The sequence below is a fragment of the Equus asinus genome, chromosome 4, assembly GCF_041296235.1.
Source record: "Equus asinus isolate D_3611 breed Donkey chromosome 4, EquAss-T2T_v2, whole genome shotgun sequence".
Taxonomy (NCBI): domain Eukaryota; kingdom Metazoa; phylum Chordata; class Mammalia; order Perissodactyla; family Equidae; genus Equus; species Equus asinus.
Genome location: NC_091793.1, coordinates 81,996,761 through 82,140,939, shown reverse-complemented (window position 1 = coordinate 82,140,939; position 144,179 = coordinate 81,996,761). Strand labels below are relative to the sequence as shown.

The 144,179-nt window shown below is 37.2% G+C and overlaps 1 protein-coding gene across 6 annotated transcripts; it reads right to left on the bottom strand.

The window, feature by feature from the left end:
• Positions 1–31,459: 31,459 nt before the first annotated feature.
• SPOPL (speckle type BTB/POZ protein like) lies at positions 31,460–103,554 on the bottom strand. Of its 6 annotated transcripts, none has more exons than XM_070507609.1 (12): positions 102,692–103,543; positions 81,014–81,098; positions 52,812–52,948; positions 52,506–52,627; positions 52,088–52,239; positions 50,064–50,191; positions 44,561–44,738; positions 44,426–44,481; positions 42,878–43,000; positions 39,610–39,752; positions 39,467–39,520; positions 31,460–35,782 (listed from the first exon to the last, which is right to left on the bottom strand). In XM_070507609.1, the coding sequence occupies exons 3-12, from the start codon at positions 52,887–52,889 to the stop codon at positions 35,638–35,640; spliced, it is 1,179 nt and encodes a 392-aa protein (XP_070363710.1). In that variant the 5' UTR covers positions 52,890–52,948; positions 81,014–81,098; positions 102,692–103,543; the 3' UTR covers positions 31,460–35,637. The 6 variants fall into 6 exon arrangements, with proteins under 6 accessions (XP_070363710.1, XP_044624916.1, XP_070363709.1 ...); XM_044768981.2 differs by lacking the exon at positions 102,692–103,543 and adding an exon at positions 97,590–97,728; XM_070507608.1 differs by lacking the exons at positions 81,014–81,098; positions 102,692–103,543 and adding exons at positions 61,836–61,880; positions 97,590–97,728.
• Between the last annotated feature and the right edge of the window lie 40,625 nt (positions 103,555–144,179).

Sequence of the window (144,179 nt, the reverse complement as noted above, 5' to 3'; positions counted from 1 at the left end):
TTAGTTGTACATTATCATTCGCCAGTCATCATAGATATGTGCCCCTTTACCCTTTATGCCCAACTCCCAATGCCCTTCCCCTCTGTAATCACTAATCTGTTCTCTTTGTCTGTGTGTTTATCTTCCACATATGAGTGAAATCATGAGGTGTTTGTCTTTCTCTGTCTGGCTTATTTCACTTAACATAACACCCTCAAGGTCCATCCCTGCTGGTGCGAATGGGATGATTGTGTCTTTTTCATGGCTGAGTAGTATTCCATTGTATATTTACCACATCTTCTTTATCCAATCATCAGTCAATGGGCACTTGGGTTGCTTCTACTTCTTGACTATTTGAATAATGCTGCAATGAACATAAGGGTGCATAACTGTCTTTGAATTGTTGATTTCAAGTTCTTTGTATAAATAGTTAGTAGTGGGATAGCTGGGTCATATGGTATTTCTATTTTTAATTTTTTGAGAAATCTGCATACTGTTTTCCATAGTGGCTGCACCAGTTTGCATTCCCACCAGCAGTGTATGAGGGTTCCACTATCTCCACATCCTCTCCAACATTTGCCATTTTTTGTCTTGGTGATTATAGCCATTCTAATGGGTGTAAGGTGATATATTAGTGTAGTTTGGATTTGCATTTCCCTGATGATTAGTGATGTTGAACATCTTTTCATGTGCCTTTTGGCCATCTGCATATCTTCTTTAGAAAAATGTTTGTTCATATCTTCTGCCCATTTTTTGACTGGGTTGTTTGATTTTTTTTGTTGTTGAGCTGTGTGAGTTCTTTATATATTTTGGAGATTAACCCCTTGCGGGATATATGATTTGCAAATATTTTCTCCCACTTGGTGGGTTGTCTTTTCGTTTTGTTCCTGGTTTCCTTTGCCTTGCAGAAGCTCTCTAGTCTGATACAGTCCCATTTGTTCATTTTTTCTTTTGTTTCCCTTGCCTGAGTAGACATGATATTTGAAAAGATGCTGCTAAGACAGATGTCAAAGAGTGTACTGCCTATATTTTCTTCTAGGAGTTTAATGGTTTCATATCTGACCTTCAAGTCTTTAATTCATTTTCAGTTAATTTTTGTGTGTGGTGTAAGATAATGGTCTACTTTCATTCTTTTGCATGTGGTGTGCAGTTTACCCAACATCATTTACTGAAGAGACTTTCTTTTCTTCATTGTGTGTTCTTGTCTCCTTTGTTAAAGATTAAAGATTAAAGATCCATAGATGTGTGGTTTTATTTCTGCACTTTCACTTCTGTTCCACTGATCTGTGTGTCGGTTTTTGTACCAGTACTATGCTGTTTTGATAACTATAACTTTGTAGTATGTTTTGAAGTCAGGGATTGTGATGCCTTCAGCTTTGTTCTTTTTTCTCAGGATTGCTTTAGCTATTTGGGGTCGTTTGTTGCCCCATATGAATTTTAGGATTCTTTGTTCTATTTTTGTGAAGAATGACACTGGGATTCTGATTGGGGTTGCATTGAATCTGTAGATTGCTTTAGGTAGTATGAACATTTAACTATGTTTATTCTTCCAATCCATGTGTATGGAATATCTTTCCATTTCTTTATGTCATCATCAATTTCTTTCAATAGTGTCTTATAGTTTTCATTGTATGTCTTTCACCTCCATCATTCAATTTATTCCTACATATTTCATTCTCTTTGTTTCAATTGTAAATGGGATTGCATTCTTGAGTTCTCTTTCTGTTAGTTTGTAATTAGAGTATAGAAATACAACTCATTTTTGTAAGTTGATTTTGTACCCTGCAGCTTTGCTGTAGTTGTTGATTATTTCTAATAGTTTTCTGATCGATTCTTTAGGGTTTTCTATATATAAAATCATGTCATCTGCAAACAGCAAGAGTTGCACTTCTTCATTTCCTATTTGGATATTTTTTATTTCTTTTCCTTGCCTAATTGCTTTGACCAAAACATCCAGTACTATGTTGAATAAGAGTGGTGAGAGTGGGCACTCTTGTCTTGTTCCTATTCTCAGAGGGATAACTTTCAGGTTTTCCCTGTTGAGTATGATGTTGGCTGTGGGTTTGTCATATATGGCCTTTATTATGTTGAGGTACTTTCCTTCTGTACCTATTGTATTGAGAGTTTTTATCATGAATGGATGTTGGATCTTGTCAAATGCTTTCTCTGCATCTATCGAGATGATCATGTGGTTTTTATTCCTCATTTTGTTAATGCAGTGTATCACATTGATTGATTTGCAGATGTTGAACCATCCCTGTATCCCTGGTATAAATCCCACTTGACCATGGTGTATGATCCTTTTAATGTATTGTTGTATTTGGTTTGCCAATATTTTGTTGACGATTTTTGCATCTATGTTCATCAGCAATATTGGCCTGTGATTTTTCTTCTCTGTGTTTTCCTTGTCTGGCTTTTGATCAGGGTGATGCTGGCCTTGTAGAATGTGTTAAGAAGTGTTCTATCTTCTTCAATTTTTTGGAATAGTTTGAGAAGGATAGGTATTAAATCTTCTTTGAATGTTTGGTAGCATTCTCCAGAGAAGCTGTCTGGTCCTAGACTTTTATTTTTTCAGAGGTTTTTGATTACTGTTTTAATCTCTTTACTTGTGATTGGTCTATTCATATTCTCTATTTCTTCTTGATTTGATTTTGGGAGGTTGTATGAGTCTAAGAATTTATCCCTTTCTTCTAGATTGTCCAATTTGTTGGCATATAGTTTTTCATAGTATTCCCTTATAATCCTTTATACTTCTCTGGTATCTATTATAATTTATCCTCTTTCATTTTTAATTTTATTTATTTGAGGCTTCTCTCTTTTTTCCTTAGTGAATCTGGCTAAGTAGTTGCCAATTTTGTTTATATTCTCAAAGAACCAGCTCTTAGTTATATTGATCCTTTCTATTGGTTTTTTTTTTTTTTTTTGGTTTCAATTTCATTTATTTCTGCTTCAATTTTCATTATTTCCCTCCTTCTGCTGACTTTGAGTTTTGTTTGTTCTTCTTTTTCTAGTCTATTAGGTGTAGTTTAAGATTAATTATTTGAGATTTTTCTTGTTTGTTAAGGTGGGCTATACTGCTGTGAATTTCCTTCTTAGGACCGCTTTTGCTGCATCCCATGTGAGTTGGTATGGCGTATTTTCATTTTCATTTGTCTCCAGATATTTTTGGATTTCTCCTTTAATTTCTTCAATGATCCATTGATTGTTCAGCAGCATGTTGTTTAGTCACCACATATTTGTCACTTTCCCAGCTTTTGTCTTGTAGTTGATTTCTAGTTCTTAGCATTATGGTTAGAAAAGATGCTTGTTATGATTTCAATCCTCTTAAATTCATTGAGGCTTGCCTTGTTTCCAAATATCTGGTCTATCTTTGAGAATGCTCTGTGTGCACTTCAGAAGAATGTGTATTCTGTTGATTTTCGATGGAGTGTTCGCTATATATTAAGAGCATCTGTTCTAGTTTTTCATTTAATTCTACTATTTCCTTGTTGACTTTCTGTCTGGATGATTTATCCATTGATGTAAGTGGGGTATTGAGGTCCCCTACTATTATTGTGTTGCTGTTAATTTCTCCTTTTAGGTCTGTTAATAGTTGCTTTATATACTTTGGCGCTCTTGTATTAGGTGCTTATATATTTATAAGTGTTATGTCCTCTTGGTGGAGTATCCTTTTTATCATTATATGCTGCCCCTCTTTGTCTCTCATTATCTTTATTATCTTGAAGTCTACTTTGTCTGATTTAAGTATGGCAACACCTGCTTTCTTTTGTTTGCCATTAGCTTGGAGTATCATCTTCCTTCCTTTCACTCTGAGCCTGTGTTTCTCTTTAGAGCTGAGATGTGTTTCCTGGGGGAAGCATATCTTTGGATCTTGCTTTTTAATCCATCTAGCCACTCTGTGTCTTTTGATTGGAGAATTCAATCCATTTACATTTAGAGTGATTCTTGATATATGAGGGCTTAATACTGCCATTTTATCACTTGTTTTCCAGTTGTTCTGTATTTCCCTCATTTCTTGTCCCATATATTTGTGACTGCCAGTTCAGTTTGGTATTTCTCTATGATGGTTTTCTCATTATTTATCATTTGTGTCTTGGTTCTGAATCTTTGTTTAGTGGTTACTGTAAGGTTTCTATAAAAGATCCTGTAGCTGAGATAGTCCATTTTCTGATAGCCTCTTATTTCCTTAATCTAAACAGGTTCCTTTATCTTTAATGTTATACTTAGGTGTTTGCTAACCTGTTCTGCTAGAGAGCTGCAATTTTCTGATTTTGCCTACTTCTCTCCTTGCTCAAGGCTTTGTAAACCCTTTCTTTTTTTCAGGTATGAGGGCCGTCTTTATCATTTCTTGTAGGGGGGTCTTGCGGTGATGAACTCCCTCAGCTTTTGTTTATCTAAGAGTTTTTATTTCTCCATTATATCTGAAGATAATTCTGCTGGGTAGAGTATTCTTGGCTGATGGTTTTTGTCTTTCAGAATTTTGAATTTATCATTCCAGTCTCTCTGAGCCTGTAAGTTTTCTGCTGAGAAATCAACTGAAAGCTTGATAGGGGCTCCTTTGCAGTTTATTTTCTTCTTCCTTGCTCCCCTTAATATATATATATATATATATATATATATATATATATATATATATATATATATATTTTTTTGTCATTGACTTTTGCCAGTTTTACTACTATATGCCTTGGAGAAGGTCTTTTTACAGTGATGTAATTAGGAGTTCTATTAGCTTCATTTACATGTAAATGTAGAGAATTTCTACATTTCTTTTTAGTCTTAGCTCTCTCTCCTCCTCTATCTACCGCATTTCCAAATTTCTGTCCTCTAAATTGCCAATTCTGTCCTCTATAATATCAGCGCTGTTTTTTTTAAGGATTCCAAATTTTCTTTATCTCATTCATTGTGTTTTTCATCTCCAACATTTCTGATTGGTTTTTCTTTATACTTTTAATCTCTTTTGTGAAGAATTCCCTCTGTTCATTAATTTTATTCCTGAGATCATTAAACTATCTTTCTGAGTTTTCTTGTAACTTGTTGAGTTTCTTTATGACACCTATTTTGAATTCTCTGTCATTTAGATTGTAAATTTCTGTGACTTCAGGATTGATTTCTGGGTACTTGCCATTTTCCTTCTGGTCTGGAGTGTTAATATACCTCTTCATGCTATTTAATGGGGTGGACTTTTGCCATTGCATAGTGGTTGTATCTGGTCACAGATTCTACCTGCCACCACTGAAGGGGCAGAAGCTGTGTTTTCTGAGCTTTCTGTGACCCCTGGCAGATGTGCCTGTCCATTGGAAGCTGTGCCAACAGGGTCCATCTGTGTTTGCCTGCTGACTGCTGCTACTTTACACACATATATGCAGGCACTCTAGTGGGTATTCCCTGCTCTGGCTGACAGGCTGAGCTGGCGAGTCAGGCAGGAGAGAGGGGAGGGATGCTTTCTTTTGTGTGCATGATCCCAGGCAAACACACTCTGCACTCACTGTCTACTCGCCTGGGGTGCACAGGTTGGTGTGGACATCCCCTTGATTGCTTAGCCACCTCAGTGTGGAGCATTACCACAGGCTGGGAGGCAACAGCGAGAGCATAAGTGTTCCTGTGGATGGCTCCCTTCTCCTCCTTCTCCTCTCAGCATAATGAGCCAGCCACCATGCAAGGTCCCACACCATTGATTGCTGCTGTTCAGGAAAGGAGACCCCCTTGCTTCCTTCCACTGCCTCCCAAGGGGGTCCAGCACCCCCTCCTTCAGACGTATGGCTGTGTGGACCTCTCAGATATCTGTTGTGTGAATATCCTCTGTTGGTTTATGAATGTCCTTTTCATTGTATCTTAGCAGGGAGAGACTAAGGGAAGAGCTCACTAAGCCATGATGCTGACATCACTCTCTGCACTTTTTTTTTTAACTTGGGGCTTCCACTGCCAGTCCACAAGAATTGACTCTTGTTTAAAAGGTTTCAGACTCAGCAGTTTCTAGAACCAAAAGCAGCATCAAATAGGCCATGTCCTTCTCCAGGAGGAAAGCAGCATCAGTTCTTGGAGCTCTAACACTGTCTCTGTTCATCTTCTGGAGATCCAGATGGCTTAACCACTGCAGTCCCCAAATGTTAGAGCAGTAGGCCAGGCACAGTAACACCTACAAAAATGTTGAAGGCATGGTCCCTGTCCCCAGGAGAAACATTTTCATAGGCCAAGTAGGTCATGTCTCCGAATAATAGTGCAAATCAGTGTGTCTCTGAATAATGGTGCAAACCAGTGTGTCTGAATAATAGTGCAAGCCAGTATGTGATCAACATCCTAAGAGAGAAGCACTAGCCATTTGAAAAGGGAAGAAATAATTCTAGTCCAAGTGACTCAGGGATAGATTAAAGGAGCCAGAATAAACACTTGTCAGCCATTACCACATGCCTCACATCCTTCCCAGAACAACCAGCCCCACCTACCCCACCACCTCTCTCATGAGGACAGCTTTCTCCTCACGGCTAACCTTAAAGGGATGCACCAAGTTAAAAAGGACAAGTTCTTCCAAGGGAACATGTCACAATTTAATTAACAGTTAAATCGTGGGAAGATTCTAGCACCCAAAATCATATTATTTTCAGGAGTTAGGAAAAAACATCAGCAATTCAAGCCTACCAAATTACTTGATATAGATTGAGCATTTATTTATTACAAGTCATAGTTTCTCTAAAAGTACACGGTCCCTGACAGCCATTTCTTATTGATTCGTTGTGTAGCCAGGTTGCTGTGGAAGGATTGTAAACATTGTCTTAAACATAGGTAGCCATTTTATATTTAGAATATATAGAAAGTAGAATATATATGAAATAGACTAGGACACTATGGAAGAGCAAAGAGCAACTATAATAGTGTTCATGAATTATATCTATTTGGAAAATATGTTTCTAGTAAATAATTGGTGGGACTAGTTGTTTATGTGAGTTCTCATATTAGGTAATTCTATATCTGACCCCAAGAAGTAATGTAGCAGTCAAGAATAGTCACTGATATGAAAAAGGTGACATTTCATAAATCAGCTGTGATGGGTATTAAAACCATTGGCCATACATTTGAAAAAAATTAGACCTTTATCTCTTACCATATATAAAAATAAAATTGATATGTGTCAAGTATCTATAGACTGTTAAAATATCAAAAATAGGCCCAAGATGATGTTGTTCATACTAAGCCCCACTAATCTCCGGTTAAGTTTAAGCAAAACCAAAACTAACTAGTGTCTATGCTCAGTTCTCCCAGACAAGGAAAGCCTCAGTCAATCAATCACTGCTTGCCTGCTCAGCATAAGTTACCTGACCCAGCTCCACTTTAACCAGCCAGCAAATGCCTAGTATAACATCCTTGTTCTTGCTCACTCTGGTCTGTAAAAATCTCTCACCTTCTGCAGCTCTTCAGAGCTCCTTTCTATCTGCTAGATTGGATGCTGCCCGATTCATGAATCACTGAATAACAGCCTACTAGTAAATCGTCTGTGGAAAATTTTCTTTTAACAAGACCAGCTTGACATTTTGGTTTATTGAACACTACACCTAACAACTACGGAGTACACGTGGAACATTCACCAAGAAGAATGTGCGCTAGGCCATAAAACAGGTCTTGATAAATTTAGATGAAATCACAGAGTATGTTCACTGACCACAACAGAATTAAATTAGAAATAAATAAAAGTAAGTTATCTAGAAAATTCCTAAATACTTGATAATTAAAGAACATGTTTGTAAATCATCCATGATTCAAATAAATCATAATGGGAATTAGAAAATATTTCAAATTAAATGATAATAAAAACACAGTCTATCAAATCTTTTGTGAGGCAACTAAAGTAGTGCTCAGAGAGAAATTTATAGTGTTAAATGCTTATATCTGACGATGAGATACTTATAAAATAAATGATCTAGGTTTCCACCTTAAGAAGCTATGAAAAGAAGAGAAAATCAAACCTAAAGTAGAAGAAAGAAAATAATAAGGATAAATCAAAATCAGTGAAATAGGAAGCAAACAATAGGAAAAACCAACAAAACCACAAGTTCTTTCATAGAAAAGATTAACAAAATTGATAAACCCCAAACAAAACTACATCAAGATGAAAAGAGATCAAACACAAATTACCAATTTCAGGAATAAAGAGAGGATGTTACTAAGAGTTTACAAACATTAAAGAGATTTAAAAAAATGATGCTATAAATAATGTAATACCAGTAAATTGAATAAATTAGGTGGAATAAAGAAATATCTTAAAAAACACAGTTTAGCAAAATGTAATACAGAAATTTAAAAATTGCATAGCTTTATATTTATTTTAAAAATTGTGTGCAATTAAAAATATTTCCATAGAGAAAATTCTAGGCCTAAATGGCTTTATTGGTGAATTCAATCATTTAAGGAAGAAAGAAAACCAACTTTACGTAAACTCTTTCAGAAACTAGAGGAGTAGGAAGACCTCCTAATCTGTTTTACAAGGCCAGCATAACTCTAATTCCAAAATTTGACAAGAATATTACAAGATGATCAAATTACAGATTGATATTCCTCCTGAATATAAACAAATATCCCTAATAATGTAATATTTGCAAATCAAGTCTAACAATAAAAAAGAGGAAACAGCAAGCAGGGTTTACCTTAGGACTGAAAGTAAGTTTAACATTTGAAAAACAATCAATATAATTTACTATATGAAGAAAAGAAAGAGGAAAATCAAATTATTATTTAAAAAACTGCCCCCAAAGTGTCTTTGGCAAAATAAATTATCAATGAATATAATAATAACAAAAACTCAGAAAGCCAGAAACAGACATGAACTTCCTCAAACTGATAAAGGGCATATATGAGAAATTTCCTGCTAGTATCACACTAATGATGAAATATTGAATGCTTTTACTCTCAGATTGGGAATAAGGCAAGGATGTCAATTCCCACCACTAATATTCTACTTTGTATTGGAGGGCTAACCAAGGGCATTAAAGCAAGAAAAGTGTAATAATTGTATCAAGTTGAAAAGGAAAAATCAAAATTGTTATTTGCTGGTGATATGATTATAAATATAGAAAGCACCAAGGGATCTACAGAAATCTTTTTGAATTAGTAAGTATATTTGGCTAGGTCCCAGGATTTAAGATCAAAATACAAAAATTATTTGCATTTCTAAATACAACCAGAAAAAATTTTAAATTAAAAAAAATTTTGGTATCATTTATCTTAGCATCAAAAAAATCAAACTAGGAATAAATATAATGAGATCTCTACGCTACAAACTAGGAAACATTACTGAGAAAAATTATAGAAGCCTTAAGCAGTGAATAAATATACCATATTCATGGATTTGAAGGCTCAATATTGATAAGATGTAAATGCTCCTCAAATTTATTTAGATTCAAAGCATCTTAATCAAAATATTACCAGCATTTATTTCAGTAGAAAATGACAAGCTAATTCTAAGATTTATACAGAAATGCAAAAGATTTAGAATAGTGAAGACAATCTTGAAACAGAGCAAAGATGGAAAACTTTCACAACATGATTTTAAGACTTGCTACAAAGCTACAATAATAAAAAAAAATCGGGGTATTGGCATCCAGATAGATACATAGTTAAATAGAACAGAATCAAGACGTGCACGTATCAGTCAGTTCATTGACCGATAGATTTTCAAGAAAAGCATCGAGTTAAGGGAGGCATGGGGAGTGACTGCTTAATGGGCATGGGGTCTCCTTTGGGGGCAATGAAAAGGTTTTGGAACTAGATGGAAGTGACAGTTGCACAACATTGTGAATGTACTAAATACCACTGGATTGTACACTTTAAAATGCTTAATTTTATGATATGTGAATTTCTCCTTAACAAAAATAAAAGAGTATCAAGGCAATTCAGTAGGGTCAAGGAAAGCCTTTTCAACAAAATGGCACTCAAACAACAGGATATTCGTTTGAAATTTTCTTAAAAATGAATTTTGACCTTTACCTCATGCCGTTCACAAAAATCAATTCAAAAGGAATCATAAATCCAAATGTACAAGCTAAAATCCTACTGTTTCAGAGAAAAACAGAAAAAAAATGTCTCCATGCACCTGGAGCAGGCAACATTTTTTTAGACAGGACACAAAAAGTAGTAACCATTTTAAAAAATGGAAAAATTCCATTTGATCAAAAGGTAAAACTTCTTGATCACGAAAAGTCACCATTAAGAAAATGAAGAGAGAAGCCATAGACTAGGGTATTTGGCAAAGGATTTGTATCTGGAATATACAAATAACTACAAATCAATAATGGGAATTATTAACTGATACATTAAATTTTATTAAAACAAATAATTAAAAAATCTTCAAGTGGGCAAAAGTCTTAAACCACAAAAGAAGATATATGGATGACCGACAACACTAAGTGTTCAATGTCATTAGGAACAATTAAACATTAGTCAAAATCACAATGATATCACTTCACAAACAATGGAATGGCAATAATTAAGAAGAATAACATTATAAAATGTTGGCAAGGATGTGGAACAACTATAACTCTCACATTTTGTTGTGAGAGTATAAAAAAATACAACCACTTTGGAAAACTGTGAGTTAGTGTCTTATCAAGTTAACCATACACGTATCCTATGATCTAGCGATTCTGCTCCTAGGTATTTATCTAAAAAAATGAACATATCCAAAGGTTACAAAACAAAAACTTGTACACCAATGTTCATAGCAGCCTCATTCATAATAGTTGTCAAATGGAAACAATTCAAATGCGCATCAACAGGAGAACTGAAAAATTGTTGTACATGCATATAGTAGAACATAGTTCAGAACAAAAAGTAGTTAACTATTGATACATCCAAAAATTTAATAAATCTCAAGTATTATGTTGAAGAAGCCAGATATAAAAGAGTACATACTGTATGAGTTCATTATTATGAAGTTCAAGAACAGGTGAAACTAATCTATGGTGATAGAAGTCAGATAGTGGTGTTGTCTTTGGATCAAGAGGATTGACTGGAAAGGGGCCTGGGGGAACTTCCTGGGGTAATGGAAATGTTCTATATGATTGGGGTAAATTTACAATAAGAAAAGCTCATTGACCTGTACACTTAAGATCCATTCATTTTATTTTATGTAAGTTATATCTCATTTAAAAATATCAGAGGAGAAGAAAAGTTATCTTAAAAAAATCTAGAAGAAATTTCTAAAGAAAACTCAAAAATCACTGAGACCTACGGAAAAAGATGGATAGATTAATCCTCTTCAAATGAAAACATATATATATATATATATATATATAGCTTAAAGACATCATAAAATAATGAAAAGACAAATGACAGACTAAAAAGTAAATGAGTTGCAACATATGAAACAAAGCCTTAATATTCTTAATATAGTTCTTTCAAATCAGTAAGAAAAACATAAGCATTTCAAAGAAAAGTTGGCAAAATACTGACTAAAATAAAACACCAATAAAACCCTTCAATCCAGAAATTCCACTTTCCATTTTCTATACCAAGAGGCAACGTGAACAAGATATCTGTTGTTCATAACATTGAAAAATTCAAGAAATCAATTGTATGTTTTGCCTTTGCTCGATTGACAAGATACGGCAGAGCCATATTATAGAATGCATCAAGGCAATTTAAAAAGAATGAATATATAGATATATAGATATATGTATACTCGTACTGAAAGATTTCCAATACATTCATTAAGTAAGATGAAAAGCAAGTCGAAATCAAAATTGACGTTTGGGCTATTTTACAATAAAAAATTTTGCTTACGAGATCTAGCTGTACTTCCTGTTCCCTGCCTCTTCCTGAACGATTCAGTTTTGAAGTCATTACGCGGGGTGGAACAAAGTAGGGGCCCACACCAGAGAAAGGGGGAGCGGCAGTGGCCCAGAGTGGGATGTGACAGTTCAAAGAGGATAAGGAGGATGCACAAGTGAACGTGGGAGTGGTGGCGGAAACAGAAGATTGATTATCCTCAGGAAAACTGATCAAATAACTAAATATATTAAGGTTAGTGGAAGCCAGGTTTATCACTAGCAAAGAAGGGGTTTATAACGATGCAAGGGAGAACACTAAAATGACCCCTGTGATTTGGTATCGGATTTGGAAATATCGATGTAAACTTGTGGTTTTCAAAGTATACAGATGGCCATAGAATAAATATAGAAAAAAGATGTAAATAAATATCTATGCATATATATTCATATGTGTCTATACATATACATGTGTGTATATGTATATGTATACACGTATACATAAATTCCCTCGCTCTGGCCTTTAAAAGGCTCTGGGAACAGAGATACTCCAGTAGTAATAAGCGTACCAAGGGCACACATCCTGGCCTCTAAATATCATTCTCCACTAAGAGGAAGTGGGGTTACTTGAAGAAATGGCTGATCCTAGGGCTGAGGCAGGAGAAGAATAAGTCTGAAACATCTTGCTATATCAGGAAGCAAGGAAGTGCTTGCAGAATGTCAGGACACAGGACAAAAGGACCCAGAAGTCAGCTTGATAAAGCCTTCACTGGCCCAATCAGAGACAGTTTGACCAACAAAAGAAATAATGATGGTAATGGATTATAACCCATTGAATAAAATAGAAAATCATGTTCATATAGATATAAATAAATACATGAACAAATTAGTAAAAAGTTTCATGGAGAGTGGGATACCTACATGGTTTCATAGTAACTCCTCACAAAATTACTAATTACAAAAAGATAAAACAGAACCGTTACAGTGGAAAAGCCTAGCAGACAGCACCTTAATTAAATGATCAAAGTGAATATCATCAGTAATGGGACAAATGGGAGTCATGTGCCACCCGATAAGATACAAGGAGAAGAACACAGATTTACTTCTCTGACATTTCTGCCAGTATACTCCTGTGTGTAACCTAAATTTAATTGAGAGGGAAAAAAAAGTCACACTAACCCAAATTGAGGGACATTCTACAAAATAATTGGCCAGTAATCTTCAAATTGTCAAGGTCACGAAAGTCAGAGAAAGGCCAAAGAAGACTAAAGAGACATTACAACTAAATGCAACACGTGATGATGAACTGGATCCTTTTGCCATAAAGAACATTATTGAGACAACTGGTAAAATGAGAACGTGGTGTCAGCTTTAGGTGGTTTTAATGTACTGATGTTGATTACCTGATTTCAATGATGCTTTTGGATAACATCCCTGGATGTAGGAAATTCACACTAAAGTCTCCAGGGCTATGAATTATCATGTCAGTAACTTCCTCTTAAATGGTTCAGGAAAATAAGTTCTTTTTTCTGTATGTAGAACTCCCAAGTTTGCAATTGTTGTTTCAAAATATTTTTTTAAAAGATAGGTATATAAAATAATAGTATATAAAGTATATTCCAAATTTGAAAATAGAAAAACAAAACTATGTATAGTTTTACATACAGACCTATGGAAATGTGCAGAAAGAGCTTTAGTTGAACAGTGGTTACATTTGGAAGAGGAAGTTGGTTGGGGAAGTTAGGAAAGATACTTGTTTGTGATTCAAAATATTTCTGTATTGTTTGACTTTTTATACAGCTATCATATATTCATATATTGCTTATATAAAATAGGAAGGAGACAAAGCTATCACTATTTGCAGATGACATGATTTTATACTTGGAAAATAAAATTAACTTGAAAACTACTACAAGCAGTAAGAGAATTCAATAAGGCAGCAGAGTAGAAAACTAACATAAACAAATCAATCGATTTCATATATACCAGGAAAAGCCACAAAATGTAACAGAAGAAAAAAATTCATCCTAGTTGCAACAGAAAAGATATAATTTCTAGGGGAAAAAATAACAAGATGTCAGCTCTCCCTAAATTAATTTAGAAATGTAATATACTCTCAAGAGTACCAATAGGATATCTTTTTAAAAATTAAAAAAGGTGATTGTAAAGCTTATATAGAAAAATAAACAAGAAAAATGGCTTGGAAAATTCTGAAAAGAAATTCCTCATAATGAAATCAGTGAGGTATAAGTGCAATAATAGACAATGGAACAAAATAAATATGGAATAAAATAAATATTCAGAGACATCTACATAAAGATGGCATATGAAATGACTGGGGACAAGATGGGCTTGTCAATAATTGATACTGGAAAAGCTAGATAGCCACCTAAAAAATAATGTTGGCTCAAATCTTACATTCTGTATTATGGTAAGTTCCATATGGATCAATTAATTAAATATTTTTTTAAAAACCACAAAGGCACTAGAAGAAAACTTCAGCAAAATCCTTTATAAACTTGAAGGAAAGCCTTTCTAACTATCATTCAAAATCTAGAAGCTATTAAAGAAAAGATAGATAAATGGATACATTGACCTCCTTAAAAATAAAAAGTTCAACTTAGTAAAAAATACAAATATAAGCAAAGTCAAAATATAAATGATTAACTGGGAAAAGGATTTACAATTTATATTATAAATATAGTGCTAATTTTCCTAAAATATAGAGAGCGTCTAGAAAGTGCTAAGAATAAGACCCACAACTTAACAGTAAACGGAGGAAAGAGATGAATAGGCTTTTAACACAAAACAAAAAGTTCCTTAAATGAAAAAACACTAAACTTTATTGATAGTAATAGAAATACAAATTAAAACAAAACTAAAATACTACTTTTCTCCTATCATTTTGGCAAAAATTCCAACCATTTAATAACATAGCATGTTGGTGAAGCTGCGAGGAAACGGCATTTTCATTCACTGCCTGGCAGGAGCGCAAAGTGCCAGTGGGGGTGGTGGGGCCCATCAAAGGCCAAACACACTTACCACTGGTCTCAGCATCTTCATTTCTGAGACTGTGTCTTAATCATACATCTGCACACACAAGACATAATGTTACTGTCAGTCATTATGACATTGTTTATCATAGCAAAAGATTTGCCTGGTAATATCAATAGTCATCTTAAAAATATCAGCAACCTGAAAACTCCACCAATCGGGGCTGATAAAATAAGTTATACTACATTCTTACAACGGAACAGTTATATACTTGTTTTTTTAAAAAAAAGGAGGCACAAAGGGGACAGGAAGCTACTGATACATAAAATATAAGTTGTTGTAAAAAGCAAGACGCATATCAGTGAATATGGTCCATACACTTCTTTCTTTTTGCAAGAAAAGGAAAAATAAAGAATATATATTTTTATTTGCTTATATTGATGTAAAGATATTCTGGAAAAAGACACAATAAACAATTAAAAGGAGCATTAGGTTCAGATGAAGATAGCAGTGTGAGCAATTTCTCCCTAGATTACTAATCTCAACAAACCCCATGAGATATGGGGTTATTCCACATGAAATTGGCATCACTTAACTGTTTTGACCTACAAAACTGGCAATTTCTTTTTTTCTTTTGAGGAAGATTAACCCTGAGCTAACTGCTGCCAGTCCTCGTTTTGCTGAGGAAGACTGGCCCTGAGCTAACATCTGTCCCCATCTTCCTCTACTTTATATGTAGGACGCCTACCACAGCATGGCTTGCCAAAGGGTGACAAGTGCACACCTGGGATCCAAACCAGTGAACCCTGGGCCGCTGAAGTGGAAGGTGTGCACTTAACCGCTGAGCCACTGGGCTGGCCCCAAGGCAATTTCTAATAGTTACTATTACTATTGCCATTTTACAGATTTTGAATATATGTGAGACTGTTTGAGAACATGGGAGACGTTAATATTATTGGAATTTTATAATCTGATCAAATGCATTAAGAAGTCAAAATTTAGAAAAATCTCATCTGAGGAATCAGTACATTTCCTTTTACTGGGCAATAATAATTCATCAGCTTTTGCTTTTTGCTTTGGTTGATTGGAATCTCAAAAATGTATTGTAATTTAATGGCTGTCATGTTTTCTCTTGCTTTTTTCATCTTAATTTTTGTGCATGTTTTAAAAAAACTCCTGTAGTATTAAGTTTATTTGTAAAATGTATAGTATGAAAATAATTGTACCTGGTAAAACTGATGATCTTCTGTATCTAGGGAAAATGGAAGATGTAAATAGTACTGGGATATTTCCTGATAAATTAAGCCTTGAGTTCAGATAGTCACATAAGAGGTACTGGAGGTCACTGAATATACTGTAATCAAAGAGCCAAGACAAACACAAAATGTTTTCCTGCCACTTGGACCTCTGAAGATGTCTCCCTGGTGGTTGCAGTAAGGACAGGAAGACATAGCAAACTATTGAGGACAATCCTGCAGACTAAGTGAGGAATGTGGCTTAAACATAAACAAAAATGCAGGTTGGACCTCAGATTTGGCGAGCTGGAGAGATACATGATTTAATCTAAGGTTTTTCAAGGTTTTCTGTACTATGAATGAATATTTTCTCAAAATGACATCGTAAGCATGACTGGGGTGGTAGCTCTCCCAGAAGCAGAGAGAGAAATTTCCATTTCACAATCCTGAGAAACTTCCCTCTCTCTCGAAATTCAGTCACTCACTTGTATTGGTGGCTCACAAAGTCTCCTTTCCTTATTATGATGGGGAAACCGAGTGGTGCAACCTAGTATTAGATCCAAATAGTCTCTAGGCAGAAGCTGTCCTCTGCCCCCAACAGTGGTCATCTTGTCAAGGTGGACGGAGTCCCCTTCAGGTCCCAGTAGAGATGAGAACCAGTGAGTAGTTTCTCCCTCTCACAGTCTTTCTTGAACCACAATGAAATCAATGGGAAGGGGCCAGGCAGAAGAAGGAAGGATAGAGAACTGAAAGGGGAAGGGGTGGGGGAGGGTTAGCTGGAAAATAGAGGTCTGAAGACTCTAAGCAGAAGGTCACTTAATCCGAGACAATTTTGGAAAGAGGTTCTCAGCATTCTTTTCACAAAACAAACTCAAAACCTCAAGAGGTATGAACACTGACTAAGAAGATGATAGGAAATCACTAAACTTAAATGTAGATGAGATACAGAGATACATTTTAATATACCAAGAGCTATGAAAGGAATAAATATAGCCATCGCATAAAAGCTTTTCTGCAAATCTGAAAAGAAAGAAACATTTTGGAGAGAAAAGGAAGGAATGAAACGCTGCCTGATTGGAAAACGCAAACAAGCAGATGTCTGATCCAGGCAGGAGGAATATAGACCACGTGAGGAACGTTTAACGTTCAGATTAGCAAAACGCTGCAGCTTCATCTGTTTGTCTGCTGGCTTTTCATTCCCATGGCTTCTAGCTCAGGAAGTTAGTTCCAAACACTTTTTTGAGAGTTGAGAAACCAGAGCATAGGTCTTCTTATTAAAAAGACTGATTGTGTCAGCCTTGAAAAAAGCGAAAGTCAAATTTAAAATAATGAGATCTTTCTTAAATTGATCTGATCCTGTCCACCTATTCTTTCCTTGCTATCTATGGTATTGACAGTCACTTTTCTCCTAGGGAAAGACCAAGGGATTTGCCCTCAGGAAGTTAGAAACTGATAATTGCAAAACTCAGAATGGAGATCACAGGAAACTACACAAGGTAGGATAACTATCCCCTAAATGAGGACTGATCCTATTGTAAATCAATCTCTTCGCTGGCTTGCTCTTTACAATTCTATGAGAAAAGAAGATTGCAGTGGAAATGCTGTTTGTTCCTTCCTTCCAACTTTCAATGTGTAATTAATGACAAGATCTATAGATGTTTACAGAGATTCTTGAAGGCTAGTAATACAGGATGAGTTGAAAGAATTCTTAATAGCAGTTTGCATTTGAAATATCATATTGTGAATATCCACAATATCAATATTTCATCCGTAATCACTGCAACAAAGAGCACCTGGTTTTATCTCAGAGACAATTCAAGCCCAATTTCTGATTTGTAAGACATAAAGAGGAGTTCCTAGGTTTACTTTCTATTAAAAAAAAGGAAGAGAGAAATTAAGATAAACTCGTAGAGCAGTAAGGGGGAGCACATCACAAGCTTTTCTTTTGGTATCTCAAGGTCTTGTGTACTGGTTGCTATATTTTGCTGGGAGGAAACAAGAAGGCTTGAGAGGTCTCATGTCAATCTGAGAGAGAAAATCATTAAGCACAAGGATACCCAAAGGCTTTGGCCAACATCTGCTCTAGGATACAGCTGATCCATTAAGGAGAATTAAGAGTCCGTAACTAGGTAGTAAAAGAAAAGTCAATTTTCGAGAGTAGCCCTGTCTGTGGAATGATTCATTGGAGTTTAGTGATTAACTGGGAGCTCTCAGCAGCGTTAGGATTGAACTCATGTCCCTTTCTAGAAAAAAGGGACATGAGTTCTGCTCTATCCTGTATCATCTCACTGTCTGGGTGGTGTCAGGTTTTGTGAGGTTTGAAATTTATACAATTTGTAGGGGGGGCCTCTTTAGGAAAATAAAGAATTAAATTATTAATACAAAATTTGTTATGAAAGTGAATATTTATTTTGAATGAGAAATTACAATAAATTACAAATTTTTAAAAGCTGATATAGACATCACAAAATCAATATAAACACAATGTTTTTAATAATTAATTGCCTGACACACACTACTCTATTTTCTACAATTTGCATAACCTCTGAACACTTTTTCATATTGACAATTTTGTAATATATTATCTCTAAAGAGGTAACAGAAACATAATTCAGCCTGAAACGTGGCTGATGAAATTTGCGTTATAGTACTGATAGTTTTTTTAAAAAACGTTCAGCTTCACAAGTTGTTATTGGTAACAAGATGCAGGATGTTGGGATGCATAAAACATGACTTCACACTCAGTTGTACTGCATCCGTAACACTGCTACAGGTTTTGTGCCCTACATACATAGCACTTTTGATAAATTTCACACAAATCCTATCAAGAAAGAAAAAATGATCGTGCATTGATAATTAGATATGGTGCATTATTGAGTATATTCTCACAAGACAGAAATTTCTTTTTTTCTAGGTATTAATGAGAACTGAATTCACCTCTTGAAAACGTACACATGTGAGGGTTGGAGGACTTTTCTACAGCCCATTTGGCTCCAGACATTTCAAACATTGTTTCTCCTTCATTACCCACATACTTCAATGCCAGGTGCAGTAGGACATGTTTATATGATGATACAGCTTTTGACCCTGGACGTTTTCTCACGTGGTTTCAGGAAGTTGGCATGGCAGGCAATAGAATTATTCCTGGAAGCCATTCCTACACCCGAACAGCTAGCAATAATTTAACTGTACATGAATGCTTGTGACCCATATAGATCGCAAAAACTCAAACTAAATGCATTCCCAACTCATTTTTCCTTGGTTGCAGCATCAAAAGCCTGTGGCCACTCCAATACCAGCCTTCCCCCCGCACCCCCAAAACGAGGAGAAGAGTGACAGAAAGTTGAAGTGAAAAGAGGCAACAGCTTTAACCAATTGCAGTCAAAACATCTTACTTTGGAAATTTTATGAAAATAGATAAATTTGAATTACATTACGGGAATCTCTCCCATAGCCTTGGGAGGAGCTCATCTGTGCAAGTGAGGGGCTTTGAAGCTGAAGCTTTACTAATTTCATGGTAAACCCATATTTACACACTGGCCACGTCAGCACAGTTTGGAAGTCTTGGGTCTGCCCCTATATCCATGCTCATGGTCATAAGCCTGAGTTAGGACCTCAGCATCTTAGTTCTGCAATTGCTCTCATACTCTTTTCTGTCTCCAACTTCAGCCTCTCCCTTTTCCTAATCTTCCACGTTAGCCTCATCTTTTTCCATCTCGTTTACACACTTCCCACATCAGAACCTTAAACTGATTGCCAATTGCCTCACTGAAAGGTGAAAACTCTTGATTCTCTAAAGAGCAAGTTTCCTTAAAGTTAGAAGAACTGGTGTTTAGGTTAACCACTGATCGATCGGTTGATGGTGGAGGTGGGTGATGAGAGCTACTTCCTCCTGTAGCCAAGTATGTGCCTGTATGTTATATCAGTTGTGACAGCTGCATTCACATCCACTCTGTCATTCAACCCTCACAACATTCCTTTAAGGTCATAAAGTTATCAACATTTTTAAAAATGAGGCAATAAACTCAGAGTTGAAGTAACCCAAGAACCCACAGTTGGTAAGCGGTGGAGGATTCTATTGCACTGATACTAACTTCCAGTTGCTCAGTTAACTCGTGTGCTGAGAGCAGGAAAATACAGCTGGATGGTGCACCCAAGTTCTAATCATATGGCTTAGATTGGGTGTCCCTTCAATGTCTATGCAGCTCTCTTCAGTCACTATTATCAGGTATACGAATCCTCCCTCTGGGTCCAAAGCACATCTATCTGGCTCTTAAAGACAGAAAGTTATGCGTAGCAGACTTTGTTCTAGACCCCCATTTGATTTTGAGCTTCTTTATCATCTTGATCACATACTACCCAAAGCACAGAAGGAGTTCAGACATTAGAGGGATGACATGGACATTTATAATTTCTCTTCAGATGCTAACAGCCCCCAGAGATTCATAAATAAAGCTTATTTTGGTTATTCAGAGATCAGAAAAAGAACACATCTTCCAAGGACTATAACTGTCTTTTCAGGGGAATAAACCTGAGACTAAGTGGAAGAAATAGAGAAATTATGAAAGGAAATACATACAAAATAAACTAAGAAGTAAAGTATCCAGCTATAAGGATGAACATGACAACAAAAATAACCAAAAGAATATTAACGGATATTTTTTAAATGATAAAAAATCCTCTCATCTTCATCACTGCTAGGTCTTGCGGAAAAGCAGTTGACACTTGGTACCTTCATTTTACTCTCATGCTGACGTCTTCGTAGAGAAAACAGAACCAGAACACCCTTCAGTCTCCTATCACCAAACATAAACCCACCATCATCTGCTCTGCTCCTATTATCCTTCCCTCTTGTTAAACAGACCCGAGCAACTTTCTTCTATTTAAGGCCGCTTACTTTTGAACTGAATATCATCCCAATGTGTGTATTCAGAAATCTTACACGATCCCTTAGCCTGGTTCTTATATACTTATGTTTTCTCTCTCACTGGGATATTCTTATTAGCTTAACAATTGTTTTTGTTATCTGAGTAGTACATGTATATAATATAAAAAGTCAAACATCTCTATAGAGAAAACTTCTGGTCTAGATGACTTCACTGATGAGCTCTTTCAAACATTTAGGAAGGCAATAATGCCACATTACACACACTCTTTCAGAAAACAGAGGACAAGGGAACATTACCCAACCCATTTTAGAATAATTTAGCTAGAAAAATTGTAATACCAAAACCTAATAAAGCTATTGCAAGAAAAAAAACACACACACATACACATAGACCAATATCCTTCATGAACATACAAAATTTCTTAAACATATATATTAAATCAAAAACCTAAGTAAAGAAAACTCCAGAAAGTGACTAACTCTTGATAAGGGAGAAGAAACTCATGGCTTGTTCTCACGTGTGGCAAAACAGCAGAGTAAAGAAGAATCTACCACAGAGATAAGGTAAAACTAGCCAAAAATTCTTTCTAAAATCACTTAATGGCTGCATGTGAGCTAGCATGACAAATGAGAATTCTTAAAGGCCACAGCCACAGAGCAAGTCAGGCACCAACCTACCAAATCTTTCCTATGGGAATTTACAGAGTACTAGGGACAGTACACCAAATCTGAGGGGAGAACAGGACAGGAAAGACCCCTCCACACATGCAGAGCCTCTCCCAAATGTAAGGCAGCCCCCCACTGAACTGAATGGGCAGAGCAAAGGGAAGGAGAGAAATCAACTCAAGGTACTTAGGACTTTCACCTGCAAAGTTTGGGGTCAGAGCTGAAGAACTGAGAGAGCAGTTCTCTTCTCTCGCCATGCCAGGTACTCTATGCTCTCAGCTTCCAAGGTGTGGTTAGAAGTAACAGATACCTCTACAAGGCATTCTAGGCAGAACGAGATCTCTGGAACAAGACTGAAGAGTAAATGAAACTTCTCAGTTGGAAGCTTATCTATAAAACACAAGATATATCTGGAATATTGCCAGTGCTCAGAAGGGAAAATCTTGATTTTGTTTCAAATTATTTGAAGCCAGTGTTTGAAATCACTAAAGATGATACTGACTCAACCTCACTTTAGTGGCATGACACAAGACAGAGGATACACTTTTTGGGAAGTAAATATTATTTACTTTAACTTTTTTTTTGTTTTTTGTTCACATGTGGCATTAAATCAAACATTAAAAGAAGAATTAAAAAGAAAGAAAATACAACTCATGATCAAGAAAAGAAATAGTCAATAAAAACAGACCCAGCTATAGCCCAGAAATTGGAATTAACAGACAGTGACTTGAAACTATAATAAAAAAGCTGAAGGAAATGGAAAGCTGAACAATATATATAGAATCTTCAGAAGAGACATTGAAACATTGAAAGAATCAAATGGAAATTCTCTAAGTGAAAATTCCATGGTTATGTGAGATTACTAGCAGACTGGATTCCATTTAGGAAAGAAGATAATATGCAAACTAAAAACGAAACAGGATAAATAATGGAAAAAGAAAACCAAAACGGAGTACCTGAGATATGTGAAGCAATATTAAATGATCTAACATACACAACTGGAGTTACAGGAAGAGTAGAGAGAGAATGGCAAAGAAGAAATATTTAAAGAAATAATAACTGAAAACCTTTCAAAATTGATGAAAGACATCAACCTGTGCATCAGAAAGCTCAAGAAATTCCAAAGAAGATCAATTCAGAGAAAAACATACCTAGATATTTTATAGTCAAATTGCTAAAAACCAAAGATAAAGAAAAAAATTTAAAAGCAACCAGAGAAAAGAAAAAAAGACATATCACAGATAGGGGAACAACATTACAAATCATGAAAAACAACAGGGGCCAGAACACAATGCAATCACATCTTTAAAGTGCTGAAAGAAAACAAACTGTCAACCTAGTATTCTACATTCAGTGAAATGGTAATTTAAAAACGAAGGAGAAATAGGGGCTGGCCCAGTGGTGTAGTGGTTAAGTTTGTGTGCTCCACTTCAGTGGCCTGGGGTTGATGGGTTAGGATCCCAGGTGCGGACATACACACCACTCATCAAGCCATGCTGAGGGAGCATCCCACATACAAAATAGAGGAAGACTGGCACAGACGTTAGCTCAGCAACAATCTTCCTCAAGCAAAAAGAGGAAGATTGGTAACATGTTAGCTCAGAGCCAGTCTTCCTCACCATAAAAGAAAAATGAAGGAGAAATAGAAAACATTTTCAGGCAGACAAAAGCTGAAAGAATTTGTCTCCACCATCACTACACTAGAAGAAATAGCTAATGGAAGTTCTTCAGACTGAATGGAAATGATACTAAATGGAAATAGAGATCTGAAGAAAGGAACCAAGAACACTAGAAAGGATAAATACTCGAGTAAATGAAGGTAACTTTTTTGTAAAAAATGTCTACACTACACATATGTAATATTTCAAATGTATTTAAAAGACTATTGTCTGTTTAAAATAAAAAATAATGTAATGTGGGGTTTGTAGCATGTGTAGTGCTGTATGTGAAGTATTATAGTATTACTTGAAGGTAGACTGTGATAAAGATGCATATTGTAATCTCTACAGCAATCATTTGAAAACAGATCAAAGGGACCACAGCAAGAATTTCAATATGGAAGGTATAATGAAAGATTTTTAAAAAACCCCACCATGGGATTCACTGCACAGAAAGGAGGAAGAGAGGAACAGGATGGGATAAACACCAGATATCAAAATGCCAGATATCAAATCAAAAACCCAAACATATCAATAATCACATTAATTAGAAATGGACTAAATACTCCAAGTAAAATGCAGAGACTTTCACACTGAATAAAAAGCAAGATCCAACTATACGCTCCTTATAAGAAACACTTTAAATATAAAGACAGAGGCAAAGTAAAACAACAGGAGAAGACAGACCTTGAAAACAGTGTAAGAAAGCTGATGTGACTATAGTAATCATAAAGTGACCTCAAGATGAAGAGTATCACTAGAGATAAAGACCTCTTATGAAGATAAAAGGATCAACTTACCAAGAAGACTTGACAACTCTGTGTGTGCCTTTAAAAACAAAGTTTCCAAATACACTATGAAAAAATTAACAGAAAAGGGGCAAGCAGACCAATTTAGATACAGTCAGAGATTTTTAAAACCCATTGTTCAGTAAGTGCTAGAAAAATGTAGACAAAAGTTAGTGAACATATAAAAGATTTGAACAGCACTAGAAATCAGTTTGACCTAATTGTCATTTACGGTACACAACACAAGACTTGCAGAAAAACACCGTCTTTTCAAATGCATATTAGAACCTTCATCAAGACAGAGCATTTTCTGTGCCGTAAAACAAGTATCAATAAATATCAACTGACCAAAATTATACAGTATATTCTCTGACCACCAAAGGTTTAAATTAGAAATCAATAAAAATATGATATCCAGAAAAATCCTCCCAAATATAGAAAGTAAAACACATGGACCAAAGGATAAATCACAAGGAATATTTTGAACTGATGATAATGAACACACAACATACAAAAAATTGTGGGGTGTAATTAAGGCAGTGCTCAGAGAAAAATCAATAGCTTTATATGATTATTAGAAAAGAAGAAATATGTAAAAATCAATGATCTAAGCTTCTACGTTAAGAAACCAGGAAACAGGAAGTAAACAATAAAGCTAAGTGGGGACTTCAATGAAACGGAAACGGACTAACATCAGAGAAAAATCAACCAAGTCTTTTTTTTATATACATCTAGCAAGACTGATCATTATGGATTAATGACAGTTCCTCTATTAGTCTGTGAGCAAGGTGCACGAGTAAGGGACCTGTCTTTGTTTGCATTTTTTTTTTTTTTTTTTTTTACCATCACCGTATCCTCAGCATCTTGCATAGAATAAGGACTCAATTGTATTGTACCTAAGGAAACACTCTTCCAGTCAGCCTAAAACCTTAAATCCCAAGAGGAATGGATCAGATTAAGATTGCAGTCTGCTAAATTCTTGTTTGAGTATTATCGATTCTCAAAAGATCAGCATTCATTTTATGGAAAATGCAGAAAACGAAAATCCATTTATAGTAAATATGTCTTTTTAAAATAAGAATTTACATTATCCTAGCAATTGAATGTCACTTTATTTCCAAATGATTATAAACAGTTTCATCAGTAATGATGGTCTGCATGAGAGTTAAGTACAAGCTAACAGAGCTATCACATGACCAGTAATATTCCCTTCCCCAAACTAGGTAGTCAAGTCTCACTAATTTATTGTTCTCGATTTTACCACTTTTACCTGGATAGCTTTAAAAAAAGTCAACTTACTGAGTTTTCCAGAATGTATATTTTTTAAATGTTTAATCTTTTTTTCTCGTTAATAATGTAAAACATATTTGTTTTATGGAAATCTCAGAAAATGCAGTCCATTGGTACAAATGACTCCCAGTAGATAATCCAAACACTTTTATTGTGTTCTTATATTTCCCTCAAGGATATTTTTATTAAATATCGGTATATAGTAGTATGATTTATCTTTTTTCTTTTCTAATTTACAATTCCATTTTTTCCCTTTCAGTATAATTTCGTAGGATTTTCCCCTCTTTGTAGTGCTTTTACATCTCAGTCTAAGATCATTCTAACACCTTTTCCATTTTACTTTCTGCCACTGTGTTTGGGATGTTATTTCTAATAAATGGTTTCTGCCAATATATATGTCTTGTAGATTATCTCTAGATTTTCCTAGCCATTTTAGTAAACTAGCATTAAATTTTAAATTTAATTTGGGTCTTCAAGGAAAACAATTATGTATAACTTTCAAATATAGGCCTCCTTTCCCATACTTATATTGGTTGTTTCATATGAATTTCATAGATTAAAATTTCTAGAATAATTTTAAGTAACAAACATATTGTCAAGCTACTTGTGTTTTGGTTCTGATTTTAATGGGAACAACTCTAGTTGTGTCATCATTAAGATGCTGTTGGCTAATGGTGTGAGGGTGATATTCTCTATGTTGTTGAAGAATTATCTCCTGTAGTTGGTTTGAAAGGATATCTTGTGCGAAATGGATGTGTAATTTTGTAGAATTCAACTAGATGATCATGGCTTTCAGTTCACCTTTTGATACGGTGAAAAACTGAACCATCCTCAGAGTTCTAGGTTAACCTTAGGTGACTTGGTTTTTTTTTCTTTTTATTACTGAATTCAAGCTATTAGCATTTTATTTAGGATTCTATCACTCATATTTATAACAGAGATGGGTCTGTAAGTCTCACCCTTTGGGTATTGGCTTAGTCAGAGGGGGAAGGGACAGGGAACGAACATTTACTAGGCTACTGCTACCTCTAGGACTTTGCACTAGAGTCTTACATACACAATTTCATTTATTTTTTGCAATTTTATAAGGTTTTCTGGTTTATACTAGCTTGATTAAAAGTACTTGTTTAAATTTACTTTTCATTATTTACTTCAATTCACATATCATAGGAATTATCAGTTCCTAAAAAGTTTGAAATAATTTCCATATAAAGCCAACCTAGTTCCAAGCCTTTTATGGAGGTAATTATTTTATAATTGTTTCCATTTTTTCCTTATTTTAGTCAATTAGGGCAATTTAGAACTTAAAAGGGCTTTTTTTTTTTTTAACTTTTACCTTTATTGCTTTTTTTTTTTTTGAGGAAGATTAGCACTGCTGCCAATCCTCCTCTTTTTGCTGAGGAAGCCTGGCCCTGAGCTAACATCCGTGCCCATCTTCCTCTGCTTTATATGTGGGACGCCTACCACAGCATGGCTTGTCAAGCGGTGCCACGTCTGCACCCGGGATCCGAACCAGTGAACCCCGGGCGCCGAAGCAGAACGTGTCAACTTAACTGCTGCACCACCAGGCCAACCCCTAAAAGGGCTTTCTTGACTTAGTCCTACCAGAGTTTTCTCACTTGGATTCCTATCCCCATGAAAAAAAGACACACACACACACACACATAGAGAGGCACTACACAGCAACAAAAATCACTACCTTTCAGCTCTACTGAATGTCGGTAAAATCACCCTCTCCTCTGACCCCTCAGCCTTCACACTTGTTCCCTTACACAAACAATCTTTCTCCTCCACACCTGGCCAGCAATTATGTACTGTTGAGATGTGCTGTACAACACTCTCTACTCCTCTTTCACAAGGCTTATCTTTTGTTATTGATTTTACTAAATTCCATCAGAACAGGCCATCTCTCTCTCACTATTACATATCCAGTACAATCTGATGAATGAGACCATTGCTCAGGTTTTCTTAGAGTAGGTGTGTTTAACCTATTCCATTTGTCATACAGTTCTGCCGGATCATTGTAATGTGATCTTTGCCCTCTCCTTTTTTGATGTCCCGATTGGTTTTTTCCTCTGGACTTTGTTTATATTTTGGAGGATATATATGGTCTATTTTAAGTTCTACCAGTAGATAATTAAAGCTTAATTATTAAAAAAATCCTCAAATGTTTATAACTCCAAGTTTAAAAATAAGGAAACATTTTTAATTCCTGTTTATGGAAGAGTTTTACACTTGTACTTCCCAATCCCAGTTCCCCATCTTCCTCTTGTCTAGCTTCCTTTTGGTTTACAATAGATGATGACTTGCACATTTATATTTGTAACCTTTATACTTTTACATTTTATTTTATGGTTTCTATTTCTAAACCAGCCAGGGTTCATCAGCGAGGCAAGACGGCCCCTCTGTAGGAGGATAATGGCTGTATAACGGGGGCGGGGTGCACCAAGCAAGGGGGAATGCAGGAGGGTGGGGGAGGGGGTCACCGTCAACTTCTACATTGGTTACACTTATATTTGTAAACAATGTCACAATAAGTTAGACTTCCCTCTAACAGTATAATACTCATTCCCAGTCCTTTTAGGCCTCAACTTCCTATGCTTGAATTAATTTTGATCAATTTTTGGCATTCTCTACGCTTTAGGTACTTGTTAATATACTACTTCTATATAATTTAAATGTTAACTTTAGAAATAAATCACTAAACAGTTAAGAGTTCTTGAGTCAAAATTTTTTCACTTAAAGTATTGTCAGAGAAACATGACTTTAAAACTTTTATTTATTGCTTGGATGCTCACACTACTTTCCTTTCCAATTTCTAAGTCACCCAGTATGTCTAGGTTTGGATGTCTGTTCATAAATTCCACCTGCAGCACTATGAATTTTCTCATTTCTAAAGTTCGTATATTTTTAAAAAGTGATGAATCTCTTTAATCACTGCTTCTATACCAATTGTTTCTTTGGTAACGTCAATCATGCAAACACTGGGTCTACTCAACTCATCCTCTGTAATCATGGCCTCCAATCTCAACTGGGCTGTCCATGTTTTTTCTCCACATCAATTATTTCAAAACTCCTCTGCTCTTTTCAAACCTATGAACTCAGTAAACTATGCACAAGGGCCAAATCCAGCCCACTGCCTGCTTTTGTAAATAGTTCTAACAGAACAAAGCCACACTCATTTGTTTACATATTGTCTATGGTTGCTTTCACGTTACAACGGCATGGCTGAGTAGGTTAAATATTTACTACCTAAGTCCTTTACAAAGTTCGCTGGCCCCTGCTCTAAACTCACCTACCTCCTTTACTCTGAATAGATAGCTTCACAGGAATAACAGACATAAAATGACTATATCAACTTTCAAGCAAAAAAACAAGAAAGAGGATAAATCTGACTGTATCCATGCATTTCTTCCTCGTACTTGTTAGGGGCTATCCTCTTGTTTGGCATCTGATTCCAATTTCTCTTCTCTTCTTCACTAGGACCTCAGTAATCCCATTTGCATTCTGTTCTCTGATTCCTTATCATTACCTTAATATACTGACACTTCTTCCACTGTAAAGGAAAACCACCAAAATAAACAGATCCTAAATGTCATCCCACAGCTACATTTTATCCTTGCTGTCTTCGCCGAACGCCCCATATTCTATACTTGGAACACCCATTTCCTCTCTCCAATCCTACTCTTTTCCCCAGTCCAGACTCTTGTCATTTCCTCTCTCAAAAATCAAATGTATATTTTAGCTTCTTATTTGACTGCTCAGCAGCATTTCACACTGTTGGCCATTTTTTCTCTTGCAATATTCTTTTCCAACTTGTGAGATGGACACTCTTTGGTTTTATGTTCATGATCATTCATCCTCTTCTGCAAGCTGCTCTTTCTCTCTTCCTTTTTCTGCCCTGCACTGCCTTCTCTTCACCTTAGCCTACAAATACCAGTTATCATCTGTATATCAAGAATTCCTTACTTTATAATCCAGATGACACTCATGTTAAAGATTCGCATATCCAATCAGAATGCCCCAAAGAAACCTTAAGCTCAATGGGTTCCATATCAAAATAGGTTTTTCTCCCCAAGCGGCTACACTTGTGAATACTGTATCAGTGAATGGTACTATCCTCCATCCAGTTGCTCAGACAAACGCTGGGAGTCTCTTGACTCCTCCTTCTTCCTTCTGCCATATGCAATTTATTTCCAAGCTCGCTCCTCTCTCTCCATTTTCCCTCCATCCCAGTGCTTCTAGCCTAACACAGAGCACTAGCATTCCTCATCTTAAGAAAGTCTCCCTCCCCTCTCCTCTAGCCCCTTCTGATGCATCTGAAGATTGATAGATTGTTGATCATGATATAACCCCAACTAAAATCGCTCAATACTCACAGGTTCGATTCCCTAATAAGCCCTTTAAAAACTCATGATCTTTGCCTACTGGTTTAGCCCTCTCTCCAGTTTACACATTAGGACATAGCCATGTTCGTTTGCATTCCCATAAATGTTCCATTTGAACCTTGGTCAACTCGGGGACTTCACATAACAGGTTGGATGATACTCCTACTAAGTTGCCTAGTTTCCACTCAATCTAAATTTAGACACCGCTTCCTCAGGAACGCTATCTGGGATCTCTACCCCCACCCCAGATTAGGTGCCCCTCTTGTACTCCTACCAGAACAATTCACACACTGTATTATAGAATTGTGATTTCTTCAAGAATATAGACTTCATGAGGATATAGACCACTTGTACCTTGTTTATCACTGTAAACACGTTCAGCACAGTGCCTAGCACTCCATTTAATTAATGGTTGATAAATTAAACTAAATCTTTATTTTCATCTCTCTATTCTTGTCCTTGTGGTCTGCGAGCATTTCTGAACCTTGTCATCTACTGATTCAAATTTCTGCTTTACCATTTCTGGTATTTATCAAGGTTAATGTATCTAATTTTACTAGTCTTTTTCAACTGCATGTCGTTTTCATTTTTCTGCATTTTTGCCCAATTTCCATAATGACTTACACATCTTTTTAGCATTCAGAATATTAAGTATACATTCTGAAAAGCTTCTGCTATGGCAATAAATCTACTTTCGAGCAAAGTGAGTATCAGAGTCACCTAGGACACTGGTTGCTTTTTTAAATTTTTTTTGGTGCTGCAATTGTTATTCCTAAATTCCACAATTTTCCTTTCTTTGCCTTTATTTATTAAGGCCTGGTTTGAATTTGGGCAAAAGAGTAAGATTAGATACTAAAGGAATTATTTGGCTGTTACATTATAGACTGGCACAGGACTACACCTGAATTCTTTACAAAGGATTGAGGGTGGAGGGCAAGAGACTGGGGTGGCGGGGAGGGGAAGGAAGCACTCAACAGGCATGATGAACCTTTTTTGCCACTATCCACTGAAGATGCATGCAAACCTCACTGGTACAAAAAGAAAAACACTTAGCAACATATTATGTTAAAGATTTCTACCAATATGTCTTCTATTTAAAAAGCAAATGCTACCCTTAGCCTTCTCTTAGAAACAAAATGATTCTGAGATGGTAGAACAGAGGAAACAACACCCCAATGTCCTAAAATAAAGTATTAAGGGCTCTGGCTGCTACAGAAAGGGTTATATATAGTTCACTTAAAAGTTTAGAATATGACCACTTGACCTATTTTACTATAATTGCATAAACAATGTTCTGTTTTTTAACCCTTCTTTTATTCTTCTAAGGGGAAATCTGTGTGTGTACATGTGTGGGGGATATGGAAAGTTTTTCACTTTGCATTTCTACTGCTACTCTGGCCATAATTTTTAAGCACTAATTATGTTACTGTTACTAAGTTGGTCCAGAAATGCACTGCCCCAAATCTGCCCTTTCTGACAGCAGCAAATGACTAAGCTGTTAGTTGAAATTAAGAAGTAGTAGGAGGACTAGCTAAAGGTAATCTTTAAGTGCTACAGCAAAGTTACATGACATTAGCATAAGTCATTCAATATTGACGGTACACATATATTAAAGTAAATATATATGTAACATCTCACAGTTAAGGAATAAGTCTTTAGTAGGCTCCAAAAAATATTAGCTTCCCTATGTAGAAAAGACAGCTACTCTCCATAATTTTAAAAGTTACCATATCAATACATGGCTCTTTGCAAAGCATCACAGTAATCTGAAAAAGAAGAGTTCATATTTTCAAATAAACACAAAATAAACCAATTAATTCTGAATAAGTAGTAACAACTTTATTTTAACTCAACGTGCTGAAATGCAAAAAATATTTTCAGCAACAAGATACAAAAAGTATGTATCTCATCATTAACATCAGCTGATTAAAAATGAGGCTGAAAAGGTCAATATATGTTTTTATACATCTGAATCTTGAAAATCAATTTCCCCCAGAACTAATTTTTAAATAATTTTAGCAGAATTTTATTTTCAAAAACGGGACTCACTTAAGTTATATCTTTATTCTAAAAAACTGAAGGCAAAATTAACTGGGTTACAGTATACAATGATAAACTCTAACAACATAAAAAGATTTAAATATAAGAATTCCTTTTCAAACATAAAATCCACATACTGCAAACAGAAGACACGGTGTGGTGATTTCATTTCTAGTGAGGAGAAAGTCTTGCATATGGTAGGCACTCAGTATTTGTTCAACTGGACCTAAAATTTACATCATTCCATGAACACTTAAATAAAGTAGAGCTCATAATCTGTATAAAAGAGGTTTGCAAAATACTCTTACGTGTGTTGAAAGTGCTGTCTTTACAATCTGAAAACACTAAAACCCACCCACCCGCCTTATTTTGCAAGAATACATTGAATATTTTTATTTTATCCATCAAAGAGCTTGAACGTCCAACTCGGAATAGGTCACCTCTTCAAGTATACTTGGCTATGAGAAAAGCTTTTTGAGTCGGATTTTAACAAAACAACTTATGAAGTCCCTAGTGTTCTATTTTACTAACACTGGGTAGTATCTATGATGCACATTTTTATAAAGAATTCTGCTTAGGTTTTAAATTTCTGCATAAAACTTAAACGGGTAAATAAAGTTAGTAATTAAACTTTTGGGAATTTAAGCTCTAAGTTAGGTCTAGTTTAAAAATAAGCCAATAATGCTCATGACAACTTTTTAAGAGATTTTTGCTAATATTTTAAAACAATTTTAAAATCGATGTCCTAAAAAGGCACTGTTTTCACATTTCATCATGCAGTAAACTGGTCACGTTTTTGAGAATTATAACTTCCTCTGTCAATCAATTGTCCCCCAAAATAAAGCACATTTAAATGAAATATTTCAACTAACCTGAACTTGAGTCCTATTTTCAGAAATTCACTCTTTTGAACATACCACAAAGTCCAAGCGAATATAAGTACGTGTACACACACTCGCATGCGCGCACACACACACACACACACACACACGCTCAAATGACTACGTAATAATACATGCAAGGTTCTCCAATTACTATTTCAAGACAATGACACATGAGTACTCAAAGAGGTAACAATGGCAAGCCATAATATTATGGCACCTTCATATTTGTGCTCCAAATACCAATACACGTTAAAATTAAGAAACGAAAAAGGCACAAATATAGTGTTTCTGTATCTCAATCTAAAGAACAGTTCTCCAATGTTTACTTTTACAATATGTAACATTTAAAACCAGTCACTACTTTTCTAAGGAAAAGCTTTGTTTAACTGACAAAAAGGGAAACAGGAGCAGGCTGACAGTTCAAAAGGCAAGACTGCTCTGGACAGAATTGTGCCTACTGAAAACAACGTGTGTAGTTTAAAAAAGAAAAGCTATTAGAGCACTCATATCAGAATACATTAGCAGATTTTTATCATTGCCTCAAGAACCAACAATACCAAAAACACAGATAATAAATAAAAAAAAATAAAACTACCATACAATTCTGTTAGTATAATGGTAGGCATATTATCTGAAAAGCGAACATTTCTACAAATGTGGATATTCTTACAGCACAGTGTTTGACGTTTTTGGTATAAAAATGTGCTACCAAACTAAAGAAAAAATCTTTATAATAAAACCCTTAAGATTTGCAATAAACAGTAAAATTAAGTAAGTAAGGGCAAGCTGAAATGTTCATTATACGGTGTTATTTCTGAAGTCACTATGGTTAGAAATGTAGGTTGAAGCAGTGAATTAATTCACAATGTGCCTGTGTGCATTTAATATAAATGGATACACCAGTATATTTTTATTTTTGAAGTATGACAACAAAATTTTATAGCCTGAGTAAGGAATTTTTGTTTTCTTCTAAGACCCTGACAAAATCTTAAATTAAAATCTTAAAGTGTACACCTATGTGTGTATGTATTTTTTTAAATTGTACACTGTAAATTTAATAAACTCAATCTTATGGTGAAATTAAGGAAGTGAGTTTCTGATCCCTAGACTACTTTTATATAGGATGGAGTCCACTAACATGTAAGAATCTTTCTTCTATCCCAAAAGATTCTTCCAATTTCAAATTTAAGTTAATACAACAAAGACTCAAACTACACAGAAAGAAATGAAGATACCGGAAAATAGGATCTTTTCAAACTCCACTTTGTTGCGGATAACAAAGGCTTATTTGACAGTGTTTGTTCAAAGTAAATATGAATTATGCTTGATATTAGGACTGCTTCACTGAGTACCTAACAAAGAAATAACAAAAATAAACTCTATGTTAAAATCTCAGGCTTAATTTTTTCCTTTTGTCCTAAATTCAAAAACTATATACAAATTTTAATTTGGAGATTAAAGTTATATAGGTAAATACATAGGTTTATTTATTTTTTTTTCCAGTGACATATTTTTTTTTCTTGTGGTCAAATATAGGTCTTGCCTAAGAAGCAATTTGTCACTGTGACAGGAAATCAGGCACAGCAACTTGCCACTGATTTCTCCTACTTCTCTGGGACAACGCACCAGAACAGACCTCCATTGTGAACAGAACTATCAAACACTGAACATGTGTATGCGTTTAAAGCAAAAATTCATTTATAATAAAGAACTGGCCCATGAAAAGCAGTTTATAAATAGTTTATCCTGTTCACATTATGCAGAATTTCAATATCATCCACAATGTTAGTACAGTAACTGAAACAGAAAGGAGAAAGCTAGGGGGAAAAAATGTCTAGAGTGTGGCCTGACATATTCTAAGGGTTCTCTCCTTTAGTCTGCAAATAGTATCAGTTCATTGTTTTTAGAAGGAGAGGATGCTGTTCAAGATTTGTTTACTGTTCAGGTGACTTCTCCAAAGTGTGATAAAACAGGAGCAAATTCAGTAATGAATATCTGAAATTCAAACCAATTTAACTATAATCAAGGATATCTTTCTTATCTATTATCACAAACATCCCAGTTGCCTCCATCCATCCTTAGAAATTTTCAAAAGTTAAGACACAATTAATTATACCTTATTAATTCCCTCAAAAGCAAAAAAATATATGTACCACTGAGCATACAAAAGTTACACATTAAAAGTGCATATATATCTTAATTGGCCCACTCATTAAATTTACATTTGGTCATCCTTACTTTTAACATGTACAGAATTCTTCATATAAATGTAAGTCACTATAAATTAAAAAAAAAAATAATTCAGCACAAAACATGCTTTCTTCTTATTGAAACCTTAACCTCAATCAGTTCTCAATCATTGTAAACTTGGATACACCCACAAAGAAACACAAGCAAAGCTTTGTTATGCTTCTCTTAGTTTGTTGGACAGTTAACATATAGACAAACATCACAAATTTTACTAAAATTTTGGGCCAATTCATTGCATATTTGCCCCCTGAAATGAACAATAAATTAGAATTGAAGCAGTGTATTGCCATAACTTACCTTGAAGGTAAGCTGGTTCTCCTGTATTTACAGAACTTAGATTGGAGATACTACCAATAATCTCCAATACAAGTGCTTTTAAAGAGAACCTAGTTTTAAAACTTTGAGATAGCATAGGACAAACCCTATAAAATTCATTTTGCTTTTCTCAAACTAATGGAAGATCCTTTTGAAACTTAATATCTTCAGTTATCAACATTACTGCATTATGGAGCTAGTGCAATCCTGCATAGCCTTGGTCAAAATGACAAGGCACAATAAAAAAATTAAACTATCATATGAACAAGAGAAGTCATTGAAGATAATTTAAGGCCTTGAAGTGAATTAGAGTATAATCAGTCTAATTTAAAGCTGAAGAATAAACCATAAATTATCCACCTGAAATGCAAGCAATACGCTTTTTCAGCTTCTGTTCTGTGGACAAAACAACAGAAACAACTCTTGCTTATGGTTTGTGTATTAGAATCCTTCTGGCCCTGGAGGAGAAAAAGTCAATTCCACTTTTCTACAGTTCATGGAAGATTTCAGGACTGTTTTAGCCGTTTGCGTGGAAGGCCAAACTGTGGACACTGTGCAGAGGCTAGTGCTCGGAAGGCTTCTGCTACTAAATGGGGGTGAGACTGAATCATGGACTTCCAGCCCGAGGTTTCCATTATGTCCGTTGCTTGGCTGAAAAATAAAATTAAGAAATGTTTATTAAAGAGAACTTTTCAAGACGCATTGCTTCACTGTCAATTTTTTTTTAATTTACAGATTTCAAAATGTTTTGAACACTGTCTGCCTCTCTACGTATTCAAACCATTTGAATTCATTAAAATATTATCTTTAGCTTACTGGTATTTTCTGTTGCAAGTGAAACTATTATATTTTTCCGGAATTTCTACTCTCCTGAAGTATGCGGCACTTGTCTCCATAGCCCCACTCCCACTGTTACCATTTCTGTCCTGGCTCTTTCAAGAGCTCTTTTCCCCGGCTCTTAAATGTGCAGGTTTTCTCTAGAGTTGCAACTTTTGCCTTCTACTCTTCTCCCTTAACATTCATTATTCATCCTATCTCATCTACCCTTCACAATTTTAAGTATCATACTCAATGATGATAACTACTGATTTGCAAAATCCTAGGCCTCCCCACAAGATTTGTTCCCCACCACTTGTTCTCTTTACAGTCATGCATTGACTAACGATGGGGATATGTTCTGAGAAACGTGTCATTAAGTGATTTTGTTGTGCGAATATCACTGTACTTACACAAATCTAGATGGTATAGTATAGCCCTACTACACACCTAGGCTACGGTATTAATCTTATGGGACCACTGTCATATATGCAGTCTATCATTGACTGAAACGTTCTTATGCAGTGCATGACCATTTGGATGTGCCTCAAGACCCATAACTGCAGGATTGTCAGATAAGAACTCAACATGTCTCTCTCCAAGCCCCAGGTTCTTCCTCGTTCATTTCCAATGAGCTAATGCTTCCACTATCATCCAGTGATTCAAGTCAGAAACCTGGGAGTCACCCTAGACATCCTGTCCTTTCCTTTCCAATTAATCATCAGTCCTATTTTAATTCCCAAAGACATTCTCCTAATTTGTCTTCTAGTCTCCTATCTTGCTCCTCCCAAACCAGCCTCCATGCTACCTTAGGAACATAAACATGACTACATCATGTCCTCTTCTATTGTTCCCCACTGCCAGCATCCAAGTTCTTTAGAAAGAGAAACAAGGTTTCCTACTTCCTCTCTGTAGCTTTGCACCTCCCACTTCTATGCTCTGGCATTTTGTATACTGGTACTGAACTGCTTATTGAACCCTATGGACAACACGCTCTCACTGAACAATTACAGTAAATACCTAATTGCTCAAACAACAAATCTAGTTACCCTTCCTGGACTCCTGTCTTCTTCCCCTGGTACCCAATCCACTATCCAAATAATATCCAAATATTATCATTGTCCCTTCAAAATATTATATACTTTCATTTCTCTCTACTCCCACGGTCACCAATCAAGTCTAATTTTACCCTTCATTCCTTACTTGAACTACTCTAACAACTTTCCAACTGGTCTACCTATATTTAACCTTGCTCCTCAACTACCACCAGCACCTCAACCTCCCCACATCCATTCTCTATCCTGCCTGCAGACTGCTAAAAACGCAAACCTGAACAGGCCCTACCCTAGGTTAAAACCTTTTACTGGATGCCCATACTCTTCACATAATGTCTAAAAGCCCTAATGTGCTTTACATGGCCTTCCAGGATCTGATCTCTGCCTGCTTTCTCCAACTTCTTCTCATAACCTCTCTCTCTTACTCTATATTGTTCTTTCTTATCACCAAAACTTTGCACACATGATTCCCTTTTCCTGGGACAAACTTTCTCATCTCTTCCCTCTTCTTCACCAGGGTGACTCCCACTAATACTTTGGGTCTTTATTTATACAACAATTCCTTGAAAAGGCTTCCTCTGACCCCTAGGTTAGGTTCCTTTGCTACATGCTCAGATAGATATGCTATACATTCCCTATCATCATACTTTATTTCAATTATTTGTTTAATTCCTACTTATCTCCTGCTAAACCATAAACTCCACGAAGGCAAGGAAAACATCTGTCATGTTCGCCACTATATTTTTGTACTGAGCACAGTGCCTTGGGTACTTACTGAATAATAAATATAAATATCCGTCAAGTGAATGATCAACTACCGCTCCATGTTTCTATACTTTGATTCAAGCTATCCTTTCTGTCTGCAATGCCTGTTATTTCCTTCTTAGTTCTGCTAATTCTTATTCATGTTTTAAGACTCAGTTCAGTCATCTCCAGGAAGCCATTCCTGAACCTCCAGCCTTTTGTCAATTGCCCTCTTTTGTTACATTACTTACCATGTTACAATGAAATGATAAGGTCACATATTTACTTCCTTTGTTACATAAATTTCTCAAGAACAAAGATGCTTTCTCGTAATTATTTTTATATGCAGCACCCTAGTATGGTGCCTGAGATACAACAAATCCTAGATAAAAGTTTGTTGAAGTAAATAGCAGCTAATAACAAAACAGGTTTTTTTATTTGCCTGATATCAAATTACCATGTGTCATTATGTTTATAATTTCAACTAGTTGTTTAGATTCACATAGATACCTCTTAATATATCTGAATTTTCATTTATTTAAATCAACAAATACCCACTGAAGGTATGTGCATATAATAGCTTCTCCAAGGAATACAAAATAAGCTGATATTTTCTGATATTGAAAAAGTTATACAATGTAGAATATTTTAACAGAATAAAACTAGAGCTTGAGAGTGGCTAAGTATAAAGGATCACAAATTGTCATTTGCTGCTAATACCTTACATTTTAAATTCAAATTGACTTTTTCTAGGATCACATATCACAATGTATTATCACAGACTGACAAATATATAGAACCAATAATGTAAAAGTAGTCACTAAGTTTTACTTTCAGAAAACAGAATTCACAAACTGATATGAACTCGGTTAACCAACTTCATAGATATCAAAACACATGAAAGTAATTGGAAATAAGTCAATAACATTGATTTTATTGTCTCTAACACTGTCTTTTTTCACTTTTTTGGATCAACTTTTGACAATTTGTGAAAATGGAATTTAAGGGTTTACAGGCAAAAACTAATCAAAAGCAGATGGAAATTCTTCAACCTATCGACTCTTTACCCTTTTTGATTTTGAATAATTACAAAGAGTAGAAAAGTCACTCTAAGAACGAAAGGGGAAAAAGGGGAATAATAAGTTTTAATAGCTCACATTCAGAAGGTCCAAGCTCAGAAAGATGTAACAACTATCCCACCGCTTATAATTTTACCAGGGAAAGGAAAGATCAAATTGCTACCATTTTTGGAATATTAGCCAGCTAGCATAATACAGCATTTGACGCAAGGTACCTAGCTAACCTAAGAAGCAGTGGATTAGATTCAAATGTAAAAACTTTTAAGCAAATCTTGAGGGTACATTCCTCATAGGATAAAAGGAATATTTCCCACATTTTTAGAAATGCTTTCTGAAGGGGCAGGGAAAGGATGTCTAGTAGCCACTGAAATACCGGGACTCAGCTATATACTACGTGAGCATGTGTGCTTAAAATATTAGTGTCCATCCCAGTTCACACTAGAAGCTGATCTACAAGGGAGCATAGCCTCAAGAATCCACTAAGTAGTAGTCAAATTATTATTATTTTAATAATAACTGGCAGTTTGCTTCATATAACTAATATCTGGATTCATACTTATTATAGATGAACAAAAGGCTATGCAAATACTTAATTTCATATATGCAGATCAACTTTAAGTCAGAAACTGATGTCATCTTACTTGCTGTTCCAGTTTTTCCCATCTTTACACCCAAGCTGTCGAAGTACACTGCACCTGCATTGAAGATTTAAACACACTTAAGAAAAAGTCCGGTGAAAAAATGTTGAAGGTGTCATGCCCACTGAAATACAAGCAAAGCTTACCTATTAATAAAGTCTATGGCTTGTGCTTTCAACTGTTCTGCACTGTGCAAATCTGCAAGGACAAGGGTATCAGCAACATTTTCTACTGAGAGGTTACTACACAAAGCTTCTTCACACATGACCTTCAGCCGTTCCAGTGCATACTATCATAAAGGAAAACATAACCATTAAACATTTACCCAAAATACTAAGTTTTAAATACATGATATTTTAACTTAGAAAATAAAGTTAAAGCACATTTTACTTTGAACTGAGGGTACTTAAGTCTTTAAATTATTTTAACCTAATACAAGGAAATATGAATGAATGTACTCAAAAGAAAGACTGATTTTTCTTTAGGAAATTTCAATTTGTCTAAATGCAAAATACCGTGTATTTTACAAGTAGGGTTTTAGGGGCTGGCCCTGTGGCCGAGTGGTTAAGTTCACGCACTCCACTTCGGTGGCCCAGGGCTTTGCCGGTTCGGATTCTGGGTGTGGACATGGCACCGCTCATCAGGCCATGCTGAGGCGGTGTCCCACACAGCGCAACCAGAGGGACCTACAACTATGTAACGGGGAGACTTTGGGGAGGAGAAGAGAGAGAGGAAAAAAAGAGAAGATTGGCAACTGATGTTAACTCAAGTGCCAATCTTTTTTAAAAAAAAAAAAAAGGAGGGTTTTATTCTTAAAAACAAAAAACAACCCTTATTACTCAACATCCTTAATGAGTATTTCTCTTCTCTACTATTTTAAACACCAGAGTGTACCAGCCAGTACACTGCATGTAGCCACTAGTCAATCTTGAAGAACGAATTATAAAGCAAAACAAATCACATTCATAACCACAAAAAGTTCTTACAGTTATTAGTGTATATAACACTTTTAGCAGCTTTACTGAAGTATAATTGACACACATGTCAAGTATGGTCAAGCAGGTGGAAGAATTAGGACTTTCATATACTGCTGACGGGTGCAAATGACTTTGAAAGACCATTTTGCAGTTTCTTAAAAAGTTTTACACCTGCCATATGATCCAATGAGTTCTACTTTTAGCTTTTTACCCAAGAGAAAACAAAGCATATGCCCATACAATGACTTTCATATCAATGTTAATAGAAGCTTTATTTATAACAGCTAAAAACTGGAAACACACAAATGTTCATCAACAGATGAAGGATAAACAAATTGTGGTATATCTATACACAATGGAATACTACTCAGCAATAAAAAAGCATTGAACTACTGATACACAGGCAACAACATGCATGAATCTCAAAATAAAGATACTGATGGAAGAAGCCAGACAAAAATGAGTACAAATTATATGATTCCATTTATAGAATACTCCAGAAAATGCAAACTACAGCAGTAGAAGGCATATCAGAGGTGCTGCTTACTTAGTATCATCTTTGTAATTTCAGCTATCATAATACACGTATAGAAATAGCTGATGATAGTGTTAATTTACACTTCCCTAATGACTAAGGATGTTGAGAATCTTTTGACATATTGACATTGTTTCAGGAAGCATCTGTTCAAATATTTTCTCTATTTTTAGAAATAACTGTTTTCTTATAATTGAATTTTGAGAGTTCTTTATATACTGTGAATACAAAAGTCCTTTACCAGATATATTCTGGATAAAAGTTGTTCATCAGATATATGCTGTGCAAGTATTTTCTCCTAGTCTGTGATTAGTCTTTTTATTCTCCTAAGTGTGTTGTGTCTTTTGAAGAAAAGTTTTAAATTTCACTGAAGTTCAATTTATCAATTTTCTTCCTCTATGTATTATGTTTTTGGTATCACAGCTAAGAAATTTTTGCCTAACACAAGATTGTGAAGACTTTCTCCTATGTTCTCTTTTAAAAGTTTTACATTTTTAAGTTTATAATCCATTTTGCATTACTTTTTGTATATGGTGTTAAGTTCATATACAAAATTCATTCTTTCAAACAAATGTAATCAAAGTTCATTTTCTTAGGCATACAGGTATCCAATTGTTCCAGCATCATTTGTTGAAAAGACTATCCTTTCTCCACTGGATCGTCTTTGCAGTTTATCAAAAGTTAGATATCCATATGTGTGACAGTCTATTTCTGTACTCTATTCTGATGCAATGAGTTATTTGTCTATCTTGTCACCAGTATAACATTGTCTTAAATACTGAGGCTTTATAAATAAAAGTCTTGTTATCAGGAAGTCTTAGTCCTCTACTTTGATCTTCTTTTTCAAAGCTTTTTGACTATTCTAGGTTCTTGCACTTGCATATAAATTTTTAAATCAGCTTTTCAATTTTTAAAAAAACAAAACAAAACCGCTGCTAGGGACATGTTGGTTCTATTAATAAATTAAGGAGAACTGAAATTTTAACAGTATTGAGACTTCCAATCCATAAACAAGATTGCTCTCTCCATTTATTTAGCTCTACCTGAATTTCACTTAGCAATGTATTGTAATTTTAAGTATACAGGTATGAACATCTTTTGTCAGATTTATGCTTATACATTTAATATTTTTTATTTTAATTTAAATTTTTATCGAGATAGTTACAGATTTATGTGTAGTTGTAAGAAATAACAGATTCGATCCATATACACTTGCCCCCCAGGTATAATATCACTATATATATATATATGCATATGCACACACATGCATACATATACATGGACGGAAGTGGCATGGACACCAGTACTTTTGGAGAAAGCACTCAATGTACTTTCAGGATTGAGAACTACTGGCTTTGAAATTTTCTCGTATTTTTGCACTGTTTCTCTATCTTCAAGAAATCATCATTATAAAAGTACTATAAAATCAATAGTTTTTTTCTCTTCCTATGCTATATTAAAAAATAAATTCATGAAGAGAAAATTAAATTAGACAAAATACCCAATATTTTCTCCTTTTTCAAACAAAGGTTACGCACTGTATCTTAAGACTAAGAATATCTGAAAATTTCAATAAATTATATATGCTATTGTGTGTGTGTTCTTATAAAACAGAATAAAGATACCCTCAAAACTACTAGGTTTTCTTTTTACAGTTTAATCTCCCATGAAAAATTCACTTTCTTCCATATATGGCTCAAGGTATTTTTGTCCTATTGATTTAAAAAAATCTCATTTCCATATTATCCCACTGTATGCTATATTGTAATACTCTCAAGAGCCATCTACAAATAGTATAATTAATTCAATATTGAAGTTATTTGGGGTTTTCATTTGATGATAGCCTTCTAGACACCTCAAACTTGAGGACATTTTTCAGCTCTTTAAGACCTAATTACTTACTTTGTCTGCAGCTGCCAACAAGTTGTCAGCCATTTTGTCAAGGTTTGGTGCTTTCCCTGTGTAAATGAATCTCATCATTTCTTTAAAAACCTCAGGGTCTACATCATTTATTTCCACTCGATTCTGATATTAAAAACAACACAGAAAAGTTATACTTAAAGAATACCCACACACACGAACCAAAGCAAAACTTCGACAGTAATTTAAAAGCTCCAAATCTGCACTCAAGTACGCTTTGACTCAAATATACATTACACTCTATTTTAAAATTGAGCTAAATAAATCTTCATTAAACTAAGCAAGCAGATCTAAGAGGAGAAGTACACCCAGTCAAGCACTATCATGTAGAAATATAAACCCCAAATTCACAATTAAAAAACAGTAAAACAAAAACAAAAAACTGTAAGGCAAACAAAATATATCTGTGTTCAGTTTCTGACCTCGATCTTAGAGGAAGATTGCTATTCACTTTTTCTTTGCTGAATTCCTAGGTCATAGTATGCCTAAGATCCTATAACCAACGGTTCTATTCCCAGCTTTAAGCAAAAGTAGAGCCAGGTATTTGAGATAATTTCAGAGCCCACTAACTCAGAACTCTCTCTTTTGCAAAAATGGCACATAATATTATCTATTGGCACCTTGTCTCTTTGTTTGAGACATACTCAAGTCCAAAGAGGACTAGCTCCTTTTCACTCTTCTATCTTTGTATTTGATTTCTCTCCTGGGATCAATGAAGCTAAATATCTAACACTAAACAATACCAAACATTTCTGATTCTGCTGACAATAACATTTGACATCACTGATGTCTCCTTACTTGGAAGTAATCAGAAGGTTAAACATAGGACCTGCCCAGACAAACATTCAACGGAAAGAAAGCAGCTACTCTGTGGCAGCCTCTAGTTCTGCAGAAAGAATAAAGCTGAGCCACATAAATAAACTCTGGAGTTGTCCAGTTGGAGCACTAAGGCTCACATGTAATGCAACCAGCAAAGAATCAACCTCTGATCTTTAATCTGACATTTCAAGATGACAGGTCAAAGAGAAACATCTGGGATAACCAAATAGGTGATGTTTTGATTACAGTTAATGTATAAGAATACCGATGTAATTTATACCGTTTTTGTTAAATCTAATAAATATCCTCTTATTTTAGTAGTAGAATGTAGGCATTATTTTTGTTCTAGAAAACAAATTCCAAAATCAACTCATAAAGTCTAGAAAGGAAGAATATACATCTTAATCAGAGAACTCTCAAATAGCTACGGACCACAACAGTCCTTTTGGAAAACCACCCTTTTGGATAACAACTACCCATTTCTTTTGCCGCCAGATGAGCATAAAAATAGCTGTTATTTGGAACATTCACCCACATTAGGCTACATCTATTGTTCTATTATAGAATACATGCCTCCCCCCCCTCACCGTCTTCTACTTCTTTCTGAAATCACAGTATTAACAAAGAGAACCTGCACCATTATTTTTGAAATACACATTCCAGTATTCTGTATTTGTACAAATTAAATATTAGCCTTTAAACCATGTTTACCTTTTTGCTTTCTTCCATTTCATGTTCAAACATTGCATTAAAAACTGGGGATCGAGCTGTAACAAGATTAAGCATCATTATTTAATGCACAAATATATGAAAGAAATGTACTGTATTACCAAAAGTAGAAAGTACCTGCAAGTACAGATTTATGAGCTTTAAATTCTTGTCCTCTCACAAAAAAACTGCAATCTGTAAATCTTGTGTTTTCCCAGAGATTACCTAAATCTTCTGCTAGTCGACATTCAGGCACCTTCAAAGTATTTGTATTAGTATGTCCTGATATATTTACTGAATCTTGGACCACACTCACCTAATAAAAAAGGGATAGCAAAAAAGAACACTTTTACAAATTAATAACAATTACTTACTAAGTCTATACTTAAATTTCTTATCAATAAAATCTTTTGGATAATTCAATATACTCCTGATCAAAACTGCTAACACCGGGAAATTGAATTTAAGCATACAATTTAAAGGAGAGAATATAGAAAAAATTCGAAACAAAGTAGATCATTTTGAGGTGACATTTTATGTAAATAAATGGCTTATCGACTGGTTGGAATGCTTGTTCATTAAAGTAACTACAAAAACTATTTCTCAACAAGAGAAAGTCTTAATATGATGTCAAAAGCAAAAGGAGAAGACAATTTTGTGAGGTGGAGGAAGAAACTTCTTTAATTTTCATTTTCTCATACTACAGACCTATCAACATTTAAAGTTTATTATACACACAATAAACACAGCGCTACCCTCATAGTAACTTTTTACAGTATTAAAAAAGGTTATAAAACTACAGTCTATGATAGACAATTTGGGAAATATTTTAAGTGTTGTTCCTACATGTTTCAACTCTAGTAAAACTGATTTAAATATCTAGTTATATTGATTTAAATTTTAAAGTACAAGAATTCTCATAAAAGCAACTGTAGTTATTAAAGTTCATGGAAATCTTTTATAAAAAATCAACAGTAAGAATAATACAAATAGAATTTAGTTTGATTTGCAGACTTTTTATTTGCCTATGAAATAATCAATAAATAAAAGTTGGTATGATTACAAAATTGTTTTTATAGATTCCAATATAATACGAATTAAATTATCTCATTAAAGATGACTACATACTGAATTAAAAATACACTATTGACTAAAAGTCTTGCACAACACTTTTAAGGTATTCTAATATTAACATGAATTTCACATTAAATTTAATAAGTTGAAGAAAATACTACCTCAACTAGTAAAGCAAATGTTTCAGAACAAATAAACGATCTTTTACAAAAATGCTATATTAGTTATCTACTGTTTTAAGCTGCTAAGTTTTATGGTCATTTGTTGTGCAGCAATAGATAACTGTTCAGTTAAAAACATATGCCATAAGGTTCTAATTAAATAAAAGTAGGTATAAATTAAGAACAAGTATAAATACAGTAAACTATGTAGAAAATGTAAATTAGAAATGGATAGAATTGGACTGAACTACTAACATGCTAACACAAAGTAATAATGCTCCAACATAAACACTTGGAGAATATGAACTCTCTGAAGTCCTCATTCACCCAGATGTATAAACATGTAGCATATGAATGGACATTTCTAAAGAAAAACCTTATTTTCTGAGGACATTTTTATTAATCACTTTGTTTTTCCAACTTGCATTATTAATCTTTTGGAATCGTGTGTGTCATAGAAATCACGTACTCCAATTACCTTATTTCATAAAAAGATTTCAAAATGACATCAAGACAAAGTGACCAAAGTGTCCTCAATCACACTGCTACTATCAGAAGACTAGAGCTACATGCCCAGATTCCTTTTTTTAGCATTCTTTGTACTACACAATTATTTCTTTGGATATTTTTAAAAATTAGTAGTACTACTTTAATGTAACTACGGTTCAGAAATGATTTATTACAATAATCTGGTGAGATGTTTTTCTAAATACAGGAGCCAAGATATTGTGTACATAAATAAATCCACCAATAAAGGTTTTCCTCTAAGCTTTTGATTATTCAAATTGTCTCTAAAATTTTAATAACTTGCAAAACAGAAAAAAAGCTTCACTAATCCTTACCTCATTGCCTTGTTACACCATTATAATTTAATGACACATAAACCAAAAATGTTGGTGTTAATATTCCAGGTTTAGGTAGGGATCAGTTTTTTATCACATAGTATTTATTCTTTCCTATCAAGCATTGCTCTTGAAATTTCTAGGCAGCAGGAACAGGATCAGTTCAATTGCATAAAGTATGCAGTGAAGTTATAAAAAAAATGTGAGGCTATTAATTTAGGAAAAGATTTCTAAATCCTAAGTATTGTCTATTACCCTAACTCAAAATAATATAATGTAAAAATCTGACAAAAATCAGGTGACAGAAGAAATAAAAAGATCAAAAAAACAAAGGCATTATTATCAGGCATATATATTGATGATGTTATATTTGTATTTTGTATATGTAATAATTCAGAAGAATTTGTATTATTGACATACAATACATAATATTATCATAGCAACCACAAATTTTAACTAAGATATAATTAACATTTCATACTCCAAAAAGTATTCAAGAGACTATTTATAGAGCAGAAATTAATGTTATAACAATTGATATGCAATGAATTCTGATGACTGTTTTCTTGATATCTATAATTAAGAAATTAATAAAATTTTCGGTTTTTAGTACATATTCAAATACAGGTAATGAACATGTTTACTGAATGGAACCTAGAGTAAAAAATCCAGAAAGAAGGCTGAGTTTCTTTCCTGAGGTTAAATTGTTGTTCTTTCAAAGTAAAAGTGCAAATGCACAATACACAAACTTCACAAATGGTGCAAAGCAAAACCTCAAACTCAGTGGACAGCTCTTTTTCAAATTTGCTTCTGGCTCAACCCTGAGAATGTAATTTAGGCTAAAGATGTACACACGCAGGCTTTAGTCAACTATGACTACCCTGGAAATCTGGGTCTCCTCTAGTGTGGAATTAGGTGACTACTGGTTTCAATTTTTAAAAATCTCAAGTTTCCATTCAATTCTGAAAACTAGGAAATTTACAAAGGTGCATAGTACTAAAAATTTTGCCACTCTGATCAACTACCTAACCATCCTTCACACTGGCTCCAAAGTGAGAAACTTTTAATAGTCCAATTTCACATCATCTTCTAGAATAGCAGGTCTTAAGACTTTCTGACTTTCATAGATAGGTATCCTTTTTAAAAATTTGGGTGATAGAAGCAGGGTTGTTAACTTTTCATTTTGCCATGAAAGGGCTTTTTAGAGAATAAAACCCAACTTCCATCCATTATCACAAGTATTTTAAAACAGAAAAGTATCTTAGCAACAGAAAAAGAGGAAGGGGAAAAAGGTACGTCCTCCTAAATTAATTTAATTTCATGAACAACTTGCTATCTATATTCTATCTGTAGATATATATTCTTCTGTATATGATAGTATGGCATTGGTCGATAGACGGATTATTAAAATCTGTTGGATTTCAGAAGATGAATTAATCTAATCAATTTTCTGTTTTTTTTCCTACTTATTCCTCAATTCCTGTCTTCTGCATTACTTTGAGAGAGAAGGGGCAGAACTATTTACACTGCTAGAAATCTCTACCTCTAGCTACTTGATTCATAATATGGAACTTGCAAGATTAAGTTATGTCTTGCACAAAAAGGTAGCAGCAAACTGCCTTACCTGTCTACAGCACCACTTGCAGGGGAGGGGGAGGAGGCAGTTCTTTAGGTAGGGCAGTGCAATGCTTCCTCCTCTTCTGCAAGCAGTGCTGGAGATGCTGTAGAAGGAAGGGCATCAATGAGAGGTATGGAAGAAACGGTGGATGGTATGAGGAATGTTTGTTCAAAGCATTTTCTGCCTGCCTATGTTAAAAACAGTGCTCAGGGTATAAATGTCTACATCAGTAAAAAGGCACATGTTACAGTATCCAAAACTGAATCTGATCCATGCCAACTTAAAATGTATGTCATGGTGGGTTCTATTTTTAGGAGGTCACTAGTGTGTATAACCTAGCATGTAGATAGAAAGTATACTTCAAAAATATGTACTGAAAAAAGATCTTAATTTCAGCCTTCATTCTGAATTTCTTGGTTGTCTAGGTTCCAGCGCAATATGCTTAGGAGAATATTTGTAAACAATATTTCAATTCTAAAAGAAAAATCTTCTTAAAAAGTTTATTCACAAAAAGACTTTCAGCTGTAGGTTTGTTTTTTTTAAAACTGGATTACATAGCCTTTGAAGGTCCTTTAAATTCTAAGATGATGTGATTTAAAAAAATTAGCATGCTGAAATTTAAGGTAACTGCTAAAATTCTGGAAGAGTCTACATTAAGGATGCTAAAATTTTTAAATAACATAATCTATATTTATTTAGAATACTACTTAGAAGATCTGTCTATTGGCAACAAATGCTTTAGGATTTTTTCTCCCCAAATTATTTAATGGTGAGCTCTGCTCAAGACACTTGTGTTATGTGTTTTATCAACCAAATAACTGTATTCGTAACAAATTCATCATACAGTTCATTTAACTTATCTAAGTGAAAATAAGATGCACTATATTTGCACTAGGTAGTCTCTGGGGCCATATTTCAATTATTCTTCTGACACAGCATAATGTCATACAATTAGCTTGTAATCTTGTCAAGAAATTTTACACATTTTCTATAAAGAGATTAAAGCTAATTTAGTAGCAGTTAAGGAAGCTGTCATGCTTCTAAGATACTCATCTATCTATAATAACCCATTGAAATATATTTAATGTTGAGTTTACTTGATCATAACCTTTTCAACTGGCTTTCCTATGAAAATTATCCAACTACTTTAAACATTCTGAAAAAACTATGTTGCTGATGTATATTCCCTATAAACTCTATAATCCTTGAAATCACTCCAAAGATGAATCTGAACAATTTGTATAGATAAAACTATGACATGATAACAATGATAGAAGCAAATCCAAATCTCAAATTAAGACAAATCATAAGTGTAAATTATTGGCAGGGGCAATGCTGATAAACTTTAAAATCTGACATTTTATATATATAAATATACCTCATAAGTTTGTCAACAGACATGGGCATATCTTAAATACCTGAGATGCTATAGTTTATAACGTTAACATCTATCTGATTAAAGGAACCCAACTGCTTTAATGAACAAAAAGCTTCCCAATCATTTTTAGGCACTTTTACTACCATTCAAGTATGGATTCAAACTGATAAACTACTAATAATGTTTAATATGTTCAATCTGAATATGACAAAAATTACTGATCAGCTATGTCAAAATTATTCAAAGTGAAGAAGATATTTACATACTTTCATATAAAGATATACACATCCATAGTCTTCCTAAGAGGAAGAAGTACTTAGTATGTGGTAGTATAACTGCACATACAATTTAGAGGTAGAAATACGACAGAATTTTTTCAGACTGGGCCACTATACTGATTTCTAAGACAATCTAGTCAGCTTTCACTGGTAAAACATTTACAAATAAAACCTCAGCAATTATAGAAATTACTTAATTTTCAAAGTATGCTCAATATTGTTCTAGTTTATATTTTTGCTTTATCACCAAATATAACCATGCTGTTCCTTGAAATAAAGAACGTACCCACCTCACAAAATAATGTAAGCTTGTCATCTGGTAAAAGACCATTAGCTTCATCAAGCAAAAAATCCCTCCGAATGAATTTTTTAAAACCCCAGTCCTTCCCTTGCACAAATCGATATGCTCTTTGGCTTTCTAGTGAAAAACAGAAGTTTAAATAAAACAAGTATCCAAGAAACATTTTTGTTAATGATAACATAGTTAAATGAATGTGCAAAAATAGGACTTGGCTAATACATATCCACCATCAAAATTACAGATACGTGTGTTCATAAACCAGATGTTCCACAGCGCTACTCAAATTTTGGCCATCATCAATGAGCTCACTTTCAGATTTCTGGATCTCCAAGGAAAAAAACAGATCAAATCTTGTGAAGAAGGAAGAGATTTTAACACATCTAGGCTCTTTAATAATGAAGTAGAAACAAAACACACTGGCAGACATACTACATATCTAACAGCAGAACCCAGTTAGAAACATACCTCTCACTCCTGCTTCTCCCTTTAAAGATGCATACTCTAAATCCCCAGGGTATCATCCTTTAAGCTTTCCTGGCACATCCATCCCACTGATTTAAATTTTACTGAACTAGAGAAAAATCCATTAATAGGCGAAAACTAAATAAAGTCCCTTATCTTTCCCAAATTTTTAGACATAATTCCTTCACCCCTAAAAACCACCTCCATAAAGTCCAAAAGACAGTTTTAGTATAATTTATAAAAGATTTAATAAATGCCTGAAGCAAGTGTTTCAAATGCCTAACATACTATATAACAACTGTATACCATGAAATAAACAAGATCCTTTATAGAAAGTATTCACTATCTGTTATATAAAGAATAATTAGAAGCAGAAAACCTATAATAAATCTAATTGAAATATTTCATGTTATGGACTGAATGTTTGTATCCCTTCAAAATTCTCATGTTGAAACCCTACCCCACAATGTGATGGTATTAAAGGTCAGTAATTGGGATTAGAAGAGGTCATGCGTTCAGGCCTCATAAATGGGATTAGTGTTCTTATAAAAGAGAACCCACAAAGCTCCTTAGCCTTTTCCACCATGTGAAGACAGTGAGAAGTCAGCAGTCTACAACCCAGAAGAGGGCCTTCAGCAGAATCTGACCATGCTGCCACTCTGATCTTGGACTTCCCAGTCTCCAGATCTATGAGAAATAAATGTCTTGTTTATAAGCCACCCAGGCTGTTGTACTTTGGTACAGTAGCCTGAACTGCCTAAGACCCTGCACTATCTTAAATGTCAGACAACGTGAAAATGCATGTGAAACTATGTATTACTTCAGTAATAAAAGATATTATTTAAAAATGTGGTTTTGGAGGAGGTTTTTTTATTGTAATGACATTACTTGGTTCTGTGATTCACTTCTAGAACTCACTTAAAATTTAATGTGGCAATTCATGACATTATTTTCCTACTATGCACATTGTGCATTTCCTACAATATTCTTCTATTATGAACCTCCAGGCTACACGGTTTTAGCTGGCTAGACATGTGAAGCCTAAAATGAATTTAACAGGTCCTGAGACTAAGGAAAACTGATTTCCCTTCAGTCAGTGTTCAGTCCACTGCTCAAAAAAATTCTAGTGACAAAATATCAGGACATTCAGTTTGTTCTTCACATTTTATTATCTGGCAAAAATGGCGAGGAAGAAGAGAAATATTTCCTGAACACCTATTATATATGCCAGGCACTGAACCAGGCACTTTGCCCTAATAGCAACCATTTTTCCAAGTGACAAGGGAATGTCATTTTAAGACAAAGATTAGGTGAAAAACTTAAATTTTAATATTATTTGTAACTAATTTTACATGTCTTATGAAGTCTAAGACTTAGTAAAACAACCAAAACTCGACACCGGCATTTACAATTAAATAATGGCCATTTAAATATTTTAGGTTAAGCAGGTTATAGTGGAAAAAAATATCCCAAGTTTTTATGGGTCAAAGTGCAGAAGTCACAGTATGTAGTCACACAGAGACTCCTTCACTCAGTTTGCAAATCACTTACCCATTGCTTTTGTTTCTTCCCTTTTAGCGTTCAGAAGGGAAAATTTGAATTTTGCTCGAACTTCACTTTTTGGACAGCTGACTAAAAGCAAATATAAGGACAAGTAGTCTTTACTTTCATCATCTAATCCCTTTGGATTTACCCTCAGGCACCTAAAATAAAACAACAGGCTCACATGGAGGAATATAATACTTTAAACAGTGAAGAGAAAGGCAACAGTGAAATCATTTGTTAAATAATATCACGAACAGCACTCCCATCAATATCCCCGCGGTTCTCTAGAATTCTATATTATTAGGAACTTAGCACAAATCTAATAGAAAATTAGACTAATATCCATTTAGAAACAACAACAAAAACCACAAAGTAACCGATGATAACATCAAAAGAAAAAATTCAAAACAAACAAAAATCTTACCATTTCATTTTGTCACTGGGGCTAGATGAGAATGTTGAACTTTTTAACACTTCACCCATTTCCTCTCGACAAAAACTGAAGTTATTAATGGTCCACATATAGGAAAATTTTACTACTTTAACCTAAGAGATTCAGAAAACCACTTTTATAATGATGACTTTTAAACTTTTAATTTATCGCATGTTAAACATCCTATGACCCACTCTTCTAACACTTCTAATAACTATGCCAAAGTGCTTCACAAAATTCTCAAAATACTATAAAATTTGTAAGTGACAAAAAGTAAGGCACTTTAACAGCATGTACCTGTGTATAACACCAGCTTTCTGCTATAGGACCAGTGGACATATCTCCAGGGAGAGGTGGGGTGGGTTCTCGAGACATTGCCACTTTATCGCAGTCTTCCAAGATTTATGCAATATCCTACACAGCTGAGTACTTTACTACAAAGAAGAGAAGTTTCATTTACTGATCAAAAAGTTTAACTGACTGAATCAAGAGGGAAGAAGTATTTAAACAGTCATAAAACAATTACTTTCCCAAATTAGATTATGAGGAAATATGAAGATTTCATTATTTAATAATTTTTAAGAAATGAAGTCATAAGTCTTTGTGACATACAACATTTGAAATCTAAACAATACTTATAGACAAGACATTATTTTATAAAAGCACACTTTGCAACATATGACAAATCAAAAAATAACATATAGCTAAATGGTAAGATCATAAACATAAAATCACAAAATAACATGGAAAGTTACTGGCAACAATTAATATCTAATTCACCTTCCTTCCTTCATCTTTTCATTGACATATTCATGGAAATCAAAAGGGCTGTAAAGAGAGAATAGCCCTGGAAACTATAAATATTAGTTATTCAGCTGTCAGACTCCAAAGTTTTGACCAATTAAAACACAGAATGGGACTTAACAGGCAATACTATACAAGAACAATTATCTAGATTTCCACAGAAGTCTACCTCTACCTCAAACAGGTTCCTGATAAGACTTTGTCCCTATCAGAGACCTCCCTACGAGATAATCTCTACCATATCATGACATTTCCTCCCAGTTAGCTGTTCTTGTACTACATCCATTTGGTCTCGTAATAAATTCATCATAACCTAGCCAGGACATTAGTGACTAGATGATGATGCTTTGCAACTTGTAAAGTCTGTAAAAGAAAACAGGCAAAATCCAGAAGAGCTACATAAGTAGTGCATGTGGCAGGGAAGTTGGCGTGGATGTCTCAAGATTACATTCCAACATAGGGACTTAAGTCGAGAATCCTCTTTTCATTCAAGAATAATTAATAAGGGAAGAAAACCACACGAATCTTATAAAAAGAAACTACTAGTAGAAAAAAGGGCAGGACTTCATCTCAAATACAGAAGAAAATATTTACTTTGTGTCTATACTCAATGAAACCATAGTGTGAAATGAGAAAACAATGACTAAAGAAAGCCACCTGAAAGATACATAGAACAAAAAGATCTAAAAAAGGTATGAAAAAATTCGAAAGTACAAATGAAGGACATTAAAAACTGCAGTAGAAACAACCAAAACAAGCCATCACTGAGATATACTTCTGTGGAATTCAAAATCAGAAAAAAAATGCTACAAGTATACATGTTCCTTTAAAGGAACAAAAATCAAGATGGCCCCATTTTTCTCCTCATTGCTCTATGTCTGAGGAAAACAGGATAATTACTAGAGTTCTAAGGGGAAAAGACCTGTAGCACAAGGATTTTACAGTGCATCATGTTTTCATTCATGGTGAAACAAGCACAAATTCATTTCTAGATGTGTAAAATATGTATACCACCTCCATAGCTATTTGGTGGAGGGACGAATTCAGTCAAGTTATTTTCTAGTCAAAGACAGATGAATCAAAAGGAAAAACAAAGACAAAAATCTCCATCATAATGAAGAAGTTCTGATTTTTATAACTCTGAACACGTATAACAAATCCATAATGTTTTAAAACTATATGGTCATGTCAAAAAATAGTTCTTAAGGCACTGTGACAAAATAAGTCAAGTGAATAAAATGTTAAGTAAAATTATTCTTAAGGCACAAAATCAATGGGCACAGGACTTAGTTTTGGAACTATATAAATTCATCTGATCCTTAGAATCAAGAAATAGCTGATTCAAACCAGAAGCCATTTCATGGGGGGAAAAAACCAAACAAACTGCCAACTTAAATGATTTAAGATTTAGTTCAAATGAACAACTAAATTTGGCAGAAGAATCTGCCAAATTAATTATAATTCATTCATCCACCAATGCTTATTAAGTAGCTACTATTTATAATATAATCTTCAAGATCAGGAAACACGTCAGGAAAAAAAAAAATACAATGACAGGTAAATAAGTAACTAAGCAAGATAAATTGTAGTAAATGAAACTAAAAAAAGAGACAGACGTGGGATAGAGTAGTTGCTATGCAATAACTGAAAAATCTTCAAGTAGGTATCCAGGAGGCTACTTTAGATAGAGTGATCAGTTTAGGCTTCTCTGAAGAGTTGAGAACTAAAAGATAAGAAAAAACAGCAGAGACAAGTCAAGGGAAGGTGTCTGTAAGAGAGAAGAAAGGATAGCCAGTGCAAAGGCCCTAGGGCAGGAAAGAAATTGAGAGAATTTAAGGAAAAGAAAGTAATCCAATGTGGTTGATGTCACTGAAGAATTTTAAGCAGGGGAACAACAGTGTAATTTAGATAGTAGTAAGATAAGAATGACAGCTTTTCAGGGAATAAAATGGTGAGAAGAATCAAAGCAGGGAAACAATTAGGAGATATTAAGAATAGTTGGCAAGAGAGAGGGGTCACAGACTAATATGGCATGACAGTGGAGATGGGGAAAGTGGTCCTATCGATTGAAGACAATATTTAAAATTAACAGAATGTGTAATGGATTAAAATTAAAGGAAGGAGAAATCAAGGATAAGTCCTAGTGTGGGACCGGAGCAACTGGGGGGATAGTAATACGAGGTACTCAGATGAGGAAGGTTGAGACAGAAGAGTAATTGTGGGGGCTGGGGAGACTCAATTTCAATAAAGTGATGTATGCAATATCAGGAAGTCCTTCATATGGAACACTTTTAAATTAATCCTTTGTGATTAGATTGTTTATGTAATTTTCCTTTTCAATTATGGCATCAATACTAATACACTCACTCAAATACTTATGCAGGTTCCTTACATACAGGAGTTCCTATCATGTGATGCACCTATGGCATTACACAATGAACTGGGGAATCAGCAAGGTAACCAGGCAGTAAAGTCAGAAGGGTAACACTGGAAATAGTCTATCAAGAGCACCTAAAAGTCACAATCAGCATTAAAGAAAGGTGAAGAATGGATGTTCCTTAATTACACAAGCAAGAATAAAGGCGATGAATGATGGAAGAAAGTAAAAGTGCCTCCAAGAAAAGTGAATACACTATTTAAGAGCACCACACACTGTCACTTTCAAAAGAATTATTCACTTCTACATAAAAATTACATACTGCTCTTAAGTACCTCCAGTTATCATCTTCAATTACTTTTACAAATCACAAATGTTATTTGCTTTTATTTGAAAACAGTACGGCAAACAGGTAGCCACCCCACAGTAAGTTGAGATCACTAATAGACTACCATCATTTTAAACATGTTGGTGCCCCCTCCATATCTAACAACTTTATTAAGGTAAAATTTACATATCACAAAACTCATAAACTCATTCATTTTAAATGTACCGATCAATGATTTTTAGTGAACTTTTATCAACACAATGTAGTTTTAGAGTACTTCCATCATCCCAAAAGGTCCTTTCCACCTCCAAATTTGGGCAACTACTAATCTCCTCTCTATAGTTATACTTTGTCTAGAAATTTAATGCAAACAGAATTGTGCAATATGTAGCTTTATGTCTGGCTTCTGCTTTTTTTTTCCCCTAAGTGTTACAGTTTCCTGTTTCTTAGCATGTCTCATAATTTCTGGCTGAAAGCTGGACATTTCCAGTTAACATACTACAGCAACTCTGATTCTGAGTTGTTTTCCTATGGCTTGCTGTCTTCTTCTTAATAGCTTGCCTGGACTTAACTGCAGCATCTGTCTCCACCATATTGCGTGGTTGCTGATATTTCTGTCTAGCTTTTTATTCTTAAGTTTTTTTCCCTGCTTAACAAAGCTGCATGCAGGCGGTCCCCTTTCTTTCAAACAGTTTGGTGACAAAGCCACAGGTTCCCCACTCTGAGCCCCAAATCAAATCCACTCGATCTGACAGCAAAACTGCTGGTTTTCCTGGCTAGCCCCAGGCTGGTAAAACTACCATGGTTGTCTACTGTGCTGAGGTGGAAAAAGAGAGAGAGAGAAAAGAAATTCTTTGTCAGATTTATCCTAGAAACTCATCCTGGGAAAAGTAATACAACTGTGGAAAAAGATAAGTATAAACATAGTATGTTTTTGTGATATACATGTAGAACTACACAACCATTGAGAGTGTATGAAAAATTTTCTTAATGACATTTAAGAAATGTAGTATATAAAAAAATCAAAGAGTATGCCTAAAAAGATCTTACTTTTGTAAATATAAACAGCATATAGAGTTAATACAGGTACAAGTGCATAAAGAGAAACAGACTGGCACATAGATGCACCGAGTTGCACTTTGGCATTGCCATGATAATGCCGATAAGATATACATCTAAATATTACTAATCTCTGGGTGATGAGCTTTTTTCATTTGTTTATATTTTCTAAATATATTATTATGTTTTAATAAAGAAATACAAGTCATTATTCTTAAAAGAAGTAAAAAACATAGTTATTTGCATACTCAAATGAACCCACAGAAAATATGTTATGCGTGCGTTTGTGTGTATATGTTACTTTCCAAGTAGCAGAGATTGAGAGATGTCAGGTCAATGAAGATGGTAAGGCAAAGAAAAACACTGCAGATTAAAGTTGAGTTTTTATAAGAAGACACTAGCTAATTTAATACTAATAAAATATATAAATAAAAAATAAATTTCATTTTCTGGAGAGTAAAGAGGAGAAAGTTCTTTAATGGCTCTACAAGAGCTATTACCCTCCTCAAGTATAACACACAATGTAATTCATAAATAAAAGCAAATTAAATAAAAGGTTACAAAGATTTTTGTTTTCTTTCCAGCTTCTTCAAATGATGTAATTATGGGATGGAGATATGGAGAATGCTGGTGAAGCAGATTGCATTGGTGAGCACTGAGAAGACGACGCACCTTGTTTATTCTTCAGCAACTCTATGAGACGGGTGGTAATAATCCCATCTTAACCATGAGAAAATGATTAACGACAAGTTAAAAGGTTTCCTTTAACTGTAAGTAACCAGAAAGTGTTGATCACAAATTTACTGGCTCCAACGTCTATACTCTTTCTTATAGTCATGCTGCGTCTCCTGATATTACAGAGCTGAAACAGCCCTCAGCTATCTGGTCTAACTCTTCTTTTACAGTGGAGAACCAAGAAGAGAGAAATGGATTAGACTAGTTACATAAACTGTCCAAGTTTACACTGTTAGATAAATATTAAAAGATGGACAAAGATCTCCCAAGGTCCATTTCAGTGCTATGTCCAGTATTCCTTTTCTTTTCCAAAGGAAAAAAATGAGAAAGAGAGTAGACAATTAACCACATTCACGACTTCCTATTGCTGTGCTTGCAGAAAAGCTTGCAGAGAGACAGCACAACCAAAACGAGATCTAGAGAATAATACAAGACAATCAATCTATACACATTAACAAAATAAAGCTTTCTTCTATATTCTGTATTTTGCTTTGTAAACAAATTTAAAGTGTGATGTTTCCTAGTTTTACTTATTAAAGGAAAGCAAGACTCCTACTTGTTATTGGAAAAAACACGAATGTGATTTTCTAGCTTAACAAAATGTCTGAGTGCCAGAATTAATGTTCTATATGTCAAACACACACACAACTATATACATTATTAAAAATTTCAAATATTCAAAAAATATACAAAGAGTCATATGTCAAACAACCATCTTCCTGCCATCCTTGTATATATTCCCACCATCAAATCTCTCACTACCAGAAGTTATCTGTATCCTGAATTTGTTATATCAATGAATTTCTTCACATTCTTATTATCTGTGAATCCCTAAACCATATGGATAGAAGTTCACAGATATGTAATAAAGGACATAGACATCACCAAAAATGGCAAAGTGGAGAACTCCAAAACTCCATCCTTCCACAAAAGCAATGAATAAGATGGCAAAAACTTTTTCATAACCCAGAAGTGAATCAAAAACATACAACCAGGAGAATGCTAAATGAAGAATGCAGCTGCTGAATTGCAGGGAGTAAGAGTTGTGGCATTTTAAGATACTCACTCACCATGGCCCCCTCTCCAATTCAGCAGCAGCCGAGTTGACATCAGCCCACATTGCTGACGCAGGCTGCTGGGACCAGAGGGAGCTACATAGATTTATTCTAAAATAATTGTGGTTGCATGCTCTGTCCAGTCTGGTAACTCTCTGAAGAATCAGGTCAAGGGCCTACCTTTGCTTCACCTGCTGTGGAGCATCCCCAGGGTAGAAGCAGCATTCTGGGGGGCAGGAGTTGTCAAAAGCATCTAACGGCAACGTATTAGCTGCAGCTGCCTGGAGCGAGGGATAAGAGATGGGGCGAGCAATAGCCAGAAAGGAAAGGCTGGGAAGAAAGAAGCTGAGAAATATATTTGGGGGAAAAGGGCTTTGAAAAGCTCCCACATATACAGGGGAAACTAGAAGGCCATGTACATACCTGGGGCCAAACACATGCTTGGAAAATATGTGAGAAGACCCTAAGCTATCAACTCTGGTGGATCTTTGGGTGCCAAGCAAGAAGAAAGAAGCTAAAGCAGAATCGTAAATGGCCTTGCTAAGCAGTGAAGGAGTGCCCCAACAGAGAGCCAAACTCTACAAGACTAGAAAAGCTGTGGGGCTTTTTTTGTTTCCATATATATATATGGAAATCAAACATCAGTTGAAAGTGAAAAGATGGAAAAAAGATATTCTATGCAAACAGCCAAAAGAGAGTTGGGTGGCTATACTAACATAAGACAAAATAGACTTTAGTTGAAAACTGTTACAAGAAGGATCAAAACAAAAAGACAAGCCACCAATTGGGATAAAATATTTGCAAATTATATATCCGACAAGGGGTTAATCTCCATAATATATAAGAAACTCATACAACTGAACAAGAACAAAAAAACAGCCTAATCAAAAAATGAGCAGAGGATATGAAGAGATATTTTTCCAAAGAAGATATATAGATGGCCAATAAGTACAAGAAAAGATGCTCAACATCACTAAGCATCAGTGAAATGCAAATCAAATCTACAGTAAGATACCACCTTACACCTGTTAAAATGGCTATAATCACTAAGACTAAAAATAAATGTTGGTGAGGGTGTGGAGAAAAGAGAACCCTCATACACTGCTGGTGGGACTGCAAACTGGTGCAGCCACTATGGAAAACAGTATGGAGATTCCTCAAAAAACTAAAATAGAACTACCATATAACCCAGCTATCCCATTACTGGATATCTACCCAAACAACTTGAAATCAAGAATCCAAAGTAACATTTGTACCCCTATCTTCATTGCAGCACTATTCACAATAGCCAAGACATGGAAGCAACCCAAGTGCCCACTGACTGATGATTGGATAAAGAAGATGTGGTACAACGGAATAGCACTCAGCCACAGAAAAAAGACAAAATCATCCCATTTGCAACAACATGGATGGATCTGGAAGGTATTATGCTAAGTGAAATAAGTCAGATTGAGAAAGATAAACACCATATGACTTCACTCATATGTGGAATATAAACAAACACATGGACAAAGAAAACAGTTCAGTGGTTACCAGGGGAAGGGGGATGAGGGGTGGGTACAGGGGGTGAGGGGAGCACTTATATGGTGACAGACAAGAAATAACGTACAACTGAAATTTTACAATGATGTAAACTATTATGAACTCAATAAAAAAATGAAAGAAAAAAAGGAAGGAAGGATAAAAACAATTGTTACAGGAGACAAAGAAGGACATTACATATTGATAAAAGGGTCAATTTAATCAAGACATAATTATAAACATACATGCACCAACCAACAGAGCTCCAAATTATATCAAGCAAAAACCAACAAAACTGGAGAAAAATAGACAGTTCTACAGTAATAGCTGGAGACAGCAATACCCAACTTTCAATAATCCATTGAACAATCAAGAAGATTAATAAAGAAATAGAGGACTTGAACAAAATAACTAAACCTAACAGAGATTCACCTGTCAACAGCAGAATATACTTTCTTTTCAAATGCACATGGAACATTCTCCATTTAGACCATATGCTAGGCCACAAAACAAGTCTCTAATAAACTTTATAACATTGAAATTATACAAAGTGTTTCTCTGGAATGGAATGAAACTAGAAATCAATAAGAGAAGGGAAACTGGAAAATTCACCAGTATGTGGAAATTAAAAAACACATTTTTTTTTTTTCCTGCTTTATCTCCCCAACACCCCCCCCGCCCCACCCTGTACATAGCTGTATGTCCCAGTTGCAGGTCCTTCTAGTTGTGGCATGTGGGACGCCGCCTCAACATGGCCTGATGAGCGGTGCCATGTCCACGCCCAGGATATGAACCCTGGGATGCCAAAGCAGAGCATGTGAACTTAACCACTCGGCCACAGAGCCGGCCCCAAAAAACACATTCTTAAAAAAAGAAATGACAAGAAAAATCAGAATTTCACTTTGAGACAAAAGAAAATAACAATATACCAAAATTTCTGGGTTGCAATGAAAGTGGCATTCAGAGGGAAATGTGTAGTAAATATAAACATCTACACTAAAAAAAGAAAGATCTCAAATCAATAAGCTAACTTTATATCTCAAGGATCTAGAAAAAGAACAGCAAACTAAACTCAAAGCTTGCAGAGAGAAAGGAAATAAAATAGAGAACAGAAAAATAGAAAAAAAATAAAACAAAGTTGGTTCTTTGAAAAGATGGACAAAACGGACACCTTTAGCTAGACTGCTCAAGAGAAAAAGAGAGAACACACAAGTGACTAAAATCAGAAATGAAAGTGGGGCTATTACTACGAATCTTACAGAAATAAAAAGGATTATAAGAGAATATTATGACATTGTACATCAACAAATTAGATAACCTGGAAGAAATGGACGAATTCCTAAAAAACACAAACTATAAAAACTGACTCAAGAAGAAACAGAAAATCTGAACAGATCTATAACCAATAAAGAGACTGAATCATTAATTAAAAAACAACTTACAGCATGACAGCCTGAGGAGCTCCATGGATTTGCTTTCCAGTGAAACTGGTGAAAATTATAAAAGAACAACCATTACCTCTGGATATGGTCCTGGGGCTACAGAGCAAAGAAGAAAGATGTATTCAAGAAAATCTACTAGGTGCTCTAAGAAATGTGAGAGTCTGTGGTGTTTGAACCAGGACCTGCCCTTCCCTCCATCCTTCCAGCTCAGGGAGTCAGAAACTCCACTCCAGACGGGTAAAGCCAAGAGCACAGGGCTCCCTCTTTGCCCAGTGGGCTCAGGGTTCTATCTTACTGGGAGGGGCAGGATGCCAACATTTCTCATCTTGCCTCCAGCTACCTATTGCTAAAGCTAATGTGGCTAAGAGGGGAGGTGAAGGATGCATCCCTTCTTCCATGCAGCCCCCAGTGGTGGGATATAGGCTATACCTTGGGTGTGGTGCTGGTGGGGCACAAAGTGCTATTGTTCCAGCTTGTAAGATGAGGCTTTCCACACTGGGAGAGCCAAGACAAGAAGATCTAAGGGTACCATTCCCCTCTTCTCCCATTCCACTAAGTGCTCAGCTCCTAGAGCAGAGATATCACTAAGAGAGAAATGCACCATTGTCCCCACTCCATATTCTAGAGACCTGATTTGATGATACTGCCTATGTGGCAAAGGGGTTCATAAAACAGCTCCAAATCTCTTCCTAGAGAAATACTGGCTTCATTTGTAAGGGAATGGACAAGGGTGCTCTAAAAAAACAGTGCAGGTCCTGGTAAAAGGCAACTGAAAGGACACTGGAGAAATTATTGGGCATAAAGCATCAACTAAAGGCTGGTTTGTTTGCCAGAGAGAACAAGAAGGCAAACAGCTGGGAAGGGCCTGCCTAGGGTCAGAAACAAATCAAGCACTAACTTAGGAAATTATCACTCCAAAGGAACTCAAATTTTGATTAGTTCAGTCTGTGGATCAATTACTGCATCAAGGAATGCTGAAAACAACAGAGCAATTAGCACTAGATTAGTGGACCTTAACAGTTGTATGTGGTCAAGGAAGGAGACAGTCAAAGAGAGCCCTGCCGAAACGACTGCCATCCCAGGCTAACTGGGAAAACCCAAGACTGTGTCCCTGAGGAGCAGCATCAGAGGCTTAAGAGTGAGTGAGTGAGTGAGTGAGTGAGTGAGTGTGTGTGTGTGTGTGTGTGTGTAAGGGGAGGAGGGGGTGGAAGGACAGGAAAATTGACTCCACTAAAATAACTCTGCCAGTCACTAAATAAGCAAGAAACAATAACAAACACCGGAAGGGAGAAATTAGCTCCAAGAATTTCTACATAATATAAAATGTCCAGTTTTGAACAAAAAATTATAAGCATGCAAAGTATGACCCAAGCAACAGGCAAAAAGGAGGTATTAGAAATGTCTGATTGCAAGAAGATGCTGGGTTGAACAAACAATGCCTTCAAAGTAGCCACTGTAAATATGCCTAAAGAACTAAAGAAAAATCATGATTAAATAAGTAGAGGAAGGTATGTTGACAATGTCACAAAAAATAAAGAATATCCATAAAGAAGTAAAAATTATTTTTTTTTTAAAAAGGAAATTCTGGAGTAAGAAAGTACAACTGAAATGAAAAATTCACATAAGGAACTATGTTCCTATACAGCAGATATGAACTGGTAAAAAAAAAATTATTAAACTTGCTGAGAGATCAATAGAGATTATCTAATGTAGAGATAAAAGGATGAAGAAAAATAAACAGAGCCTCAGAGAAATGTGGGACACCAGTAAGCCGACTGACACATATATAATGGGCATACTAAAAGGAGAGGAGAGACAAAACGAGCAGAAAAAACATTTGAAGAAACAATGGCTGAAAACTTCCCCAAATTTATTGAAAACCAGTAATATATACACATTTAGGAAACTCAACTAACTCCAAATGGATAAATGCAAAGAGATCCACAGACACATTACAGCAAAAATGATGAAAACCAAAGACGAGGAAAAAATAGTCACTAGGATGGCTATAACAAAAAATAACAGAAAAGTACTAGTGTTGGCAGGATGAAGAGAAAGTGAAAACTCTGTATATTGCTGGTGGACATGTAAAATGGTTCAGCCACTGTGGAAAACAGTTTGGAAGTTCCTCAAAAAGTGAAACATAGAATTACCACATGATCCAGCTTTTCTACTAAGTATATATCCAAAATAATCAAAAAAACAAGTGTTCAAACAAAAACTTGTATAACAATATTCACAGCAGCACTACTCACAATAGCCCAAATGTTACTGGTTAATAATCAATTCACAGATGGACAATCCAAAAAGACCATCAACAGATAAATGGATAAATAAAATGTGGCATCTCCACACAACGGAATATTATGTAGCCATAAAAAGTAATGAAGTACTAATATATGCTACAACATGGATGAACCTCAACATATCATGCTAAGTAGTAAAAGCCAGACACAAAAGGTGACACATCATATGATTTCACTTACATAAAATATACAGAATAGGCAGATACATAAAAAGAGAAAGATTAGTGGTTGCCACGGGCTATAGGGAGAGGGAAATGGGGTGTGAGTGCTCAATGGGTATGGGGTTTCCCTCTGAATTAATAAAATGTTCTGGAACTAGATACTGGTGCTGGTTGCACAACACCGTGAATGTTCTAAATACCACTGAATTGTACACTTTAAAACTGATAAAATGGTGAATTTTGTTAATGAATTTTACCTCATTAAAAAAAAAGTACAGGCACATACGTGTCCATATGTACTACATAAAAATCTTTCTTTTGTGATTAAAAAGTAATGGAAGTAATAGATCCACAGCATGGAGGATCCTCAAAAACTTAAAAACAGAACTACCGCATGATCCAGCAACTGTACTTCTGGGAACATATCCAAAGATAACTTAAACATTAACTCGAAAAGATATCCGCACCCCATGTTCATTGCAGCATTACTTACAACAGCCAGGACACAGAAACCACCTTAGTGGCCACAGATAGACAAACGGACAAAGAAGTTGTGGTATACATATACAACAGGATATTATTCACCATAAGAAATGAGGAAATCCTACCATTTGTGACAACATGGATGGACCTTGAAGGCATTATGCTAAGTGAAACAAGTCAGATAAGAGAAAAATACTGAGATATTTCACTTATACGTGGAATCTAAAACAGAAAAAAAAACCAAACTCATAGAAAAAGAGATCAGACTTGTGGTTACTACAGGTGGGGGCTGGAGATTTGAAAGAAGGTGGTCAAAAGGTATAAACTTCCACTTACAAGATAAAGAACTACTAGGGATGCAATGTACAACATGATAAGCATAGCTAACATTGCTGTATGATATACAGGAAAGTTATTAAAAGAGTAAATCCTACGAGTGCTCATCACAAGAAAAAGTTTTTGTTCTTTTTTTCTTTCTTTTCTTTTGATTGTATCTATTTGAGAAGAGGAATGTTAGTTGAACCTATTGTGGTAATCACTTCACAGTATACGTAAATCGAACCATGATGCTGCACACCTCAAACTTAGTGATGTATGTCAATCATTTCTCAATAAAACTTGGGGGGAAAAAAAAGAAAACTAAACCAAAACTCAATGTGCCAAACAAACAAACAAAAAAGTAATGGAAGTAATTATAAAGTTTCTTCTATAACTATTGAGTCGAAATTAGCCACGATTAGAGAATTAAGTACTTAAACAGATTTTTAATGACTCTCAAAAGAAAAACTATTAAGGTTTTTTAACATTTGTCTTGAATTGTGCAATACTCCTAGTATGCTAACTATTGAGCTTCCAGACCAATGGAATATATAAATTATCCAGCAAAGTAGTTGTTTTAAATCACTGTCTGAAGAATATTATTAAAATTCTATCCATTCATAACCATGTAACCAGCATGTTTATGGGATACTTCTTTTCTACTGTCATCTGAAATCAGCTCAAGTCTTCTAGGAGCTAGCTTAACCTGGATGTTAATCATATAGCATTTTTGTTTATTAATTCTTCAACTAACAAAATGTAAATCACTCTAAAACTGTGAAATACTAGGATATTTTTGCTAAAAGTTATCTGAACTGCTTCATAAAGTTATAACTGAAAATACTGAGATCAAAGCAATTTTCTACAAATTATGACTATGATTACATAATGAAAGGAAATGAGTTAATATGTAACACATATATAATATTCAACAGTTTTGCTAAGACTGTTATCAGGAATAATTAGACTGTAATAAATGTTTATAAAGGTGATAAAACAGTTAACAATACATGTATCATATCTTTATTAAATCTCTTTGAATTAAGCATATGACGACTTCATGGGAGTGCAATAAACATTTATTACACGCTTAGATATATTGTGCACTCTAAGGGACCTTGAAGCACAAACATGAATAATATATAGTCCTGACTCTAGAGAAGACCATAAGATAGTAGGAGAGACACCTGCTAGGATACTTTCAATACAATAATAGAGGAATGTACACAGTAAATGAAGCCTTTTCAGAACAGGAAGGCTGTCCTGAAGAAAGCCCTTGAGCTGGATTCTAAAGGAAGAAAGCAAATGATAGGAAAACCATAAACTACAGCAGAGATTTGAAAAGCAAGGGTTCTATAGTGAGACTAATGTGAATCACTCTCCTGTCATGGATTCTGTAACCTTACAGACATTGGGACTTTCCTTTTTTCCATTAAAGGATTCCAGTACCTCATTTCCCTATGGTTGGACAACACGAAATAATATACATATAAGTGGTTACACTTCACACAAAGTAAGTACTAGAACAGACATATAGCAAGGAAAACTTCACAGGTGACCTTGGAAGTAAATAATTTGGGCAGAAGTGATATGGGTGGGAATAACCAAGACAAATAATGTGTATAAAAAGTACTTAAAGGCTGTCATGCAGTCTTGCTTCTGAGTACGATGGAACACTGGTAGGTGAACTAACTTCTGCTGTGAAGTAGAAAAACTTGGATAAAAATAAAATAACTATTTGTTTAATGGCAACTAGAAATGCTCAAGCAATCAGGACGGGAGGTCCCAAGATTCCAGAGAAGAGGGAATCATCTAAAGGTAAGCTGATAGACTACAGCTACTTTTTTCTCTACGAGTATTTGCTGATTTTGGCCACAGTGCAGAGCGAGAATCCAGGCTTTGCCCGGGCTGAGGGCCACTGCCAAGGGGTAGAAGTATCAGCAAAGATTTTGTTGGCCTGGTGAGGTAGGAGATAAAAATAGGATACCTGAGGGGCTAAGATCCTGATGAAAAGTGCCCTTTAAGATTTCTGCCAAATGCAGACCCAGCATGGAGCAGGAAGCCAAGAAGAAAGCAAAGTGTTCAGACATCTCATATTGCTGAGGAGACAAGGATTAGAGTTCAGGATCCGCGAAAGAGAGGGGCTGAGTAAAAACACCCGGTTCTCATTTGGAAGGCCTGGAAAGCTAGGCTATACAAGAAGGACAAACCAAATATACAAATAGCCTTAATTCACTTCAGTCTCTGACTAGCTCAAAGTGATCGGTCCCTATGCCTTATATCTAAGAGGAAAGGAAGGATCCTCTATGAAAGAAGATATCATCTAGAGCCTTTAATATTCTCATAATGGCTAGTATTCAATAATAATTACTAGGCTGCCAAAAAAGACAGATGCATATGACTGAAAAGTAGGAGAAAACAAAAACAGGTAACAGACACAGACCTACAGAACTTTCAGACAAGAACTTTAAAATAACTGTGATGAATATGTTGTAATAGAAAAAGATGGAAAAAAATAGATGAAAAATAGACTTGTATCAAGAATTCCTTAAGAAAGAAGCAAGCGGAAATTCTAGAACTGGAAAATAATTGAAATCAACAACTTAATATGTAAAGTTTTTTTGTTTGTTTGTTTTGCTGAGGAAGAGTGGCCCTGTGCTAACATCTGTGCCAATCTTCCTCTATTTTGCATGCGGAATGCTGCCACAGCATGGCTTGATGAGTGGAGTGTAGGTCTACGCATGGGATCTGAACCCACAAACCCTGGGCTGCTGAAGTGGAATGCATAATCTTAACCACTATGCCACCAGGCCAGCTCCCTTAATAGGTAAGTTTAACAGCAGACTAAACAACAAAAGATAGGACTAGAAAACTTTTTAAAACGTCAATAAAAGATATTTTCACCAATGCAGAAAAAAATATTACCGAAAATGCAAAAAGAACCTAGGATGAATGGGAGACAGTGAAAGCCTGCCATATGTGTGGGTGGACTGGCAACGCTTGAAAAGATAAATAACTAAGAATTTTCCAAAATTGGTCAACAAAACAATAGTAACGTTTTGTGGGGCTTAAATATATGTACAATTAAAATGCGTGACAAGAATAATGTAAAAGCCATGGGGAGAAAATGGAATAAAAAGTGTTCTAGATGGGGAAGCAGCAAGCGTAAGTACTGGTACTAGTTGTAATAAGTCAATGAAGCATACTCTAATCACTAGGGTAACCACTAAAATAAATGTGAGATAGCATAACTAAAAATCTAATAGAGAAACAAAAAAGGGGGAGAAAAACTATTGAAAAATAGTACGATGATAGATAATGATTATATATAATTACACTATATGTAAATAGGTTACATACTACAATTTTCAGCCTGGATTAAATAAATAAATACCTGAAGACATAACAACTAAGTGCAATGTCAGATGTTGGAACAGTAAAAAGACAGCAGAGGAAAAACTGGTAAAAATCTGGTTCAATTCTTCAGTTAGTTAACAGTATTATACCAATGTTAATTTCTTGGTTTTGATAAGTTTAATATTGTTATATTAGTTAATACAATAACAAGGTGTTTAAATGTAATTGCTCCTTAACATGGGGTCTAATATTGTGTTAACATTATGGAAAGCTGTGTGAGGAAAAAAAAGTAACTATTTGCTGTTTGGAGAAGACTTAAATATAAGGGTATAAAAAGGTTTAAGTTAAAATGAAGGGAAAATATATACCTTACAAATTCTATCCAAAACAAAACAGGTACAACTATACTATGATCAGACAAAACAGACTTTAAAGCAACAAGCGTTAGGAGAGAGAAAAAAGAAAATAATAAACTGAGAAAAAAAGCCAATTGTGAAAACATAATTCTAAATGTGTCTGTATGCAATAGGATTGGTTTCAAAAATCATTGTGGGAGACTTTAACTCCAGTCACTCAATAAGTGAAAGAACAACCTTAATGAAATATACATGTATATACACATAACGTGGCACTAACAGCAAAAGAATGCAAATTCTTCTCAACTGCACAGAAAACATTTACCAAAACTAGCCATTTTGGTGCAGGATAAAGAAAGCCTTGCAAACAAATTTCAGGTCGTTGAAATCATTCAGAGGATGAACCTTAATCACAGCAGAATTAAGTTAAAAATCAATAAGCAAGGGGCCGGCCTGTTGGCGTAGCAGTTAAGTTCTTGAGTTCCACTTTGGCCACCCGGGGTTCGCCGGTTCGGATCCTGGGTGCGGACACGGCACCACGTGGCAGGCCATGCTGTGGTAGGTATCCCACATATAAAGTAGAGGAAGATGGGCATGGATGTTAGCTCAGGACCAGCCTCCCTCAGCAAAAAGAGGAGGATTGGCAGCAGTTAGCTCAGGGCTAATCTTTCTCAAAAAAGAAAAAAATATTCAATAAGCAAAAGATAACCAGAAAATATCTAAGTCCCCAGAAATTAAACAATAGCTTTCTAAATCTAGGGGTGAAAAATGAAATTACAATGGAAATTACAAAGTATTTTGAACTGAACAACATTAAAGATAAGAAATTTCCAAACTTGTAAGATGTGGCTATACCAGTACTTGGTAAATTTATAGCCTTTCATGACTACACCAGAAAAGGAAGACTGAAAATCAATGACTTAAGCTTCCATCTAAAGAAGCTAGAAAAAAATAAGTCGAACCCAATGAAAGTAGAAGAAATAATAAAGGCATGAGCAGAAACCAGTAACTAGGGAAAAATGTACAAGAGAGAAAATACAAAGCCAAAAGCTAGCTCTTTGGGAAAAATAACAAAACTGATAGCTTTAGTCAGATTAATCAAGGGAACAGAAAGAATACAAATTTACAACACCAAAAATGAAGCCCTAAAAGATAATGAGGCTCTCATGAAAATGTTACACGAGTCTAATTGATAATTCAGAAGAAATGAGAAAATTACTTGAAAAACATAAGACTTCCAGAACTGACACATAATATAACGGAGAAAAATCATAAATAGTCTTATGTGATTAAAACAATTAGTTATTAAAAACCCTCCCACAAGGAAAACTTACACAGATGGCTTCACTGCAGAAGCTCTTCCACAGAAGGGAAGATAAAACCAAATTTCGCAGCTTGTTTGATGAAATCAGTGTACCTTTTATAACAAAATCTGGTAAGCACATTACAAAAAAGGAAAATCTCTCTCATAAACACAGATGTAAAAATCCTAAGCAAACTAATAGCAAGTCAAAGCTAGGACTGCATAAAAAGTATAACACTTCATGACCAATGGAGTTTTGTTCGAGTAATGCAAGGGTGATTAACATCAGAATCTATTAATGTAATTTACCCTATTATAATAAGGAGGAGGAGAACAGATCACCTTGACAGATGCAGAAAAACCTTTTGATAAAATTCAAAACATCCATTCAGGAGAAAAACTCTTTACAAACTGGGAATAAGAGAGAACTTCCTTAATTTTACAAAAAGTGTCTTAAAACACACATCCACACCCACAGCCTTACAGTAAGAGTGCCGAGTGAGATGAGACAAGAAAGACCACTGTCAGCACTTTCATTCAACATTGCCCTGGAAGTCCTAGCCAGTACCTTAAGGCAAGAAAAATAAAAAGCATAAGAATCGGAAAGAAAAAAGAAAATGATCACGTTCACAGATAACATGATTGTGTACAAACTAACAGAATTAACAAGTAATTTTGTCCAGGTTGCTTTATACAAGGTCAACATACAAAAACGCACAGTAGAAGGAGAGGAGGACACACAACGGCAGGACAGGCAGAGATCTGAGAGTCTGCCCACCACACTCAACAGCTAGACTTGGTAAATCTGGCTGGCCTGAGAGTCTCTAGGGACCCTCTCCAGGGGAGTGTTTGGTAATAGCTGAAGCACCTAAGTGAAAATCGTCTGCTATCTTGTAACTGCTGTTAAAGCAGTTTATAAATTTCCTAAAATTACATAATACATAAATATGAAAGTTTTTAAATTGAGGGCTATGTTTTTACAGAGAATGCTCTCCCAAATATATGCAATCGAGTCAGTCACTCCATCTTCCTAATTTTAACAAATGATCTTTTATAACAGATAATTTTGTTTTAAAATTGTCTAACAGTATACCAGAGACTATGACAGCCCATCTCTTTAGTCAAGATATTTCTGTAATATTCTGAAAAAACTCTACATGCACTAAACTCATAGCTGGCATATAAAATATTTTAAAATTAGAGTTTAAATAGATTTATATATCCTCTACAGGTTAAACAAGTATTTTGATTGTTTACGTTCATTTCCTTGTTCTCATGCCAGCTTAGTTACAACATTTGCTGAGGTTCAAATTTTGAATTCTAGTTTTGCTTAAATAGGACTGAAATTACTAAGAATATTTTAACTTTGGTGTGCCGTACCAGTCAAAAATTCAAATTAATGTCACAGAAAATAATAATTTTTAAAAAGGTTAATGTCAAATTTTCCAGAAAATGCTATAATCGCTCCATTTCTTACTGTTGAAGAGATTGATAAAGAAGTTAGAACAAAGGAATGATGAAGTGAGAGTAATTCTGGAAAGTGTTTACAATTGAATATAATGTAAAACTCAATAAAAGTAAAATAAATGTAAACATTAGGAAATCCATTATATTTCTGTGTTAGCAACAAACAGGAAATTTTAAAGGATACCATTAATAGTATTTAAAAACTCACTTCTCCTAGAAGTAAATCTAATTAAGGATGCTCACAATCTCTACACTGAAAGCTAGAAAGTGGTACTGAGTGACAGTAAAGATAAGCTAAACTAATGGAGGAATACACTATGTCCATGAAATGGAAAAATCAATCTTGTGAAGAATTCTCCCCAGATTAAGATATAAATTCGATGCAATCACAATCAAAATTCTAACAGTGCTTTTTTGTGGAAATCGACAGGTAAATTCTAAAATTTACATGGAAATGCAAAAGGATCAAGAACACCCAAAACAATCTTGAAGAATAACAAAGCTGAAGAACTATAAGTACACCAAGTATGTGATAATCAAGACTTAAATACAGTCACACAGCACATAACAATGTTTCAGTCAATGACAGACCACATACACGATGGTGGTTCCATAAAGTTAGTACCATATAGCTTAGGTGTGTAGTGGACTATACCATCTAGGTTTGTAAGTACACTCTGTAATGTTCAAACAATGACAAAATCACCTAATAACGCATTTCTCCAAACATATTACAGTCCTTAAGTGACGCATGAATGCATACGATGTACGTATTATAAAATATCAAGACTTAAAATGTAGCCATTGAAATTAAGAAAGAGTGGTATTGGTGAAAGAATAGAAAAACTGATCAAAGGAAAAAAATAAAGAGTCCAGAAACAAATGCACATATATATAGCCAGTTCATTTATGATAAAGGTTAATGATGAAGTGCAGTACACAAAGGATGGTCTTTTAACAAATGGTGCTGGGTTGGGCTGGCCTGGCGGCTTAGTGGTTAAGTTTGTGTGCTTGCGTAGTGGTTAAGTTTGTGTGCTCTGCTTTGGCAGCCCAGGGTTCACTGGTTTGGATCCTGGGTGCAGATCTATGCACCCCTTATCAAGCCATGCTGTGGCAGGCATCCCACATATAAAGTAGAGGAAGAGGGACACAGATGTTAGCTCAGGGCCAATCTTCCTCAAAAAAAAAAACAGTGCTGGATCAAATGAATAATCATAGAAAAATAAAATCTTCACTCACATCATATACAATGATCAATTCCAGATACACTGCAGAATAAATATGAAAGTAAAGCAAGAAAGCTTTTGGGGGGAAAAAATGGGAGAATATCTTTATAACTCTGAGGTAGGCAAACATTTCTTAAGCAGGACACAGGGTAGAAGATATTTGCAATACAGGTATCTGATCAGGATTTATATCCGGAATATACAGAGAATTCCTACAAATTATTATAAAAAATGCAAGCAATGCAACAGAAAAATTGGTCAAAAACTTAAATATTACATAAAAAGTAAGAAAAGAAGAGGATATCCAAAGGTCAATAAATATAAGAAAACACGTTCAACTTCATTAGTCATCATACAAACACATTAAGACAACAATGTGATACCACTACTCAAGCAACAGAATAGCTAAAATTTAAAAAGACAATACAAGAAATGTTGGCAGATATGGAGAACTAATCTCTAAAATTACACTGAGAAGGAAAGCACGAATCAGTATAACAACTTTGGGAAACTACTGGCAATATTTATTAAAGCTAAACAAATGAATACCTTACAACTCATCATTTCACTTCTGGGTATATAGCCAATAGCAGACATTCATATGTTCATCAAAAGACGTGTACAAGCATCTTCATAGATGGACTCTAGATATAAATGTGAAAATAAGCACTTGTGATAGTCCAAAACTAAAAACAATCCAAATGTCCATCAATACAATGGTTGAACTGTGGTACACTCATACACTGGAATACTATACAGCAATGAAAATGAACACTATTACAACAAGCAACGTGGATCAATCTCATAGGCATAATGCTAAGCCAAAAAAGCCAGACATGCTGCATGATTTCCATTCATACAAAGCTTTAAAACAGGTAAAACTATCTTAAGATATAAGAAGTCAGAATAGCAGAGGTATAAGTGACAAGATTTTGAGGAATTATAGATGTTATCAAAGTTTGCAGTTTAGAAAACAGACTTAACTCAGCAATAAAGGGGATTCATGTAAGCATAAGTTGGGGTTTTACACAACTTAAGATTTTGAGATACCAGTGTGGGGGCAGGATTATAAACATATTCAAAAAGACCATAAAAATATACATCACATTTATTGTAACTTTACAGAAGCACACAGACACAGAAAAACGACACAATCAGGTAAGTGTTATTTATTGGCTTCGTATGAGTCTAATCATGCAAAGAACTCTATTATTCCAGCAGGTGCTTCCTAAGAGGGAACAAGAATCTCTAGAAACTAAAACCCTGCAAGTGTGCTTGCTACTGATTCCAGTGAGCCCTTCACCAAAAGCTTTCAATTCATATAACAGAGGGATTTTTCTCTGCAAATGCATCTTCAGTATTATAAAGAGAATCACTGTGAAAATTTATTGTAAAATAATCCACTTCATGGCCAACTTTGCAGAAACTTATCTGTTCTGTAAGGAAAAAGGGGCTGTCTAAAATGTATAACTAGCTTTTTCCTGAATAGAAACAATTTAACAATACCAAGAGCAGATATTTGTAAAGATTTTCTATAAGGCAGGCTTAAGTATGTATGCAATTTGACTCCCAAAATCACTCTATGAGGAAGGTAATAACTGCCTTTGCCAATGTTACAGATGATTAAACTAGAGCGCACAAAGGCTATGTAACCTGCCCAAGATGATAATGCTGAAATTTGGCAAATCCTGTCTCTGAGCCTAAGCTTATACATTAAATTCTTAAATAATTTATGTTGGCAACAGAAAAAAAAAAATGCCTGGTTTAAAAAACCCAAAACAAAGGGGATTCACATCCTCTTCCAAACTCATGTGACAGATATATAGCTTTCTATCAATTTTCTAATTTCTAGATGCCTGGATCAGATATTGCACCCAAGATGGAACTCTGAAAACAGCACATGCTTCAAGGCAGTGAAGTGAGCACATTTATCTGTCTCTTTTATTTCCCAATATACCAATGAGATGACAGAAAATTTTCACAGAAGAATGAAGCCATACCATGGCTGGGAAATAAGAAAGGGTGATGTTGGTGGATCAGAAATTTTGAGAAATTCAAGGCAGATAAATGGGAACAAATTAGCAGAGAAATCAATCAGATGGGAACAACTTTGCAGAGAAATTAAGGGAGAAAACCACAATCCAAGATACTAGAGGTATTTACAGCTCTTTGAAGGACGGCCAAAGAACCAACCTTTTATCAAACACAAAGGGTAGGAAAAGGCCAAGTGGCGATCATCAGGTTAATTATTTTAGAAACAGTATTTGGGCTGGCTGAGACAGCTGGGGCCCTCCTCACTCCCAATGTTGGCAGTTGTGGCTTTTGCCATCATGCCAAAGCCCAAGAAGTGCCCTCTAAAGGAAGTGGGCCACCTGTCTGGGTACATTCCTTTGAGAGTGTCAGTGCCTGAGAGACAAACAGGACACAGATTGGATTGACTCTGAATAACAGACATTAGAGCTGGGATAGAGAGAGGAGATAATTCCTAAGAGAAATTAGACATTAAAGCACTCTAACACACAAAATAAAGCCCTCTTTACTTTGGCATGAGTAGGGGTTCCCAACCCACCCACACAACCTACAGAGAGTTACCATGTTGAAACACTGCCCACTTACACTGAACACATCCACAGCCTTCCCATTCAAAAGAGGCCTGCTGAGGAACAGACGTACCTACACAATTTCTGAGAAAACCATGCCAGCCAGATACCATCACTTGGCAACTTAGTTCTTCATCCCAAAGTATTAAGGGAAAACCAAAGACCACAGACATTTGGGAGAAGATCCAAAAATGGAAAACAAAACAAAACAACCCTGGTAGAAATGGAGACGATTCAGTAGACAGAATGGTACACTTAAAAAAAATTTTTCGGGGCCGGTCCCGTGGCCAAGTGGTTAAGTTCACACGCTCTGCTTTGGCGTCCCAGGGTTCATATCCTGCGCGCAGACATGGCACTGCTCATCAGGCCATGCTGAGGCGGTGTCCCACATAGCACAACCAGAGGCACTCACAACTAGAATATGCAACTACGTAGTGGGGGGTTTAGAGGAGAAGAAGAAGACAAAAACCAAGACTGGCGACAGATGTTAGCTCAGGCACCAATCTTTAAAAAAAAAAAAAAAATCATAAAGTACGCTTGAATAAAACAAAAATACCCTGCTTTGAAAAAGCAGTCAGAAAAACAAGAATTCTTGTTAATTAAAAATATAAATGATAAATTCAATTGGCAAGAATAAAAAAATGGTTATAACAGAGGCATAAGTGAAAAATAAAAGATAAAGACTACTTCTGAAGAGACAGACTAAAAACACAAAGAACGTAGGAAATAAGAGAAGTTAGGGACCGAGAGATCTAACTGAAGAGATCCAATATTCACCCTAATAAGTGCTCCTTAAGGGGATAAAAACAGGAATAATAGAGATATTTAAAGAGAAAAAATCAGAAGACTATTTCCAAGATGTGAAGGAAGCCACGAGTTCATAGACAGGCCTCACCAAGCGCTAAGAAGGCTTACTGAAAAAAGATCTATACCTACGCTAGATCCTGGAAAACCAGAGTTCCACAAAAAAGAAAAAAATCCTAAAATTTCCCATGTTATCTACAAAGGAACAAATCACACTGAAAACTGAATGCTTTTAAGGTTTATAAGAGAAAAAAATCTTGAACTTACAATTCCATACTCAAATTTATTCAGGAATGCAAGCTGAATAAAGGACATTTTCAGACAGCAAATACTTGAAAGTTTTGCCAGCCTATACTGAAAATTAATCAATGAGGTATTGTGAACTCAGTGAACTCCAACCTTTGTTGTAAGACATGTCTTTATGAGAAAAAACCATTTGAACATATGCTCTCAGTATGTTTATTTAAACTAACATATTATTATACTAATATATTTACATATATTATAAAGCATTTCAAAATAAAAACTTAAAATAATCAGATAAAATTAACAGATAATTTAATTCCTAACGTATTCTGACATTCCCCAAAATTATCTTGTGCACCCTTTTTAATGGGGATGTCTCACTTTGAACACCACAGGCCTAACCAAAGGAAAAAGAAACCCATGAACTCGAAGAAACAATAGAATTGAACGGGCCTCAGAGGAAGAGAAGGAAACCAAAAAAACTAAAAGAGAATCCACTAGAATTTGACACTTGGAAAATTTTCAATTGGTAAAGTTTTAATGTACATAGGATTACATTTCATTCTCTGTGAGGCCATTCTACTTTGTTCTAGACTAAGTGCTTATATAACGACATTATAAGTATTTCCAGGTTCAAAATTTTTAGAATTGATCTATAAATAAAGAAAAAAGAAATTACAGTTACAAAAATAAAATGCAAATACTTTGATGATAAAATTAACAACAAATAATAATTGGGAGATTGAGAGAGGGAGAAGAGGAACAAGACTATCATTTAGAGTGGTAGACAATACTGTCTAGAGCTAATAAATAAAAACCACTAACAGAACTAAAAGGAGGTGTAATTTACAGTGGGAGTAGGAAAGTGACTTCCTATTCTTTTCACTCTCTTATGTAATACATCTCAATACAATTATGACTTCTACTTTTTTTTTTTTTTTTGAGGAAGATTAGCCCTGAGCTAACATCTGCCACCAATCCTCCTCTTTTCGCTGAGGAAGACCGGCCCTGAGCTAAGATCTGTGCCCATGTTCCTCTACTTTATACGTGGGACACCTGCCACAGCATGGCTTGCCAGCAGTGCATAGGTCCGCACCCAGAATCCAAACCTGTGAACCCTGGGCTGCCGAAGAGGAACGTGCGAACTTAACCGCTGTGCCACCGGGCTGGCCCAATTATGACTTCTGTTTTTAAAAAGCATTATAAGAAGGAGGAAAAGAGTAGTAGATAACATCGTATGCTCATTTAGAAAGCTGAAATTGGTTACTCATCGCCATAGTAAGCTCACATTAAACACTCCTACCACCACCTCCATCACTCCCCTTCATTTACGCCTTTCACTATGAGTTCTATGTGCATTGTTGTGTTTTTACCTAAACTATGATCTCTATGAAAGTCTTGTGTGTTTTATTCATTTCTGTAATGCAAAGCCTAGTACAATGCTTGGTGTATGTTTAAAAAAAGAGGAAGGGGGACTAATTATATGGTCTGAGGGAATTAATGAAATAGCTAATTTAGACCTAGACATGAAAACAGAAAAGTCAACTTGTAGTTCCCATCACTTAAAACCAGTTTGTCTGAAGTTTACTAAAATGTATATAACATGGAGAGAAAGTCTCCTCTTCAAAATATAAACAAACAGCTGTGACTTTCAGTAGAATGACTCACCTCAGTGGCTGCAAGTCTGAGAAGAATCCTAGGGGGCAAGAACAGATGAAGAATACAGCAACAGCAGTATTCTGAACCCTCAGGAAAAAAGCTGGCTATGGATGGGAAGCTCATTCCTCCTCCCTGACTACATACATTCCTATATGAAGGGAAAGCCAAAAGAGCTGAGGCAAATGGGAGGAGGAGGGGATGCCCACCCAGGAGTATGGCTGACAGTGACAAAACTACACCGGTCCTCGGCTTACAAAAAGAAAAAATGCATGGGCTGAGCAAATACCTTCCTTTACCTTATAGTCTACTTACCTGGGCCCTTAATTTTTTTTACTTTGGCTATTGAGAGGCCTAAGTGAAATAGCTGTTTTACAGTTTAAACTTTCTGCTCCAAGTAAAAGGTTACTTTCCTTCAAGATTAACAAGTTTCAACAAATCATTTTTAGAAGTCAAAAGCAGAAGAATATCAGTAATTTCATATGGTGCAAACTAATAGTCCCAGCATCTAAGTGATTATAAATGGTAGCCTTTTGGATTTATATTTCTCTAGGGCAGCAATCCTCAAATTAAGCGTGCATTAGAATCACCTAGAAGGCTTGTTAAACCAGAATGCTGGGCCTCAATCCCAGAGTTAATGACTCAGTGGGTCTAGGTCAGGCCCTGAATTCTGTATTTCTACAAAGGTCTCCGTGGTGCTGATGCTTCTGTTCTGGGGATCTCACACTGAGAACCACTGTTCTAGTCTGAGGGTCAGACCAGAAAGCTATTAATACCACTAATACAAAAATCTCATCCTCACTGCCCTAGCTATCCATCTGTCCTCTACCTCTGACTAAGTCTTCCTTTTTACCTAAGTATTATCCTGAGGGGTTGGGCTAGTTTTCAACTTCTTTGTTCCAGGGTCTTATCCAGTGTTATGGAATCTCGTTTGAAATTCACAACACCCTCTAACACTGAAAGTAAGGAGGGAGTTTTAATTGCATATAGTATGTATGGAAACTTTAGAAGGATAAGCAAAAGACTTACACACATTTTAAGACCAACTCTTTTTTATGGTGGAGGTTTCTACTCAAGCAGAGATTTAAAGACTGCTTACTGTTGCCTTGTCTTTCAAAACCAAGGCTCTCCCTTAAAAACAAAAAAAGAAAAGAAAGAAAAACTAAAAGTCAACTCCTGTGTACACACATTGTAACCCCACAAAAATCACTGCATTTCTGTTGCTTTAATGTACTTTCAAAGAAAGGATTAAAAGTAAGAAACCAATTAACATCATTTCTAGACATAGACATAATATGTCATTTTCCTTAACAATGAAAAAATGGAAAAAAGCCCTAGGATCCACATGTTGAGAGATGTGGACTCTTCCTAGCCATTTTAGGTTTCAGCCACACGACCTATATCACTGAGCTTTTGGCTATACAAAGAGTTGGGGTCAAGAATTACTCAGTCCCATCCAGTTCTACCTTAAGTTAATACAGTAAGACTCATACACCTTAGACTAGGACTTACTTGATATCATCACATAACTTCCTCAGACTGCAATGAACTTAAAAAAAAGGAAATCAACTGGGGCCGGCCTGGGGCACAGTGGTTAAGTTTGCATGCTCTGCCTCAGCGGCCCAGGGTTCACCAGTTCAGATCCTGGGTGCAGACCTACGCACCGCTATCAAGCCATGCTGTGGCAGTCATCCCACACATAAAGTAGAGGAAGATGTTAGCTTAGGGCCAGCCTTCCTCAAAAAAAAAAAAAAAAAAAAAATCTACTGCACAACTATAGATCATTTCAGAACCTGATTGCTTTTCCTAAGGCATAACATATTAAGGATATTCTGGATCTTTTCAAATCACTTTTAAACATCATTTGCAAACAACTAGATTTGTATGTCATGCTAGTTGCTATAAATTCAATTGTTTTATTACTTATATAATAACTTATATACAAGGCACAATAAGAAAAATATAAGCCTATCTGTATTTATATTAATAGATATATCCCCTTAAAATATAGGAAGCATGTTTCACTTTTTAAAAAGAGGCTACTTCCAGAAATTTTATAAAAATATTATTGGGATTTTTAAAAATCAGCTTTATTCAGTTAGCATGACAGTTTATAACTATGGTTATTAAACTTCATGAGGTAAGATTTTTTTGTTTTGTTTTGTTTTTTGAGGAAGATTAGCCCTGAGCTAACTACTGCCAATCCTCCTCTTTTTGCTGAGGAAGACTGGCCCTGAGCTAACATTCGTACCCATCTTCCTCTACTTTATATGTGGGATGCCTACCAGAGCATGGCTTGCCAAGCAGTGCCATGTCTGCAGCTGGGATCCGAACCAGCAAACCCCGGGCTGCCGAAGCAGAACATGTGAACTTAACCGCTGCACCACCAGGCTGGCCCCCATAAGGCAAGATTTTAAATTATAGTAATAAATAAACTGTGGTGAACTAAAAAGCGACAAGACTAGCAATCAGGAGACTACTCACTATGGCCAAGTTGCAAGACCTCTCTGGTTCTTTTTTTTTTTTAATCATACATTTGGTCCTTTACTCTCTCTCTCTTATTCACTGACCCGTTTTGAGTATTTTTGGGGAACCTACACTGAGCTAGGCCCTGTGGAAACAAGGAAGGAGAACAGAAAGACAGCCCCTAACCTCATAATATGAGCTACATCTCAGAGGTTCTTCTGGTTAAATTTTCTATAACTTTAAATGTGCTTAAGAGAACAAACAAAACAGCAAACACCTGATCAAGTCTTTTGTGGTAAAAATTTCAAATAGCTGAAACCAAATCCTGTCACCCAAATTCATATGTGTATGAACGTATTTATTTTTAAGCAGCAGGAGCATGATAAAAGGAACAGGATCATTCAGATACTCTTAACACCAAAGACTTACCTTCAAGTTCACCAGTCTCTAAAAGCAAATTTACAGGGGCATCAGCCTACAGAGTTTTGCAAATATCAGGAACGGCTTAAGGCTACTAACAAGACAGAAAGAATCAGAAATTATCTATGAGTAATTTGTCTTTTTTGTAAAACGTGTGAAACAGCATGGAAATATACACATTTCATAAACTTCTGATACAATTTTAAATTTTGAAAGTCAATTTAATTCAAGCTCTAATTTATAAATTACAGTAACACACTTCTTTTATCTAACTCAGAGGAGTAAGTTACCTCAATTAACAAACGATAGATAATTTAACCTTATCTCTTCTTTAAGCACCAACACTGTGTTTTAATCTATCCATCTTAATTGCCACCTTCTTTTGTAAAACTTTTACTAACCAACCTACTTCCCTATACCATTTTCCTCAGTAAAATGAAGGAATCCCTAGCTACCCAAGTACTTTCATAACCAATGCCTCGCACACAGAATTAATCAAATTTATTGTAGTTATTAGTTCAATAATCCATAAGATTTTACTTTCCACTTGAGAACTTCACTCTTAAACAACATTATCTCATTTGATCCTCTAAACAACCCTGTGAAGTAGTTCCTTCTATTTTACAAACAGGGAGACTGAAACACAGAAGGAATGTGATCTAAGGCCCAGAGGTTTAGGAAAAAAAGAACCACCAGCTAGTCAGAAATTGAATCCAGGGTTTTTAACTGAAAATATTATGATTTGTCCAATTTATCAAATGTGCTGACCTCCTTGAGATTACTATATTTTCACCTTTATGTAACCACTGCCTAGTACAGAAAACGGCAGAAAGTAAGCAAAGGCATATTGACTGGATTTGAAGTCAGCTACTACAAAAGTATTACATATTTACTAGACAGTACATAATTTATTGCCTCCTAAAAAACAAAGTACCAAATATAATTTAGCACTACACAATGATCCAGGGAACACCATCAGGGTTAAGAATTTGGTTTCTGATATTAGACTTAGGTTCAAATTCTGAAATCGTGTGAACTCTCTTGGTCTCAATTTTCTTGTCTGTAAAATCAGAATAATAAATGGTAATTATTCCAAATGACTGGTGTACTGAATGGGAATGTATAGAAGACACCTACTGTAGTGTCTGGTACATAGAAACCACACAATCTCTTAGTTTACTTAAAGTATATGAGTACCAACGTGAAACTCAAAGATAGAAGTAGTTTACAAAACAGCAATAATCTCATGCTATGAAGAAGAGCAGAGTTAAATTTGCCTAAATAAGTTTTCTTCAGGTTTTCTTTTTGTTTTTTCAACCCTTTCACTTGGCTCTCCATCAGCCATTACATCAGGTATTAACTCTGTTGCTCTCACATTGCTTATCTCTAACAACTTCCATCTCCCTTTTAATGCAAGTAATGTGAGGTGTAGCTGGAAAATGTTCAAAATGTCTCTTAGGAACTGTGTAACCTTAAGGGAACTTTCTGGAATGATGGAAATGATCTATATCTTGACTGGGCTGTTGTTACACAGGTGAATACATCTATCAGAACTCACTGAAATGTACCTGTAAGACATACTGGCCACTTGCCCCATTCCTGACCCCCCACAAGCCCCCTGTAGGGTCCCCAATCCAGGCCCTGACTGCATCCTGTCCTTCCCGTGTTTCAGGAATTCAAAGTAAATAGGGAGATCCAGCTGCTCCAAGTGGCTGCAAATCATTACAACCTGGAGCCTGAGGAGAATCTGAGGCCTGCTTCCAGGTCATGGAGCAGCTCAGTGAGAATGAGAGCTACAGCTTGTCCTGCCAGCTGGAGCCCCCACACCAGTGGGCCAGCAATATGCAACTGTTCTTCAAGACCAGGAAGAACTGGCCATCATCAAGCTCAGGGGCAACAACCAGGCCCCTGACAGAGAGCCCAGTTCCAGTGGCAGATCACACTCCTGAGACCAGCTGAAGTGTGGCCCCATCCTCAGCTGTGGGGACACAGCTGGGACACCCAGGGTGCGCTGGGGCAGCTCCTCCTACCCTGATGGGAAGGAGAACATTGTGAGCTTCCTGGCATCCCCTGAAGGCCAGGAAGGAGGGGACAACCCTGCCTCAACTCCCTGATCTCTCTACCCCAGCACCCAGCCTATTTACCTATTGGGGAGGGGCAATATTTACTTGTTGTAGAGAGCAAATGTTAGAATAGAATATTAAACATAGTTATATTAAAATCCTGTTTCTATTAAAAAATACATATTAAATTTTTTTTTAGGTTTCCTAGCCCTTGAGCAAGATACCTTCCTTTTCTGGCCCTTAGCTTTGTCATCTTCAGAAAGAGAATAATTACTCAGAAAGATTACAGTGAGTGAGTGTTAAAGGAGACAATGTAAAGTACTTCCACTAGTTTCTGCACAGTTGCTAACTTTGGATACACTAATATTAACCCTAGGCATTTTTCAAATTTACCTGAGTCCTAAAACATTCATCCAAAATAAAAGCTATATTCTCTCCATCTTCGTTCTCCTACTCTCCTCTCATCTCTTTAGCCCCTCCCTGTGGTTTTTTTTTTACAAAATTACAATGGAGTCTTTTGCCTTCCTGTTTCTCCTCCTGCTCATTTAGAGATGGTTAAAAATTTTTTACCTTAAATTACTGAAGACTTCTTTACTCATCTTGCCCAAAGTTAATCTGCTATAATTCCTTCCTCAAGAGCCTAATGCTCCAATGAAAGAAAACAACAAAGCAACCCATTGCCAGAGATTAGAGTTGTAACAACTGTTGAAAAGTCTAAAGATATGCATCAATACAAACATGTCTAATTAAAATTGGGGCATTAATTCCATATTTTGAAAATATAACTATTAAACTAACATGTCTAAAATTTGGGTTATTAATTCCCTATTTTCAAATACAAACATATCTAATTAAAATTGGGGTTATTAATTCCATATTTTGAAAATACAAATGTGTTAAAGTAACAGTTCCTTTTACCTGTTTTTAAATCATTTTTTTAAAGTGTGCAAGCAATGCTCCTTGTTCCAGAATTCCAGGACACTGGAACAATTTCACATTCATCTACCATTTACTGAACAAACATTTATTAAGTACCTAAATAGGTCAGGCACTGGAGAAACAAAGATAAGGTCAGAGAAGCAAATACCTAACTAAAGCAGCTAAAGGAGAACTGCTAAAATAGTATCCTTTTCTTACACCTGTGAAGGATCTAGAAAAAACAGTTGAATAGTTATAGAGTTCTTTTCCCTATGGTTGCTTCCAGAACACTTTTCCAACCTCCTACCAAAACTGTAGGGAACTGCATGAGCCCACTGTTAGGGTCTCTTGTCCTCTTCCCCCTTGCTCTCACCTTCTCACCTCTCTTCTAGGTGGGTTCATTTATGGAAGACTTCAACACCTGTCTCCATTGTCTTCCTCACTACTCCTGCCATCACCTTGGCTGACTGCACTTCTGTGGACCTCCAAGCTACCAACATCAAAGTTTCTTGACCTCCATAAAGATCTCACCCACTTAAAATATTAGCAATCTTTTTCAAAGATTCTGACTTGAAATTTACTACCTAGAATAGCTTGATCAACTATGAAAATAAACTTCAGTATATCATTTTCATAACAGAACTTATTCCCATTCTGTCAAGTTAATCCTCCAATATCTCTTACAACAACAATTCATTGAGCCCTTCCCATTCTTCTGAAGTCATTATCCCCATACTGGCTTCACTTCCTTCCTTATCAAACTCAAAACCCACAATGCATCACTTCAAACGCTCTCTAGCAAGCATGCTTAACATTTTACTCCACTGTTCTTTTACCACAATCATTCTGTAAACCCTCTACTCCATTATCAATCTAAACACCCATTGTCCGCTCTTTTATTTGGTTCACTGAGCAATGGTGTAGAAAATCTTAAAACAGCAGAATAGCAGACTCTTAAGTATATGCTTTCAATAAATACATACTTTTGTTTTTAACTAACTGCTGTCAAAAGGGTTTGTTGCAAAATAAAAGTCGACCAAATAATGAAATAATTAAATTAAAGTGGGAATTCAGCTCCTCAGCTGTACTAGACTCATTTTAAGTGCTCAATAGACACATGTGGCTAGTGGCTGCTAGAATGGAAAGTACAGAATTCAGAACATTTCTACCACTGCACAAAGCATTAAAACAGTGCTGCTCTACACATTCTACAGCAGTACTGCTCAGCCACTATTTCAGCTCATATAACCTGTAATTTTCTACTGACACCACCTACTGCCATCCTTGTGACTTCAAGAACCTTGCAAGCTGCAGCACTGAACATGGAATAACAGGCTGGTGCCCAAAGTGCTCAACAAGGGCAGTGGCATCAAATCTATCTGTTACCATCACCTGATACCGAAAGGAATTAGTTGCCCTCAGTCATTTGTGTCCCAGCCCACTTCCAATCATGGAGATCCCCACCCCAATACTGTCATTAAGGGAAGGTATTGATTACATTGTATCTGAGGAGGGTTAGGGAAAGAGAGGTGTACTTGGTAGATTCCTTTCAGATTTTATTACCTGTTAAAGATAGAAGTCATTATTGCATATGTATCTCACATATGGCTAGACTAGCTCATGGCAGCAGCTGAAGTAAAAAGTCTACTAAATCCACTCAGGCTTATTTTAATGCAACGATTGATACATTCAAAATTAAATATCTAGGGGCCTAGCGGTTAAGTTTGGAGCAATCCACTTCAGGAGCCAGGGTTCATGGGTTCAGATCTTCGGCACAGACCTACACCACTTGTCAGCCATGCTGTGGCGGTGACCCACATACAAAATAGAGGAAGACTGTCACAGATGTTAGTTCAGGGCTCACCTTCCTCAAGCCAAAAAAAAAGAGGAACACTGGCAATGGATGACAGCTCAGGGCGAATCTTCTTCAGCAAAAAAAAAAGAAAGAAAAAAATTATCTGTTACAAATGCTCAATCAGATAGGATGCTGGACAAAAGACAGAAATTTAGTATTAACCTAGGCAAAAGCAGGATAAACCATCATCCTTGAAAAAGAAATGAGGGACTACTACTGTTTGGACCTCTTAGTAATAAAATCTATGAAAAAAATTGGAAAAATAGCATGTCTTAAGATAAAGGATAGGGATCCACATGTCTATATCATTATATCTTGTGTGTCCATAACCAGTAAAATGGCTTAATTCTCCTTAAAGTAAAATGTTTTCTTAAAGAAAATCATTTTGCATAGCTGCTGAGTTTACAGGGGAAAAAAAAGAAAAAAATGAAAGAAAGAAAAAGAAGCCTAAAGAGAAAGAAATGAAGCAAAATGATCCACGAAAAGCAATGCTAGGATTTTAATCCAGTCTCTTCTGAAATGATGTAACACAAAGTGAAACTAGACAATAAAAGTGGGCTACTGCCATCCACCTACCAGCCCTACCTCTCTCATGAGGAAATGCTTTGCAAAATAAACTGAGTTGTTCTTGTGCCTCACAGGAATGCCTTAAGGACATGAATGCCATCTCAGCTCTTCTGATGATGAGCTAATAATTCCAAGATTCTTATAACCAGCGATAATCAGTAACTGCTTATGAATATGGAGAGCACAAGTGTTTATCAAATGGCTACTCCACCTAGGAACAGTACTTTGCAGCAGTAAGAAGTAGTCAGATATAAAAATATTAGCTATAAAAAGGGAAAACTATGGGCTTATCTGAGTCATACGTCTCTAAGTCTAAATGTGTTTTTTAACAGAAAAAAATCAATACGATTCCCAAAAGGTACAGGAATGGTGCTTCTCCGACATAAGACTCTAACGCGATCTACATTCACTGAGGAATGAGAAGAGACTAACCACCATTCTAACACTGAAAAAGATACACATGCAAAAATATTTTTTGCATCCTTGGTTTTATACATATTAGGTAATACTGCCTTCTGTGACACAAGATAAACTCCATAAATAACAAGAAATTAAATATAAAACAACACAAACCATACTGTGGGCATATGGTAAAATTTTGTCTACTTTCAAGTTCTGAAAACTGAGTAAGCTCTGCTATGTAGACAGTGTTTCCCTTACTTAAGGCTTAGCAAAACCTCACAAAATAATGAATGAACACAACCTACAATCTGGGTAGACAGTCAAGTAAGAGCAAGTGCATTCCAGCATTGTGTAATCAGAGCTTTGGGACAATGTTGCAGACTCACTCAATAAAAGAGCCTACAAAACTTTTCACTAGCTTGCAAAATCTTAAAACCTTTCTCATGTTTAGCAATAGTTAGGCAGAAATGCACGATATGTCAGAAAGCCAGTGAACTATACAGTGAAGCTATAATTTTCATGACAGTCTCATTTTCCTTAAATTATACTTAAATTTGTTTTATATTCTGCATCTTATCAACTGACAAGGCAACCAGAATCATCTGATGGGTTTTGTGAAAATAAATATGTCTCTACTCCACTTTCCATTGGTGTGCATGTGGGAGAGGTACGTAGGTATGAGTGGGGAAAGGAGTCATATTCATTTTGAAAAACCAGCCTATTCACAATACAATACCACTTTACACCCACAAGAATGGCTAAATAAATGAGACAAAATCAAGCAAAAGTTGCAGAGTATGTGGGACAAATGGAACGCTCATTCACTACTGATGAGACTATAAACTGGTATTACCACTTCGGAAAACAGTAACATATACTAAAATTGAACATAAGCACACACCATAGCCCAACAATTCCATTACAAGGTACATATCCTACAGAAATGTATACATGTGTACCAAAAGATATGTACAAGAATATTCTATAAGGACACTATTCACTGTGGCTCAAAACAGAAAACCACCTAGATGTTCATCAACAGTAGAATGGGTAAATTACAGTATATATAGTCACATAACAGAATGGAATACTACAGAATGAGAATGAATAAGCTACTGCTACACACTACATGGATGGATCACATAAAAATAAATGTTTAGTGGGGCTGGCCCTGTGGCATAGTGGTTAAGTTTGGCGTGCTCCCCCTGGCAGCCTGGGTTTGCAGCTTTGGATCCCGGGCACAGGCCTACACCACTCGTCAGCCATGCTACGGCAGCAACTCACATATAAAGTGGAGGAAGACTCGCAACAAATGTTAGCTCAGGGCTATTCTTCCTCAGTAAAATAATAAACAAATAAATAGAAATAAATGTTTAGGGTAAGAAGCCAGAAACAAGGGTGTACATGCTGTATGATGCTATGTGCATGTCTTTGAACGTGTGTTTCAATAAAAGTTTACCTAAAATAAAAAAGCAAATAAAAATTTAATAAATAAATAATCAGCCTTGATGCCTACATGTTTATAATAAAGTCCTGTGCTATATTCCCTACACCCTAAAATTGGGACAGAATACTTTTTTGAACCTTCTCTTGTGCTAATTTAAAACATTTTTATATTAAAATAAAGGCGGCTATATTACAGTAATAGAATGCAAGAATCGAATTCTTTTGAGAAGAAAACACTAATCTGACAAGGATTTTAACACCAAAGCTCTCCCACTCCACTACTACCTTGACCACACTCAGATCTTCACCTCCCTTCCATCTGCCAAGAGCTCACTCTTCTCTGCTATTTACTTAGTAGAAACATTTGAAAAGTAATGACCTAACCTAGCAGAGTAGTTGGGAGGATTAAAACAAAAGGAGTACATATACAAAGTTTTCAGCACTGTGCCTAAGCACTCAATGACTGGACAGTATTAATAAATCCCAAATAGTAAGTCTTCCAGGTCAAAGGCTATTTCCAATTCATCACTGTAAACACAGAACCTGGCATTTAAATGTTGGTCAAAACTATTTGTGGAGTAAATGAATGATGTGAACTCAAAACAGAAAAAGGACAAAATAAAAACAAGGCAAAAGTGGGAATGTGGGAAAAATCAAGAAGTTCAAAGGAAAGTCTTAACCTATTTTTGTTTTCAGGGTATATGACAAGATTTTAAATCTCAAATGAACCAACAAAATCATGTACATATAAAACCACTAAAATAAACAAAAACTTCCTCAGTATTACTTTTCCTCCATATACTTCAAAATGTAGAAGTGGGATGTTTTAACTAAAATTAAATATAGTTCTTTAATACTGAAACTCTTGAAAAGTATTTCAGAATGAATTCCTTATGAGGTTGACAGGCATCATAAGTATATCACAGGTTATTTTCAAGACATCCATCATAGCCTGTCAATATTCTAACTAAATATGTCATAACAGAGATGAAAGGAAAGCAGATTTCAGCTGAACTTTTATACAGTATTATTTCTATGAAAATAAAAACGCTATTTAGATACCAAAATCATCAAGACTGGGGGTGGCCCAGTGGTGCAGTGGTTAAATTCGTGCACTCCACTTTGGCGGCCCAGGGTTCACAGGTCAGGATCCCAGTTGCAGACCGAGCACTGCTTGTCAAGCCACACCGTGGTGGCATCCAACATAAAGTAGAGGAAGATCAGCACGGATATTAGCTCACTGACAATCTTCCTCAAGCAAAAAGAGGAAGATTGGCAACAGAAGTGAGCCTAGGGCCAAATTCCTCACCAAAAACAAAAAAAAAACCCTCAGGACTGCAATCTTACAAATCAATAAAATATTTTAATCTTTATTTTGCGCACAAAACACCAAAAAACCATTTGATAAGGCCCTCTTTCACTCCTATGTAAGCATATCATCTATCTACATATCTTAGATCAGAAATATCATCACCGTTTGGATTAACCAACATTTATACAAAGCACTTAACTATGTGGAAAACACTATTCTAAATGTAAGCATAACTCATTTAGTTCTTATAACAACTTTTATGAGGTAGGTACCATTCTCATTTCCGTTTTATAGATGAGAACACTGAGGCAGAGAAGCTAAGTAAGTTGCCTAAAGTGACAAAGTTATTGAATAGCAGACTGGATGCACACTCAGCCTGTATGCTATGCTGCCTAGAGAGTTCTGAAGAAAAGCAGACTAAATTTATCCTGACCTCATTTGATGCTGGGAGGCTGGTTATTTTGAGGACCTAGGCTGATAACCATAAAACAAGGGAGCTCTAATGTCACGTTTCATTAATTCTAAGACACCCATTTTTTTCATATTTTAATATTCTGAAATGGATGGCATATTACAGTTGTAATTGACAGTGCTCTCTCTCTTTGGGGTACATAAAATCACAGTGCACCTGGTAACTGATGGAAAGTACAACTCAAAAACTTCTGGTAGGGGCTGGCCTGGTGGCGTAGTGGTTAAGTTCATGTGCGCTGCTTTGGTGGCTTTGGTTTCATGGGTTTGGATCCTGGGCGCAGACCTATACATTGCTCATCAAGCCATGCTGTGGTGGTGTCCCACATACAAAATAGAGGAATATTGGCACAGATGTTAGCTCAGGGACAATCTTCTTCAAGCAAAAGGAGGAAGACTGGCAACACAAGTTAGCTCAAGGCCAAATCTTCCTCATCAAAAATTAAAAAAATTTTAAAAAAACTTACGGTATTATCTATATCTCATGGGTTAGTGACAAGTAAATGAGATAAAATATCTAAAGTACTTGACAGAGTGTCTGGTACAAGTGCTTTAAAAAGGGTAGTTCTTCCCTTTAAACCAAAATGATCTATGAGGAAATTCTATGTAATGATGTCTTTCTACTGTAGTAAGTTGTCAGTTTCTCAGGCGATGTTCAAATAAACCTGGTTATACTCTGCTGGGAAAAAACACTGGTTTCATTATACAATTGGATGAAAACATTTTTGTTGATAAAGGACTTGGGGTGGGGAGAGACAGACAGACAAAACAACAGTGAAAATAAGATACCTGAGAAAAGTAAAACTATCAACAGTAAAGTATAAATCAAGATAACTCTTGATTCAAGCCAGTTCTCAAATGTTATTGACAAAATGCTCACAAGAAAAAAACTCCTAAATTTGCTTCAGAAAACACACCCAGAAGGGAAACAATGGTATCTTCTTTGTTAACAAATCTCAAATAATACTTAAAAAGCATCATACTACTTTTCAGGTATACCACAACCTTTGAGCTCTTACATTACCTAAAATGAAGAGGAAACCTCTCTTTCTTGTTTTTGTTCTTAATAGTTATTCCTAATTATTTTTATTCCTATATCTAATAAAGGATGAAAGCAAATACGACAACCCCAAAAGAGTTTGTGTGTGTTTGTGGGGAGGGTATTTTCTAAGTATACTCATATTGCACACACGAATTATTTCCATCATACTTGCACTTCAGGTATATAAATAACCCATCCCAATCATGGTTTGAGATAATGCAATTTTATATTCATAGACAAAAACTTTTTTAATCTGCTTTTACCTATACAAAGTTCTGTTTCACAGTTATATAACTCAATTCAGAATATAATGCTAACAATTATTCTGTCCTTCCTTAGAACATGTAAGTAAGTATGAAGAATATCAGAGCAGCTCCACTTACGTATATAAATAAAAGGCCTGGAATAGTGTACCTGTAAGAACCACAATAATATATGAAAAGCATACAGCTGTTACACAAGAATTTAGCGCGATTTAAAAACTAAAAACCAGGGAGAAGGCAAGAGCAAAAGATACTAAAGCTAGCAAGAACTAGTAAAAATAAACTTTAAAAGTTACAGATTTTCTTAATATGAAATTTAAGGAAGATTGCCGTAGAAGGTCAGAATAGCATGACAATGTTTCTACAATAACTCATGAAGGTATCTCAGAAGCAAGTTTTGATAGAGCCCACTCCCCTTTTATTTTAAAGCAGATGTCTTCTAGAATCTTAATTTACTGTGCTTTTAAAATCCATTTTAACATCATTTTCTCTTCTAACACACTATTTTCTATGAGACTTGGATCTTGCCAACTGAGGTTTTGCCACCTACAGTACTCTTCAGAAAGCAATCCCTGCAATTGAACCGTGTTCTACTAAGGTGCAAGAGATCAGTCTAAGGACGCTTAGACAACTATCTCCAACAGCATTTAAGGTATCGAGGACTGTTCTTATTCTACTGAGCCCAAAAGCACCATCACTGACCAGATACCTGAGGTTTAGTAGTCAACTCTTCATAATCCTTACCTAGGCCTTCAGTTTCAACTTTTTAAATTTGAGAAAAAGTTATATGTATAAAATTTCTCCCCCAAAAAATCACTAAAGTGTAACCAAAATATCTGAGTTATGCTATCAGTTACTTAATGATTCTATAAGTATAGGTGTAATATATAAACTATAAAGCTAACTAGCAAAAATAAAACATAACCTTGGATAATAAATACTACGACAAAGATTACCTTTAATTTTTTAAGATATTCAGAATATATCTCCATGTTTGTTGGCTACTTGGGTGGTGATGATATTAATTAAAATAGCAAAAAGAAAGAAGTTCAAGAGGAAAACTTTTGAACGACATGGCCAATCTCTCTAACCTACCACCCATATGCTATAGCCACAATTCCTTGCCTTTGCATGCTTTCAAAATATCTAAAATAATCATTTCTTTAAACTCCTCTACCACAGCACAGCCCTCTCCACCTCCCCCATTTGTCTTTTGGAAACACGCTGCCCAAGTGTCATTCTCCTTAGAAAGCCTGCCCTGATGCCCCTTCTCTGTGCTTCCAAGGCAACCTGAGTAAACTGCTATGACAGCCCTAATCACATTATAACGACAAGATTTAACTGTCCATTGCCCCAGCCTCTGAGGTCTAATCGCATTCCTAAAGTCTAGTATTCAATGCCTGATAAATAGTACTTAAAAAAAAATCCTGTTTGAATATGTTCTAAATGAATGAGTTGTAGAAAGAGAGTTTGAGATGATTATAGCATATCCAGATGGTGAAAAATAAAACCACGGGTCTGAGCTCAGAAAGGAAGATATGGCTCATGCTATAGATATGATAATTTTATCCTAAATCTAGGATTGTTGCTTTGGCAGATTAAAACAAAATTCATCATCAAATAATTTATGGACGGACTGACTACCGAGAAATATAAAATTTTCTTCATGTTGCTAAATCCAGTGTGTACTTTTTAGTTGCCAACTTAACTGATTCCTCAGCTTCATTCAACAGTTGATTAGCCACTCCCTCCTTTTTCAAACAGTCCACTGCCTTGACTTCAGTGACGCCAAGGAAAATTCCTCCAACCTTTGGCTACACCTCCTCAGTCTCCTTTGCTCCATTTCTTTCTCCCAATGTTCAAATGCTGAAGATTCATGTGTCCCTTTATCTTCTCTCTCACTATGCTCTCTCCTTAGGCACTCTCATTCCCCACCTCCCACACTAAGAAGTCAATTATAAACTATATACTGACCCTTCCCAACTGAATTATTCCCCTTCCCAGAAACTAACAAACAAAAACTCTCCTCGTGCAGTAATGCCTATGTTAGGTACAAGAACCACTAACCCTGGAAGTCAGCCTTCTCCTCCTCCTAAATCATCAAATCTAATCCATCACCAAACCTTATCAATTCTACTTCCCAAAAGTCTGTCAAATCCAGCTACTTAACCTCTATCACATTCATCCTGGACCAGGGTTCCACTACCTCTCACCTAAATTACTAGAATAGCTGAACTCAATTCTACTCAAAGTGTGGTCTATGGACTAACACCAACCCATGAATTATTGTTACTGGTCTGAGACAAGGTAAACACAGAAACTGAAAGGAAGCATGTAGAAATTTTTATAGCAATTTAACACTGCCACAACATCCATTTTACTCTGTTACTAAAGTACCAGTATGGATTAGAAAACAAAACAGGTCCTTCACCAGCTGAGTCTGAGAAGCAGTGGCCTAACTAGTCTCCCTGCACTTACACTTGCCTCTCAATCTGTCCTCCACACAGCAGCCGAGTGATGCTTTTAAAGCAAAAATTTAAGCAACTTATTCAGCAGTTTAACATTCTCCAGTAGCTTCCCCATTGCTCTTAGGATTAAGTACAAAATGCTTAGCAATGATTGACCATTGTGATCTGCTCCAGTCTCATTTCACATCACCCAGCTTCACTTGCTAAGGCCCAGCCCCTAAAGGACTTTTCAGTTCTAGAAAGCTGAAATTGCCAACAGCACGTGGGTAACTCCAGGTCATCCTTCAGGTTTCAGCCTAAAGGTCATTTCCTCAGAGAAGCATTCTCTGATACACTAGTGGGCTTTTGTTTTTTATAATAATTTCCCTTTGTGGCAATTATCATAACTGTAATTATTTTTGAAATTATTTGTTTGGGTTCTTTTATTCCCCCAAATTCTTTTACTTCCATGAATCCAGCTACACCTTTTCCATTAATGCGTGTCACCAGAGCCTAGCACAGTGCCTGGCACAGATCAGTTATCAATAAACTTTTGCTAAGTAAATAAATCCAAGTCAGGAAACAAAGTGGTGAGCAGGACCACTAAATGCAAATGTCTTCAATATCTAATTATATATAAAACTTGGGAAAAGTCTGTGTACCAGACGCATTATCAAAGCTAAATCTTCTTTACTTCCCTAAACAACCTAATAAGACAGGGAAACCTGTGTCGAGATTTAAAAAAATTTTTTTCCAGAAAGGTGAAGAACCTTGCCTAAAGTAGCCAACAAAAAATTGGAAGGTTTGGGAGACAACCCAGGGTAATAGACTCTACAACCATACTGCCTGGCTCCATTGCTTACTTAGCTGTGTGATCTGTGCAAGAGAAGTACTCTGTTTCTCATGTTCCTCATTTGTGAAATGGAGATACAATAAAGGCTTCTTCAAAGGACTGTTATGAGGTTTAAACAAGTTAATATACACAAATCATATGAAACAGTGCCTGGCACAGTGTTTTCTAAGTGTCAGCAATTATCATTATCTTTGATATTACCAGTGCTCTCATAAATTTTATCCACTTACTTGCTTATTGTCTGTCAGTGCCAAACTGAAATTTAAACTGCAAAACAAGCAGAGTTTGTATTATTATTCTCTGATGGAGCTTTTGTCAAGCAAGGTTCTGTAAGAATGAAGCCATACACAAACTGAAGTAAGTGACTATTTCCTCAGTTGTCTCTCTCAAGGATGGTATGGAGCTAGCCCCCTTTTAGGTGCTCAGGAGAGGAGTTAATTCACTACATCCTTGGGATGCCTGAGAGCATTAGGGCTTGATACTCACTGGAACCCTGGTTGAGAGGGGCTGCTCTTGTGCATCCCCAATACCTAGCATGAAGTAGGGGCTCATTAAATGTTTCTGGAAAGAATGAATATTTACAAAAACCAAAGGAATAGTGCTTAGCACAGAGTAGATGTAAATGTCACTTTGATTCTACTCCTTCAAAGTTCCGATAAACTTTAAAAGTCTGATAATAGGTGAGTCATTTTTCTTGAGCCAGGGCTGCCTGTGTTAGCCAAAGCCAAAAATGCAGAATAGACAGTAGGAAAGCCAAGAAGCAAAGAAACCAATGTTGGCAAGAACTATGTAGCAATAGTAAGAAACAGAAATAGGTGGAAGATAGGTGGAATCTGGATATGCAGGGGAAAGAGCAAAGGTTATTCTAGGCCAGGGAATAGCTTAAGCAAAGGCAGTGTCTCCCAAAGTTTGGAGTACACCCCATTGGTGACACAAAAAATGATTTTAGGCTATACATGGGCAAACATTTTTATTTTGATAGTTGCATATGTACATATTTTTAAGTGTAACTAGGACAGCAAATTGTGATTTCAAATTTTTACTATTTATAACACTAAAGTAAACAGTACCTATTTGGATTTTTTTTAAGTGAGTTGTTAAAAAAAATGTATCAAGAAAATAATAATGCACAGGAGGTAAGCTAATACGACAAAAATGGTCACGATTTTAAAGAGTAAGTAAAATTTGGGAAACATCAAGGCATGGTCATGTGAGTAAACATAACACATTAAGACAGAAAAGCCACCAGTCTTCTGAATAAAGCCAAAGCTCCATCTTGAGTAGCAACCCAACATAAAGGACAGATGGGTGTGAGAACCCCATCAGTTCTGAGTATTGAATTTGCAGCACTAAAACTCTTATCTGAAAAATCCTTATTCCCCATCATAATAAATCTAGTATATATTTCAACTTCATTTATTCTCAAAACAAAGATAACATTTTTAACTTTTCAAACAGATGTCTGAAATTGGGACTGACCTGCTTCTAGCCTGGTAACTTAGCTGAAAATAGGGAGCTAAAACTCTGTACTTTCCACACCAGAAAGAATTAATTTATACAAACGAAATAAGAATACAAAATATGAATCATATCTACATCAAAAAGTGTTAAACGAAAAAGGCAGCTTTCCTGTCCCACCTTCTCCTCTCATAATTTACCTACCAACAGCCAAACCAAGTCAAGAGATGATAATAAAGAACATTTATCGAACGCTCACCATGTGCCAGGCACTGTTGCATTTTACCTACATTAAGTTATGCAATTATCGCCACCATCTTATGAAGTATATCACTCTTCTCATTTTATAGCTGTAAGAACACTGAGACACAGAGAGATTAAATAACTTGCCTAAGGCCAGAGCTGGGAGATAGCAAGGCAAGGGTTTAGACCCTGGCAGTTCAGCTGCAGAGTCTGAGCTCTTAACCACTAGGCACCATTTCTCTCAAGAATAACAGGATGAGAATTTGAAATATTCCACCTTTCCCATTATGGCAGGAGAGATGCAATTTCCCAACGTACGAACGTTTTATGACTTAAGCTTCCAGTCTAAGACACAGTGGATTCAGCTGTAAGGAGGAACTGGGAAGACAAGTAATATAATGGAACAACCTAGGCCCAGGATTATGCAAATGCAGACAAAGCACCAGAAGCCTCAAAAGTATGGTTGAATGACACTATTCACAGGGAAAGAAGCCAAAAGTTGGGATAAGCAAAAGGTGAATCTTATTTCTGCTAGATCTATTACTGTTTTGAGGGAGAAAATCCTACCATCCCCTTCCCTTTATGTGATTCAGTACACAAACACACAGACTCAAGAGGAGGAATTAGGAGACAGGACAGCAGAAGGAAACAGGAAGGGGGAAACTCAAGACTCAGACCCTGAACAGCAGAGTTGATTCGAAGTACCCTGGTAAATGTGAGAGAGAAGTAATGAGAGGGAAAGGTGTACTCAGAGGGAGCGAGGCTGAGGGCATCCACGGGGGTGGAGGTACTGAGTGGTCTGGCTGGGGAACTGAGAATTCACCATAAAATGGGGTAAGAGGGATGATAATTGCGAGTGTGTCTGTCTGGGATGAGGAGTTAGGGACGTGGACGCCGTGGGGGGTGGGGGGCGTATTGCTTGCTTTGGGCGGAACTCAGGGTGCGAAGGAAAAGAGACAAGGTATAAAGGGGCGGGCATGTGGAGGAAAGTCAGGGGGATCCTGGTAGGCGAAGGCTGGGAAATCAATGGGAGTGGGGGGGGCATCACAGGGGAGTAAGGGAGGGCGGGCCGGGGGGCGGAGGGTGGGGCTGCGGGGCGGGGGCGAAAGGTAGCCCCTCAGAAAGGGGAAGGAGCGCCGCAGGAGTGGGGGTCCGGGACCAAGAGGAAGGGGGCGCAGGCGAGTCCTGGGGGGGAGGGGGCAGCGGCCCGGGCTGCTGCGGGGACCCCGGAGGAGGAGGGGCACCTACCCGGACGTGCGGGGCGGCAGCGGCCAGTCCCGGCGGCGGCTTCTCTCCAGCTGAGGCGGCCCCGGGAGCCCGAAGCTGCGGCGGCCGCGGCAGCGGAGGTGATGGCGGCGAGTCCCTGTGGCGGCCGCCTCCGCCGAACCGCATCCCTCCTCCCCGGCCCGCCCTCCTTCCCTATCTCCAGCTCCTAAACTTCTTCCCCGGGATAAACAAACCCGCCGCCAGGGGCGGCCGCCTCCGCCGCTCCCGCCCCCGCGCAGCCTCCCCCCGCCCCGGGCCCGTCCGGGCTCCGGCTTCCGAGTTGCGACTCCAGCCCCGGCCCCAGCTCGCGAGAGCGCTTGCGCGCGGCGTTGGCGTCGGCTCGCGAGGCTTTACCCCCCCCTCCCTCGCGCGCCGCCACTTCCGGGCCGGCCCGGATCCGCCGCCGGGTTTTGCAGATAGCCGCTGTCGCCCCCGCCTGCGACGGGCGTTGGGCTCTCTCTCTGGCCGAGGGGTGCGTTTCGGGCCGGTCTGGAAAGCACGACGAGGGCCCCAGGTTTTACGGGGACCCCCCTCTTCGGCCCAACATACAACTTTCTTTGCCCTCAAAAGCTCCACCGATAACGCCTCCTAACTGGTTTGATCCACGTAGGATGCGAAAGGCGACCACGGTTCCGAGCACCATTTCCTTGGGGCTGTAACAGGCTAGAAAGCCAAGGCACAACTTTACTGAGCCCTTGCTGAGGGCCCAGAAGTGTATGAACTGCTAAAACAAAAACAGCGGTACACAGTCCAACGAGAAATAAAAACCACAGTCTGCGTAGACAAAGTGCCCCAGTGGAACGGTGGGAGGAGATGAGCCTCTGATGGGAAGTCTCAGGAAGGGGTCCGCCTAGGGGCGGCCGAGGATGCTTGAGAAGCACGGAAGAGCAGGCGGCATCGCCAAGACGGGACGCTTGTCAACAAAGCTGTATCTAAGCAAATGTTTGAAGAGGCAGACGGGGGCACGAACTCGTGGAGTTTAGAGGAAGAGGCGAAAAAACTTTATTCAGCGCACCTGGGGGAGAAAGATACTTGATCTAGAATATTCTCAATAAAGAGGTTTGAAGGACTAACAATTCAGGCTTTGCCAGAGCAGACACAAGTATCGTTTAAGGACCCCAAAACCTTTCACTTGGCGCATCATTCAACTGTTTATCTGGTTTCGCAAGAAAAGGAGAGGCGGGTGGAAAAAAATATTGTTTTACTATGTGTTGAGCACTGTAAGCACACGCTTGTATCTTTTTTTACTACTCTCACCTTGTTTACAATTTCACGGCAGAAATTATTCCCGTTTTACGGATAAAATAACTGAGGATCAGAAATAACTCACTCATCCAAGGGTTACTGGAGTTTGAACACTGGGAAAGCAGATCCCCTCACTTCAAATTAGCACTACCTTGGCAATCTTATTCACGTATTTAACACACAAAACCTGCGTGGGATACAACCAAGGGCAAAGAATTTCAGAAAACAGATCAGCGTAACCACAGAGTTCAAAATTGCCTTAGGCCAAGAGTTAAGAAACAGAAGTGAAAGTAAGTATTGGTGTGCTCAGGACTAGTGGGGAGAGGAAATATTAGTGCAAAATTTCGCGTTCTCCAAACTTGAACAAAGAACAGTAAAACTATTTGCCGTACTCGTGGGTCTGTGTTAACTTTATGATATGTGACAGAAACAATGTTACATGTAATTTTTGCCCAGGCCTTTTAGCTATTTCAACCCCTTAATATTGTATCACACCTTCTCTTTCACTAATCAATCATGATTAGGCACTAATAAATGGAATATGCTCAAGGAATCAAGTTATAATAAATTCTTCAAGTAGATTTCTAATTGGGAGTTAAGAAATGAGTGACACTTGGTGACCCTTGACATTTAACTGGTTTTAGTTGGGGAGTTGTTGGATAAACTTCCACCAAAAAGATGTCAAATAGCTGATCAGGGTATTCTCGTAGATTCCTTTCTCTAGGCTTGAACTCCTTTGACAAATAAAAATGGCAAGCAATAGGATATATTGGAGAATATGAGGAAGCCATTTGGTATAAACCTAATTCGGCCTGACCTTGTCTTTCCAAAAGGGCCTGACCGCGGCCGTTAAGCATGCATTGTATATCTGCTTTAGAGATTCCCTATGGCAAGAGCAAAAGGCCCTTGAGGTAAAGGTCCAACTTCCCTCCCCCTCCCAACGTTGGCGTCTCCTTAGGATTAAGCATCTTTCCTTACGCTGGAAACTGATTGCTGTGCTCACCTGTGACCGCCCAGCTCGAGACATAGACTTTGCCTCCTGCTACGCCCATCAAGATAGCAGACCCACTACCTGCCGTGTCCATCAGGTGCTGTGCCGACAGGGCAATCTTGTGACTATTGTGGGAGGGACATTTCAATCATATGTGAAACACCCTGTTTGGGGGTATATAACCACTCTGTGCACCCCATTTCTTCGGTGCCCTTTCTTCCTTTGGGAAGAAAGGCCCCGGGCCATGGTCCTCAGATTTCAGCTCAGAATAAACTCACCCAAATTTTCATTTACAGATTGGTTATGGATTATTTTTGTCGACACCTTGCAGTGTTAGGATATACTATTCTTTTCCTTGCTTTATCCACTGATAAAGTGATGGTAAATAGTAAGTAAATATGGCTTGTAAGTAATGCTGATAAAACTGTGATGGTACGGCAAAGCGAGAAATGTCCTGTGGTCAATTAGTTTAGATTAGAGCTTAGTGCTGTGTTGTCAATCCCCTAAAGAACTACCTTTCTTGATTTGATTTCCTGCTTCCTGGATACCTATTGGAAAACTAGACTATTACAGTAGGCTTGACTCTATTGCTGTCATAAGTGACTTTTAAAAATAGAGAAATCAGGAATAGCTTTATCACTGATGTGGAGCATAAAGTATTTCCACCAGTTATGTGTCAGGCTTGTGCTGCTTTATGCATTAGTCAACTCCTTAGACACCAAGAAAGTTCATGATGCTCATTTTGCTACTCATTGTCGATTTTCTGTAGGAAACCATTCAGATTGCTCAGTGGATGTGGCTGACTTGGAAGTTCTACTTATTGTAATTAATAAGTTGGCAATTAGTAAAGATCAGAATAGCCATTCTCTGAGCTTAATGAGCACAGGTGAAGATCAGACTTTGGATCTTCTTGACCCAACCCTATGAGGCTCTGTCTGAAGAGCCAACCAAGCATTCCACTTTGATCTTTTAGTGACTGCAGGATCTTCTTCCTCTTTTTTATTGTTAGTTGTTTTTTTGCTGAGGAAGAGTCATCCTGAGCTAACATCTGTGCCAATCTTTCTCTATTTTGTATGGGTTGCTGCCTCAGCGTGGCTGCCAATGAGTGGCGTAGGTCTGTGCCTGGGACCCAAACCGGGGCGCCAAAGCAGAGAGCACTAAATTTAACCACTAGGCCACGGGGCCAGCCCCATTATTCATCTTTTCTAAATTAAAATTACAGATGCTCCCTTTTCACAGCTGGGTATGCACAATGGACTTGCTACTATCTTCCAGACCACTACTTCTTTTGTACTATCATTTTCCAATTCTGGTTATCAAAAACTAAAGCATGTAGTGACAAACAATTCACAAATCCATTATTATCTTCTGTTTAGAGGTCAAAAAAAGTGGTAATATGCTTGTTAGCAAACATGGTCTACTTGATGAATCCTAAGTGATGTACTCTCTGAGCTTCCCTGGACATTTTGCTCATACCCTACCCTTTTTATTTTTATTTTTGAGGAAGATTAGCCCTGGGCTAACTACTGCCAGTCCTCCTCTTTTATTGCTGAGGAAGCCTGGCCCTGAGCTAACATCGTGCCCATCTTCCTCTACTTTATATGTGGGACGCCTACCACAGCACGGTGTGCCAAGCAGTGCTGTGTCTGCACCCGGGATCCGAACCAGCGAACCCCAGGCCGCCAAGAAGCGGAACGTGCGAACTTAACCGCTGCACCACCAGGCCGGCCCTACCCTACCCTTTTTAAAGTGGTCCACCAAGCTCTTCTTTCCTAGTGAGCTGGCTTCCCCATATTTTTCTAACTATTATCCCCTTCTATCTTAAATTTTCTTTAAGGGAACCCAACTCAGGCCTTACCTCTATAAGCTAACACATGTGGTCAGACATTTAAAATAACATTTAGCTTTTGGAATTTATGTAGAAAGAAAAGAACAACTTGTTTGCTAATTATTTTTCACTGTTATAAATATTAGGCCTTTTACCTGTGAGAACACACTAAAACCCTTGTTTAATAACTTGTAAGTTATCTTACATGTAATTTCATTTCTTTTCCCCTGTCTCCATTTCTTTATCTCTGGCTTTTCACCTTGCTTGAGAATTCCTAGTTTTGTAGTACTTCTGCATTATATGATACTCACTTTTTAAGGATCCAAAAACTACAGAACTCTAGCATTATACCTACAACCCTTGCGTAATGATGCCAATAGCAAAAAAGTGCTGGCAAGTTTGATGTACTTATCACTCAAAAATCATTCCCAGAAAACTAAGAACAGGGCCCATCCAGAATTCTGAGACCAGGATCATTTTTATGTCATTTGTTTAAGTCCTTCACTGACACCCTTATTTTCGTGTTGCCAGCCACGTTATGTCAAATATTTCGGATGCTCCCTTATTTCAAATTAAATATGCATCCATATGGTTAACACTTTGGTCCTTTGGATAATCTGTTGGGTCTACTATAGGAGAACTAATTTTTGTTGTTTTTCTTCTATCGCTATGTGAAGAGTAAGGGTTGAGTTGCAGTTCACTAGTTGGTATACTATTACATTTTATAGCCATTCAATTAAGTATTAATATTAATCAGGTTTGAAACATTTTTGAGGCTCTCAAAAGACTAGTAATTCCTAGATTCTGGATCAAGAAAGCCCAATGAATGAGAAATAGCAATCCTTCTACCTAGGCAATATACCATCTTGGAAAAATTTTGCCCCCCCCCCACCTGAACGTCCTCTATTCACAATGAAATAGGAAAAAAACAACAAAAATGATCTCTCTTACAAGATTATCCAAACCCCCTACAGCATCCCTCCAGGCGTGCCCTGAGAACTCTCATCCAAGGTCACTTACAGTTGCTGGAAATCTTTTTCTGTGCCAAGATGCAGGCGGTCGCTGCTGCCATGATCTAGTAGTCCCTGATGACCTCTCTCTTCTTCAGCTTGGCCAACCAAGCTCTGTCTCCTCTGCTGGTGCCCTGGCCCTGCCCCTTTTCTGCTCTCAGGTAACCTGAGAAGTTGCGGTTGATTCTGACCCTGGAGATAGTCCCAGAGGAAGCCTAGAGCTCTCCACTCTGCTCTCCAGCCAGAGGTCACCAGCCTCTGCAGCAGCCCCAAATGCCTCTGGAGGTGCAGCTGCACTGTCTCCTCCTCTTTTATCTCTGCTCAGTCATCACAATGTCTCCGGGTCATGATCTTTGGTCCCCTCCCAGGGAGACACACCCTTCTGCCTATCAAGGCAATTTCTGGCTAGAGGAATTTATTTAAACAGCTGCCTCTGCAACACCCACGGGGTGGTTCCCTGTATCTCTAGTCTTCTTCTCCCTGAAAATTGGAGTTACTTCACTCCACTCCCCTCTGACCCTGACTCAAGAAATGGCAGCTCCACGGCCCTTTCCTCTAGCTACATCAAGGGACCGTGCCTCCAGCACACTCTCACAGGTGACCTCCTGTTTCACTCAGATTAAGGCAGCCCTCCTCCCAAGACAGAGGCATATAGAATTGGGTCCTATTCCCAGACCAGCAATTTGGAAGTCCTAGAGGGCCCATTGGGTGAGCTCCTGCTGTGTTCCCGGGATTGCCCGGCAGCCAGTCAGACACTAGGTGAACCCCGGGGCCTAGGAAGCTCTGTGCCTCAGTCTTCCTTGGCTCTGATTTTCCACTGCTCTGCTGCCTCCGAAGGACTGAGTTCTCCCGCTCGGTCCTCCCTTCCCTTCTGCTGCCTCCCCGCTTTAGAACTAAGCCCTGCTGCCAGCTGTTGCCAATTCTGCATTCATACCCCTACACAACACGGAGTGGCCACCTGCCACCAGATGGTTCTCTCTGCTATTCCGAGCCCTTTGCTGCCAGCCTGCCTGCCAGATTGGAAACCCTGGTATGGCCATTTCCAAAATTAGAAACCAGACTGTGCTGTCTCCAGGGACACTGTGCCTGCACCTCCCAGTACCAGTCAACTGTCCCAGACACCCTTCCCCAAACCTCCCTTCCCCCTCTGCCCCTCCCCTCCCCCTACATTTCTGGCCTCTGGTGATTTGGGTTTTTGCCTTCCCCTCGTTTGCCCTGTGCATCCTTGCCAAAGTTTTAGCACACTCTTGACCTTCTCTGCTTGAACTATGCCAGGCTGAAGAAAGGCCAACTCAAGGGCTACATAAATCCTGCATATTCTTTTAGAGGCCTCATCCCACATCCTATCAAACACTGGAAAATGTAGCCATGTCCCACATGAAAAATACAATGTTTTGTTATGCAAAAATGAAAGATTCATATCATTTTCCTCTTGAAATATTTATTAATTTCACTTTGCAGTTTTCTTTGTATTTTAGAGCCAACACATTTTCTTTTCCAGCTCTCAAACAAATTGATAAAACCTGGAAAAGCTTACGGGCCCTGGGCGCTGTGCCTATAGTGAGAACCTGAGTCTTAAAAAGATTAAAAAAATGGCTCGAGGAGGGAGGGAGGTCAGCACTTTCACACTTGACTCAGTTTCAAGCTCCCCAATCCCCATCATCACTTAAATTTTTCTTCTTCCCAGTTTTTAATAACTGGTTTCTCTGTTTGGTTCCCTGCCTGGGTCACTCATCTTGTACCTGTGCTCCTCACACAGACACTCCCCTTATTTCAAATGCCAGTTGGCTTGCCTGGATTTCACAGCATCACCAGCCCCTGGGTGCCCTTTCACAGCATTCCTTCCACCAGTGAGGGCCCAGGTTATTGTCTTAGAACCCCTCCCTCCAGGAGACTGTAACTTTGGACTATGGCATTTGTTTGCTTGACCCTGTAGACATGATGATGTTCTTTGCAGACTGAACTCTCCTAAGTTTGCAGCTGCACCCAGCTCTCCGGCGGCACCCCCAACTCCAGGAGACAAGGCCAGGACCGCATTTTGGTTGCTTCAGTCTTACCCTCTGCTAGGACCAACCAGCGAAGCCCACTTATGTCTGAGGCACAATAGCTCCCAGAAATCAGACTTTCCGTTTTCCTACTTAAGTGTCTGCTCACGTTTCTCTGGGCTTTGGATGGCTGCTTCTCTGAAGGAGGCCTTGTATACCTCAGTCACGTGCAGCATCACTGCCACACTTCTCTGGAGGGTGTCCTGACCACTCATTATCACAGACTGAGAATACATACAAGAAACCAAAATGTCCCAGCAATGACCCCAGATCACATCTAATTATTAACCATTACTTAGCTGAAATAGCCATTAGAAGTTTGGCTTTTACTTTCCAGGATTTCCAGTTTTTATACTAGTGATTCTAGAATTTCAGTATACTTCTTCAAATTGAATGATGCATATTCAGTGCACACAATGAACCAGTGAGGAGGGAGACCTTGCAGCAATACGGTATTGCCTCTTCAGTCTCCTTTCTCAATTTTTTCCCTCCAGAAAAAAGATTAGGCTAGCCTAGGGGCCAGCCCAGTGGTCTAGTGGTTAAGTTTGTGGACTTTGCTTTGGCAGCCTGGGGTTCGTGGATTCGGATCCTGGGCAAGGACTTACACACTGCTCATCACGTCATGCTGTGGTGGCATCCCACATACAAAACAGAGGAAGAGGGGCTGGCCCGGTGGTGCAGCGGTTAAGTTCGCACATTCCGCTTCTTGGCGGCCTGGGGTTTGCTGGTTCGGATCCTGGGTGAGGACATGGCACCACTTGGCATGCCATGCTGTGGTAGACATCCCACGAATAAAGTAGAGGGAGATGGGCATGGATGTTAGCTCAGGGCCAGTCTTCCTCAGCAAAAAGAGGAGGATTGACAGCAGATGTTAGCTCAGGGCTAATCTTCCTCACCAAAAAAAAAAAAAAAAGAAAAGAAAATTAGACTAGCCTTTTAAAAATCGTGGTCTGTTACAGTCTGCAATCTTGAGAGGAAAGGTGATGAATTTTTTTATTTTCATGTTGTCAAGAGCTCAGAATTTGCTTCTATTTTGAATGTGGAGCCTACTGTGTGCAAAACAGGTGTGACAAAATCCCAGCTTCCTTTCTGAACACCTATTGGAGCTGTGTTCTTTCTTTTTTTCTAGTTTTTATTTCTCTCCGTTTTCATCATTTAAGCATAAAAGGTTTGGACATTTATAAAAAATGTTATTGTGCTTTATTTGTCAAATTCTTTTCCTCTTCTATGTTTTATTTTTATTTTACTTATTTATTTGTTTGGTCCAGGATGGACTTTAGATATGTTTTCCTTGACTTGAAGGAAAACATGATTTACATCCTGGAATATTCACTTGATGGCTTGAACTAATCTGTGGTGTCCTCCCTGTTTGCCTTCAGATCCCCCCCTTGCCTTTCCCCTACTCTGCTCCACATCTCGGCCAGCTGCTGCAGGCTCTTTGCCAGGCTCCTGTCTCAGCTGGCTTTGTGCTGGGTTAGGTCGATAGAAAGCACTGTCAGGAGCATGGAGGGTGGAAGGAAGAAGGGAGAAGCTAGTGTATTTCTCCCGCTGTCTTTCTGCCTTAGGCACCCTCCTCTGCAGCAACTATGTTTCCTCCAGTTCCTCCATCTCCTGCTGGACAATCCTATCATGGAATCATCCCTGGCAATACCACCTCCTCCCTCTCTCTGGTTTAAAAGGGGAATGGCTTCCTGCAGTGGCTAATCCCTGTATTCTTCTCAGTTTTTCCATCACCTGTGCAGTGGATTCCTTGTATCAAGTTCTCTGTTTGAAGTAATGAGTGTGGTTTCTGTTTTTCTGGTTGGACTCCACACATTTATCCATTTTATGTTTTCATAAGGGTCTTATCCTATTTATAGGAGAAGGAATGATTTTCACAGAGAAACAGTCACTTTAAACTTAGGGATCTATCTGTTCTCCTCCACATGGCTTGTCTGTCATTATTCTTTCTACTCCTTACCTCCCATACTTGCTTTCCCCCTCCCGTAATACCCAGTCCTTGCCTTGTCGCCTCCCACTCTCCATCCTTAGAGCATTATGACATCTGTGTTCTGGAGTCACAACCCCATAGATACCTAACGATTTCCTTTTTTAATTTTTAAATCCCTTTTATATAGTGTTCTTAACAAGAGTGTCACAGCGGTAGGATAGCAAAAAGGGCACTGGATTTTCCGTTTAGAATTTGACTCTGTGTGGACTTACTTGAATCCCTTAGCCTCCTCCTGCACAACAGTGCCCTTGGTAGTAAAACAGGAAAAGATGACTTCTTCATCAGAGCTATGAAGAACAAATGAGACTAAAACATCTGAAAGGATGTTGTAAATGATAAAATGCAAAGCAAGTGTAAGACATTATTTAAAAATAGTAAATGAGTTATTTTTTCCTGAAACGAATATAATTTTAAAAGTTAACAGTGAAGATACTCCTCAACTGGCATTTATCCTGAAGCTTAGTAGCATCCCCCTGCCTTCGTCTAGCACAAAATTTCTCAATCTCAGTTCTATTGACGTTTGGCACTGGGTGAGTTTGTTGTAGGGGGCTGTCCCGTACATTGTAAAGTGTTCAGTGGAATCCCTGCATCTGTCTGCTAAATGATGATAGCACCTCCTCCTCCGTTTTGACAACCAAAACATCTCTAAGCATTGCCAAATGTCCCCTGGGAAGAAGGGAGGAGCAAAAGCAGCCCAGGTTGAGAACCACTGATCTAATCAAATCTACTTTGAAAAATGTCACCTCTTTTCAATTTAAGTTGTTAAAAAAATAAATAAAGGAGTTTGGCTTTCCAAAGAAGATTTTGCAAAAGGGCTTTTGAAAATGCAGTTCAGGGACTGGCCCCATGGCCGAGTGGTTAAGTTCGCGCACTCTGCTTCGGCGGCCCAGGGTTTCGCCGGTTCACATCCTGGATGTGGACATGGCACCACTCATCAAGCCATGCTGAGGTGGCGTCCCACATGCCACAACTAGAAGGACACACAACTAAAAATACACAACTATGTACTGGGGGGCTTTGGGAGAAAAATAAAATCTTAAAAAAAAAAAGAATACTAGAATACTATTAAAAAAATGTAATTCAGTCATGAAACAACCTATCTTAGAGATCCATATACTCCACAGTGAAAGTCAGTGGTATTGTCATAGCAGTGATTTGTCTTACTAAATATTTCTGTTGGAGAGACTAATCTTCCCGTTGAGTATTATGGTTGGACTACCTAACCAAGATGGGCTTTCTTCATACAATTAATACCTTTTGTAATTTTTACTAGGTATTAAAAAACCACACTAATACTTTATAGCTGACTATCCTATGCTGATATCTTTTGATGACTTTTAAGCCAAGGAAATTCAAATTGAATATTAGTAGGAACACATATGTCAGTCACAATATGACTCATATTCTGGGTCTGCACATGTTTAGACAACCTTGGGTAGCAGCAAGAGTTAGAATTTTATGAGCATCACAGCCAGGACATAATCAGCAGAATCCTTCATATTATTACAATTCCTAATATGATACTCATAACTACCATTGAATTTCTAGGACACTGGAACGAATCATAGATATTTAAAATCTAGGGGCTTGCCTGGTGGCGCAGCAGTTAAGTTTGCTCGTTCTGCTTCGGCGGCCCGTGGTTCGCTGGTTGGGATCCCAGGTACGGACATGGCACCGCTTGGCACGCCATGTTGTGGTAGGTGTCCCACATAGAAAGTGGAGGAACATGGGCACAAATGTTAGCTCAGGGCCAGTCTTCCTCAGCAAAAAGAGGATTGGCAGCAGATGTTAGCTCAGGGCTAATCTTCCTCAAAGAAATAAAATAAAATAAAATCTAGAAATTATTATTTGAAAAATATTGATCCCAGCCCTCCAAACGTGTCTCTTCTAGCTTATATTGTCAATAGGTTTCTAAGACCAGTTTCCTATCTTCAATTACGTCAATTAGCTTTCTTGCTAGCTTAAGAAAATATTGACCAAAGCGGATTGTAAAACAGGAGAATCAGGGTATAGTAACAGCACTACTTTTACTGGGAAGACCGAATAGATGTACCATCCGTAACATGAGTATATTGCTAAGCTTTGTGGACATGAGGTCTCCAAGGTTGGTAAAAAGGATACTTACTGCTTCAAGAAAATTAGATTCATTCTCTGATTTTGCATTCCTCTGGTTAATCTTCCCTTGGGGGACTATGGGCCCTCTTTGAAGGATTTATGGGCATTAATATTAATTCCACTATAATTATTAATATTATATATTACTCTTCTCTTAAACATTTTTTTCATAGAGTATTTCAATAAAAATAATCTTATGACTGATGTAAGTGGTGGGAGTTTAAGATGCTCACAGTGCCATTAAGTTGGGCCAGAGAGTTAGGACCCTCTTATTTGTTGTCATACTATTGAATTTGAATGACTTTGAACCTGGCCAACCTCTACATTCCTTACCATTTCCCCAGTTTATTACTTATTACATCTGGCCTGCAATTTGCCATCTATCAGACCCTTGTGTAGACATTTGGATCTATAAACTCTGCCAGGGCGAAGCTTGGGCTAGCATCTCACACTATAAATGAGTGTTCCCCAGTGAAATTATCTTGTTTCTGGAGAAGGAATCCATTTGAGGTATCAGTGTTTGCCTTGTCTGTTTTTTAAGATCTGGGCGAAAAAAAATCTGTGTCAATATATATAGAAATGATCTGAGCCAAATTTCCCATTCTCATTATAATTAAGGAAGGGAAGACATTGATGATGGGCCATTTCAGAGTCCTTCCTGCTACCTCTGATTAACAAAAACTGTGTGGCAAAGACAGAATTACAGGGACTAGATTTACCCTCCCACATGTAACAACCAAAACAAAACGAAATGAAAACATTATAAAACATATGAAACAATGCTTTTCAAGACACCGGATATCAGGCAATGAAAGACAGTGATTCTTGAAAGAAAAAAAAAAAAAAGCGATGAGACCTACCATTGTCCCAGTGTACTAACTTGAGAGAGTTTTCAGGCCATGACATATGGAAGGGGAACTGATACAAAGCCCAGTTAGGACCATGAATAGAAGAGATACTGGTGAGAGTCCAGGGAGATCAAGGCAGTGAGAATTATTACAACGAGTGACAATGAGGAGAGAGCTGTAGAGGAAGAACACTGGCAGTCTGCAGAAGGATCCCTGTCAAATTTTCAGCAGAGTCCTGCTCAGCACATGCCTGTGAGGAAACTACATGAGACCCAGGAGAAAAATCATCTGGAAGGAATAGAAAGAACCTGTGCCTGAAGCTCATGCAGAGCCAGGAATAGTGCCTATTCCAACCAGCCAGACCAGAAAAACTCATAAGTCATAAGGCATTGGGTAGATTACTCAAGAAGGTCTTGCCTCTATAGTGGGTAATAATTAGTCCTAGACTGAGGACTGCTCCCAACCTGCCAAATAAACCATGAAAGTAAAACTTAAAAGGATCAAACTTAACATCTAGGGAACTTAACATTGTTCCTGAACAAAGCTCAAGAAGATTTATGAGAATTCAAAAGTATCTATCACCCAAGAAAATAAAATCCACAAAGTACTCATGCAATTAAAGATTACTAGGCATGAAAAGAGATTGGAAAATACAACCCATAATGAGGAGAATAACCAGTCAAAACTGACCCAAAATTGACATAGATGATATAATTAGCTGTGAAGGACCTTAAAACAATTACTGTGACTATAGTTTATATATTCAAAAAGTTGAGTAGAGATTTAAAAAAATCCTAATCAAATTTCTAGAGATGAAAACCATAATGTCTGAGATGAAAAATACACTAGATGGGATTAATAACAAATTAGACAGGGCAGAAGATAAGATTAGTGAATTTGAGGGCTTAGTAATGGAAAGTATCTAAAATGAAGCTCATCTGAGGAAAAAGAATCCAAAAAAATTAAAGAGCTTCGGTGAACTACAGGACAACTTCAAGTGGCCTAATGTATGGGTAATTAGAGTCCTCACAAGAGAAAAGGAGGTAGAGGCAGAAATTTATTTGAGAAAATATGTCCAAAAACTTTCCAAACGTAATGAAAATTATAAATCCATAAATCCCAAAAGCTCAATGAAACTCAATCACAAGAAACAGGAAGAAAATTGCACCAAGGTCTATCATCCTCAATATGTTCAAAAATGGTGGATAAAGAAGAAAAACCTAAAAGTATCCAGAGATAAAAGACATGTTATATACAGAGCAACAAAGATAAGACTGACTTGAGTTTTTTTATTGGAAACAATCCAAGTGAGACTATAGTGGAACAATGTCTTTTTTTTTTTTTTTTTTTGCTGAGGAAGACTGGCCCTGAGCTAACATCCATGCTCATCCTCCTCTACTTTTTATGTGGGACACCTACCGCAGCATGGGTTGCCAAGCTGTGCCATGTCCACACCTGGGGTTTGAACCAGTGAACCCTGGGCTGCCGAAGCAGAACATACAAACTTAACCGCTGTGCCACTGGCCAGCCCCGGAAAAATGTCTTTAAAGTAAGGAAAGGAACAAACTGGTCAGCCTAGAATTGTATGTCCTGCTGAAATATCTTTCAAAAACAATGGTGAAGTAAAGATATTTTCAGACATACAAAAGCTGAAAGAATTTGTTACCAGCAGATGCATACCATAAGAAATGTTATAAGACGTTCCTCAGGCAGAAGGAAAATGATATTAGAGGGAAATATGAATATACACAAAAGAATAAAGAGCTCTGGAATTGGTAACTACATGGGTTATATATATAAAACTGTTTTTCATATTCTTTAAATCCTTTAAAAGATAATGTACTATTTAAGCAAAAATAATAACAATGTACTGTGATGTTTATAACATATGTATAAGTAAAATCCATGACAACATAGTATAAAGGCCAGGAGGGGAGAAATGGAAATATGCAATTGTAAAATTATTATACTAGAGCTTAAGTGGTATAATATCACTTAAGCATAGACTGTGATAAGACAAAGCAATCATTAAAATAACAAAAAAGCTTATACTGAATAACCTAAGAAAGCAGTAAAATTGGATTCATAAAATAATCCAAAACAAGGTAGATAAAGAGGAAAGGGGGTAACAAAGAATAGCTTTAACAAAGATAAATAGAAAATAAATAGCAAAATGATAGACTCAAACTTAACCATATCAATGATCACATTGAATGTAAATGGTCTAAAACAGTAAAATTGTCAGACTGGATTTAAAAGCAAGATCTACCTGTATGCTGCCAACAAGAAATGTGCTTCATATATGACGATGAAAATATGTTAGAGGGATGAAAAAGATATACCATGCTAATACTAGTCGAAAGAAAGCTGTGTGGCCATATTAATATTAGAAAACAAAATTTTCAGAGCAAATAATATTACCAGGCATAATTCCTCAGAATTCTTATGAAATCAAGTTCATTACATAAGGATTATGATGGTCATTTCATAAAGATTAAGTGATCAACTCATCAAGAGGACATAATAATCCTAAAAATTTATGCACCTACTAATGGTGCTTCAAAATACACAAGATAAAAACTGATAGAACTGCAAAGATAAATAGAGAAATTCACAATTAAACTCAGAGATTTCAGTACTCCTCTTAATAATAGAACAAGCAGGCAGAAAATCAACAATGAATAAGGAGACTTGAACAACCCTCATGACCAACTTGAGCTGTTTGACCTTTATACAACACTGCACACAGCAAGAGTGGAATACATACATGTTCTTCTCAAGTGCCAGGAACCATTCACCAAGATAGGTCAGATTCTGTGCCATAAAACAAATCTTAAAATTCCAAAAGATCCCAATCATACAGAGTATGTTCTCTGACCACAATAGAATTAAATTAGAAATCAATAACCTAAAGATCCCAAATATTTCAAAATTAAATAATGTACTTCATATCACTCATTAATCAAAGAAGTCAAAAGGGAAATTAGAAACGATTTTGAACTGAATGAAAATGGAAACAACTTATAAGAATCTGTGGGATATTTCCTCTAGAGGGAAATTTATACCATCAAACACTTATATTAGAAAAGACAAAGGTCTAAAATCAATGACCTCACTTCCACCGTTAAGAAACTAACAAAGTAAAGGAAATTAAGCCAAAAGTAAATAGGTGTGAATAATACAGATCAAAGCAGAAATAAAAACCAGAAAACAAACAATAGGGAAAAATCAATGAAACCAAAACATGATTCTTTGAGAAGATTAATAAGACTGATAAACCTATAGTCAGACTGATCAGGAAAAAAAGAGAAAAGACATGAAATAATATCAAGAATGAGAGAGGGATATCACTACAGATTCTACAGACAGTGAATGGACAGTAAGGGAAATTTATGAACAAATATATGCCAATATACTTGGCAGCTTAGATGAAATGGATATATTCCTTGAAAAACACACTCAAGAAGAAAGAGATAACCTGAAAAGACTGCTATCTATTAAAGAAATTTGAAAGCTTTTTTTTTCCAAATAAACTTCTCATAAAGAAAATTACAGGCCCACATGGCTTCACTGGTGAATTCTACCAAATCTTAAAGGAAATATAATATCAAGTCTACCCAAACCTTTTCAAAACATTTGAAAAGGAAGGAATACATGACAACTCATTCTTTGAAGTCAGCATTATCTTCATATCAAAACCAGGCAAAGACATTATACAAATAGCTCTGAAAAAGAAAAGTGCAGACAGAGGGCTAATAGTCCCTGATTTCAAGAATTATTACAATGCTATAGCAGTCCAAATATCAGGGTAAAGGAGTTCAACAAAGTTTCAGGATACGAGATCAATACAGAAAAGTCAGTGTATTTCTAGACGGTAGCAAAGAATAATCTGAAAATGAAATTAAGAAAATAATTCTGTGTACACTACTATCAAAATAATAGTCACATAAGAAACAAAAATGAACTCAAAATAAATTGAAGGCAAAATGTAAGAGCTACAACTATAAAACAGTTAAAAGAAAACTTAGGTGTAAATCTTCATGATCTTGGATTAGGCAACAGCTTCTCAGATATGACACCAAAAGCACAAGCAACCAAAGAAAATCTAGATATATTTGACTTCATCAAAATTAAAAACTGTTGTGCATTAAAGGACACTATCAAGAAAGTTTAAAGACAACCAAAAGAATGGGAAAAATATTTGCAAATCATATATCTGGCAAGGAACTTGTATAAAGAATATATAGGGGCTGGCTCCATGGCCGAGTGGTTAAGTTCGTGTGCTCTGCTGCGGTGGCCCAGGGTTCGGATCCTGGGTGCAGACATGGTACCGCTCGTCAGGCCACGTTGAGGTGGCGTCCCACATCCCACAACTAGAAGGACATGCAACTAAAATATACAGCTGTGTACACGGGGGTTTGGGGAGATAAAAAAAGCAGGAAAAAAAAATATTGGCAACAGTTGTTAGCCCAGGTGCCAATCTTTAAAAAAAAAAAAAAAAGAATATATAAAGAACTTTTACAACTCAAAAACAAAAATATAAATAATTTAAAAACGCACAAAGGATTTGAATAGGCATTTCTCCAAAGATATACAAATAGTCAATCAGCACATGAAAAGATGCTCAACATTATTAGTCATCTCAGAAATATAAATCAAAATGACAGTGAGATATCACTTCATACCCATTAGCATGGCTGTAATCAAAAAGTCAGATAATAACAAGTGTTGGTGAGGATGTGGAGAAACACACATTGCTTGTACATTGCTGATGGGAATTTAAAATTGTGCGGCCTCTTTGGAAAACAGTCTGGTAGTTCCTCAAATTACAAAATATATAGTTACTATATGACTCAGCAATTCCACTCCTAAGTATACACAAGAGAAATGAAAACTTATGTCCACACAAAAACTCACACATGAATGTTCATAACAGCGTTATTCATAGTAGCCAAAAGGTGGAAACGATCTAGATGTCCATATACTCATGAATGGATAAACACAATGTGCTATATCCATTCAATGGAATATTTTCAGCCATAAAAAGAATGAAGTACTCACACCTACTACAACATGGAAAAACCTTGGAAGACAGGCTAAGTAGGGGAAGCCAGACACAAAAGACCACGTGTTATGATTCCATTTGCATGAAATGTCCAGAATGGGCATATCCATAGAGACAGAAAGATTCGTAGTTGCCAGGGATTGGAGGCTGGGGTGGAGAAGATGGAAAGAAACTGTTAAAGAGTTTGGGGTGAATTAGATAGTGGTGGTGGTTGCAAAACCTTGTGAATATGTTAAATATCACTAAATTGTACCCTTTAAATGGTAAATTTACAGATTGTTAATTATATCACAATAAAGATGTTTCAAAGATGTACATAATCAGGGGCTGGACCCATGGCACAGTGCTTAAGTTTGCACATTCTGCTTCAGCGGCCCAGGGTTTGCTGGTTTGGATCCAGGGTGTGGACCTATGTGCTGTTTGGCAAGCCATGCTGTGGCAGGCATCCCATGTATAAAGTAGAGGAAGATGGGCACGGATGTTAGCTCAAGGCCAGTCTTCCTCAGTAAAAAGAGGAGGATTGGTGGTAGATGTTAGCTCAGGACTAATCTTCCTCAAAAAAAAAAAAAAAAAGAAATGGATGTAATCAGAAGGGAACTAATTTATCTTCCCACTGTTGAATCAGTTGTATAAAGTTTCCTTCATTTAACTCCTCCCACTTCCTCTTTAATCCATTCTGCCACTCAACTGACACAATCTTCCTGAGGTCACCAATGACCTTCGTTTGTCTAGTTCATTGTCCTAATTTTACTCAGTCTTAGCAACATCAAAAATAGTTTATCACTGCATCTTTGTTGAAACAGCATTTTATTTTCTATTGTTCCTTGAAATCGTGCTCACCTAGTTTCCTCTTACGCGATTTGTATAACCAACTGCATATGCATAATATTCACTTAGACGTCTAACAGGTGCTTAAAACCTAAAATGTACATAACAGAATTCTTATCTACTCACTATAACTCCATTCCACGTATATACATCAGGCCCGTACCTCCTCTTCTGCTGTGTTTCTCATGAAAGCTAACACACAATTATTTACCCAGTTGCTTAGGCCAAAAACGAAGAAGTTGTTTACCATGTTTGATTGCTCTCTTTCCCTAATCTTACCACATCCAATCCATTGGCAGGTCTTAATAGTTCTAATTCCAAAATATACGCTGAATCTGTCTCACTTTCCAGTTATTTATTCGAAGACATCAAAGAGGGGACATGTGGAGAGGTGCCTGGGGGATTAGATTCTGTGTGGTCTTGTGGGCCATTGTAAGAACTTTTGCCTTTACTCCAAATGAAATGCAAGGTTTTGATCAAAGTACTAACATAATCTGACTTAAGTCTTTAAAAATCACTCTGATTTCTGTGTTGAAATTAGACTGTAGGGGGCAAAAATGAAAATAGAGAACCCAGGAGGCTATTACAATGAAGAAAAGAGTGATGGTTTGGACTAGGATGTTGGCAATGGAGGTGTAAGTGGCTTTTTTTGTTTTTTTGAGGAAGATTAGCCCTGAGCTAACATCTGCTACCAATCCTCCTTCTTTTGCTGAGGAAGACTGGCCCTGAGCCAATATCTATGCCCATCTTCCTCTACTTTGTATGTGGGACGCCTACCACAGCATGGCTTGTCAAGCGGTGCCGTGTCCACACCCAGGATCCCAACCGGGGAACCCTGGGCCACCGAAGTGGAACGTGCGAACTTAACTGCTGCACCACCACGCCGGCCCATGTATATACTTTTACTGTAGAGCCAAAAGTAATTTGCTAATAAAGTAGATATGGAGCATGAGAGAAAGAGAAAAATCAAATAATGATACCAGGAGTATGGTCTGAGGAACTGGAAGGATGGGTATTCCATTTCCTGAGTAGAGGAGGACCATTGAAGGAGCACGTTTGGGTAGGAGGAGATAAGAAGTTTGACTCTGAAGATTTTTGGTTAAAACCATTTATCAAGCATCGAGATAGAGATACCAAGTAGGATTTTGGATATATGAGTCTGAAATTCAGAGGAGAGGACCCAGGTGGAGAAATAAATTCTGGAGTTTGTCAGTGTATGTACATTTAAAGCTATGAACCCGGATGAAATCACCAATTTAGGCAGCATGGACTGAGCCCTGGGGTCCTTCAATAGTTGGAATTTAGGGGAATAAGGCAGAACCAGCAAGGAAGACTGTGACAAAATCTCCTGTGAAGTAGGAGAAAAACTAGGTGAGTATATTATTGCTTTAAGATGGGTGAAATTGCTTGCTTGAATGTACTTGAATGCTGAAAGTAAGGACCCAGTGGAAAGGGAAAAATTGATGATGCAGGTAGAGAGATGCAAACTGCTGGAGTGATGTCCTTGAATAAGCAAGAAAGTATGGGATTAGAATACTAGGAAACATGTTGGCCTAGATAGGGAGAGAGACAGCTCATTCATAATAACAGAAAGGAAGGCCATACATGGCACAGATGCAGAGAGATAGGTAGATATTGTGGTGGGAATTTCCGGAGGTTCTCTTTAGAAAGACAGATAAGATCACAGGAAAAGAGAAGAGAAGATAGAGGCTATGGTAAATATTACAATCACCAAGAATTATGAAAGGAGTAGTGTTGGATAGAATGACAATGAGGTAGGGGCTAAAATCATCAAGGAATAAGGAAGAACTTTCAAGGAATTGTCACCCCTAAGATGAGGGATAGTGGTATTGTGGTGGAGAGATGGGAAACTCAAAGCTGGAGTTTTGGCGGAAGAGCAAGATAAAATGATCTAGAAGCAATAAAGAGGAGTAAAGGAGAACACTTGGCCCACCACCAGGTGCAGTGGTGTGAGGCACCTGAGAGAAGAAATTGACACCACTTGTGAGGGCCGTAGGGGAGGCTGTGTTCCCAGGGAAGAGACAGAGACATGTGGAAATGTGGAAATGCATGGATTAAGTTTGTGGTTGTCACAATGACTAGTGACTGGAGTGCTATAGATGTTTAGTATCCAGGGAAGAGAGATGCTAAAAGTCCTGAAAGGTAGGGGTAGGTGTACAACATAGAGTTACCCTGCCCAAATGCCAATAGACCCCCATTAGGAATATCAAGGTGGAAAGCACATTCAGAGAAGAGGTCAAGGATTCTCTTAATTGGGTTCCTCCAGAAAGCAACATAGATTGTAAGTAGTTTATTTGGAGGCACTGGGCAAACGAGCAAAGGAAGGGGAAAGTGATCCAGGAAAAAGAAGTCAACCAATGGCGCACTATTAAGCCAGGTACCTCAGTGGGTAACTGGAGCTTAATCTTATGGGAAGTTAACACCGAGAAATCTGAGAAAGAAGCAAAACACCCTCCTCACAATTATTCAGTCTCAAGGGTGAGAGAGCTGAGGTAAATACATACCGGCTTCTAAGAGTCATTGATGGAGGGCTGCAGATCTGAGAGAGATGGACAGAGCATTAACAGTATCTGTTACAATGATGTAGAATAAAACTTAATCTGTGGGTTAAATTACCATAAGCAGGATTGCAGGGTCTAAGGACAAGTGCATTTGTAATTTTGGTAGATATCTCCAAATTGTCCATCACACAGAGTATACTAATTTACATTCATATCAGAAATGTATGAGAGCATCTATTTCTTCATGCTCTCCCCAAGTCTACATTCAATTGAACTTTTTGCTTTTTGCCAATCTTCTAGTTAAACAAGTATTTCAGTGTAATTTTAATTTCCATTTATCTTATTAGGAGTGAGGTTGAGCAGCTTAACATATATTTCGAAGTCTTTTTTATTTCCTTTCTTGCAAACTGCATGTTAATATTCTTTGTCCATTTTCCTTTTAGGTTGTCAGTCTTTTTCTTATTGATCTGTAGAAAATCAGCCCTCTGTGATATGAGGTACAAATATTTTCCCCGTTCATTGTGTGTCTTTGGAATTTTCTTACGGAGTTCCATCCATTTCTCTCCATCTCCACTGCTCATCTAAGCTTCCATCAGCTCCCACCTGCACTAGAGCCACAGCCTACTCCTAAACCTCTGCTTCCCTTCCTGCCTCCTAGATACTATTCTGTATGTATAAGGCAGAGTGGCCTTTGTAAAATATGAGTCAGAACATCCCTACTAAAAATATCCAAGACCTACTTCTTGGCACACTTCAATCTTAACCCCAAGTCATAGCCATCATGACGCTGCATGATTCACACATTGCCTTCTCCTCTGAGTTAATCTTCTACAACTCTCTGTCCAGAAAATGACTTTCTTCCAAACCCTTGAACAAGCTGAACTTGTTCATGCATTATGGCTTTTGTGCTTGTGCTTAACATTGCTTCTGGCTGGAATGCCCTTCCCCCAAATTTCATGTGGTTCACTGTCTCCCTCATTTGACCATCAGCATGCATATCACCCCCCAAGAGAGGCCTACTCTCCCCTCCAGTCAAATGGCATACACACCCATTCCCGCATACCCAGTTTTCAGGTCTCTCTCTGCCTCTTTGTATTATCTTTCTCTTAGTACTTGATATAATGCCTAGCATATAATAGACTCTTAATATTTTATCCATAAGTATGCCTCAGGATGAAAGGATATTGTCTTACATTCCAGTGCCTGCAACCTTTCATATTTTAAGGCATTTTCTAAATTATTTTATTTTAAACAAATATTGTCTGGGGAACACAATTAAACTAAAATGACCAAAATCAGTGCTAGTTTTAAATGCTCATATGGGTCACCTGAATGAACTGTTTTAAAGGAAAAAAAAGGAGGCACAATAATGTAAAAAGATTTAGTTATTCGAGAGGGAGGGATGTGACCTTACAATTGCAAAGATAATCATGTAAATAGCCTTTCAAATATCACTTAACAAGCAAAGTTGCAAGTGTAAATATTGTGGAGATAGATGGAAAAAAACCCTATCCTAGCATTATATGGATGGGTGGACTTAGAGTAAAAATTACAGTTGATACTGTCACATACACATTTAAAGAATGTGCTCCCTCACATAATTTTTATAAAAGTCAAAATGACATGCTCTGAAAACTGTTAGGAGGTGGTGGAAGCAACCTCCATTTTTTGAGTCTCCATATGAAGGACGTTGCCTGAAGAGCCACCTTGACCAACAGCAGACTCATAGTAAAGAAGAAACACATTTTTGTTTTATTAAGCTACTAAGATTTGCGTTTGTATTTTTTTTTTAACCAAAGCATAATCTGACCTATCCTGACGAATACAACTGTCTGCAATATAATCTTGAATTAACCTAACTATCTAAAGCTAGATTCATATGATATATATCTTTTTAATCTCCCCTACATTCTTTTAGGGACAAGGCAATGAACACAATAATACTTAAATAAGTAAATCTGGACATGCTGTCCAGAAATAGTCTCACCTAAAAGTATGAAATTTAAACAGTTGTTTTTAAAAAGTAAACACAGTTCCTTAATTTCATCAATCACATAGAGTCTGTACTAATTTGTTTTAAAATATCATAACCATAGTGTTTGAAAAATCAGTTTGTGGATCTTATTTTTTAAATGTTTGCATTTTTACATGAAATATAAAACCAAAAGATTTTATTCTAGAGCAAGAAAGAACACACATGGTCACATACACTTGGAGTTAGGAGTGTTAATTTACCAGATAGAGGTCTTTGTCCACACTGTTAATGTAAAGAATCAAATCTCTAGTTTCATAAAATATGTTAAAACCATGCCATAGAAATATTTGCTTTAATTACTTGAATAACATTTCAGAACAAGATGTATTTTTAATAGTAAACTGTATTTTCCATATCCCCATTTTCCATTAGATATGAGGCTTTCTCAAAGGCTGGCTTGAAATACCACCCAAGCTTCTTGAGACTATCTGTGGAAACACCACTTCTGTTTTCTTGGTGCGCATTGTATGGCAATCTGCTCCCTTGGAAAACCAGGGTTTTGACTGAATTATGCTTGATAGAGTGATGGCATTCTCTGGAGCAAGGGTAGCATAGGGCAAAAAACACCGTTCCCATTTGGAAATATCCAATCCTAGGTTTCCCATACCCTGTTCTATTCACCCGTCTACCAAGAGGCACAGAGACCACAAGCAAATGTCCTACCATATTGCACCAGTACGTGCTACCACATCTTTCTATGTAGCAATTTCATTGTTTTCATTCCTCTGATTATAATTCTTGACTCTAGAATTTTATCTCAGACCAGAATGATACATTCACTATGACATGTAGGAATTCTATAATTATATGCATTGGTAGGAGAATCTAAATAATTAGCAATAATGCTTCCTCTTGTTTACTGCTTTGTTAAAAAGAAAAAATGTGTTTTATTGCCCACAACATTCTACAAAACCTTTCTTTGTTTTAATTATGAAGTTGTTATTGTGAAGACACTCTTTAATCATCATTATTTAGCTTGGAAATTGCACAGAACTCAATTATTAAGTTAATGTCTATGGCCTGGTTTATAATAATATGGCTTAAATCAGCCACTGTTCCAGAAAAAGAAGCAGTAGAGTGTGGTGGCAGATCAAGGCACTCCACGAGAGGCGGTTGTCCCGGATCCTCCTGGCCTTGTGTTTCAGTGAGTCCTCAGCATGACAGTTGAACTTCACTCCATAAAATGAAGACATGAGCATAATTGCATCTTATTGGTTCGAACACAGGGGATAGGGCAAGAGAAACTCTTCAGGCCTTTTATAACACTAATACCACTGGCTGACTTAGAATTAGGGTCATATTAAGAATTGGAAGTTGTAGAAATTACTTGACTCTCTTGGGTGGAGATCTATTTATCCAGAAATACTATGTCTATCTATCCAAAACTCCTAGCTAGACAGAAAAAATTACCTATACTTCTAAAAAGAGAAAGTACCCAAACTACCAAAAGATCTTTTTAATTTTGTTGTTAAATACTATGACTCTGGGAAAGAAAAAAAAAAACACTGAATGAATGCTCTGTGGATCTAGACAGCCCTTATAAGGAGTACCTTCACATTTTTCACTTGCAAGTGTAACAGAGGGATGGACAAGGCTATATTCCAAGTTTTCCAGGTCCAGGTTACTACATCTGTGGACTAAAATGAAAGTAGTAGGGCTGGATTGCAGAAGAAAGCTCTTTGGTACTCTCAGGCCTGCTTCCATCCACTTTCTTAAGTCTTCTCTTACCAAAGAAAGTAGAATGGCAACACATTTCGATTTGAAAAAGCACTGATTGATAGAACACCCTGTCACCAACACTCTGGGATCAGTTGGGATGGAACGGGGGAAAAAAGCCCCACAAAACTTTCAACCAGTTCATTAAAAGTGTATCTGTTTGAAATCTCTTTTTGATTTGCGGCTTTTCTTGATGACTTCTCCAGACATCTGCTTTTATTTCCCTACAAATTATTTCACGGGATAATGAAAAGTGGGTAAGAAAGATTTTTCAGGCTCTACAGGAAAAAGAAAGTGTGGATTACTTTTGTCCTTGCCTTCATCATTCTTTCCATGACTCTCCAGTCGGTTTCATAAACTATTACTAAGATCAAAACATAACAATTCTGTTATCACTGTGAATGAGTATCCGAGTAAATGTGCAGAAGTTTCTTTTCATTGGCCTGCTCAGGAGTTCTTAGCGATATATAGCACAGAACTCCCATAACCCTATTCATTAAAAACTCTAATTCGTCACTGACAAAGGTTCCTTGGCCTCTCAGTATATAGAATAGCTTTGAAATAAGACTCAAGTGTCATTTCTTTTTATGTAGCTACAGACAAGGAGCTGTTGTCCTTAATGATTTTTTTTTTTTAGGAAGATTAGCCCTGAGCTAACATCCGTGCCCATCTTCCTCTGCTTTATATGTGGGATGCCTACCACAGCATGGCTTGCCCAGCAGTGCCATGTCTGCACCCGGGATTCAAACCGGCGAACCCCAGGCCACCGAAGCGGAACGTGCATACTTAACCGTTGAGCCACCGGGCCGGCCCAATCCTTAACAATCTTATTTTCCCTACTTGTTGTCCCCAGTTCCTCTCAGATGGAGACAATAATATCCTTCTCATGAGGGCCCAGGCTGACCCCAGGTGCCTAACAGAGCCTGACCAGGTCAGGCTAGACAGTTTTGCTAGCACCACCGATAGATAGAGCCTAGAACTATTCTTCCTGGTTTGTGATTGGCACGGGCATAGGAAACTCTTGGATTGGAGTGTATGAACATTTTGTTGCAGGGTTTCCCCCCTCTACTGTTAGCAACCGTATTAATCCAGATCATAAATCTGCTCTGCTTTCCTTGCTGGACTTGAGATACTTCCTGAGCTAGAGCCCAGTTGGCTGTAACACCAACCCCCTATTTGGCTTGTACCAACCCTCTTCCCTGTGGACCTTGGCTCCTGGCAAAGACTTGCTGTGAGGAGAGTTATAATCAGTATCAGATGGATTCCTGATGTTCTCCGCCTGACTGATGGGAACCCTTGGTTACCCAACCTTGAGGGTGCCATGTCCTTTGGCTTTTGGACATTTGATTTCCTTCCTGGCTACTCCTCCAGAAGTTAGCTATTCAACACTGGTTGGTATTCTCATGCTCTGTTCTTCACAGTCTAGCTTCTCCTCTTCTCTTGGTTATACATGTTGCTAAGGCACCAGCATGCCTCGTGTCTCATTCTGCCAAATTAATGATACTGTAGCGCTTATCTCTATATGCACATATAAATGCATTTGTTTCCGTTACTTTAAGACAAATTCACTGAAGATTAAGGCATTGCATCTCCAACTTTCCCTAGAATCCTCAGATGCTGATGTGGAAGAAGGTAGTCTTGGCGGCCCTTGAACCCTAGAGAACTGTACTTACTGTTTATAACCTGTCCATCCACTTCTGGAAATATGACATGCCTGAATGACACATCATATATTTACCTGAGGTTAACAGACAACACTGCTCATAATTCCATTACTTGATGGTTTCTGGACTCTCCAGGACTTGAGAAGACATTTATTCTCCTAACAATCCAATTCATACCTAAAATTGCTTTAAATTTAACCTTTGAACCAGTTGAGCAAAGAACACGGTGCTGATATCTAAATAATGTGATTTTATTTTATAAACTCTGGCAGGTGAGAGATATCATGGTTGTTAATCTGCCATTGGAGTTTTATTCCCCACAGCACAGCTTTTGTGATACTGAGTTTCGTCCCATATACTAAAAGCATTTTTCTATCAACACAGGTTTTAATTCTCCTTTGCCTCCTAGAGATCCTTCCTTCCTGGCATCTTTCCCAGATCATTTCTTCAACCCTATTCAGACACCTTCATTTTCTCTAGTACACCAAATCAGAGAGAAGCATTCATGGCTCAGACTTTTTTTTAACCTGTCCTTTGTAATGGAGATTAGATTCTTCTTCGAGCATAATTGTGGCACATCTAGGGCACTGGAAGAATTTCGTTGGTGTCTCTGCTTCCTGTGCTTGCAGTGAACCACAACTTCTATAGCTCTACCACTTAACATCCAGGCAACTTGTATGTTTTTGTCTTGGTCAGTAAGAGCTCCTGTCAAGAGTGTTTTAAAATCTATCTGGCTTTTGTCTTCCTCTCAAGCTACCAATCTCTGCTAATTTGATACATGCTAGTAATTTTCACCTTAAGAGTATCCATTCCTGTTTCCCTTAAGGATGTTACACATCCTATCCAACGTGGTCCACGTATGTTACCCTGGGAATTTTTGTTCGCCATCATCCTGGGATTTCCTTATCTCTCTTTTGAGTTCCTGTTTGCTTGATCCTAGTCTTCCTCCTTCTTTATTGAATCTTTCTCTTTGATGAAAAGCATATTCTCTGTTAATTGCCTGAGGAGGGTTGTGTGGAAATACATCAGTCAGGGTTCAACTAGAAAAAACGGAACCAATAGGAGACATACACTTTAGGATTTGAATTCAAGGAACTGGTTTATGTGACTGTGGGAGCTGGTTAGGCAAGTCTGAAATCTGTAGGGCAGGCTCTCAGGAAAGGCAGGCTGGAAGTCTCAGACACAGGCTAAAGCTATAGTCCACAGGTGGAATTCTTTTCTTCTTCTGAGAGACCTCCATTCTGCTCTTAAAGCCTTTCAACTGATTGAATCAGGCCCACTCAGTGTATCGAGAACAATCTCTTTCACTTAAAGTCAACTGATTATAGATGTCTATTTTCTTTGTTCTTTCTTGAGATCCTAAAAGTTGTCTAAAGGCTATAAGAAAACCTTACTGGGCCAACCTTATTCAGTGAGAGTTTACCTTAGGTCATTTAGATATAGTGTCTCTTCTTCTTAGCGTTGAATACATTTTTACAAATCTTTTTTTGTTGTTTTCTAGCCTCAGTTTGAGTACTGTGCTTCCATAAACACATTGCCTCTTTTCTACAGATAATAAATGGATATAATTGATTAAGTTACTGCTTTTCTTATTTACATTTGATTCCTTGCCTGGATTTGGATTTCCTCAAGAAAAAGAAGAGATCTCTTGGATATGGAACTTCTGCAGCTGACTACTTTCATCTACTGTGTTTTAATTCTCATTACCTTCAGGCTCATACTTTGGCCTTTTTCTGATCTTGTCTAAGCTTCTGAGGATTGCTCATTGTAGCCATCCCGATACTATGAGTCATATATAAACCTGAACTTCTAGTATGAAAATTCTAAGAATCTGGACATTTTGTTCTTTAATCATTAGAAAACAAATTATAAACTTTAGGATCCAATTTCCTACTACTATGACAAATTCCACCCTAAATGGCATGGGAAAAGTGCATTCCAGCTTTATCCACATTAACACTGAATTTCAATTCATAACCTTATACAGTTAGCGTTAGAAGTACTAGCATTCCCTTCCCACATTCTTATCTATAGCTTCAGCCTCCAACCAAGTTTCTGAGACATATGGTTCTGTATTTCTTGGAAGGTTTGCAGCAATTCATTACTACATTCAAAATCCCTTGAGTCCAGCTACAATGCTGGATAATTACTCCAACGTGGAGATGAATCAAACTGCCTGTGAACATCCTTCTCCAATAATTTATAATCCAAATCTTCAAAGCAACAGCACACCTTCTTGCCTAGATTTTAGAACCGTAGGGTGGAAGCTCAGTTAAGTATTGTGCACAATGCTACTTCTGGAGAACATGGTAAATTTTTAAAAATATTTCTACACCAAAGACAGGACTTGTGGGCATCACTGCTACGGTTCAGTACTTTGTCAACGGACAACTACTTTGTTGCTGCTTTGTCAACAGGCAACTAGATCAACTGAAGTCCAATATTCACAATCAGTCATTGGGCAGCATTACTTATTTTCAAACTATTTTTATGCTATGCAATCCATTTTACAAACAACCTTATGCGGAATCTCAGTATATAAAACAGATAAGGAAAGAATTGCTTAGGTTGAGGAGTATGGGATGCACAGAGAGAAGTGAGTTTAGCTTTCTCTTCATATCGTGATGGCCAGTAAAGCACTTCTGCAGAATCCCAGAGCTTTGGGGAACATGCTAGGAAAACCATAAATCTATATTATTTCCAAGAACGTTTTGGTTATTTGCTTAATAATATGTTGGCTATTTTGCTATGTAAGATGTAGCCGGTAAGCACCAGTCAGTGAGCCAACTTTTTGGAAGACTCATTGTACACAGCCCAAAATAAATATCCAGGGGAAGAAATTGCCATGGAAAATAAAATCTTTAAGCCTGGAGAGAATCTGAAATAAAAACATAAGAAAGACTATTATAGAAAAAGACTTGGAGCACCAATGAATATAATCACAAGCAAATATTTTAAAACATACTGGTGGGCCAGCCCGGTGGCTCAGTGGTTAAGTGCACATGTTCTGGCCCAGGGTTCACCGGTTTGGATCCCGGGTGCAGACATGGCACCGCTTGACATGCCATGCTGTGGTAGGCCTCCCACATATAAACTGGAGGAAGATGGGCACGGATGTTAGCTCAGGGCCAGTCTTCTTCCACAAAAAATGTGGCAGATTGGCAGCAAATGTTAGCTCAGGACTAATCTTCCTCAAAATAAATTAATTAAATAAAACATACTAAATAGAGCACATCTGATCTTATTTGGTCTGGGAAACTAAGTAGAACTAATCTTGGTAAGCATGTAGTTGGAAAATGCCTAGGGTTATCCAGAACCATCCACCTTCCAAATAGTCTTGAAGCAAAGACATAGTTGTGCTTACTAGGAATCTATTAAACATAACGCTCTACTCACCTGTACCTTGACATAGTTGTTTTGATTGCCGTGACCACAATATAACTGAGACACACCAGGATCCTAAAGTGCTTTATGAGTCACCAAGAGAAGATTATACTATAGTTACATGATTACAATGTAATGTGACCTAATATATAATATAACTATGTATTATTATTGTTGGAAATCTGTTGGCAACCTGATAGGGTATGTCAGAAGCATAACTTTCCAGTAGCCAGAATATTTGTAGGGCCTGGATAAGATGAAGAAATCCTGGAGATCTAATGTACAGCAAGTTAACGATAGTTAAAAATTCTGTATTGTATACTTGAAATTTGCTAAGAGAATAGATCTTAAATGTGCTCACCACATACACACACACACACACGCACGCAGTGGTAACTGTGTGATACGAAGGTTGTGTTTAACCTTATTGTAATCATTTCACAATATAAACATATATCAAATCATCATGTTGTACACCTTAAATTTACACAATGTTATTTGACAACTTTATCATATCTCGATAAAATTGGCAAAAAGCAAACAGTAAATTAATTTAAACAAAAAAGAATCTCCTCTTGCTTACATAGCCTTAAATTCACTCTTTTTCAATTGGGGTATTTATAAGGCATTTGTCTTCCGAAAGTGGCTTGTGTTTCAATGACAATGGCAACAATGCTTCCTTTGTAGAACCTATCTGGATGACCTTACCCAAATCAGACTGGGAACAGCATAGAGCACATATTTGCTTCTTCTTCTGATGGTTGCTTCATCTTGGTGGCTGTGCCACATAGATGGCCTTCAGAAATAACGATTGTATCTCTATACAGTGGTGAGCCAGTCTCCAGCGATTCTAAAGGCTGAATGTTTTGATTCTGCAACCAAATGAATATAATCATAGAGACATAGTCTCTCCTGACTAGGCTTTCATCCTTTCATTAATCAACGTACGCAGTTAGTTTTTTATAGGCACTTACTTAGGCACTGTATAGCTGCTGAAGGTCATATAAAGTTTACTCCAATACCCCTAAGGATCCTATTATGGTTATTCTTGTATCTCCCCTTCTGCCCATCTCTGAAAACGTCTCGCTTTTTCTCTTGGAACACTGTACTAGGACTACATGTGCATCTAGGTCCTGGCCGTGGCTGAGAAAAATGATTCTCTTGCTTGCCAGGATCCCCATGCAGGCTCTGCCCAGTCAAATTTAGTGCCAAAGGGAATGTGTGCTTTGTTCGATCAGTACTGATTTCTGAGCTGGGTCCCGGAAAAAGAAAACATGGATTTTGTTGGTATCTATGGAGCCAGAGAAAAGTATCCTGATTGCAATCTGTCCTGATTATAGCTGTGCTGGTACCAAGTATGGCACTCAGTACATCTAGCGTGGTCTCATGGCAACCAAACTCAGTTTCTGCATGCAATACATGCTAGGGCCTGTTAAATAGATCAGCTGTACAATTTGTAAAGGATCCAATTCTTGAATTGGAAGTGACTTTGTCTTTGATACCTTTGCCTTCCTCAAGAAAATCCTCTCCTGCTACCCGGCTAGAATGTCAGGTTCCTCCCAATCCCCATGATGATCCATAAATACCTACCCTGAGCTCATGATGATGATTGGATTTAACATTGTAATTGCATATGCCTGACTTTTCCACTCTGTCAACAGCCTCTTCCCTGGAGATCTCCCAGTGTGCATGTCATGTCCTGTTAGGTAGATTTTGAACCTATAGGACTGCATCTCACAGTTTTATGAGCAATGATCACATTTAATTCTCTGTCATTTTCAGCACTTAACACATTGTTACTGCTTTAAAAGGGCGAGATGATTCTTTAACATATGTAGGTGTAGGGCATTTGTAAACTTTATAAGTACTTCTATGTCTGTTATCTTCTGTAATTCCCACAATTACGCTGTGAGGGATGGCAAATCCCCTTTGACAAATGAGGAAACTGAGTCATAAAGGTTAAGTGGCTTCACTGAAGTCACATAGATACTGACAGAACTAGATTTAGGATTGAGTTGCCCTGACTCCTAGTTTCAGACTTTTTTTGGTTAAATATCGTCTAGTCACATCATTATTCTCTGAAAGCTATTCCCACCAGAAATCTCATTTTAATTAGACGTTTCATCCCTTTAAACTCTGTAGTGTGGCTAGCATTTACAAAATCACTGCCTGGGTTACCCATAGTAGCAAGAAGATATAAGGACAAAACAATCAGACAGATTTTCTTTATGACTCTATGAGACAGGATGGTGCAGCCTCAGATCCACCTTGATGCCAAGTTATGTTGAAACTCAGTCTTTGTCACGGGGACCACTGAGTGCATTTCTCACTGCCACTCCAGCTTGGTTTTACAATAGTGTTCAATTAGTGAAACTCTGTCCAGAGCTTTACTGGGCTTCTTGCCATGTCTATGGATCTATGATCATGACTTTAATTTTAGAACATGGAAGGGATCTTAATAAGGATCATGAATCACATTTTACAAATGAGGATAGAGGATGTGAACTTAAGTGACCTGTTCTATCAGGGCCACGGAGCTAGTTAGGGTTCTTTATTCATTAACTGATTCACTCAAAAAACATTTATTTGAAAACCTATTTTGTTCCAGGAACTATTCTGGGTACTGGAATTACAGCAGTGGGAAAAAAAAATGACAAAAATCATTTCTTCAATGGAGTTTGTATTCTAGTAGAGGAAGGCAAATAATAAATAAAAATGAAAAAGTAAATTATGGAGTATATTAAAGGGTGACAATACTTGAGGGAAAAATAAAGCAGGTGTCTTAGTCTGTTTGGGCAGCTATAACAAAATACCACAGACTGGGTAGCTTACAAATAACAGAAATTTATTTCTCACAGTTCTGGAGGCTGGAAGTCCAAGATCAAAGCACCGGCCTGGTCACGTTCTGGTGAAGACCCTCTTCGAAGTTCATAGTTGATGCCTTCTCACTGTATCCTCACATGCTAGAGGGGCAGGGAGCTCTGTGGGGTCTTTTTAAATAAAAGTACTAATCCCACTCATGCGGGCTCCATCCTGGTGACCTAAGAACGTTCCAAAGGCTTCATATCCAACAGCATCCTATTGGGCGTTCGGATTTCCACATATGAATTTGGCATGGAGACACAAGCGTTCAAACCATAGCAGCAGAAAAGGAGGATAAGGAGTTCTGGGGGCACTGGGTAAATGACCACTAGGGTGGTCATTCACTAACAAGGTGACATTTTTGAGCAACATAAAGGAGATGAGGGAGTAAATAATGAAAGTGTCTGGGGGAAAGTGTGTGCAAAGCCCTAAGGCAGGAGTATAATGACACCTTTGGGAGGTCAGGGCCAGGTGGCTGGGGCAGAATGAGCAAGGTGCAGGGTAGCAGGATACAGAGGCATAGAGGTGATGGGGAAGCAGATCTATGTAGGGCCTTGTCGGCCATGGCAAAGACTTTGGTTTTAAATCTGAGTAAGTGAGATGAGGAAATATTGGAGAATTTTGAACAGTCGAGTGATATCTTTGGGCTTAGTTTTAAGTGGATTACTCTGGGTTTTTGTGTTGAGAATGGATTAGAGGGAGGCCAGGGTAGAACCAGGGAAACTAATTGTTAGCAGGCTGTTGCGATAATCCAGTCAATAGGAGTCGGTGTCTCAGACCAAGTGAGAGCGGTAGAAATGGTCAAAAGAGATGGGATTCTGAATATATTTTGAAGGTGGATTTTCAAGAGGATTCACTGAAGGATTGAATTTGAGGTGAAAAAGAGAAAAATTAAAGATGGCTGTCTAATAAGCAAAATTTTGTATGTTTTCAAGTATTTGAGGAAGCCGTTCTGGTTTGAACCTGATTTGGCCTGAACTTTATATGAACCAAAGAAGGCTGACTTATGACGTGTCAAACATACTTGCACATCTGCTTTAATCTAAGATAAAGAATGTACTCTTTTGAAGATAGGGATCAATTCCTCCCTTACTGTGGTGCGAGAACCCTTCAAGGAATGTAGCTAATCTGTAATGAACATCTTCTTAAACCCTTGAAGGAATGTACCCCTGTCATGCTTGACACATGTATCTTTGTTGTTGTGTTTTTTTAAATTTTTAAAAAATATTATTATTAATTTTGAGGAAGATTAGCCCTGAGTTAACAACTGCTGCCAATTCCTCCTCTTTTTGCTGAGGAAGACTGGCCTGAGCTAACATCTGTGCCCATCTCCCTCTACTTTATATGTGGGACACCTGCCACAGCATGGCTTGACAAGCAGTGCATAGGTCTGCACCCAGGATCTGAACCAGCGAACCCCGGGCCGCTGAAACAGAACATGCAAATTCAACTGCTTGTGCCAACGGGCCAGCCCCACATGTATGGTTGTTTTAAAATGGTATATAACTGTGCCGGAGATCACTTTTCTCTGGAGCACTTTCTTCCCTTGTGAAGGCTCTGAGTCCCGGGCTATAGTCCTCAGTAAGGCTTGAATAAAACTCCCCTCTTTTCTTTTGTAATAGAATGACTATTGATTATTTGTGTGGACAGCTGCAAGGTTTTTAGCCTGAGAAACTGGAAAGATAGAGTTGCACTTAACTAAGATGGCAAAGGCTACATGAGGAGCAGGTTTGGAGGGAGATGAACAGTTCAGTTTTAGAAACATTTTGTTTGAGATATCTGACAGATATCCAAGCACTGATGTCAAATAGGCAGTTGAATATGAATCTAGAATTTAGATAAGAGAATTGAACTAGATAACTTAGTGGTCATCAGAGTATCGATGATATTTAAAGTCATGAGACTACCAAGAGAATGAATATTGATAAAGAAGAGAGGTCCAAGGATTAAGTCCTTGGGTACATTCACTATTTTAGTCTAGAACTCAGTCTTCTGATGTCCTTACCAAAATGTGTATTAGAATATGAATTTAAGGCTCTTATAATTGATTTAACTCTGATGTGGGCTACCAAAGCAAAAATTTTATAAAAGCGCCTCAAGAATCCAAAGTTTATTATGAAGAAGCTTGCCTTAATGCCAGGTATAGGGGCCAGCCTGATGGCATAGTGGTTAAGTTCATGCACTCCACTTAGGTGGCCCAGGGTTTGTGGATTCAGATCCTGAGTTCGGACCAACACACCGCTCATCAAGCCATGCTTAGCGGTGTCCCATATACAAAATAGAGGAAGGCTGGCACAGATGTTAGTCAGGGACCATCTTCCTCAAGCAAAAAGGGGAAGATTGGCAACAGATGTTAGCTCCAGGCCAAACTTCCTCACCAAAAAAAAAAAAAAAAGGTCAGATATATTGGGGTGTTGTTCATATTCATGGGAGAGATGAGGAAAACATTTCACAGGGCTGCCCTCACCCCCAACTTCCCAGATCTGATGCTAGCTTGCCTCTCATTGTTTTTGTGTACTACTCCATGCAGACTACAACCCTTTGAACAATTAGCCCCCAACAGACTAAGTACTAACCATGTACTAGATTCCTTCCCCTGTGTAAATGTTTCAGATAAATTTGCTTTTTTTTCCTTGTAGAATGAGATGATTTTCTGAGAATAAAGTTTAAAGATGGTTGAAATCACATCAGCCTTTTTCCCTTATCCCTTGGCCCCTGGTTCTCAGATTTAAGTGTATGTAAGCATCAGAAGGTGCTTACTTAAAACGTTAATTCTCTGGTCTTATCTCCAGAGAATCAGATGCATTAGGTTTGGGGTGGAGCCTCTGAGTTTGCACAGCAGGTGATTTCGATGCTGATTCAGAATCAGAAGAGACACATTTGAGAATGGATGAAGGATTCTGTTAGACAATGTGATACAGGAGGAAAAATTTGTAGTGTTTTGTGAGAAGTTTATGGATGGATTATGATCTGGAAAGAAGTCCCAGAAGTGGATTGTATTAAGTCAAACACAGTGTACTTTACAGAAAAGAGGATGTGAGTCCATATAAGGGTGGTTTGCAAATAACTAGATTTACCAAATCATAGGAAAACTACTTATGAATAAATGTGTATTTTGTCATTGCAATAAAAAAGAAAAGATCTGTTTGAGATGGCATGGATTCCATCTCTGGGAAATCAGGTTTTGCTAGTTGACTTCTAAAGCCACCATAAATTATTTTTGAGAACAAAGCCGGGAATGTATAAAGAAGTAAGCTCTTAGTTCTCTACCAAGCCGCAGATTTTTTGAGTGTTTTTAACGTGCTGAAAAGACAGGGGACTGGCTCCTATCTTCATCATGATTTTTCCTTACTTCCTTCAACCCAGGGACTTCTGGGTAGGGTAGAGCAATTTGAAACCCTTTCCGGATGTTCTGGTAAAAGTTTCCTTCCTACTGTGGGTAATACAAGAGGGAATCAGAGCTGATATGACTAGGATTGCTGCTAACTTTGAACAAGACCCGTAAACCACATGAATGACAGTAAGAGAAACTGTTATATGAAGGGTCTGTAGTGGATGATTTCTAAGTTCTCTCTCTAATTCTAAATTCTGTAAGTTGTAAAACTCTGATTTCACACACAGTTCTTATCTACCCTTATGAAAAACTGTGTCCTGTTTGCTGGAGAGCTCACAGAGTCACATCTCTAGACCTCATTCCCTGAGTAAATTCAGGGGCGACACGTCACACACCAATAAGCCCAGCTCTTTATTCCATCTTTGAAATGATTTATAAATATCAAATACTTAATTCTACCAAATGCCTCATTACAATCAAGGAAAACAGTTTTGGCAGTTTGCAAAAAAGAAGGTTTTAATTTGCATGTAATATGCCTTTCAAAATTCATTTCGAAATGCACTCTCTGTCTTGTTTTGAATTCTTACTGTCGTTTTTTTTCTCTGGGTGTTCTATGTGTAACGATTTGTCACTCAATGGCATTCCTATGGGCACATCTCTGTCAGAATTCCAAAAGCACATTAGCAGTGGTAAAACACAGCCCTCAGAGGTAGACGGGTTTTACTGTAAGATAACTTTCCCCTTTTAGGCATTGTTTGCCATGTGTCTTTGCCCACCTAGGAATTGTGTTATCTCATTGTAGCAGAAGGCTTAGTGTTTCCTAATGTAATTGTGTGATGAACAAAAGTGTAGTTTAGAATGAACCTATATTGTGCCACTTGTGGTTTTAAATGACAGGTTTAATAACAATAAAACAGGTAACTGTAAGTAACACACTGGGAGAATAATATAAAACTACATCTAACTTGAGTGCTAAGGACTTTCTAGAATAAGTCTCTGTAATTATTAAATGGAATCATCTTAAATCAGCTTAGCTTATTGGGTTTACCAGAGGCAAATCTTTCCCCTATAAAATGCAGTAAATCTTACTGAGACATTTGGCATTTTATTTCATGTCATGTGCTTTTTAGCTGTCCAGCATCCTTTTCTTCCTTCTGATTATAGCACCATGGTGGTTCCTTTTGGGTATTATTTCTCGCCCACTGTTTGCAGTCTTGTTTACTGTCAACTACAGTGGCCTAACCCCACCTGCTCAAGGGTGAGTCCATGAGCCTATCAGATGTTCTTTCCCAAGATTTGACTCTTGAGAGGAGTGATGGAACGACAGAAAAAAATAGAGCCTATTGATGCCCACAGAGGGGACCTGGTAAAACCCCTGACTACTTCCTGGTACCTGGTTCTTGTTACCTGCATCCCACAAACTCTTTGCTGAGCGCACTTCTGTAGTTGCCCTTTTGGTTCTGTGCGTCACTCCATATCCTTCTAATATGTCCTTGTTTAATTTTCAAGTTTTCCAGAGCTGGACTTTGTTCTTGCAACTAAAGATCCCTGATTAATACACAAGAAATTGTACTCCACCCAATCTGTGTAATCTTTCTAAAGGATTATACAGGATTCAACACTTTCTATCAGTATATAGATGTGAAGTTTTTACTCCTTTCCATGGATGTGTGTGTGCTGGTGTGCATTTGTGTTGGTATGTGAGAGGCATATGCAAATACCAAGCTTCCATCAGCATCTTTATGAGACCTTGCTCTTCTCTAATTAAGGGAAATTATCAGTCTCAAAGCAGAAAGCAGGTGTATTCTAGAGTCCCCCTCAAGCATTCTCTCCAGTTCACTGGGAGTTTGTAAGCCCTATTTTAGTTGAACAAAAAGAGAAAAGCTCTTTTAAAGACAGTACACAATACTAAACACATACTAATCTCATGACAGGTTTGTGCTTGATATCTGGAGAAAGAACTTAACTAGTCAAGTTCTATTAACTACCATGAATTCCCTTCAAGGGAATATTCAAAAGATTTTTGAAGCATAGTGATAACAAGATTTCTGGAGCGTCAACACAGTTTTTTTTTCCTCCCCAAAGCTCCAGTACATAGTTGTATTTTCTAGTTGTAATTCCATCTAGTTCTTGCATGTGAGCTGCCACCACAGCATGGCAGCTGACAGACCAGTGGTGTGGTTCTGCGCCCAGGAGCCAAGCCCAGGCCACTGAAGTGGAACGCGCTGAAATTTAACCACTAGGCCATCAGGCCTGGCTCTCAACATAGATTCTTTAAGAGGCTCAAGAGAATCTAGAAAAAGATATTATGGTCTAGAGATCTGAGGCCTGCGAGGAATGAGATCTTGGACTTAGTCTTGCCTCTGTCATTGGATGACCTTCGAAATTCATTTCACCTTTCATGGCTGTAATTTTCCAACAGTGAAGTGAAGATGATAATTTCTTTATCTGCCAGGCAAGGTTGTGTGAAGATTAAATGAAATGCCCTCCCATTATGCTAAGTGAAGGAAGTCAGACAGAGAAAGACAAATACTGTATGCTCTCACTTACATGCGGACTCTCAAAACACTGCACTCATAAAAACAGAGAGTAGAATGGTGGTTGCCAGGCGCTGAGGGGTAGGGGAAATTGGGAGGTGTTGATCAAAGGGTACAAACTTTCAGTTATAAGATGAGTTAAATCCTGGGGATGTAACGTACAGCATGGTGACTATAGTTGACAATACTGGATTGTACACTTGGAATTTGCTGGGAGAGTAGAGCTTTAATGTTCTCACTATAACAACAACAAAATAGTTATGATGTGAGGTGAAGGATGTGTTAACTAACCTTGTTGTGGTCAACATTTTGCAATATATACACGTATCACATTATACATGTTCAACTTACACAAAGTTATATGTCAATTATATCTCAATAAAGCTAGAGGAAAAAATGAGATGCCCTCCAAGTAGTTGAATGGGAAATGTACTTTCAAGCTAGAAGCCCATAAAAATAAAAATGAGATAAGATGACAAACAAAAGAAATAGAAAAATGTAATCGTCCCATGGAAGGAATTGCATAATTTGCATGGGGCACCCAAAATAAATAAAAACGTTGAAAAGAAGATCTAAAACAATGCTAATCACAACTGTACAAATATGTGAGGCTTATTCAAACGGTGATTTTAGGGGCCAGCCTGGTGGCGCAGTGGTTAAGTACGAACGTTTCGCTTCAGCGGCCCAGGGTTTGCCGGTTCAGATCCCGGGTGTGGACATGGCACCACTTGGCAAGCCATGCTGTGGTAGGCGTCCCACATATAAAGTAGAGGAAGATGGGCAGTCTTCCACAGCAAAAAGAGGAGGATTGGCGGTAGATGTTAGCTCAGAGCTAATCTTCCTCAAAACAGAAAAGGTGATTTCACGAGGTTAGCAACCAAGTTTCTTTTTAACAAGGAACACCTTTCAGGGGCCGACCCGGTGGTGCAGTGGTTAAGTTCACACTTTCTACTTCTCGACGGCCCGGGGTTTGCCGGTTTGGATCTTGGGTGTGGACATGGCACTGCTCGGCAAGCCATGCTGTGGTAGGCGTCCCACATATAAACTGGAGGAAGATGGGCATGGATGTTAGGTCAGGGCCAGTCTTCCTTAGCAAAAAAGAGGAGGATTGGCAGATGTTAGCTCAAGGCTAATCTTCCTCAAAAAAAAAAAAGAAAGAAAGACCTTTTACAAGTGTGTAATAAGTGGGAATTAATATCTATCAGCCGCCAACTATTTTGTGGTCCTACGTTAGTTATATTTTTATTGTCTCATTTGATCCCCCAAATAATATGAACTGGGTATTATCTTCATATTACAGAGGAGGAGATTGAAACCCAGAGAAACTGAATTACTTATTGAAGTCAAAAATTATAGAGCCAAGATTCAAATTCCTGTGCATACTCCACGTTGAGGCTGAGCTTGACCATGTGACTTGCTTTGGCCAATGGGATATTAGCAAGCATGACATAAGCAGAGGCTTAATAAGCACTTGCTCTTTGGGAACTTGTCTTCTTTGCGGTGCTTCCTCTTGGAACCCTGAGACTACCCAAGCCAGCCATGTGGAGAGCCCATGTGGAGAACTGAGGTGCCCAGTGGAGAGTCTGAACCAAGACTCCAGACATGTGACCTCACTTGAGTCATTCCAGCCATCCCCCAGATATTTAAGCTACCTTAGCTGAGGCCCCAGACATCATGTATCAGAGACACGTCATTCTCACTGTGCATTGCCTAAACGCCTGGCCTACAGTCATAAGAATAGAAAACAGTTGTCATTTCATACCACCTAACTCTGTAATGATTTGTTATGCAACAACAGATAATTGATATTTAAATTAGGCTCAGACTAAAACTTCAGTGCTCTTTATCCTACAATATGCTGTCTCAAATTATTGAACTTTTCTGTATCTCCTCATATGAAGTTTAGTATTTTGTTTTGCAAAGACATGAAACAAACTTTTATTAAAAACCAGAAGAATGCCTAAATGATTCATCTCCCTCCATGCAAGATTAACGGTTGTTAACATTTTGGTTTGTTTCCAGTTTTATTTTTAATAAAATAAATTATTCTATCTTTTAAAAAAAATTAAGTACATTTATTATAAATAACTTGAATACTGCAGAAAAGCACAAAGATTTACAAATTAGTTAACTATCTATTACATAGAAAGAATTTTTGTTAATATTAGATGAATTTTATCCAGTTATATTACTTTAAAAAATAGAGAGATAAACAGGAAGAAAAAGTATTTTTAAATATGATTATATTATAGGTATTTTTCTAAAATAAAAAAAACCCAAGCTAACTTCTATTTAACCAAAAAAGAAAAAAAGAAAACAAAAAAAGCTCGTCAAAATCCTGATGGAAGTGTGAACTTCAAATAAATATTTCCTCCTTCTGCAGAAAAGATATTCCTAAAAGGCTCTTCTAAGCTTTTGGAAAAAATTTTGGAAAAAAATAAACTTTAGGAAACTAGAGCCCATTTTGTTTATTTTTTTAAGGTCTCAATTTTAATAGAATAGTGATTACCTGCTATATATGATGAGGACATTAGTGGTCACATAGTTTCTCTCATCTCTATTCATCTTCCAGGCTTTCTTAAAAATTATTTTTTAACATATAGAAATTATAATGTACTATAATGACGATTCTCTTTCCCTCAGAACTTTGTAGAACTAAGCTCCTTTGTAAAGGAGTCTGAGGCCCATGTGATTTCTTCCTCCATGGTAGTGATTGGCTTTTTCTGTCTTACGCTTGAATATTTTCTCTTTATTCTTTTTTTTCCTTTTTTTGAGGAAGATTAGCCCTGAGCTAACATCTGCTGGTGAGCTGCCTCTTTTTGCTGAGGAAGACTGGCCCTGAGCTAACATCTGTGCCCATCTTCCTTTACTTTATATGTGGGACCCCTGCCACAGCATGGTTCGACAAGCAGTGCATAGGTCCACACCCAGGATCTGAACCAGTGAACCCTGGCCTGCCAAAGTGGAACGTGCGAACTTAACTGCTGTGCCACTGGGGTGGCCCCTGTAGCATTTCTTTCTTCATTTCAGGGAAATTTTTCTTGTTTTACATTTTCAAATATGTTTTTTCTGCTTTATTTGTTTAGTTATTTAAGATCCAATATGTTTATGTTAGAGTCTTTTTATCTATCTTTCTTGTCTATTATTTTCTCCCTAATCTCAGATCTTTCTTTCTCTTTTTCTTTCTTCTTCTTTTTTTAAAGATTGGCACCTGAACTAACAACTGTTGCCAATCTTTTTTTTTTTTCCTGCTTTTTTCTCCTCAAATCCCCCCCAGTACATAGTTGTATATTTTAGTTGTGGATCCCTCCTGTTGTGGCATGTGGGATGCTGCCCCAGCGTGGCCTCATGAGTGGTGCCATGTCCATGCCCAGGATCCGAACTGGCGAAACCCTGGGCCGCCGAAGCAGAGTGTCTGAACTCAGCCACGGGGCCGGCCTTCCTTTCTTCTTTTTTCTTTTTTGCATTCATTATTTCTAGCCTTTTCTCTATGAGAGCAATTCCATATTCAGCACAGTCTTTTTAATTATCTTTGTTCTTTCAAATTTATTTTTCTCAATTTGGCCAAGATCATTTTCTGTTGTTAAAACTCAAGGTCCTGGCAGGAAACAGAATTCACTCTTAAAATTTAGAGATATTAAAGAAAGGACTGGGGCCAGCCTGGTGGCGCCGTGGTTAAGTTTGCACGTTCCACTTCTTGGGGGCCCGGGGTTCACTGGTTAGGATCCCGGGTGCAGAGATGGCACCACTTGGCAAAAGCCATGCTGTGGTAGGCGTCCCATGTATAAAGTAGAGGAAGATGGGCATGGATGTTAGCTCAGGGCCAGTCTTCCTCAGTGAAAAGCGGAGGATTGGCAGTAGTTAGTTCAGGGCTAATCTTCCTCCAAAAAAAAAAAAGAAAAAAAGAAAGGATTACTGTTAGGATGGAGGCAAGGTTAAGAGAAAAAAACCAAAGAATGGTAAGAGCCCAAAGATTTACAACTGCTTGAAGCTGCTACCACCTGTAGGACTGCAGGAACAAGGGGAGGAAATAGTGTTCCTGGAGTCCACTGACAGTGGACGCATGGACGAGGGGTTCCTCCTGTGTAAGCTAGAGCTGGAGACAGTCATATCTACTGCTGGATATATGCATGGAAGCAGGAGGAAAGAGGGGAAGAAATACCTAGTCTTCTCCCTTCTCCCACCCTCTAACCCCTTGCCTACCTGGAAGCCTGAAGGCAGGCAGCAAGGGTGATGGATCTCAGGGGACAGCTTCCTCTGGACCAGAGCAGAGAGGGGCACAGAATGGTGGTGGCAGTGGTGAGTGATGGGTTGGCCAATGAGGATAACCAGCACACATCTGTCAATTTATGTTACTTTCTTAAAGGGTCCAAAGATTGTAATTCCTCAATAAATCTCAAATATTTACTCCTTTCCACTGGTGTGTATGTGTCTGCATGCAGACACGTGTGTGCATGTACGCATTTGACACATCTTCATGAAGCCTTGATCTTTCCAAATTTGAGGAAAGGTATAATCTTCAAACAGGAAACAGGTGATATCCTAGGGAATGTCCTCAAACAATGAGTCCACCCCATTTCCTGTGTTCATCAGCTTTCTTTTATTTAAAGGAAGAGAGAAGAACCAAAGAATTTCACAGCCAGCGAACAATGCTCTCCATCCTCAATTATTTTTCTCAGATTGGCAAATTCCCTTTTCATCTCATACTGTTGTTTTATCGATTCATTTTTGAGCTGTTTTAAAAAATTGAATTTATGTTCTTTTTAAATTCGTTTATAGCCGAAGCAATTGTGAGATATTTCCTTATGGTTTTCAGCTATAATTTCTTCTAAGTTGGGTTCTTTTACTTTGCGTTTAAGCAGTCTTTGCTTTTGCCAGCTTTTTTCATCTTGATCATGCTCAGGGAATACTCCACTGATACAGTGTGATACAGCCTTGACGCCTTCTCCCTATTTTATGAGGAAGATGTGTTTTCCTCACACCTATAGTGGGTGGACTGAGTATTTTACATTATATCTACTTTTCTGTAGCCCGAGGGAATGGCAGGGGCAAGGGGCCAGCTAGCTGGGGGAATGTGTGCAATCTTCATCTTCATCGGAGTGCCTGGACTCTGCTCTGCATCGAGAGAGATTCTCAAAGCTTGGCACCACTTGCTGCGTTCCAGTCTCATGGAGACAACCTTCTAACTCCTTGTCTGGCAATCATTGTTAAAGAAGGTTGGAGTGAAGAACGGGTCAATGAAGGAATTAAATAACTTGACTTTCCTCTGTGAAAGTCAGAAGATGTTAAATCTAGACAGACAGCCTAGAGTTTTTTCTGAGAAGATAAATATTACTTGGCTCTCTTTAAATCTGTTGTCTATAACTAGCAGCTACATAATTCCATTGTGGTATTGGTTCTATGAATTAGAAAGAAAGAATGCCAACCAAGAAGTTGGGAAAGCCCATGAGCATCATCCTAGAAACAAAAACCTAAATAAAAGAGTTGGGTGGAGATGTTTCTAAGCAGTACAATGAAAAAGGAGTCAGTGAAAGGAGCTAAGAAATAGCTGACTTAATTCCATTTACATTTCCATGAATTCCAGAAAGAAGTCCACAAAAAAGTATTAAGCTACACAGCTTCTTGGCATTATAATTTGATCATGTTTTGTTCCCCTTTAGTAAAAAGTCTTTAGGAAATATTAAAGGAGTTCTGTGAAAATGGATGTCCAGTTTTTTTTTTTTTCTTCCTAGCCTCTCTCTGGTGAACAATCCTTGGAACTTTTGCTGTAGCTCTGATGAAAGAGACAATGGAGGTGGGTGGGTTGGGGGACGAGATAGGATTGTTAGCTGTAAGGATGATGTAATCCTAGAGCTTCTGATGGCCATCTTTGCCACTTTGTTGGGGAGAATCTGTCCAGAGCAAAATAGAGAGATAAAATGAGAAAGTCAAATCTTTGAAGACATAATTTGAGCACCATGATCCAGCCATGCCTGAAGTTCATTGCTTGAACTTTCCAGTTAGAAACCTAGACAAGTCTTTGTTTATTTTAACTACTTCGGGTAGGATTTCTGTTACTGAAAGAGTTCCCTTATTAAAGTATTATGTTTTCCCAGGGATTAATGGGGAGGGGAATAGGTGGACTTTGGAAATAGCTAGGCCTGCACTTCAGAAAAGAGAGCCCTGTTTGGGAAATGAGCGGAGTCAACAAAGAAAGGAGCACTTAGCAACTGTGTGGAAAAAATACAACGAACCAGATAAATAACAACAAAACAGGTGAAGAACTTAAGTCCCCAAGTGACCTCCTTGGAGGTAGGGCAATCTGATGATGTCATTTATTGTCCCATGATTTGTCTGATTTGCCTAGCTAGGTGAATATCCTTTCTCTCTGATTCTTGTGTTTTCCCAACAACGTTCCTCATCAGGTAGAGGATAATGTCAGGGGATTTTCCGGTGGAGGGGGAAACCAATGGGAGGTGAGGTTGGGTTGTTATTATCACCACTGTTTCTGTTTGCTTCTGTTTTTGATCTCCCCAGGAGACCGAAATTTCTTTGGAAACATGGATTGTATTGTGTCTTGCTTGCTCATCCCAGGACACCCAATGCTTAGTACAATGCCAGACAATCATGGAACTTAATACATATTTGTGGAAGAAACCAGTAACTTTATCTCAGGGTCAAAATCAGTTGCCTTAGGTCTGATGGCAGTATCTTGCTGACAGGAATGGCATAAAAACAGAAGACTCAGAAAGGTAAGAGACCAAGGTCAGCTTACGGCTTAGAGTTGTGATTAGACAATTGACCTACCCTGACATTGCTGAAAAATTGTCTCCTGAGGAAAAAAAACTGTAGCAATATATTTGTTTGGTATCAAAATTTATTATTGTGCTGATTTTGTGAGTGACCAAATGGTCTGTTTTATAGCCACAGATTTTAATTCTCAAGCCATCCCTTTATGACTATCAATATTTTGCCTTTTAAAATTCTAAATAATAATGAATCATGGATATTTCATGAAAATGTAAACTTTGGAGGTCAGAAGAGAAACAACATTACTTCATTCTTTTTCTGAAATGGAAAGTTGTAAAGCATATTTTGAAACACTGCGATAAAGTTCCCAAATGCAGTTCAAAATTTGCTTATCTGATTGCTTGGCTTAATAAAATTTTACTGAGCCAGCCAACCAGCTGTTCAAAATTAGGCCATAGGTTGGAAAAACATGACATCATCATTTGAGACAGCCTTAGACAAAGTTATAAGGCAGGTGAATTTGTCCTTTAGAAAACGCCTCCTTCTCTTTCTAACCTGATCCCATTTTCATTGCTCTCTTCTTCCTTCTACACTGACCTTATCTAACAAAATAATCAAAATACTAATCTGGTCATTGTCGTCTTTGATTGAAAGTGTTCTAATGGCCTTTGCCTCCTTGTAGGATAAAATCCAACTTCCTTAACCGGATAAACAAATTTTGTTTTTGTGATCTGGACCTTTCTTATCTCAGGAATTTGCCAATGTATTCGATCCGTTTCTGAGTTCACTGTTTCTTTAGTCCCATGCTACTGGAGGTCAAGTAGGTCTCTAAATAGCACACTTCTTCCTCATCTAAGTTCAGAACCAACTGAGAAATAAGACAAAAATGTAAGGCATTTGGGGACCAAAATATGACCTTTGTTGCCAATAGAGTTGATACTGGAAAAATTTCTCATTAGTGGGCAAGTGGGCTTCCTGATACCAGTTCCCAGAAGTACCATCCCAGGAGATGGTCACACTAACCAAGTCACAGGCGGTGTGGGATGAGGACAGGCCTCCCCACGCTTGGTCCCCATGTGCCCCAGAAGGTACTTCCCTGCAGGCAGCCTAGGTCTCAAGCAGAAGGGAAGAGGAAGAGGCTGGCCTACTGAAACTCAGTCTCTCCTTTCAAATTTTCCAGTTGTGTTAACTTGCTCTTCCTCAGATGAGGAATGAGTGAACCAGGGATGGGATGGAGCAAGGAAGGCTGGGATTGTGCTGCACGTGAAGGACCTTCCACATGGTGCAAAACATAAGGAGTAGAGAAGAAGCATCATCCAGTAAGATGGAGTGACTTTCCGGCTTCACTTTTCTTATTGCCAAAGCACAGAGTTCTTTCGCTGAGGATTTATGGATGGTAGAGTCTTTATTGCTTGATTGTGTGAAAACATCTTTATTTTTCTCTCACTTTTGAAAGATTACCTGGTCTGGTGGTTTGCAGAAGTTCCACAGATCTTCTTCAATTGATATGATGATGAAAAAGGGAGGGAAAAGTGCTAAGCCGTGGTGGAATTGGGATCCGGGTCTCACCTTCTGGCAACAGCCATTCTATCTTCACTTCTTTTCATATTGGGTTTCTGCATAATATTATTTTGAACAAAGATCTTATCAATAGATAAAGTTTGAAAAATGTTATTGTGGAGTAATCCTTTTTATAACAATAACAATAGCAAACACTTCAGTAGCACTTATATACCAGGTACAACATTAAGTGCTATTTGTGTGTGTATACAAACATATTAATTTAACTCTCAAAACAATCTTGTGAAATAGTTATAATGATAT

Bases quoted from the DNA above. Each gene is read 5' to 3' on its own strand.
- SPOPL (XM_044768982.2), bottom strand. From the start codon at position 52,889: ATGTCTCGAGAACCCACCCCACCTCTCCCTGGAGATATGTCCACTGGT. The intron at 43,001-44,425 runs GTAAACATGGTT...TTTTAATATCAG, and splicing joins AAATGGAAGAAAGCAAAAAG to AATCGAGTGGAAATAAATGA. The intron at 39,753-42,877 runs GTAAGTAATTAG...CCTTTATGATAG, and splicing joins TGTTGGCAGCTGCAGACAAA to TATGCACTGGAACGGCTGAA.